The sequence below is a fragment of the Rutidosis leptorrhynchoides genome, chromosome 5 (genome assembly GCF_046630445.1).
Source record: "Rutidosis leptorrhynchoides isolate AG116_Rl617_1_P2 chromosome 5, CSIRO_AGI_Rlap_v1, whole genome shotgun sequence".
NCBI classification, from domain to species: domain Eukaryota; kingdom Viridiplantae; phylum Streptophyta; class Magnoliopsida; order Asterales; family Asteraceae; genus Rutidosis; species Rutidosis leptorrhynchoides.
The window spans coordinates 66,709,524-66,853,702 of NC_092337.1; the positions used below are offsets into that span (position 1 = coordinate 66,709,524).

The 144,179-nt window shown below is 34.5% G+C and overlaps 1 protein-coding gene across 1 annotated transcript; it reads left to right on the top strand.

Annotated features, from left to right (window-relative positions):
- Positions 1–32,487: 32,487 nt before the first annotated feature.
- Positions 32,488–115,078, top strand: LOC139848722 (glutamate receptor 2.9-like). The gene is made up of 5 exons (XM_071838426.1): positions 32,488–32,780; positions 113,712–113,806; positions 113,936–114,294; positions 114,626–114,944; positions 115,026–115,078. The coding sequence occupies exons 3-5, from the start codon at positions 114,010–114,012 to the stop codon at positions 115,076–115,078; spliced, it is 657 nt and encodes a 218-aa protein (XP_071694527.1). The 5' UTR covers positions 32,488–32,780; positions 113,712–113,806; positions 113,936–114,009.
- Positions 115,079–144,179: the final 29,101 nt, after the last annotated feature.

Below are 144,179 nucleotides of genomic sequence, written 5' to 3' on the forward strand. Positions count from 1 at the left end.
AAAACTCCTTTTAAACCACCAAATTATATGCTAGAAAACATATAATAAAACATTATTCCATTTTCCGTGAGCCACCTGGTAACCACTTAACCATTTATTTACCCTTGCCAAACACAATAAATAATATACACCGAACAAGTGTATCTACAACAAAATACGAAGTACTAAACATTCCGATTATAAATTGCTAGCGCGACTAGCTCGAAATGGGGTTGTCAAACCCGATAGATCTATCCATAGGATTCGCGTTCACCAGTAGAAACCAGTGATTACAGTTACCAGACTAGGGAATATTTTTGTTCAACTCACAATGAATAATCTAAACCAACTTCCACTTGTGTCCAAAATATAAAATAAATTGCATGTATTCTCATCCCAAAAGATTTAAAATAGAAAATGGGACTATAACTCACCTTAAATAGCAACTGAAGAAATCTCACAAACAAGCGAACAGCACGTAAACTAAAGTGATCAAGAAAGATCACAACGCCGACCTATAAATAAAGCAGGTCGAAATAAATAACTAACTTAGGCCAAGTCTTAGTATGATAGCTATTGTACATGTTGCAAGTAGGCATAGAACATTACTCAGCAAGCATCGGTTTGATTGGAACAGCATAAGGACACACACTTTCTATTTTTAGAAAGTTTCTATTTTTAGCAGGTTTCCATTTTTGGAAAGTTTTCTATTTTAGGAAAGTTTCTATTTTTGGAAAGTTTCTATTTTTGGAAAGTTTCTATTTTTGGAAAGTTTCCAAATTTAGAAAGTTCTATTTTTAGAAAGTTTTGAAGTTAGGAAAGTTTCCTTATTTAGAAAGTCAACAGAAGTCAACTGAAAGTCAAAGTCAACCGAAAGTCAACTCAAAAGTCAACCTTGGTCAAACATAGTCAACATTAATTTTAAAAGTGTAAGTTATAATAATAACATAGGTTATAATGTTATTTAAAGTCAAAAGTGTATAATACTGTCTTAACATAAGTTTAATTAAATAAAATGAATTATTAAAGTTAATATAAGTTGAAATGTTATAATTAGTATAACATAAGTATTTAATTAATTAATTAAATATCAATCATAATATAAATATTATTAATTTATAATAAATTTTAAATCATATCATAAGTATTATTAATTAATAATGAATTATTAATCATATCATAAGTTTCTAATTAAAATTATTAAATCATAAGTATTTAATAATTAAATCATAATTAAATAATAATTAAGTCTTATAATAATTAAATAATTATTTAGTCTTTATTATAAGTCTTATAATAATTTCTCATAATTAAATTTAATACTTATCATAAGTATTTTCCTTTAATAAAAAAAAAAGTATTACTAATCATAAGTTTAATTAAAATGTTAATTAAATTATAATTAATAATTAAATAATATAATAAATAATTATATTAAAAGTCTTAAAATAAAATAATTACTTCTTTAACATAAGTAATTTATTTAATAATGAAATCCATAAATTTTTATCATAAGTTAAATCATTAACCATAAGTATAAATTTAAAAGTTCGCCGGGTCGTATCTTGAGCCCCGGGTGTCAGTTTCGGGCAAGCCACATATGTAACTTCACCTACTCAAACCACCCGACACATTTATGAACTCAAGAACACTCCAAGAACAGTCCCTAAGTCGTGCATATCAGCCATGACTTCAATTGGGAAAATCATTTTACTCAAAACGGTAATTCGGGCACAACGGGTGAACCGTGGCTCGGATTTAGGTGACCCGAACATGAATATTCGTCCCACCATCAGTCCTAACCAAATGAGACACCCTAAAGACACCAAGGATGGTCACAAAGTCGGACCCAACCTTGTTCATGCCAAGAACACCTTTCAATCTTTAACAAAAACCAAATTAAGCGTATCTAGGGCTCCGGGAATCGAAACGACATGAATCCGGAGTCTAAAATTAATGTCTTGATGAGAGGAACTCATTTATGTACTTTATTTTAACATTCATATCAGTTATATAGTCAGAATATACGAATCAAACTGCTGTCCAAAATTTACAAACCGAAAACATGAACAAACGAGTAATTCTACGCATTCCAACAACATTACAACAACCTATACATATCATACTAATCATATAACATATAAAATCAGTAATATAATTGAAAAATCAAATAGCTAGGGTTAGGGTTTATACCCTAATCGAGAAACAAAGTAGATGATCGCGTAGAGAACGGAGAGAGGAACACGATTATGCAAACGATTTAATGATCCAAGCTAGCTTTTTGATGAAGATGGTGGTTTATGGTGGTGATGGTGGCGGCACAAAGGAGAGGGGAGAGGAGAGGGTGAGAGCAAAAATTGGATTTTAGGTTTAGGCTTCTTAATTTGTGAAATAAAAATAAAACAAAAAACAAAAAAAAAATGGAAAAGCAAGGGAGTGCTCCCCCTCCCTAATTCAGCCGAATTCTTTAGTGGGGTGGGCCCCACTTGGTCCATCTCACTTAAATGTAATTTCCTGATGGCCCGAAAGCCCGAACGAAACCCGAAACGCGAAAACACGCTTACGCGATTAAAAATCCGGAAAGATAACAAACGCGCGACGAAAAATAAATATAAATACACCTATTAATAATATGACCTTAAAATATCATATTTAAAATATTTAGGATTTAAAAATCCAGAAAACTCGACCGTTGGTTTAAAAACCGAAAAGATTCGCCGGATAGAAATCCGCGACTCGTAGGAACGTATAATTTAAAATATGAATACAAATATTCATATAACACATAATAATTAATATATTATTACAAAAATAATAATATAGGTCATAGAAATGACGTGGCACGAATAACAATTAACGGTCGTTAAATAGTTAACGGTAAAAGATAACGGAAAAAGTAGGGTCGTTACAGTACCTTCCCGTTACGGAAATTTCGTCCCGAAATTTAAGCAGGTGCAGGGGTTTCCTCGGCATCTGGGAACAAATGCGGTTACTTCTGCTTCATCTGACCTTCACGCTCCCAAGTGAACTCGGGACCGCGTCCGGTGTTCCATCTAACTCGAACAATAGGAATTTTACTCTGCTTAAGAGTCTTTACCTCTCGGTCCATAATTTCAACAGGTTCTTCAATAAAATAAAGTTGCTTATCAACATGAAGTTCATCAAAAAGAATAGTTTCATTGGCCTCGGCCAAACACTTCTTTAAATTCGATACATGAAAAACGTCACGAATAGCACTGAGTTCTTGTGGCAATTTCAAACGATAAGCCACTGGTCCAACTCTCTCAATAATCCCAAAAGGTTCAACAAAATGAGGATTCAACTTTCCCCTTTTACCAAAACGTACCACACCCTTCCAAGGTGAAACTTTCAACATAACACGATCACCGACCTGAAATTCAATATCGTTTCTTCTTTTATTGGCATAGCTCTTTTGCCAACTTCTGGCGATTCTCAATCTTTCCTTAATCTGTGCAATCTTCTAGGTAGTCTCGTGAATGATCTCTGGTCATGTGAGTTGAGCATCCCCAACCTCATTCCAACAGACAGGAGACCTACACTTTCTACCATACAGAGCTTCAAATGGTGCGGCTTTAATACTTGCATGATAACTGCTGTTATAAGAAAACTCATCCAGCGACAAATATTTATCCCACCCATTTCCAAAATCAATAACACACGCTCTTAACATGTTTTCTATGTTTGAATGGTCCTTTCACTCTGACCATCCGTCTGTGGATGATAAGCGGTGCTCATATCCAATTTAGTTCCTAGAGCACCTTGTTAGGACTGCCTCAGTCCAACATAATCGATACGGGAACACCATGTCTCGAAATAATCTCCTTCAAATACAAACGAGTAAACTTCTTCATTGAATATGTTTCCTTAATTGGCAAGAAAAGAGTTGACTTAGCGAGTCGGTAACAATCACCCAAATGGTATCATAACCACCCACAACTCCCGGTAACTTCGTAATAAAGTCCATCTTAATACCTTCCCACTTCCACTCGGGAATTTCAGGTTGCACCAAAAGTCCAGACGGTTTCTGATGTTCAGCTTTAACCTTAGCGCAGGTCAAACACTTAGCCACATACGTAGCCACATCAGCTTTCACATTAGGCCACCAATACAGCTCCTTAAGATCATGATACATCTTTCCTGAACCAGGATGAATAGAGTACCTAGACTTATGAGTCTCATCTAAAACAAGTTTTCGTAGATCACCAAACTTCGGAACCCAAAGGCATCCCGCAAAATACCGAGTACCATCGGTTTGTACCTCTAACTGTTTACTCAAGCCTCGGACCTTCCCGTTACAAAATTTTCCTCCTTCAAGGCTTCTTATTGTGCCTCAAGGATCTGCCTAGCGAGGTTTGTTTGGAATTGTCATATTCAAGGCCCTAAACCTGCGAGGTTCAGCCCTTTCTTTACGACTTAATGCATCAGCCACATCATTGGCCTTTCCCGGATGATATAAAAGTTCGCAATCATAATCATTTAACGTCTCAACCCATCTTCGTTGCCTCATATTTAACTGTTTCTGATCAAGAATATGTTGAAGACTTTTGTGATCAGTGTACAATGTACCTTTGACCCCATATAGATAATGTCTGCAAATCTTAAGCGCAAACACAATAGCTCTCAACTCTAAATCATGGGTTACGTAATTCTGATCGTGAATCTTCAACTGACGTGACGCGTACGCAATAACTTTCTTTCGTTGCATCAAAACACAACCAAAGTCTTGACACGAAGCATCACGATAGATAACAAAATCATCATTACCCTCAGGTAGTGATAATATCGGTGCAGAAGTTAACTTCTTCTTCAGAGTTTGGAAAGCAGACTCTTGTTCACTCTTCCACTCGTACTTCTTCCCCTTATGCGTTAAAGCAGTCAGAGGTTTCGCTACTCGTGAAAAATCTTGAATGAACCTTCTATATTAGCCTGCTAATCCTAGAAACTGGCGAATCTGAGTAGGAGTTTTCGGAATTTTCCACTTTTCAATTGCCTCAATCTTGGCGGGATCAACTAGTATTACTTGTTTACTAACAATATATCCAAGGAATTGAACTTCTCTTAATCAGAAATTACACTTAGAGAACTTAGCGTACAACTCTTCTTTTCTCAATAAATCGAGCACCAACTTCAAATATTCTTCGTGTTCTTCATCACTCTTAGAATAAATAAGGATGTCGTCGATAAAAACAATAACGAATATGTCCAGATAGGGTCTGCACACACGGTTCATGAGGTCCATAAACACAGCAGGTGCATTTGTCAATCCGAACGTCATAACAAGAAATTCAAAGTGACCATAACGGGTACAGAAAGCGGTTTTCGGAATATCAGTTTCTTTAGCGCGTAATTGGTGATAACCGGAACGAAGATGAATCTTAGAATAAACGGACGAACCTTGAAGTTGATCGAACAGATCATCAATTCTCGGAAGAGGGTAACGGTTTTTAACAGTAAGCTCGTTCAATTCACGATAATCAATACACAAACGAAATGAACCATCTTTCTTCTCAACGAACAAAACGGGAGCTCCCCAAGGGGACGAACTGGGCCGGATGAAATAAAGTTGCAATAATGAAGGAAGAAATAAATATGGAGTAGTCACATCGGTGGCATAGATATTTAAGGCAATTCTCTCAAAGGAGTTAACGAGGATCATGGACTCCAAAGTAAATTTTCATTATATTTCCGAAAGGAAGACGTATGAAAGGTGTGATAATTCAACAAGAGTGAACTTCCTTGTACAATGAGCGAGGAAGTCTAGGATTAATCCATATTCTTAAATTTATGTGCGGATGAAAAGAACGCGAATCATGGGTTATAAAGAATGGCCGACTCCAGGTGAGATGAATCTCCAAAAATAATTTCGTGCACCCTAAAGTATCGAATCCTAGGATTGATGTTTACGAGGGTGTTGCGGTTGACAGCGAAAATTGAGAGTAGAAACTCCTCAAACGGTCTAGAGTAATATATATCCATGATACCCATTATAACAACAGTTGGGGTAGAAACCCACCTAGCGCCTTTTCTACAATAAGGTGACCATCGAGTGTACCCCAGAAACTTGATTTATCGGTCTGCGTTTCGGCCATGTCCAACCATAAGAGGGAAAATTCTATGAGCGCAAAGACTTTTCAACAAATTTTATAAAACCGGCATCCAAACTGGTGTAAGAATTTCTATCAATGGACTTAATGGTAAATTTTCATCCTTAAACGGAGGATGAGAAGAAATGTGATCCAAACACTCTGTAGAGTAATGCGAAAATTCTAATATAATCAATCAAAGAAGTTTTGAAAAAGCTTTAAACGTCTAATGTAACCCCATAAATGGAACGAAGCTCTTAGTAAATTTAGAAGTATGTACAACGTGTACCATTTTACGTAAATCAATTTGAGTTAACTAGACAACTCAATAAGAGTGGTTTTAAAATAATTTTGAAGGTATAAATTAGTGTATACTAGCCAAAATATGTAAGGGTAAATTTGTCCATTTGAATTCATACGTACATATATGATTTTATAAATAGTATACATGACAAAGTATTTCATTACTTCTATTCGCCCATAAATCTCGTGAGAACCGCCCAATTACACAAATGTGTAGAATTTTTAATGAAAAGCAGGGTATCCGCATCACAGAGGTTATGAGTTGAAGTAAGATCGTTAAAGCTCGGGTGATGGACTTGAATCGTCTCGCGACATCTCTTCAATAAATGCTACGAGGTCATGAAAACCAATGAGTTAAATAATGTCTTGACTTTTATCAGAACACAAGTCCTTGGGTCAAAACTATTCACGTGCGAAGCTGTCACTAACAAGCGAGTTATAAATGATAAAACATGGGGTAGGTAGTTCGGTTAAGATGAGTCTCTCGCATATCAACAAATAAGATAATGAGTATCTTCCTTACTCATGTAATAACGTTAGAATTTCCGAATGAGTGGTGTACAAATTTTCTTTGACTCGCTTTCTATTCCTCATGTCACAATATTGGGACTTCTTTATGAATTAACGTAATATAATCACGTTGGCCTGACGCCATTATATTTCACTAAGTCATAGTTCCATTCCAATAGCACTACATAAGGTCAGGACACGTGGTCAACCTCGAATTTCAACACAATTTCCCTAAAACAATTTCTTAACAATGTGCTAAGGATAGCACAAGAGACAAAGACATCGAAAGTAATGAATAGGAGTAACGATGACATAAAAATGTCTTCGAAGTACCAAGAATCTCTAAAAGTAAGAATGACGTTTTCCGTTTCAACAACCAAAGCACATAGGCACAACGGCACAAATGCACGTAATATAACAAAAATGTTATATACCTAAACATAATAGCTGACATTGAAATGCCGAGCATTTAGAAGTCAAGAATGACATCTCGCGTAATATAACTCAAACGTTATATACATAACCATAATAGATGACATAGAAATGCCGAGAATTCTAGAACACGTAATGTAACTTAAACGTTATATCAATAAACACTAATTATGACATAGAAATGTCGAGAATTCCAGAAGTCAAGAATGACACCCCCTCGGTTTCACTAACCGAGGTGTTCCTTTAAAAGATGAACTCACATGAGTCGGAGAATACGTTTAAATCAGAATGGGAGTTCCTCCCGGATTCAGAACATAATAGAAATGTATGTATGATAACAATATACATACCAAAACGACACAAATAATCACATATAATAATATATAATAGGCCGGGCTGTAGACTAGACTCACTAATGCACCCTATTGACCCGGGTAACGACATCAATGCAGCCTAATTCCCTACAACCAGAGCTCTGATACCAACTGTGACGACTCCGTCAAAACACTTAACGGCTCCGTCACTTGGTCCCACAGCTTGATCGAAACTCTATATGAATTTAATAAAACAACCTTGCATTCTTTATTTAAAAATGATTTCCTATAAAGGAAATCTACTAAAATGTATAAGTTTAGAAAAACTATACAATAATACTTTAACCAAAAGTTGACCAAAATAAAGTCAACAAACAACCACTTTTTAATGTAACAAAATAGAATGCAAGTTAATGTTTAACAAAAGCTGCCATCATAAATATGCAGACTCTCTAAGCACAGCGGAAGCAATCAATCATGAACCTGAGAATAAAACATGCGAGTAACTGTCAACAAAAATGTTGAGTGAATTATAGGTTTAATATTGCAAACAATATTTAATTTAAACAATAAAAATTTATGTTTGAAAACATAAAACTCCTTTTAAACCACCAAATTATATGCTAGAAAACATATAATAAAACATTATTCCATTTTCCGTGAGCCACCTGGTAACCACTTAACCATTTATTTACCCTTGCCAAACACAATAAATAATATACACCGAACAAGTGTATCTACAACAAAATACGAAGTACTAAACATTCCGATTATAAATTGCTAGCGCGACTAGCTCGAAATGGGGTTGTCAAACCCGATAGATCTATCCATAGGATTCGCGTTCACCAGTAGAAACCAGTGATTACAGTTACCAGACTAGGGAATATTTTTGTTCAACTCACAATGAATAATCTAAACCAACTTCCACTTGTGTCCAAAATATAAAATAAATTGCATGTATTCTCATCCCAAAAGATTTAAAATAGAAAATGGGACTATAACTCACCTTAAATAGCAACTGAAGAAATCTCACAAACAAGCGAACAGCACGTAAACTAAAGTGATCAAGAAAGATCACAACGCCGACCTATAAATAAAGCAGGTCGAAATAAATAACTAACTTAGGCCAAGTCTTAGTATGATAGCTATTGTACATGTTGCAAGTAGGCATAGAACATTACTCAGCAAGCATCGGTTTGATTGGAACAGCATAAGGACACACACTTTCTATTTTTAGAAAGTTTCTATTTTTAGCAGGTTTCCATTTTTGGAAAGTTTTCTATTTTAGGAAAGTTTCTATTTTTGGAAAGTTTCTATTTTTGGAAAGTTTCTATTTTTGGAAAGTTTCCAAATTTAGAAAGTTCTATTTTTAGAAAGTTTTGAAGTTAGGAAAGTTTCCTTATTTAGAAAGTCAACAGAAGTCAACTGAAAGTCAAAGTCAACCGAAAGTCAACTCAAAAGTCAACCTTGGTCAAACATAGTCAACATTAATTTTAAAAGTGTAAGTTATAATAATAACATAGGTTATAATGTTATTTAAAGTCAAAAGTGTATAATACTGTCTTAACATAAGTTTAATTAAATAAAATGAATTATTAAAGTTAATATAAGTTGAAATGTTATAATTAGTATAACATAAGTATTTAATTAATTAATTAAATATCAATCATAATATAAATATTATTAATTTATAATAAATTTTAAATCATATCATAAGTATTATTAATTAATAATGAATTATTAATCATATCATAAGTTTCTAATTAAAATTATTAAATCATAAGTATTTAATAATTAAATCATAATTAAATAATAATTAAGTCTTATAATAATTAAATAATTATTTAGTCTTTATTATAAGTCTTATAATAATTTCTCATAATTAAATTTAATACTTATCATAAGTATTTTCCTTTAATAAAAAAAAAAGTATTACTAATCATAAGTTTAATTAAAATGTTAATTAAATTATAATTAATAATTAAATAATATAATAAATAATTATATTAAAAGTCTTAAAATAAAATAATTACTTCTTTAACATAAGTAATTTATTTAATAATGAAATCCATAAATTTTTATCATAAGTTAAATCATTAACCATAAGTATAAATTTAAAAGTTCGCCGGGTCGTATCTTGAGCCCCGGGTGTCAGTTTCGGGCAAGCCACATATGTAACTTCACCTACTCAAACCACCCGACACATTTATGAACTCAAGAACACTCCAAGAACAGTCCCTAAGTCGTGCATATCAGCCATGACTTCAATTGGGAAAATCATTTTACTCAAAACGGTAATTCGGGCACAACGGGTGAACCGTGGCTCGGATTTAGGTGACCCGAACATGAATATTCGTCCCACCATCAGTCCTAACCAAATGAGACACCCTAAAGACACCAAGGATGGTCACAAAGTCGGACCCAACCTTGTTCATGCCAAGAACACCTTTCAATCTTTAACAAAAACCAAATTAAGCGTATCTAGGGCTCCGGGAATCGAAACGACATGAATCCGGAGTCTAAAATTAATGTCTTGATGAGAGGAACTCATTTATGTACTTTATTTTAACATTCATATCAGTTATATAGTCAGAATATACGAATCAAACTGCTGTCCAAAATTTACAAACCGAAAACATGAACAAACGAGTAATTCTACGCATTCCAACAACATTACAACAACCTATACATATCATACTAATCATATAACATATAAAATCAGTAATATAATTGAAAAATCAAATAGCTAGGGTTAGGGTTTATACCCTAATCGAGAAACAAAGTAGATGATCGCGTAGAGAACGGAGAGAGGAACACGATTATGCAAACGATTTAATGATCCAAGCTAGCTTTTTGATGAAGATGGTGGTTTATGGTGGTGATGGTGGCGGCACAAAGGAGAGGGGAGAGGAGAGGGTGAGAGCAAAAATTGGATTTTAGGTTTAGGCTTCTTAATTTGTGAAATAAAAATAAAACAAAAAACAAAAAAAAAATGGAAAAGCAAGGGAGTGCTCCCCCTCCCTAATTCAGCCGAATTCTTTAGTGGGGTGGGCCCCACTTGGTCCATCTCACTTAAATGTAATTTCCTGATGGCCCGAAAGCCCGAACGAAACCCGAAACGCGAAAACACGCTTACGCGATTAAAAATCCGGAAAGATAACAAACGCGCGACGAAAAATAAATATAAATACACCTATTAATAATATGACCTTAAAATATCATATTTAAAATATTTAGGATTTAAAAATCCAGAAAACTCGACCGTTGGTTTAAAAACCGAAAAGATTCGCCGGATAGAAATCCGCGACTCGTAGGAACGTATAATTTAAAATATGAATACAAATATTCATATAACACATAATAATTAATATATTATTACAAAAATAATAATATAGGTCATAGAAATGACGTGGCACGAATAACAATTAACGGTCGTTAAATAGTTAACGGTAAAAGATAACGGAAAAAGTAGGGTCGTTACACTAAGTCTGCCAATGCTTCTATTGAACTAAGACTACCCAGAAAACATGAAATTGTGAAACTTCCTGGATCAGATAGTTTTTCTGGTATCTTATTCAACAGCACTGCTGAACAATTAGCATTCATAGTAACGGCCGAGAGTTCTTCCATTTTCTTTCTATTTGTGATTAGATCTTTCAGAAATTTAGCATATCTAGGCATTCCTGAAATTACATCAATGAAAGGAAGATTTACATTTATTTGTTTAAAGATATCCAAAAATTTGGATTGCTCGGCTTCAAGTTTCTCTTTTTTCATTTTACTCGGGTAAGGAAGTGGTGGTTGGTATGGTTTAACATAAGGTTTAGCCTTAACTATGTTATCTTCATTAACCTTTTCAACTACCGGTTCTGTTTCCTTATCTTGTTCAAGTTGTGGTTCTTGTGGAGTAGGAATAGCTTCATCAGAAATTACAGGTATTTCAGGTGGTTTAAGTGTTGTACCACTTCTTGTGGTAATGGCTTTAGCTGTTTCATTCCGGGGGTTAGCATTTGTATCACTAGGTAAACTTCCCGGTTTTCTTTCACCTATTAACCTTGCTAGGTTACTTACTTCTTGTTCCAAATTTTGAATAGAAGCTTGTTGATTTCTAAATGCTTGAGCATTTTGTTCATTCGTTTGTTTCTGAGATGTGAAAAACTGTGTTTGAGTTTCAACTAGCTTTGTCATCATATCTTCTAAATTCGGTTTTTTATCATCGGTTTGTGATGATTTGTTTTGAAAATTAGATCTTTGCTGGTTGTAAGTATTATTGGATACTTGTTGATTGCTAGGACCTTGTTGGTTGTTGTATGGAACATTTCGGTTATAATTCTGGTTTTGATTGTAAATTGGTCTTGACGGTTGATAATTATTCTGATAATTATTTCCAGGCCTTTGGTTTAGATATGAAACATTCTCTCTTTGTTCCATTGTTAATTCAATACTGAGACAATCTTTTGTCAAATGTGGTCCTCCACACTGCTCACAACTAATTCGTATTGAGTGAATATCTTTAGTCATCTTTTCCATTCGTCTCTCGACAGCATCTATCTTTGCTGAAATGGAATCTAAGTCATGGCTAGAATCGGCTCTAGCTGCTTTAGATGATCTAACGATATCTTTTTCTTGGTGCCACTCATGTGAGTGGGAAGCAGTGTTATCAATAATTTTATAAGCATCAGTTTCGGTTTTCTTCATAATAGAACCACCAGCTGCAATATCTATGTCTTTTCTTGTAGTGATGTCGCATCCTTGGTAGAATATTTGTACTATTTGACAGGTGTCTAAACCATGTTGCGGACATCCTCTCAATAACTTTCCAAATCTTGTCCATGCCTCATATAGAGTTTCATTCGGTTTCTGTGTGAACGTAACAATTTCTCCTTGAAGTCTTACGGCTTTAGATGCCGGAAAGAATTGTTTAAGAAATTTTTCAACTAAAACGTCCCATGTGTCAATCGCCCCTTCAGGTAACGATTCCAACCAATCTTTGGCTTCTCCCTTTAAAGTCCAGGGAAATAACATGAGATATATCTGTTCATCTTCAACTTCTCGGATTTTAAATAGTGTGCAGATCCTATTAAAGGTACGAAGATGTTCATTTGGATCTTCCTTCGGTGCACCACTAAATTGGCATTGATTAGTCACCATGCGTAGAATTTGTCCTTTGATTTCATAATCTGGCGCATTAATGTCAGGATGAGTAATTGCGTGACCTTGGCCAGTGCGTTTAGCTCTCATTCGGTCTTCCATACTTAAAGGTTCTGTTACTTCCATAATTGAATTTGTTGAATCTGAATCACTAGAGGATTCTGATTTAATGGTTCGTTCCTCAACAATCTCTGTTTGAATGATTGGTGGTTCCGGAGGAAAAATTAATGGTTTAGGATCTATGAATTGTCCCTGAATATTCTCCGGATTCTCAATTGTGAGGTCGGGTTCAAAAAATGGATTATCGGAAATTTGAATTGGAGTACTTGGTCGACTGGATGACGATTCTAAAGAAAAATCAACGACGGTAATATTTGCTAAATGTCTTGATCGAGTTACAGGTGGTGAACGTACAAAAGGTGGTGAACGTCTTGCTCGGTGCATTCACTGAATATCCTATTAGTTTTTAAAAGGAAAGAAAAATTATATAAGTTATCTAATTAATAGACTTTTCTGATTTTTCCCAAGTTTCGAATAGCCAAAAGATGCAGCAGAGGGGCAGGATTCGTTTGGTCTCAATATAATTGAGTACTGTTTGGCTCCAATAACCCGGTCCACATACAAATCCAACTATTACTACGAACCAGAAAATTTTGATGTCTATCAATTTAACCACTTAAAATAAATTTTCGTAATTTAAAGAAATTTAGATAAGAAGTAGAATAAAATCTATGTCCTAAAACTAGAATGGCGAGAAATAAGAAAGAAAAAGTGCGCGTCGAAAAAGGTCGAAAAAGAAAAGAATTGAAAAATAAAAGGCGTCGAAAAATAAGAAGGAAAAAAAATGACTATAAAACTTAAAAACACTCGACTAACCCAACCTTATTACTATCACTAACTTAAAATTATAATCGCAAATTGAGATTACTAATTGGAGTGATAATTGATACATAGGTAAAAGGCGTCGAAAAATAAAAATAAGAAAGTAGCGTGTTGAAACTTAAAAAGGCACTAAAAAATAAGAATTAAAAGTTGCTTCTAAAAATATTAAAGCTTACAAGTAAAACTATATCCCAAATGGCAATATCTTAAAAAGGAACTAAAACTTAAAAATGCGTCGCAAAATTCTAAAGCACTTAGATCTTAGTCTAAAGAAAAAGTACTTAAGGGATTTTACGGCAAAGCCTAAAAATCTAGAAATAAAAAATAACTATGGCAAAAACTATATTTAAAACTAAATACGAGCGAAAAATACAAATTATTACGCTAAAACAAATAAAAAGGGACAAAATATAAAAATATACTAAAAAGTACAATTTTTATAAAAATATTATTTTTATAATATTTATTTTATAAAACTATTAATTTTATAAACTAATTACACTAATTTAACTAAAAATACAAAATAAAAATAAAAACTAAATTATATAATAAAAATACCCTAATTAGGGTTTAATTTAAATAATAATAATAATAAAAACCCGTAATTAATGCAGGATTAGGGTTCAGTGTAACCCGTGTCAGATGGCTCCGCGAGTCGCGGTACTCCCAGCTGGAAAACTCCGCAAGTCGCGGGGTTTGATAATACTGGGCTCAGATTGGGCTGAAACAGTTCGGCCCAGTTTCGTTTTATAATTAAAATATGCTTTGGGCTTCGATTTTAATCTGGCCCAGTTCGTTTTTTTTATAATAATTTGATAAAATAATAGATATATAATTTATATAAAATATATTTCAAAAACTTAAAATAAAAATACTTATTAAAAATAAAAATCTTAAAAATAAGTTAATATTTTTTTTTTCGGTTTTAAAATTTTTTTTATTTTTTATATATGTTTTAAATAAACACAAAATATTTAAATAAAACTTATATTTTTATAAAATAAAAATACAAAAACTTTATAAAATACTTGAATATTTAACAAACTCTTAAAAATATTTATATTTTTGTTTTTCTTTTTATATTTTCGAATATTTAAAACGTATTTTTACAAAAACGTATTTTTATAAAAGTAAACTAAAAATAAAAATCTTTTTTTTTTAATATTTAGCGTTGCGCTTCCGGCTTTTAAGCTAGATTTTAAGTTCCCCGGTAGGGGCGCCAAAAATACTTGATAGTTAAAGCTAAGGGATATAAAATACTATTAAATACGATACAATTTTACACAAGATATTTATTTATTTATAGAATGGATATACTTAAACCTTGCTACAACACTTATAGGCAGTGTACCTAATCGTACAGTAGTGTAGTTTTTAGTAAGTCCGGTTCGTTCCACAGGGAAAAATCTTTAAACAAAGTTTAACGCTATATTAGTTTTATTTCATAAAAATACAAATATATATATATATATAAGTAATATTATTATTTTAAAGGGGGGGTTTTTACCGTTTAATGACCGGTTTGTCGATTTTAAAACTTTAGTTGCAGTTAAAACCTAATGTAAAAATAAATACAACTTAATTTAAAGCGTAAAATAAATAATGATAATGAAATTGCGATAGATAAAAGTGCGATAAAATAAAATTGCGATAATTAAAAAGTACGATAATTAAAAGTGCAATTAAATACAATAACAATAAATAAAAGTGCGATAATTAGAAGTGCAATTAAATATAAAATAAAGGAAATTAAATATGAAATAAAAGAATTATGCTTATTTAAACTTCCGTAATCATGATGTTTGATGTGTTGATTTTAGTTTTATGCCCATGGGTTAATTGTCCTTTGTCCTGGATTATTTAATATGTCCGTCTGGTTTTTGTCCATAACAGTCCATCAGTCATAAATATAAAGTGCGAGTATCCTCGTCAAATTATCCTATTACCCGAAGTTAAATATTCCAACTAATTGGGGACTTAAACTGTAACAAGATTTTAATACTTTGTTTAATAATTACACCAGGTTATCGACTGCGTGTAACCCAAGGTTTTAATACTTTGTTATCAATTATGCCAAGTGTCCTTGTACATAATTTCACCCATGTTTTAATAATTCTAGTGACTATTAATCCATTCCCGTGTCCGGTTAAATGAACGATTATTCGTACATATAAATACCCCGCCCATCGTGTCCGATCGAGTGTATATGGTTATTTATAGGGACGTCCAATTGTAAATCTTTATATTAAAATTAACAAATTATGATTTAGTTAAACAAATATAAAGCCCATTAATAGCCCATAGTCTAATTTCCACAAGTGTCGTTCTTTTGTCCAAACCCCAATTATGGTACAAAGTCCAATTACCCAATTTTAATATTTTTAGCCCAACATCATGATTACTTCGGATTAAATAAGCATAATAATAACTTAGCTACGAGACATTAATGAAAATAATATAAACATAACTTACAATGATTAAAAATAGCGTAGCGTTACACGGACAGAATTTCGACTTACACCCTTACAACATTCGCTAACATACCCTTATTATTAGAAATTAAAATTAAAATTAAAATATAAATATAAATATTTACGTATACATATATAGAGAGAGATTGATTATGGATATATGATATTAAAAATGATCAAACTGCGTTGCCTTTTATAGGGATTTGAGTCCAGGGAATCTTCGCGACTCGCGGCGCTTTTCCTCTTCAAACTCCGCGAGTCGCGGAGTTTCATTTTACAGCTCACTCCATTTTGGCTCCTTTCTTGCCGACGGATTTTTATATAAATATAATATATATATATAATTTATATAATTAATTATATATTATATTATATTTATATACATAGTTAACTTGTAATTTTTAGTCCATTGCGTCGAGCGTTGAGAGTTGACTCTGGTCCCGGTCCCGGATTTTCGAACGTCCTTGCGTATAATTTAATATCTTGTACTTTACGATTTGAATCTTGTACTCTTGTAATTTCGAGACGTTTCTTATCAATAATTGGAACCACTTTGATTGTATTTTGTACTTTTGAGCTTTTTGGACCTTTGCGTCTTCAATTCGTCGAATCTGTCTTTTGTCTTCACCTTTTATTATTTAAACGAATATCACTTGTAAATAGAACAATTGCAACTAAAAGTTTGTCTTTCTTGAGGAATAATGCTATGAAATATATGTTCGTTTTTAGCATTATCAAATATTCCCACACTTGAGCGTTGCTTGTCCTCAAGCAATTTAGTCTTGAAATACTAAAATCACTTCTTTATTCTTCACACTTTGTACATCAGTGATTTCTATATGGCGGTATAAACAATGGTTGTAACGATGTGGTTTACAGTCCCACATGACTATAAAAATTTAGATCCTTTAAGGAAATTGGATCTTTATGAAAACATTTGATCTTTTGAAAATTAAATCTAGTTTTTACCCTAGATAAGTTTTCCGGAATAACCCTTCACCGGTGTTTGCAAATTCTTTTTGTGGGTTTGGTGGGTTTCATATTTGAAAATTTTAGCTCAAAACTTGCGGTTTTGTGTCACCCACTTGCTAACCTTGTATTGGGAAAGCAACACGTCCAGTTTACTTGTCCCGTATATTACCTTTCGGTAAACTACCGTCCGGTTGTAAAGGAAAGCGTTGAACAAGCAGCTGTTAAGGCAATGTCCCCTGACATGCTTTTAATTATGGTCTATAACGTATCGGACGCAATTACTATCCTTTGGATAACAAATTTTTACTCGAATTAACAAACGGTAAAGTAATTACAGCAGATAATATATGTCGGAATCGAGAAATTAATTTGGTTAGCGAAACATTTAAGATTAATTTGATACCAGTAGAGTTAGGGAATTTTGATGTGATAATCAGTGTGGATTGGTTGAAAAAGGAGAGAGCAGAAATCGTATGTTACAAAAATGCAATTCGCATTGAACGAGAAAAAGGAAATCCCTTAATGGTGTACGGAGAAAAGAGCAATGCGAAGTTAAATCTTATTAGTAATTTAAAGGCACGAAAACTAATAAGAAAAGGTTGCTATGCTGTTCTAGCACATGTCGAGAAAGTACAAACCGAAGAAAAGAACATCAATGATGTTCCCGTCGCAAAAGAATTTCCCGATGTATTTCCGAAAGAATTACCGGGACTGCCTCCACACCGATCTGTTGAATTTCAAATAGATGTCGTACCAGGAGCTGCACCAATAGCTCGTGCTCCATACAAACTTGCACCCAGCGAAATGAAGGAACTCCAAAGCCAATTACAAGAAATTTTAGAGCGTGGTTTTATACGACCAAGTACATCACCAGAGCATGGTCTAAGGGATTTAGGTGACTTGAGATAGGCGCCTAGACTTAGACTTTTGTGTGTGCATTGTGCGGACTTGTAGGACTTTGGGTCGGACCGGGTCTTGGTTAGCGCATAGGTTTATATGAACTAATCATGCGTTATTGTTTGTGTTGTATAGCAATCATCGAGCGAAATGAACGTTGTACTAGCGAGTTAACGCGACGTGCTCGCGTAGTAATGATTAGCTACCCTTACTACGGGTGCAAATCGTGTCAAACGAGCGATGTACGACGATTGTCGAGCGAGATGGAGTGGTATGGTGTATATGTATATATGTGTCATGTCTTTAGTTTTGTTGTTTAATCTTTTCCGTTTTATAGAATGAAGATGAGAAACGGACACGACACCGATATTGGGGGCACGAGCGAGGACCCCGAGTTCACGGCCAAGGTTGAGGCCATCTTTCAACGCCAAAAGGCGGAGTTTCGCGAAGATGTTAAGAAGATGTTTCTCGAGACGATTGACGAACAAGTCGTCACTTTGGTTAAGGAGCAAATTAAGATTGCTCTTCAAGAAGAAAATGGGGGAAGGCGTGACTTTTTCTTCAAGAACTTTAGGGATGCTCAACCTCCTACTTTTGAGGGCGATCGGGACCCACTCAAGAGTGCCCGATTCATCTCCGATATGGAGGGGGCCTTCCGTACTTGTGAGTGTCCACCCGACAAGAAGACTAGGTATGGTTGTAGCATGTTAAGCGGTGACGCGAAATTGTGGTGGGATGCTAAGATCCAACTCTATGGTGAAGAACAATGTATGGACTTCACTTGGGAGGAATTTAAAGCGGAGTTCTTCGATGAGTACCGAACTTCGGCCGATCTTACAAGACTTAAGGACGAGCTACGTACCTTGAGGCAAGGGTCGATGGACTTGAACACTCTCAAATCCGTGTTCTTGTCCAAGACGCAATTTTGCCCGGAGTATGTCGGGAATGATAAAATGTTGAAAGAAGACTTCTATCGAACCTTGAATGACGGTTATCAAGAAAAGATTAGCGTAAATGTGGTAAAGAGCTTCGATGAGTTGTTTAATATGGCGAAAGGGTTTGAAGCGATTGTGTTGAGGAAGAGAAAGTTTGAAGGTTCTAGTCATTCAAATTTTTCAAGCAAGAAGTCAAACTTTTCAAAGAAGGGTGCAACCGAGAGTGTCGGAAGTGTCAAGAAGAGTGCGCCGGGAGAGTTTCGTCATACTTGCCATAATTGTGGGCGAAAGGGACATATGGCCCGTGATTGCACCAATCCCTCTACTACACCCAAGTTTACTTGTTTCAATTGCGGTAAAGAAGGGCACAAACGGCCCGAGTGTCCCGAGTTGCGTAATGATAATGCTAAGCGGATAGAGAAGGCGGCGGGTACGGCTAGGGGTCGTAACTACTTGATGTCTAATGAAGAAGCTAAACAATCCAATGAAGTCGTTTCAGGTACTTTCATGGTTAATTCTAATCCGGCTCGGATACTTTTTGATAGTGGTGCTAATTTGTCTTTCGTATCTCCAAGATTTGTGCCTAAGTTAAATAAACCGCTAGTAAAGTTGAGTCGTCCGGAAGGAGTTGAAATAGCGGATGGCAAGACGGCGCTAGTGGTTGATGTGTGTAAAAATTGCAATGTTGTGTTTGGCGCCGAAAGTTTCGAAATTGATCTTATTCCGATGACTTTGGGTGATTTTGATGTTGTCGTTGGTATGGATTGGCTCGATCGTTATAGAGCCGATATTGCATGCCACGACAAGTTTATTCGTGTAAAGACACCAAGTGGGGGAGAAATGATTATTCATGGTGACAAACGAAGGAGATCGGTGCCGATATGCACTTTTGCTCGGGCACGACGTCACGTTGTTACCGGTGGTATGGCTTTCCTTGCTCATGTTGTCGACACTCGTAATGAGCCACCACCTATTCGTGAAATTCCGGTAGTTAATGAGTTTGAAGATATCTTTCCGGATGAGTTACCGGGTGTTCCGGCGGAAAGACAAGTAGAATTTCGCATCGAGTTGGTTCCGGGGGCTACCCCCATTGCTAAAACTCCTTATCGTTTAGCACCAACAGAGATGCAGGAGTTATTGAATCAAATTCAAGAATTGCTCGAGAAGGGTTTTATCCGACCGAGTGCTTCGCCATGGGGCGCTCCGGTCTTATTTGTGAAGAAGAAAGACGGTAGTATGCGTATGTGCATCGATTACCGTGAGTTGAATAAAGTGACGATCAAGAATCGTTATCCGTTACCTAGGATCGACGATTTGTTTGATCAACTTCAAGGCGCAACGTATTTCTCTAAGATCGACTTACGGTCCGGCTATCACCAAATGCGGGTCCGTGAGGAAGATATTGAGAAAACGGCTTTCCGAACGCGTTACGGGCATTATGAATTTGTAGTTATGCCCTTCGGTCTTACGAATGCACCGGCGGCATTCATGGATCTTATGAACCGGGTGTGCCAACCTATGTTGGACAAGTCGGTTATTGTATTCATTGACGACATACTAGTCTACTCGAAAAGTATGCACGAACATGAACGTCACTTGCGTGAAGTTTTGAAGACGCTAAGAAAAGAGAAGTTGTATGCAAAGTTCTCTAAATGTGAATTTTGGCTAAGGGAGGTTCAATTCCTTGGTCACATTGTGAACGAAAGCGGTATCCAAGTGGATCCGGGGAAGATTGAGACGGTGAAGAGTTGGGGACGACCGACTACGCCCACGGAGATCCGAAGTTTTCTCGGATTGGCCGGTTATTATCGTCGGTTTATCCAAGACTTTTCTAAGATTGCTTCTCCATTAACAAAGTTGACGAGGAAGAGTGCTAAGTACAATTGGGAAAACGAGCAAGAAATTGCTTTTCAATTATTGAAAGAGAAGTTGTGTCAAGCTCCGGTGTTAGTGTTACCGGAAGGCGTCGAAGACATGGTGGTTTATTGTGATGCTTCCTTAAATGGGCTCGGGTGCGTTCTTATGCAAAGGGGTAAAGTCATTGCTTATGCCTCTCGGCAATTAAAGGAACACGAAACGAGGTACCCGACTCATGATCTTGAAATGGCGGCGGTTGTGCATGCGTTGAAAATTTGGCGCCACTACTTGTATGGTGTCAAGTGTACGATATATTCGGATCATAAGAATTTGAAACACCTTTTTACTCAAAGGGATTTGAATTATCGTCAACGTAGATGGATGGATGTGGTGAAAGATTATGATTGTGAGATACTTTACCATCCGGGTAAGGCGAATGTGGTCGCGGATGCGTTAAGTCGAAAGACTCAACATCCGGCGATACGTATAACATCGTTACGTTTGATTATCACTAACGACTTTCTTGAAAAGATGGGTGAAGACCAAATAGAGGCTTATGTTCACGATAAGCACACGGAACGAATTGTGGGCCAATCGGAGTTTATTACTATGGGTCCGCGGGGTTTGTTGTCCTTTCAAGGAAGGGTGTGGGTGCCTAAGACGGGTGATTACCAACGGGTGCTACTCGATGAAGCACATAAGTCGAAATATTCCATTCATCCGGGCGCGACGAAAATGTATCATGACTTGAAGAAAGATTATTGGTGGCCGGGCATGAAACGCGATGTTGTAAAATACGTCGAACGATGTGTTACTTGTTTGCAAGTTAAAGCCGAGCATCAAAAGCCGTATGGTAAGTTGCAACCGTTAGAAATCCCGAAGTGGAAATGGGAGCACATTACCATGGATTTTATCACTAAGTTACCTAAGACGGCGAGAACTCAATATGATTCGATTTGGGTGATCGTGGATCGGTTGACGAAAAGTGCCTTGTTTCTTCCCATTAAAGAAGCAATATCGTCGGAGGCCTTGGCTAAGTTGTTTATCAAGGAAGTGGTCTCGCGGCATGGCGTTCCTATATCTATTATTTCGGATCGAGATACCCGTTTTACATCTCGATTTTGGGAAAAGTTTCATGAAGATATGGGTACACAATTAAAGTTGAGCACGGCGTATCATCCTCAAACGGACGGTCAAACCGAGCGTACGAATCAAACTTTGGAAGATATGCTACGGGCGTGCATCATTGAATTTGGTGGTAGTTGGGATGAGCATTTACCTTTGGTGGAATTCTCATACAATAATAGTTTTCACACTAGTATCGGGATGCCACCTTACGAGATGCTTTATGGCCGAAGGTGTCGAACTCCCATTTGTTGGGGAGAAGTGGGTCAAAGAGAAATCGGAAGTACCGATTTGGTTTTAGAGACGAATAACAAGATTGATATTATTCGGGAGCATTTGAAAAAGGCTCAAGATAGGCAAAAGTCGTATGCCGATAAACGTAGACGAACGATCGAATTCCAAGAGGGCGACATGGTTATGCTTAAGGTTTCGCCATGGAAGGGTATTATTCGATTTCGAAAACGGGGAAAGTTAGGTCCTCGGTTTATTGGACCGTTTAAAGTTTTAGCTCGTGTTGGTGAAGTTGCATATCGATTGGAATTGCCCGAAGAGCTTGCAGGGATCCATAACACGTTTCATGTTTCTCACCTCCGTAAGTGCCTTGCGGATGATTCTTCATGGATGCCTTTAGATGAAATTGAGCTAAACAATAAGTTGGAGTATATTGAAGAGCCGATTGCCATACTTGATGAGAAGGTCAAACGATTGAGACATAAGGAGGTTAGGACCTACAAAGTTCAATGGCGACGGAATAAGGGTTCCGAGTTCACTTGGGAACCTGAAGAGTTTGTGTTGGTTTATCTTCCCGCTTGTCATGCGGCATGGATTGCGAGGACGCAATCCGAATAAGTGGGGGAGAGTTGTAAGACCCGTGTAATTATTGTATATAATGTATAGAAGTTAACTTTGTTGTGGGATTGGTTTTATATTTCAAAAGGAGCTAGGAACCAGTTTCTGTCCATTTGCGCGCCGCGCGGCCTAATGGCGCGCCGCGCAAAATCGTGCAGACAGCCCCCTTGTTTTTATTTAAATTTAAACGTGGGTATTTTGGTAAATTCACATCAAGGCCGAGTTTAATGCTTGGTTCAGTAGTTTGGGAGCTCATTTACTCCCTTGTTCACCAACCTTATCACCTCCCAATTTATTTTAGTGAGAGAGTGAGTTTTAGAGAGGGAAAGCTCACTTTGAAGAGGAAGAAGAGGGTTTCTTGCTAAAGTCCAAGTTCTAAAGTTGTTCATCTCGTCATTTGCTACATTTTGATAGTTGTGGTATGCCTTAACTTTCAATTCTTGTTTTGATTTCATGTATGGGTTAGGGTTTGTGTGAAGATGAACATTAAGACCCATTTTTGGGTAAATTGGGTGTTCTTGGGTAAATTGGGTCATGTAGGCTCAATAATGGGTTAGCTAGGGTTTTAAAAGTATTAATTGTTGTCATGAAACCCTAATTGGCTAATAATTTGTTAGAACATCTTAAGGAAGAGTAAATGGGTGTGATTTGGGTATAAATGACCCAAAATGGGTGTATTGACTTTTATTGAGTCAAATGGGTCAAAATGGACCAAGATTTGGTTAACGTTAGTGTTTTGTGTTAAAACCTAGTGATTTAAAGTGTATGAAGGCCTTGAGTGCCAAGAGTTAGGGTTTTTGGTAAGAGTGACCCAAATTAGGGTTAAGTGTCAAAATGGGTCAAGATGACCTAGGATGGTGTGTGTTATGAGATTAGGCCAAGTTGATTGATTAATTATATGCTTGTGAAATAGGTACGTTACCTTGGAATTCAAGCTTGGTTTAATAATCACCGAAGGTTTAAGGTGAGTGGAATAATTATGCGTATGTGTATATAATGTATTTATTTGTGTCGTATGAATGTGGCATTGTCGCGTTGCTTAAGACACCACATTGTAAAGAAGTGGATGTCGCGTTGTTTAAGACACCACATGGTAAAGAAGTGGATGTCGCGTTGTTTAAGACACCACAATGTAATGGAGGGGATGTCGCGTTGTTTAAGACACCATCCATCGTATTGAATGGCATGTGGAATCGTCGCGTTGTTTAAGACGCCACATTGTAAAAGGGTGAGTGAGTCGCGTTGTTTAAGACATCACCCGGGGGATTAGTGACTACGCGTTGATTAAGTAGCACTAACGGATGTTACGAACTCCAACGGTCTTGTATGTACCGTTTCCCTTGTTCGAATTGGTTAACCAAGGTTGCGTGAATTATGTATTGAAAGTATTTAATTATGAATCGTATGCTATTGTATTATTAGCTACTTGTGGAAATGCGGTTATTGGTATATGCATATTATTGTTGCATGATTGTCGAATTGTTGATCCCGCGTATGATGTTGTGTAAGTGATGCAAGTAGGTAGATTATATATGTATATGTATAATTATTGTGCTCACTAAGCTTTGCTTACCCTCTCGTTGTTTACCTTTTTATAGGTTCGTGTGTGGATAAGGGTAAGGGCATTACCTTGGATTGAGTTTCCCGCTTCGATGATTAGGAAGCACTTTTGGGTTATGGCTTGGAGTTTGACCGAGACTTGGGTAGTTTAACCCCAAACACCATGCTCGTTGTGTCGTTTGGCAATTAAACCTTTTGTGGTCGAAACTCTAATTTGTATTAAACATTGTATTTTAAACTTAGTGGCGTTTTGGGCACGTGTGGGCCCTACCTTGTAAAACTTGTTCATACCTTAGTTATGTGCTAGTTTTACATATATGAATGTATGGTTAAAAGCGTTTTGGCTAAAAACGTCGAGAGCTAGTCAAACATTTTCGTTAAATTGACTTCCGGGGACAGCGGGCTGTCCAGGTGGTTTGGCGCGCCGCGCGGCCACCTGGCGCGCCGCGCAGATGGCCTGCACCAGAATTTTTTTTTTTGTTTGCAATTTCGTCGTGTTTGGTCGGTTACGGTTTGGGTTGTTACATGTATCGACTACCGAGAGTTGCACAAACATACCATCAAGAATCGTTACCCACTACCGAGAATCGACGACTTATTTGATCAACTACAAGGCTCGTCGGTTTATTCGAAGATCGATTTACGTTCCGGGTATCATCAAATGCGGGTGAAGGAGGATGATATTCCGAAGACTGCTTTCAGGACGCGTTACGGTCATTACAAGTTTATGGTTATGCTGTTTGGGTTGACTAACGCACCAGCTGTGTTCATGGACCTCATGAACCGAGTGTGTGGATCATACCTTGACAAGTTTGTCATTGTTTTCATCGATGACATACTTATTTACTCAAAGAATGATCAAGAGCACGAATAACATTTGAGAAAATTGCTAGAGTTGTTGAGGAAAGAAAAACTGTACGCTAAGTTTTCAAAGTGTGCATTTTGGTTGGAAGAAGTTCAATTTCTCGGTTACATAGTGAACAAAGAAGGTATTCAAGTGGATCCGGCAAAGATTGAAACCATTAAAAAGTGGGAAACCCCGAAAACTCCGAAGTATATACGCCGGTTTTTAGGACTGGCTGGTTATTACGGGAGATTCATCCAAGATTTTTCTAAAATAGCAAAACCCTTGACTGCATTAATGCATAAAGGGAAGAAATTTGAATGGAAGGATGAACAAGAGAAAGCGTTTCAATTATTGAAGAAAAAGTTAACTACGGCACCTATATTGTCATTACCTGAAGGGAATGATGATTTTGTGATATATTGTGACGCCTCAAAGCAAAGTCTCGGTTGTGTATTAATGCAACGAAAGAAGGTAATTGCTTATGCGTCTAGACAATTGAAGATTCACGAGCAGAATTATACGACGCATGATTTGGAATTAGGCGCAGTTGTTTTTGCATTAAAGACTTGGAGGCACTACTTATATGCGGTCAAAAGTATTATATATACCGACCACAAAAGTCTTCAACACATATTTAATCAGAAACAACTGAATATGAGGCAGCTTAGGTGGATTGAATTGTTGAATGATTACGACTTTGAGATTCATTACCACCCGGGGAAGGCAAATGTGGTAGCCGATGCCTTGAGCAGAAAGGACAGAGAACCCATTCGAGTAAAAGCTATGAATATAATTATTCGTACTAACCTTACTACTCAAATAAAGGAGGCGCAGCAGGGAGTTGTAAAAGAAGGAAAGTTGAAGAATGAAATACCCAAAGGATCGGAGAAACATCTTAATATTCGGGAAGACGGAACCCGGTATAGGGCTGAAAGAATTTGGTTACCAAAGTTTGGAGATGTGAGAGAAAAGGTACTTAAGGAAGCACATAAAACCAGATATTCAATACATCCCGGAGCGGGGAAGATGTACAAAGATCTCAAGAAACACTTTTGGTGGCCGGGTATGAAAGCCGATATTGCTAAATATGTAGGAGAATGTTTGACGTGTTCTAAGGTCAAAGCTGAACATCAGAAACCATCAGGTCTACTTCAACAACCTGAAATCCCGGAATGGAAATGGGAAAACATTACCATGGATTTCATTACTAAATTGCCAAGGAATGCAAGTGGTTATGATAAAATTTAGGTAATAGTCGATCGTCTTACCAAGTCAGCACACTTTCTGCCAATGAGAGAAGATGATAAAATGGAGAAGTTGGCGCGATTATACTTGAAGGAAGTTGTCTCCAGACATGGAATACCAGTCTCTATTATCTCAGATAGGGATGGCAGATTTGTTTCAAGATTTTGGCAGACACTGCAACAAGCATTGGGGACTCGTCTAGACATGAGTACTGCTTATCATCCACAAACTGATGGGCAAAGTGAAAGGACGATACAGACCCTTGAATACATGCTACGAGCATGTGTTATCGATTTCAGAAACAGTTGGGATCGACATCTACCGTTAGCAGAATTTTCCTACAACAACAGTTACCATTCGAGTATTGAGATGATGCCGTTTGAAGCACTTTATGGTAGAAAGTGCAGGTCTCTAATTTGTTGGAGTGAAGTGGGGGATAGACAGATTACGGGTCCGGAGATAATTCAAGAAACTACCGAGAAGATCATCCAAATTCAACAACGATTGAAAACTGCCCAAAGTCGACAAAAGAGCTATGCGGACATTAAAAGAAAAGATATAGAATTTGAGATTGGAGAGATGGTCATGCTTAAGGTTTCACCTTGGAAATGCGTTGTTCGATTTGGTAAAAGGGGGAAACTAAATCCAAGGTACATTGGACCATTCAAGATTATAGATCATGTCGGACCAGTAGCTTACCGACTTGACTTACCGCAACAACTCACCGGGGTACATAATACTTTTCATGTCTCGAATTTGAAGAAATGTTTTGCTAAAGAAGATCTCACCATTCCATTAGACGAGATTACAATTAACGAAAAACTACAATTCATTGAAGAACCCGTCGAAATAATGGATCGTGAGGTTAAAAGACTTAAGCAAAACAAGATACCAATTGTTAAGGTTCGATGGAATGCTCGTAGAGGACCCGAATTCACTTGGGAGCATGAAGATCAGATGAAGCTGAAATACCCTCACCTATTTCCAGAAGATGCGTCAACACCTTCAACTGCTTAAAATTTCGGGACGAAATTTATTTAACGGGTAGGTACTGTAGTGACCCGAACTTTTTCATGATTATATATTAATTGAAAAATATATTTGCATGATTAAATGTTTCCAACATATTAAGCAATCAAACTTGTTAAGACTTGATTATTTGAAATAAGTTTCATGTAGACAATTGACCATCCAAGTTGACCGGTGATTCACGAACGTTAAAACTTGTAAAAACTATATGATGACATATATATGATTATATATATAGTTAACATGATATTATGATAAGTAAGTATCTCATTAGGTATTTTAACAATAAGTTATATACATAAAATTGAGTTTATTGAATTAAGAAACTCGAAACGATATATATAACGATTATCGTTATAACAACGTCTTACTAAATACATATGAATCATATTAAGATATTGATACACTATGTTTAATCATGATAAATGATAAGTAAACATGTCATTAAGTGTATTAACAATGAACTACATATGTAAAAACAAGGCTACTAACTTAATGATTTCGAAACGAGACATATATGTAACGATTATCGTTGTAACAACATTTAACTGTATATATATCATACTAAGATATATTAATATATCATAATATCATGATAATGTAATAATTTAACATCTCTTTAGATATAATAAACAATGGGTTAACAACATTTAACAAGATCGTTAACCTAAAGGTTTCAAAACAACATTTACATGTAACGACTAACGATGATTTAACGACTCAGTTAAAATGTATATACATGTAGTTTTTTAATATGTATTCATACACTTTTGAAAGACTTCAAGACACTTATAAAAATACTTCTACTTAATAAAAATGCTTACAATTACATCCTCGTTCAGTTTCATCAACAATTCTACTCGTATGCACCCGTATTCGTACTCGTACAATACACAGCTTTTAGATGTATGTACTATTGGTATATACACTCCAATGATCAGCTTTTAGCAGCCCATGTGATTCACCTAACACATGTGGGAACCATCATTTGGCAACTAGCATGAAATATCTCATAAAATTACAAAAACATTAGTAATCATTCATGACTTATTTACATGTAAACAAAATTACACATCCTTTATGTCTAATCCATATACCAACGACCAAAAACACCTACAAACACTTTCATTCTTCAATTTTCTTCATCTAACTGATCTCTCTCAAGTTCTATCTTCAAGTTCTAAGTATTCTTCATAAATTCTATAAGTTCTAGTTTCATAAAATCAAGAATACTTCCAAGTTTGCTAGCTTACTTCCAATCTTGTAAAGTGATCATCCAACCTCAAGAAATCTTTCTTATTTACAGTAATATATCTTTCTAATACAAGGTAATACTCATATTCAAACTTTGATTCAATTCCTACAACTATAATAATCTTATTTCGAGTGGAAATCTTACTTGAACTTGTTTTCGTGTCATGATTCTGCTTCAAGAACTTTCAAGCCATCCAAAGATCCTTTGAAGCTCAAGTTATTTTTTCATCATTTCCAGTAGGTTTACCTACTAAACTTGAGGTAGTAATGATGTTCATAACATCATTCGATTCATATATATAAAACTACCTTATTCGAAGGTTTAAACTTGTAATCACTAGAACATAGTTTAGTTAATTCTAAACTTGGTCGCAAACAAACGTTAATCCTTCTAACTTGACTTTTAAAATCAACTAAACACATGTTCTATATCTATATGATATGCAAACTTAATGATTTAAAACCTGAAAACACGAAAAAATACCGTAAAACCGGATATACGCCGTCGTAGTAACACCGCGGGCTGTTTTGGGTTTGATAATTAAAAACTATGATAAAATTTGATTTAAAAGTTGTTCTTCTGAGAAAATTATTTTTCTTATGAACATGAAACTATATCCAAAAATCATGGTTAAACTCAAAGTGGAAGTATGTTTTTCAAAATGGTCACCAAGACGTCGTTCTTTCGATTGAAATGACTACCTCTTACAAAAATGACTTGTAACTTATATTTTCGACTCTAAATCTATATTTTTTCTGTTTTGATTCATAAAATATAGTTCAATATGAAACCATAGCAATTTGATTCACTCAAAACGAATTTAAAACGAAGAAGTTATGGGTAAAACAAGATTGGATATTTTTTGATTGTTTTAGCTACGGGAAATATTGTAACAATTCTATACAAATCATATTCTAGCTAACTTATATTGTATTATACATGTATTCTAATATATTATGTAATCTTGGGATACCATAGACACGTATGCAAATGTTTTGACATATCATATCGACCCATGTATATATATTATTTGGAACAACCATAGACACTCTATATGCAGTAATGTTTGAGTTAGCTATACAGGGTTGAGGTTGATTCCAAAAATATATATACTTTGAGTTGTGATCTAGCCTGAGACGTGTATACACTGGGTCGTGGATTGATTCAAGATAATATATATAGATTTATTTCTGTACATCTAATTGTGGACAACTAGTTGTAGGTTACTAACGAGGACAGCTGACTTAATAAACTTAAAACATAACGTATTAAAAATGTTGTAAATATATTTTGAACATACTTTGATATATATATGTACATATTTGTTATTGGTTCGTGAATCGACCAGTGGCCAAGTCTTACTTCCCGACGAAATAAAAATATGTGAAAGTGAGTTATAGTCCCACTTTTAAAATCTAATATTTTGGGATGCGAATACATGCGGTTTTATAAATATTTTACGAAATAGACACAAGTAAATGAAACTACATTATATGGGTGAATGATCGAAGCCCAATATGTCCCTTTTTGCTTGGTAACCTAAGAATTAGTAAACCGATCTACTAATTGACGTGAATCCTAAAGATAGATCTATTGGGCCTAACGAACCGCATCCATGGTTGCGGATGCTTTAGTACTTCGATGTTGTTTTATCATGTCCGATGGATTTTCCGGAATGATAGAGGATATTCTTATATGCATCTTGTTAATGTCGGTTACCAGGTGTTCACCATATGAATGATTTTTATCTCTATGTATGGGATGTATATCGAAATATGAAATCTTGTGGTCTATTATTACAATTTGATAAATATATAGGTTAAACCTATAACTCACCAACATTTTTGTTGACGTTTAAAGAATGTTTATTCTTAGGTGATTATTAAGAGCTTCCGCTGTTGCATGCTAATATGTGGACAAGATTTGGTGTCAGCATGCGTGTATAATATTGTTTAAAACTGCATTCGAGATTTATTTTGTTGTAACATATTAATATTGTAAACCAATATATATTGGTAGTGTGTAAGTGTGATATTTTTAGATTATCATTTCTGGATAATCTAGGTGGTGTCTTTTTAACCTTGTCGATAAAATAAAGGTTATGGTTTGTTTTAAAAACGAATGCAGTCTTTGAAAAACGTCTCATATAGAGGTCAAAACCTCGCAACGAAATCAATTAATATGAAACGTTTATAATCGATATGAACGGGACATTTCAATCTCTGTCCTGAAATTGCAATAAGAAATGCAATTATAAGGAGTAACATGTACCACCGTGAACCAAATGTCACTCGTTTGTCAATGACTGAAGCCTATCTTCACTGTTACATGACTCACAATACTGAAGTAAATATTGCTCATTTGGTCGCTTGCCGAATGAATGAACTTCATTATGCAAAAACCAGACCTCTTCCGCACTGAGCATTTCTGAATCGTTTATTTACTAATATTGGTTTGATTGATGGTTCTGTGGGACGACATCCGATAACTACGTTACTTATCGACATTTCCTTCGTTGCTGTAACTTCGGCAGCATCGAGATCAAATTCCGGAACTTCATCCACTAGGTCGGATGCTCGTAGTCATCCTCGTCGTCGTTATTAGTGTGATTTAATATCAGTAACTTTGTATGATCTTTATTTAATGTTTGTAGTGTTTAATTCACTATCTTTGTATAATATTCAATGCATCCACTTAAAATGTGTTTTAATCATTAGTAAATTGAAAAGAAAAAATGACAATAATATAACAATTTCATTCAACTTACCTAATAAAAACGATACAAATAACACTCAAATAAAAACGATACAAATAATGCCCAACTTAACTAACTTAACAGTTTATTCATCTTCGAAAACTAAATAAAGAGAAATGTGATTAGAACGCCAACCCAGGGTTTCTTTTAATATGTACTACTGATCATCGATACGGAGATATGTAGCGGACAACTCCGGAACACAGTCATCTTCATAATACAAGACATTCGTGTGTCCGAAAGGAACATTTTTTCCAAAAAGGTTAAAAGGTCTTGTAAACCAACGTCGCGAACGTCAATTTCTTTGAACGTAGCTTTAGAACTACGCGTATAATAGTAAAGTTTTATTTCATTACGGAATGTCACTTCCGTAATACACTTCGAATGAGACAATCATCGGCAGAAGGGTCAACATTTTGTGTGTTGTGTGTGTGTGTGTGTTTATAGTAATTTAAGTTGTTGTGTGTTGTGATAGTAATTTAGCAGGCTAAATAGAGATTCGTCTTCTTTCTTTTGCGGCAAGCCTTTGCGAAAATCTGGTGGGATAAATATTCGCTGGGGAAAATTTTGAGGGAAAAAACGACGGTTTACAGCGATGATATGTATCGCCGCAAATAAATAATTCAACGTTTAACCGCACCTGAATAAAAAGAAAAGAAAAATAAAAATTTTCTGAGTGTGGGCCCCGATTATTTGCGGAAATATTTAAAAAAGCATCGCCGCAAATGCGTTGCAGACCCCATTTGGACCCATAACGTAGTCAAAGAAAAAAAAATAAAAATTCCTTTAGTGCCTTATTTGCGGCGAGTCGTAATCACCGTATAAAAGGGTCGTCGCTCATTCCAAAATTTCTTGTAGCGGGGCTCGGAAAATATGACACCAGTGGAAGTGTGAACCCTCATGCCCTGGGATAGATATTTTGACTCGGTCAATGTCAAAGGATTAGATATTTTACTCCCAAATAATTTGACTATATATGTACCTGTATTCCTTATCTACATTCTTGTCCATCTGAGATCATGGGAGTTTCCATATGTATGCTGTGTCTCTTTGGTTGTTTTGTTTTTAAAATGAGTATTTTAATTGTGTATGCAAATAATGAAAATCGATTGATTTGTTCAAATAGCCAACGTGTGGTTAGAGCAATCGGTGATGTGGTCGAAAAAAGTTCGCGCGTTGGGACAGAACAACCGATAGTCACGGAGATGGCTAACCATGATTTCTGCTGGATGGAGAACAATACTTGTTCTTGCCCAGTTTTATACAATAACAATTTTCAGAGAAACACGGTTCAATCGGTTTACGAAGGTACATAAAAGCATATACTCCATATTCCATATGTCATAATAATTTATGTTGATTCGGTAGGAAATTATGAATAAGTTTCCTTTAGATTTTCATCTCTTTAAGCAAGTAAAGATTTTCAATTGTTTTGTCTGATCTGTACAAAGCCAGACAACTTCGTATTAGACTTTTAAACTATATATTTATACTAGCTTTAAGAACCCGTGCGTTGCACGGTGGCTTAAAAAATTAGTACACTAATACATTAATGTTGGTACATATTGTATGTTTTATACATTAAATACGCAATAGAACGTCTTTGTTACATTCGTCAATAGAAATTTTAAATCTATAACCTGCACGATAATCTCCTAAAGGCATTTCATTTAACAACTCTTTGCAACAGAATTGACACAATTTCTATTTGAAAAAAATAAATTAATGGAAAGTACCTGAAATTTAACTAAGCGATCAAAATTTTCTTTTTTTATGCAACTTCCATCAGCTCCTTGTAGATCTTGCAATTTTCGCTGCTGACTGCTTGCCTGAAGAAATGTATGACATAAACGGTAAAACAATTGAAACGTTGAAACAGTACTATCTTCTTAAATATGTTTGAGCGGGTCCCGTAAGGTAGTCCCAGATCTAAAAATTCATTAAAAAACTCTTCATACTATGCCTTCAAATATTTTAATTTGCTTCTATCAATCCTCATCAAACTGTTCTGATCCCACGAAACTTACCCAACCCACACGTTTTGCACCTTTATATCAGATCATATAGATAAACTGTTAATTGTAAACTGTGTTAAACTGCTGATTGTACCATTTAATTAGTGAGAAAAATATATAGCACATACCTACCTACAAAATAAAAGTAGAAACCGATATTGGCAAGAAAATTAAATACAACCTTTATGATATCAAGTTTTAATAGAGCATCTTTTGCCAAGCGTAGAAATCGATGATCTAACGTTGCACGTACATATGATCCACCCAACCAAGCTTCCTGAATTGACAAACAACATAAATACATAAAAGGTCAAATGGGAGGATGCTTATTTACAAAGAATAACAATTTAATGAAACATCAAGTTAAGTTTAATAGGTTACTCAGCAACACTTGATTTAAGTATATAAGCTCAAATTTTAGATTTTACCATGTAAAATATGATTATTTGAACTTAGAGGCGAAATCGGCTTGTTTATGTAACCAAACTGTATATGTGTTTCTAGAATTTTAGTTAGCAAAACCAGTCTTCCAAACTCAATTTTTCAAAGTAAATTATGCATGTTGTTCAGTTACCTGTTTGAGAAAATCAGCACCAAAAGCTCGAGTGACTTTTAGAGAGCCTTAAAAATGATCATCCATCACGTCAAAGGAAACATGCCCGACTTTTTTTATTAACTGAACTTCCTGCAAAAAACAAACACTATATGCATTGGAACCCATAATTGACTAACTAATTATTAATAATCACAATTGCAAACATGAAGTGTTTTGGAGCCACACCAGCCCGACCTATTACGTACCAAAAAAAAGACATGTTTTGACCCATTACCCACTAAAGCCAAATAAAAGAGATAAGAGAAAAAAAAACATACCTGCTGGAACATACTAAGAGATACCAAAATGAATTCCCTGATTCACACACTATAATATAGTGGTCATTTAGACTCAAGCACAATAACGAAAGGGACTACAATAGCTGCTATTAACCAACACTCAAACATGTATCCTGTGTTAAATGAAGAACATATCGTATTATTAGACCCATGTACATAGTTATACTACTTTTGGTCATTTGGGCCAAACACGAAAAACAGGAACTGACTTCAAAACTCATGTACACAGTTATAGTAAAATGGGTCATTTAGACCTAAACATGTCAAAAAGGAACTGAAGGAAACTAAAACTATAACAAATGTATTAGAACAAATTTTAGTGCCATCTATTGAAGGTGATTCTTTATTTTGTATATTTCCTTCTTTATAACTGGTGAAACTTAATGGCAGCAGCCCATGTCAATTTTAAGAGATTCAAGGAGTTCATTGCAGCTGTCCATGTATATTTTGAGATTCAGAAACTGAAAGAATGTTCACAAACACTATATACAAGAAAAGAAAAGAACCCACCTTGAAGTGCCACATTGGAACTCATTTGTTTAACCTTCCATGGTAGCTCCTTCGCACCGAGTTCCTTATTCTTTTTCTTGATCCAAACATATAAGTGAGACTGATTTCATCACTTAAGCAAAAATATGATGTTTCACTTGAGATTTTAATTCAATAAAATGTAGGAACAGATTGAATTTAAAAATTCAAATATACGAACAAATACATAAAATTAATCAGTCTTTGCTAGTAATCCAAATAAGGGCTTACTTTTGGTGTTATCCACTACCAAGGAAACTGATGGTGCAACTTGTAGCGGTCGCTGTGTTAATAGTGTATCATCAAAGTACTGTTTTAGAAACCTTAATCTGCTGTATCAACAAATGTAACAAAAAAAAAAACATGAAATCCTATTATTTGAATATTGATGTCGGAACCCTAAACCGTTTATACTTCGTAAACTGAATCCTGATATTATGGAATATATCATAAACGAATCAACTGAATAAATAATGTAAATGAATATTCCGATTCGAAATAACCTAGATTGAAAGTTGATACCTTTATGATGGTGTTTGAGGAAAGAGATTTCTTCAGCGGCCTTGATTCAATTACATAAAAGTTGAAGATCGATTCTACATAAACGTTACAAAAAATAAATATAAACCCTAAAACTGATTCAATTGACTTTGCGTTTCAAATCCAAAATTTAACACGTCAACAATTGAATCAGTTTCGATTTAGTTTTGTTTATTCATTTGGGAATTTGTAACCCTAATTGACCTTCTGAAGACGAATGTAAAAATGAAACTGAAAGAGAAGGGGTTAGATAACCCTAATTGAAGATCAGTTTGCGATGGATTATGGATTAAAAGTGAGAAAGATAGGGTTAGAGAGAGCGATTTTTTTTATTGGTTGTTTTAAAAAATGAACTAATGGGAGAAGGACAAATGGCAGAATGTGAGATAATTAACAAAGTAATTAGAGGGCAATTAGTGAGAAGCCACGTGGCATATCTATACGTATTATTATAGGTTATAGATAGTAGTAATATATATATATATATATATATATATATATATATATATATATATATATATATATATATATATATATATATATATATATATATATAGGGGCAGGATCAATGGGGAAGTAACCAATCGGGGGGAAGCAAATATTTTTTTTTCGTTTTTTTTAAAATTTTTTTTTTCCGGCATCAAGATTACACGAAAATATGAACATTTAGAAGAGACACTTCGTGATGAATGTTATTATTTAGGCGGAAAAACGATCGACAAAAATAACATTCAAGATAATATTGTTCGTGAAGAATATGAACGTTTTTTTTCCATGTTTTGTGAAGTAAAATTTAGCCCGATTTAGAGTTTAGGGTTTAGGGTTTAGGGTTTAGGGTTTAGGGTTTTGGGTTTATTCCATAAACCCAAAACACCAAACCCTAAACCCTAAACTCTAAACCGCTCGTGTTAAAAACTCAATCTAAATCCTAAATCTAAACCCTAAATCTAAACCCTAAAACCTAAATTTCTAAACCCTAATATCTAAACACTATAAACCCTAATATCTAAACCCTATAAACCTTAATATCTAAACCCTAATATCTAAACCCCAATAGCTAAAACCTCAAAATACGCTCGAAAAATACGACAATTGTTATATATTACTTCTTCGAGCGTTTTCCAGCCAAAATAAAAACATTTATCACAAAGTGTCTCTACTAAATGTTCATATTTTCATCTCACCTATAATGTTCGTGAACAAAGTTTTTTCAAAAAATGATAAAAAAAAAAAAAGTTTTTGCTTCCCCCCAAATGGTTACTTCCCTCTTGATCCTACCACTATATATATATATATATATATATATACACACACACATTATATAAAACACGTTATAATAATTATACATGTCAACTTCTAGTTAAATTATGCCACTGTGTCACTTCAACAATTTTTGTTACCTTTTTATTTTTGTAATTAATCATAGAAAAAATTACGCTGATAGTACCTGTGGTTTGTACACTTTTGCACTGACACACCTAAACTTTTATTTTTGCACCGTTGATACCTGAGGTTTGATTGAATAACGTATGTTGTACCTCACACTAACAGCCATGAACTCTGTTAGCTTAAACCCTCACATGTGCACAGCATGTGAGGGTATTTTCATCCCACCACCACTGTACACCCTTCTGTTGACCTCACCGATCAACAACATATTCAAACTTCTGATCTCACCAAACTGTATCAGGTCTCTTTTTTACTCCTCATTATGTTTTACATAAATACAATTTTAGGGCTTCAATATATTAAGGTAGATGATGATTTAGATTTAGAGCATTAATTAAATTAAATCCGAAATTAAGTTTAACAACCTATAGATTAAGCAATTAAGGACCTACCGGATGTTTGCCCTATCATCTAACTCTCTACAATCGCAGATAATTATGCATGTAAATAACATGTGCATTTTTAGACAGTCTAGAAAGCTAATGAGCTTTAGGAAAATTATCAAATAATCATATAGAATCTTCATTTTAAAATGGTAATTTAGTTAGTAGGGTGTTGTGATCCAAATTCCATTATCTTATTCGATTGAAGAATAGCTTCTAAAACTCACACTTGAAGAAGACGAGTTCAAATAATCAGAATTCAATTGATTGTTTTCTGATTGAAAGAAACCAACTTCGGCTTCCCTTCCTTTTGAATGATCATGTGCATAGTTCATGATTAAATGTGCTGTTATTCGAATCATAACAAATATCACCGAAATAATTACAATTTCCAAACTATAGCTATGTTTCAACAGTTCTATTTTTCTGATGACTCTTTTTTTTTCTATGTTCATGAAGTTTGTAAAGCACATTACTCGTTTTTGCTACAACGGTCTTAATCATCGTTTCATATCTGTTTTTCTGTCTAGTGTTGTAGCAATTAAATGGATTTGGATTGTTCTTTTTTATATTGTGGTAGACTGGTAGAACTTAATCTATGTGCTTCCACTAATATGCTAGTAATATACTAATATGTTAGTAGATGTAAACTGTGTTTTTATGTATATAACATTACTTACATTTCATTTCATGAGTTATGTGTTAATTTGTAATTAAACACCCATCGTTAATCAGAAGTGTGTTTAAAGTTCTTTCATCGAGACTACGTCCCATCAACTTATGTATTATCTAGTCTCGATGAAAGAACTTTAAACACACTACTGATTAACGATAGGTGTTTAATTACAAATTAACACATAACACATGAAATGAAATGTAAGTAATGTTATATACATAAAAACACAGTTTACATCTACTAACATATTAGTATATTACTATCATATTAGTGGAAACACATAAATTAAGTTCTACCAGTCTACCACGATATAAAAAAGAACAATCCAAATCCATTTAATTGCTACAACACTAGACAGAAAAACAGATATGAAACGATGATTAAGACCGTTGTAGCAAAAACGAGTAATGTGCTTTACAAACTTCATGAACATAGAAAAAAAAGAGTCATCAGAAAAATAGAACTGTTGAAACATAGCTATAGTTTGGAAATTGTAATTATTTCGGTGATATTTGTTATGATTCGAATAACCGCACATTTAATCATGAACTATGCACATGATCATTCAAAAGGAAGGGAAGCCGAAGTTGGTTTCTTTCAATCAGAAAACAATCAATTGAATTCCGATTATTTGAACTCGTCTTCTTCAAGTGTGAGTTTTAGAAGCTATTCTTCAATCGAATAAGATAATGGAATTCGGATCACAACACCCTACTAACTAAATTACCATTTTAAAATGAAGATTCTCTATGATTATTTGATAATTTTCCTAAAGCTCATTAGCTTTCTAGACTATCTAAAAATGCACATGTTATTTACATGCATAATTATCTGCGATTGTAGAGAGTTAGATGATAGGGCAAACATCCGGTAGGTCCTTAATTGCTTAATCTATAGGTTGTTAAACTTAATTTCGGATTTAATTTAATTAATGCTCTAAATCTAAATCATCATCTACCTTAATATATTGAAGCCCTAAAATTGTATTTATGTAAAACATAATGAGGAGTAAAAAAGAGACCTGATACAGTTTGGTGAGATCAGAAGTTTGAATATGTTGTTGATCGGTGAGGTCAACAGAAGGGTGTGCAGTGGTGGTGGGACGAAAATACCCTCACATGCTGTGCACATGTGAGGGTTTAAGCTAACAGAGTTCATGGCTGTTAGTGTGAGGTACAACATACGTTATTCAATCAAACCTCAGGTATCAACGGTGTAAAAATAAAAGTTTAGATGTATCGGTGTAAAAGTGTACAAACCACAGGTACTACCGGCGTAAATTTTTCTTAATCATACTTATTAATATCTTTAACAAATTCGGAGTATGATTTCCTTTTATTTGAAGTAAAGAAAATATTAAACAAAATCTCAAACCAAGGTAAACAATATAAAGAAAAGATCTTCATGGTAATTAATTAATTATTAATCCTATATATTAATTAATTAATTACTAATTAATTAATTAATTATTATTAATTAATCCTATATACTAAAACACACTCATGATTGTGTAGTTTTAGTATAAAAGGATTGTAGTTTTGAATTTGTGTTCACACTACAATATTTTCTTTTATTTTTGTTATTTCAACATTTGTTTCTTTTATTATTATTATTAGTGAAATGATCCGTGAAATCACGAGTTTGTTTAAATGAAACAATTTAATGACATGTTTTACGTATTAAGTGAATGTAAATGCTAAAGTCGTTTATTTTAATGACCCGTTTGACTAAGAAACTTGTCGTTGTTTTTACAAATATATACAGACATGTATTTCCGCATACATATGTAACGTAATAAATTTTGTAAAAAGAATCCATATTTGAATATTAATAATATAATAATTATAATTATAATTATAATTATAATTATAATTATAATTATAATTATAATTATAATTATAATTATAATTATAATTATAATTATAATTATAATTATAATTATAATTATAATTATAATTATAATTATAATTATAAGTATTACTCCCTCCGTTTCAAATCTATTGTCCACTATTCTTTTTTTGGATGTTCCAAATTAATCGTCCACTTCCATAAATGAAAAAGAATATTGTGATAAAATTCTTTTGGACCCCTAAACACACCCATGATTGTGTAGTTTTAGTATAAAAGGATTGTAGTTTTGAATTTGTGTTCACACTACAATATTTTCTTTTATTTTTGTTATTTCAACATTTGTTTCTTTTATTATTATTATTAGTGAAATGATCCGTGAAATCATGAGTTTGTTTAAATGAAACAATTTAATGACATGTTTTACGTATTAAGTGAATGTAAATGCTAAAGTCGTTTATTTTAATGACCCGTTTGACTAAGAAACTTGTCGTTGTTTTTACAAATATATACAGACATGTATTTCCGCATACATATGTAACGTAATAAATTTCGTAAAAAGAATCCATATTTGAATATTAATAATATAATAATTATAATTATAATTATAATTATAATTATAATTATAATTATAATTATAATTATAATTATAATTATAATTATAATTATAATTATAATTATAATTATAATTATAAGTATTACTCCCTCCGTTTCAAATCTATTGTCCACTATTCTTTTTTTGGATGTTCCAAATTAATCGTCCACTTCCATAAATGAAAAAGAATATTGTGATAAAATTCTTTTGGACCCCTAAACACACCCATGATTGTGTAGTTTTAGTATAAAAGGATTGTAGTTTTGAATTTGTGTTCACACTACAATATTTTCTTTTATTTTGTTATTTCAACATTTGTTTCTTTTATTATTTTACTAGTGAAATGACCCGTGAAATTAAGTGTTTGTTTAAACGAAACAATTTAATGACATGTTTTACGTATTAAGTGAATGTAAATGCTAAAGTCATTTATTTTAATGACCCGTTTGACTAAGAAACTTGTCGTTGTTTTTACAAATATATAGACACATGTATTTCTGCATACATATGTAACGTAATAAATTTCGTAAAAAGAAACCATATTTGAATATTAATAATATGATAATTATAATTATAATTATTACTCCCTCCGTTCCAAATCTATTGTCCACTATTCTTTTTTTGGATGTCCCAAATTAATCGTACACTTCCATAAACGAAAAAGAATAATGTGATAAAATTCTTTTGGACCCCTACTTTATACATATAAGACAAAAGGATATATAAAAAGTAAATGGTAATATTGGAAAGTTAACAGAAAAGTACATATGTCAAGTATTTTTTCTTATATTGTTTATTTTTTTGTCTAGGGACAATAGATTTGGGACGGAGTGAGTATATTAAAAGTAAATAATAATAATAAAGTTCGTTCAAAATTGAGTATTTATATTTTTAATAATAATTGTTATTATTATTAGTAATAATAAATGCCTTTTAAATTTTTATAGAAATTAAAATACAATTATTATATAAAAGTTGTACAATATGCTTTAATATCTGGATGTTCTGTAGAAGATTTTACAATTTAGGAGAGATTAGTATTTCCTTTTATAAAAGATTTCATATTATTTTTTTAATTAAATTAATATAAAATTATGACATCATCATTATGAAAATTAAAGGGTAATTAGCTTAATGACGACAACATCATTTTAGAGTTTTATATAACTATATATAGATTAATCCTCTAATATTTTATTTTATTTTTTTCATCTCAAGATTTGTTTTTTCTAACTTATTAATATTAACTTGAACAATTCGTGACTCTTAAACAAAATCATTATATATAATGCAATATAAGTGTTATCTTATAAACATCATATATAAACTATGTACTATGTAATAATTAAGTCAAGATTTGTTTTCCTAATTTATTAACATTAAATTTGACAATTTGTGATTCATAATGAAAATCATTATATATAATACAAAATAAATTTAATTTTATAAACATTATATATATATATATATATATATATATATATATATATATATATATATATATATATATATATATATATATATATATATATATATATATATATATATATATATATATATACGTATATATATATATGTGTATATATATATATATAATATTAAATTGGACAATTTGTGATTCATAAGGAAAATCATTATATATAATATAAAATAAATTTAATTTTATAAACATTATATATATATATACGTATATATATATACGTATATATATATATATATTTATATTCTGTAATAACTAACAAGTTAAAGATGCTATATACATTGCGGGTAATATATCCATTTGCATCTTTAATTTTTTTTGAAAATCAGGGGATAAATCTCAGCCCTTGAATCAATATAATCAATGGCTAGGATTAAAAAGCAGGACAATCACATGTGATTGTAATATTCAATTACATTTGATTGTACAAATCTCAAGGAAAATCAATGATTCAAATCAATATTTCTCATTACATTATTTTCTCATCTCTCGTACATCAATTTTCTGGTATTTTGTTGGATAACATCATATTATTTGTCCGATTTCATAAAAATAGATGAATGTCTTCCCTTTCGCCGCAGTAGCGCGCGACCAACTGTAGACGTACTATGGACCTTAGATCAAACGTATTAACCTAGATTACCGGCGAAAACGATAACTAGGGCGAGTCGAATACTTGATTAACTATCGGGATCAATCTAACCAATAAATAGTTGATATAATCGATGCCTAGAGCCTTGTACTCGGTTGGGGATTGGTCTGGGACGGTAAACACAGAGTAATACGACGGCAATAGGGTTTGTGGTGTGTAACCTAACAATGAACCACAAAACCCGTATATATATATATTTCCAGTGACCATCGGCCGGTGGTCTGGAACCTACGGCCGATGGTGAGAGTCCCTCAACCGATGGTCCCTACCATCGGCCGATGGTCTGAGCAGCCAACCAAACTGCTCGAACCATTTCACGTCATCATATTAAACAATCCAAACACAATGTATTAATGACGTAATCCTTACACGACTGAAATAGAAAATACAAAACGAATAGAACTCATTACAAAATAGAACTTGGGATTATGCACCAACAAACTCCCCCTAAGACCTAGTTCTATTTCAAAAATCTTCAGTCATCATTTACCTCATTCGTACGGATCGATTACCATGTTGTTCAAGTAGCACAGCTTAGCTACTTTCACATACTGTTCAGCCTGTACCCTGTTCTCACGACGATAGAGCATACGATTGTAATACAACGTAAAAATATCAGCCTCAGTTCAATTTCTTAACCAAATCGGATCCAACACACGAATGCAATCAATATCATCATCTTTCAGCTTATCCAAAACAATCACTGCTTCTTCAGAACGATCATCATAAAACCACCATCTAAATCTTTGACTCCAATTCTGCGGAAACTTCCTTAAAGGTACCTTCTTCATAGTCTTTGCTCGCTTATACTTCACAATCCTTCAAGATTCACCAGTTCTAGGATCAACTTTGTAACTGATCCTAGGAAACTGCGGTCTAAAACCTTTCCAATTATTTAAATTAAATGCAATTCGAATCTTCTTAACCAACAACGAAGATAGATCGTTCATTCCACAATATAACATTTTTAACCTGGAAATCTGCATTAGCTCAAAATACGGCAGTGACTTGAATTCGTGACCATGTTTAATATAATCAACACCAAACTCTCTCTTAATTGCAAACATGTTGAATTCTTCAATGTACGCCCAGGCAAGAATTCTTCCTTTCGCACTCTTTCTCAAATTTATCATCTTTAAGTACTTTGGCTCAAGCTTCGGTTTCTCACAGTACTTTCTGATTCTCAATATATCACGCCAATCAGCTTCTAACTTCTTGACAACTTCATCATTATACTTAACCGGCAAGAAACCTGCAGGCAAAACCTCCGTTCTTTCTTTTTCTTTACACCTTCTATTCAAAATCTCATCATCAGTTCTAAACAACTCCTCAAAACCCGGAAGATCTTCATTCTTATCATTACTATACATAGGAAAATCTTCAAGTGTAACATCTTCAACTAAACCATCTACATCCCCATCATCGAGATCTTCAGAAATCTCAGGGCCAAAAGAATCATCCTCTGATGGAGGATCATCGGACTGTGCGTCAGCAGCTTTAGTTTCTTCTTGCTCTAGACGCACCAGTTCGTCCAGCTCTTCTCTAGAGAGGTTGTGAGGGATCTCTCCCTCTTCTAGTTCATCATAAACAACAGAATGCTTGAGCTCATCCTGTTTAGAAAAGAAATCACTAAAACTATAATCAATTTTAAGAGGAATTACTGACAGTGCTGTAGCTTTGGAGGAACCAGGAGCCTCCACCATTCGATTATCAATCTCATCCTCAGGCATCTCAACCAGATCAAACTTCTCTTCCCATGCAGTCATCTTAGCCAGAGCTGATGCAGCCAACTCCTTAGCTTGAGAAGCTTCTAGTTTCGCATCAGTTAATAACAACGATTGATCACCAACTTTTCTTTGCAACAGGTCAACTTGCAACGATAGCCTTGTAACATCTTCAAACTTAATACGATTCTCCTCCTTCAACTGCTCAATTTTCTCATCCATTTCCTTCCTCATTCTCAAATTATCAGCCATAGCTTGAACATACAAATCATTCAAATTGCGAAGAGTCGAGGAACTAACACCTCCTTCAGTTCCAGCATGAATCGGAGCTTTCGGAGTAGGAGTAGAAACAGTCTCTTGAGAGACTTGTTGAACCACAGGTGGTGACTGTTGCGTTGACGGACGTTGTTGTTGTTGTGAAGTTTGTTGTCCTTGAGTCTGCGGTATCGGTGTCACTGGTTGAGTTCCAGCCGAAGATCCACCAGCATCTTTGTAAACCAACTTGAACCTTCTTTTCAATTTTAGCTTAGTTGAAACCTGAGAACTCTCATCTTCAACCAATCTCCTTTTTGATCCCCTTGAAGCTTCCTCAACACCAACATTTGGATTAACATCACCAATCTCATCAACTAAACCTCCAGCACCTGAACCACCTGCAGCTTGAGTATTCACGGGTTGATCAACTTCTTCATCACTGTTAGCTACCTCAAAATCAGGCTCTCGATCAGATAAACTGTTTTTGTTTCTCCACTACTTTCCTGGAGGACACTGATAACATTCTTTCGCAAGATGACACACAAGCTTGCCATCATTAACACTCTTCATCTGATTCAGTCGATTGAACGTAAGATCTGTCATATGCTTCAACTCAATGACGTCTTTTCTCAATCTAGGCAAATCAACAGTTTGACGATTGATCATAATTTGTAAGAACCTCGGATAAATCAGATATGACTTGCTCGTCACATTCTCCACCAGTAGATCAAAGATAACTCCTGAGAAATTAAAATCAACCTTCAAAACCAAAGCAGCAAACATTCCTTGATAGATCTCGCTCTGTTCATCAAATCCTCCTTGCAATGGGCTTAAGCACCTCAGCACAACAAGTGACAGATATCTATACGGTGGAGTGAATCCACTTCTTTTAATCGTTGCTCTCGTAATATCACCAGAATACTTGCATCTTAACACACATCCAGTAATCTTTGTATTTGACAACTTCTTCGGCATATTCTCATCATCCTCGAACAAGAAAGTGTTTCAAATCGTATCTTCAGAAATCTGAATCTCCTGACCACAAACAGTACTCATAATTACCTTCCTGTCATCTACAGTCTCAACTCTTGCACGTTCCCAGAACTCTCTCTGATGTGAGTAATATGCCATACAGGGCATAGAGATAGCTGCAAACACTCTTGAACGTTTCAGAAACTCGATTACACCCTTGTACTTACCAGCATTAGGACCTTTCTCATTTAGACATGCAGTGAGATTGGAACCACTGTTAGCTTTCAATCCTGGAAGATCAATAGAAAACGGACCCCCCGAAGACTCAGTATCGAATTCATGTGCAATGTTTTCTGGATCAGCTTGAACACCTGACATTATGAAAATAACTGCAAACACAATTCAAATCAGCACAGAGTATTCATGACATATTTAGACATCACAAGGTGGTCATAACAGAATATATTACATCATTCAATCTATGATACCAAAGTCACAATACCCTGTTCGAAGTACGATTATTACAGACATAGAATAGTGTATAAATGCTAACAGACTAGCATCATCAAATTACATACTAAGCTGAAAATACATAATAACAAAGACAAACACAGAAACATAAACTCAGAAACACTTATCCCACAATGGGATTCTCTGGCACTAGCTTTTCCTCATATTGAACCACACCAAGTTTCTCAAACACATTATGCAATAAGGCTGCATACGGAAATGGTTCTTCCATCTCAAGAAAATCTTTCATCACATGAATGAGAAAGTGGCCCATATTTACTTGAATACCCTCTAGTAGGCAATACAAAAGCAGAGCTTCAGTACCAGACAATAGATTATCTCCTTCTTTCCTAAAGGTCACATTCCTTTTGATAATCCTTAAATGTATCTCATGTTGTTGTAAGATATCATCATCTCTAACCTCAACCCTACCAGCATTAACTACTCTATCTGGCTTGCATAGCCTTGCAATTATGTCAGATAGTTTGAATCTATTGGGGATCTTTCTCAGATCTTTGCTAGGATACAGTATCTTAACCCCGGTGTGAGGAACATTCAACAGGTCTGAGAATTCCTCCATAGTCCACTTATACTGTTGGTTAAATAGGCCTGAGTGCACAAATTTCTTCTTTCCATCTTCTAAGGCAACATTGGCATAGAATTCCCACAATAATTCAGGACAGAAGTAATCCCCGATGTCTAAAAAGACTTGACACCCAATCTGTTCCCAAGGACTATAGGTCTGTTGAGTCGCAATGACCTTTTGTTCCACTAAAATGGGTCGTCCTCTAGCCAAAATTCTCCTACGGTCGATGTTAAACATCCATTGCCCAACAAAGGAACCTCTTGACTTTCTAATACATACTACAAGCACTAGCATTAGAGAGGCATAACAGAAAATACCAGAGACTAAAAAAATTCAATTAAATTCAATATAAAAATCTACCATCGGTTCAATCAAGTGACCATCGGTCGATGGAATGGACCATCGGTCCGATGGTCTAGACCTACGGTAGTTGGTCTATAACACATCAACAAACTGATCAACTGGAGACCTACGGTCGAGCGTAGAGACATACGGCCGAGTGTAAGACACCATCGGTCGATGGTCAGAGACCATCGGCCGGAGGTAGTTCATCAGATCTGTTTCTATAAAAAGTTCAAATCGATCAATCTGTTGTTTCTGGTTCAATTTCTGGTCACAATAGCTGCTAAAGGGGCCGATTAACATATATATACCAATGATTTCAACAAATATCGATAAAAAAATCGATTTAAAAATCAAACTACGAACCCACAATCAACGAATAAAAAACGAATGAAAACGAGTTAGATTACCTCGTTAACGGCGCTAGAATCACAATAAGAAGCTGTATCTATGACTTAAAATCAAAAGCTCGTTCCTCAAACTTGATAATCGAAGGTAAAAACACATAATTTGCACAAAGTGACTGACCCGTTGGACTCTGGGTCCTTTTATACCCTGTCAGGGACCATTGACCGATGGTCTAATCCTTCGGCCCGATGGTCTAGACACTCGGTCGAGCATCTTAGTCCTTCGGCCGAGGGTAATTTCAGTCGGCCGGTGGTCTAGGTTTTGAAAAACTTAAAAACTTAACACTTTTCGCATTCAAATTTTACCTTCTTTTTCACATTCACTCTCCCTGGGACTGATCTCCACAGTATACTTCAACACGGAGAACATAAGATTCCTTTCACAGTAAACCTTTCCAAGAACTGAGTTGTTTGGCTAAACACATAAACAGAAATGCACATGCCACTAATCTTATGAATGCAAACAAACTCAGATATGTTGCATATGCAAAAGCACAGACATATAACTGTACAAGGTCCAGTGTGTCATGATTATCCACATTATAACAGACATAATCAGTAACAATTAACCTTTTAGATCTGAAATAAAACAACTTCTAACATCAGTTTCATTAAACAATAGCATAAGAAGAATATATGATGTTATCAGCATAGGAACAGATAAAACTGCTTATCATGAATCACACTTCAAGAAGTAAGACACATCTTTTTGTGAGTTGACACACTAAATTGATTAAATCTTTTGATTCGGGGATCAGAACTGAACTACATTGACATGTTTTTCACAGTTTATTAACTTATTTGATAAAGCATATACAGAACAACTTTAAAATATATCAGTAAACATTTATCAACTTTCACCCCAGACTTCGATGATCACGTTATATTAATTACCTTAACACTTTTCAATGTTAGACTTTAATCACGAAGTCAGTCCTCATTTGATATCGCACGATGTTTCAGGTAGAACAATTGAGCACAACATGTTGACGCTGTCCTCTTATCACATCAATGTACTTTCAATTTGATTGAACATAACCATCTCACGATGTTTCTAGCAACCCTGTCAGCCATGAGCTTCTACCTTAAACTTACACTTTTCGTTTCAGATAACCTTGTGAATCTCAAATTTATTGCATACTTTGAAAAGACGCATACCGGCCGCTATAAACCCCATACTTAAACGGAAATCGTATGATGTATGATGTTTGATGGATGGAAGTGATAATTATATTTGAGTGATGGAACGCTAAGATATCCTCCAGAAGATATTCCCTCTATCCAGGTCAATAGGCACAATCCCATACCACAGACAAAAGAAGTAAAGATCACCAAATGTGAGTTGAACTGAATGATTTAAGTTCTCTATATCTGAATGATTTAATTTCTCCCCCTCGGATGTAGGTAACGAAATCGTTCATTATCCGTTGTCTTAGACTTAGATAACATAGGAGTCGCTGAAACTTTGTTCAATTCTTGATCCATGATTCTCTTGCAGTTAGGTGATGCACCATGTTATATACAACACTAAAGAAACAAACAGATACAATTTTTTATTTTTATTTTTGGATTTTCTGATGTTGCCTTTTCTCCATAAATAAAACAAAACAAAATAAATAAATAACTACAACTATACATGATGATGATGGACCACTGTCTTTGACTTTGTAGTAACTTCACGGAAAACCAATCTTCTGATATTGAAATCTAGAACCCGATGACGTTGCAATATACAAATCATTCTGTGTCTGTGATACAAGACTGTACTTCTTAACCCTTTTAGAGAAAACACCCCCCTTTGGGTACCCGATATGTATGTTGTTGGATTTCGGTCCAAGTAATAAAGGTAAATAGAAACAAGTATGCATCCTAGACAAAGTATGCTCACCTTGGGGACTCACAAAATTATCCTTTTACTACCGAGTATAAATCGTAGTAGGGGAGACCTCAACCGTCTGTTGAGTTTCTGAACAACCATTTCTCAGTACATATTCAGTGATAAGTAGGTGACTACCCTCAACCGCTGTAAACCTTTCCATGATTTCCTTATCATGATATTTACGCTTTGTTAATGTGATCATCTCCATCTAGAATTAGACCAATAAAGTCCACTAACACATTATCAGTCATTCTGTATCACTTGTTTTCACAACTTACATGTCAGTTCAGAGTTGCAATCACTTCCCACAATAAAGAATACGCAACTCATTTTCAGGCTTTTCAATTTTTATGGGTTTTCTATTTTTCAATTTTTTATTTGGTTTTCTGGTTTTCTGATTTTTATGTCCTTTTGATTTTCTCTGTACAAAAACATAAAACTATCTAAAAACATAAGCAAACATGCAGAAACATCATCAAAAACTAATCTATCATGCAAATAGAAAGTAAACATGCAAATGATCTACAAACTACCATGCAAAACTACACATATAATACAGGCAGTTGTAAATCCTTCACAACTCAGTCTCTTGGTTAGATTCCTCTGTGTCAGAAACCTCAGTTTCAGGAACCACGTCAGTAAGCAATTTAATACCTATTTCCTTTAACAGAAAATCAAAGCGTTGTTTATCAAAAGCTTTTGTGAAGAGATCAGCCCTTTGGGCTGTTATGTCTATCTGCACTACATCTATCAGCTTTTTCTCATAGCAATCTCTAATGAAATGATATTTAATCCCTATGTGTTTCGTTTTTGAATGATTTACGGGATTTTTAGTGACACGTATGGCGGCAGTATTATCAACATAAATAGGAGTGTTAGAAATTTACAAACCATAGTCACGTAGTTGCTGTTGAATCCAGATGACCTGAGATGTACAGCTGGCCGCGGCAATGTATTCTGCTTCACAAGTGGACTGAGCCACTGCTGTCTGCTTCTTACACTGCCAGGTAACAAGTTTGCTTCCCAGAAACTGACAACCTCCTGATGTTGACTTAAAATCTTTCTTACATCCTCCATAGTCCGAATCACTATACGCTGTGAGATCAAAACCATCCTCACACGGATACTATAACCCGAAGCTCGGTGTATCTTTCAAATATCTCAGAATCTTCTTAACCACTAAAATATGATGAACATTAGGATTTGGGGATAACGAGCACACAGACAAACCGCAAACATGATATCTGGTCGAGAAGCTGTAAGATACATTAGAGAACCTATGATCGCCCTGTACAAAGTAGGATCCACTGGAGCACCCTCACAATCGGATGAGATCCCATGATTGATAGACAATGGAGCCTTAGCGGGTCGTTCTGCTTCCATTTGAAACCTCTTCAGAATATCAGCAACATACTTGGTTTGATGCAAGAAGATGCCTTTATCTGTCTGAGCTACGTGTAGACCCAAGAAAAACTTAATCGTTCCCATTGAACTCATCTTGAACTTCTATTGCATGACTTTCTCAAACTCATCAACCATTCCCTGATCTGTAGACCCGAAGATAATATCATCAACATAAACCTGCACTAACATAAGATGTTGTCCCTTATTCTTGATGAAAAGTGTCTGATCAATGACACTTCTCCTGAAATCGTTTTCAATCATGTAGTTTGACAATGTAGCATACCATGCTCTAGGAGCTTGGTGAACACCATAAAGTGCCTTTTCAAGTCGATAAACCTTTTCTGAGAAATGCGGGTCTTCAAAACCAGGTGGTTGTTCAACAAACACTCTTTCATTGATTTCACCGTACAAAAATGCGCTTTTAACATCCATCTAAAAGACTTTAAAACCCATGAAGGATGCAAAAGCCAAGAAAATCCTGATTGCTTCCAGTCTTGCAACCGGAGCAAAAACCTCATCATAGTCAATTTCAGGGATCTGTTGATATCCCTTTACCACTAGTCTAGCTTTGTTTCTGATAACGATACCCTGTTCATCCTTCTTGTTCTTCAAAACCCATCGAAGACCATAGGGTACACAACCATGCGGTGGATTGACTAGCTTCTAAACCTTTAAGTGTTTGAATTGTAATAGCTCCTCTTGCATTGCACTAACCCACTCGTCAAACTTCAATGCCTCATAAGCATCTTTAGGTTCAATTTGACACACATAACATGAGTGAGCATGCACAAATATTCTTCCTATCATATTCAACGTTGAATAAAAAGCTGTTACCACATTCGCACTCTCTGTCTGAACATCTTTCGCTACTGTTTAACTTACACTAGTCACGGGAACCTCTGATGTAGTCGGAACTTCAGATGTAGAGGCTTCATTAGACTTCCCTAGAGGAATACTAATGTGAGGAATGCCTCTTGAATCTACATAATAATCATCAAGTCGTTTAGGTGGCAGAATCACACGATTGGATCTACGTACACCTCCTGCTTCAGTTGGCGGTTCAGTCACTGTTACAGTTGGTGGTTGATTATATAGAGGATTAAGATGTTCCTCAGTCAGTTGCATTCTACTAACTTCCTCGTCATCTTCAAGATCACTATCTTCATCTGTATATACTACCCCGTCCTCATTTGAATCAAAATCACCTCTAACACTCTGCTGACTTGGTTGCAAGCTAGAAACCAGATTCTGAACCTGCACTGGAGTAGTGATAATATTTTCAGAAGTGTTTTGAGAATCAAACAATATCTGAGTCAGAACTTCTTCATCTGTAGCGTCTGGCGGAAGATTGAAGGAATCAAATAACTTATCATATTCAAACTGCCATGCGAAACCTTTACTAACACGAGGTGGAGCATTGTGTTGAATATCAACCTCATAATGTTCTTCCACACACTTGGACTCAGTATTATACACCCGTTTGTTCGGATTCCCATATCCCAAGAAGATACCAGAGATCACCTTTGAATTAAATTTTCCTCCAGTGTCTCGTACCAGAATAGTACAAGGTGCACCAAAGGGTTCAAAATGTTTAATGTTTGGCTTTCTCTTGTGTAACAGTTCATAACATGTTTTACCATGTCTCTTCACCACTAGAACTCTGTTCATCACGTAGCATGCAGTACTCATGGCTTCACCCCAGAAAACAATTGGTAGACATGAATCTGCTAGCATTGTTCTTGCGGTTTCAATTAGAGTCCTGTTCTTTCTTTCAGCAACACCGTTTGATCGAGGTGTATAAGTAGGACTAAACTGTTGTTGTATCCCCTTCTCATTACAGAATAGCAGCATCTGATTGTTCTTAAATTCCGTACCATTATCAGTACGAATCTTTCTAACCTTCAACTTATACAAACTTTCGAGCTTCAGAATCAAAACTTTAATATGATCGAAAGTATCTGACTTGTGTTTCAACATCACAACCCACGAGAAACGGGAATATTAATCTGTAACCACCAAGCAGTAAGACTCTCCGGTGAGAGTTTTACAGTTAACTGGACCAAAGAGGTCCATGCGCAGCAATTCCAAAGGAATATTAACTGAATGATGCTTCTTGGCAGTATGTGACTTCTTATTCTGTTTCCCTTGCTTACACGGAAGACAACCTTCAGGAATATGAAAACTCTTAACATTCACACCTTCAACCAATTCATTGTGGACTAGATTATTCATCTTCCTTAGACTCAGATGACCCATACGCTTATGCCAGATAATCGACTCCTGTTCAGTAGCCTTAGAAACAAATGCCTGATGGCCTGTAGCTGCTTTAACATGAGCCTTACGCATATCAAGGATATAGAGATCCTTGCACCTTGGAGCCATCATCAAAATCATGTCTTCCAGAATTACAAACTCTTTTCTCAAAATATAACAAAACTTATCATCAAAAGCAATGGTATAATTTTTGTCAGCAACTTGTGAAACTGAAAGCAGATTGTTCAACATCTGTTCTACATAATTAACTTTATCAAAGCTGACGTTCTCATTAGTAATAACACCCTGAGCAATAATAAATCCTCCTTCACTACCTGCAAAATAAACTGGTCCTCCATCCACTGTTTTCACATTAGACAGCAAAACAAGTTCCCTGTCATGTGCCTGGACGCCCCACTATCAACAATCCAATTACTGCAGCGTGGATTGTAGGCGACCTGCACATTAAAGTAAGAGGATTAGTTAGAAAGGGCCACCCATGCCCTAATGGCAGTGGGTTACCCATCAACACCAACAACTGGCAACTCCACCCATTGTCCTTTAGATCCAGAAGGACCTTCAGGATTTTGAACACTCTTAACTTCTTATTTAGGTTTCTAAACTGTGTTATTCGGTAATGGTTTTCTATAATAATCATTAGTTTGAAAAGCCTTTTTATCATTTGTTTGCACAGAAAAAGAATTAAACACTGATGAAGGTGATCTCCTATTAAAGGAACGATTTGGACTAAGATCAACCTTCCTTCTTGGTGTCTGTCGAATGGGTCTACAATTCATAGCCATGTGTCCCAACCTCCCACAATTGAAGCAGTTAACATTATCAAAATCATGAGAATTAAACAATTTGCGTCTAATTGGTGAAAACTGTCTCCTAGGTGGTTCAGTATGTTGTCTAGTCGTATGGGATGACGAGACTTGTTGCTTAACAGTCTGTCGACGACCAGGCGGAACATACTTGGATACACTCCCAGATTTGGAACTTGCACCTGTTGGTGATTGTTCTACCTTAGGACCTGATTCATCTATCCTTCCCTTACTGACAAACTTAGGTGACACTCCCTGGGTGTTCTTCTTCTTATTCTGTTTGGGAGTCACAGTTTTCTTAGACTGAGCCTTTTGACTCTCAGTCATCTTACCAGCATTAACAGGATTTTTCAGAATGGTAACTGGTTTAGTGATGAAATGTCTCGTTCATATTGATTATAAACGTTCCATATTAATTGATTTCGTCGCGAGGTTTTGACCTCTTTATGAGACGTTTTTCAAAGACTGCATTCATTTTTAAAACAACCATAACCTTTATTTTATCTATAAAGGTTTAAAAAGTATTACGTAGATTATCAAATAATGATAATCTAAAATATACCGTTTACACACGACCATTACATAATGGTTTACAATAAGAATATATTACATCAAAAATAAGTTTCTTGAATGCAGTTTTTACATAATATCATACAAGCATGGACTCCAAATCTTGTCCTTATTTTAGTATGCAACAGCGGAAGCTCTTAATAATCACCTGAGAATAAACATGCTTAAAACGTCAACAAAAATGTTGGTGAGTTACAGGTTTAACCTATATATTATCAAATCATAATAATAGACCACAAGATTTCATATTTCAGTATACATCCCATACATAGAGATAAAATTCATTCATATGGTGAACACCTGGTAACCGACATTAACAAGATGCATATATAAGAATATCCCCATCATTCCGGGACACCCTTCGGATATGATATAAATTTCGAAGTACTAAAGCATCCTGTACTTTGGATGAGGTTTGTTAGGCCCAATAGATCTATCTTTAGGATTCGCGTCAATTAGGGTGTCTGTTCCCTAATTCTTAGATTACCAGACTTAATAAAAGGGGGCATATTCGATTTCGATAATTCAACCATAGAATGTAGTTTCACGTACTTGTGTCTATTTTGTAAATCATTTATAAAACCTGCATGTATTCTCATCCCAAAAATATTAGATTTTAAAAGTGGGACTATAACTCACTTTCACAGATATTTCCTTCCTCGAAAATAAGACTTGGTCACGGATCGATTCACGAACCTATAAAAAAATATGTATATATATATCAAAGTATGTTCAAAATATATTTACAACATTTTTAATACGTTTTACTGTTTTAAGTTTATTTAGTCAGCTGTCCTTGTTAGTAACTGATAATGCTAAAAATGAACATATATTTCATAGTATTATTCCTCAAGAAAGACAAGCTTTTAGTTGCAATTGTCCTATTTACAAGTGATATTCGTTTAAATAATAAAAGGTGAAGACAAAAGACAGATTCGACGAATTGAAGACGCAAACGACCAAAAAGCTCAAAAGTACAAAATATAATCAATGAGATTCCAATTATTGATAAGAAACGTCTCAAAATTACAAGAGTACAAGATTCAAAACGAAAAGTACAAGATATTAAATTGTACGCAAGGACGTTCGAAAATCCGGAACCGGGACCAGAGTCAACTCTCAACGCTCGACGCAACGGACTAAAAATTACAAGTCAACTATGCATATGAATATAATATAATATATAATTAATTCTTAAAATTAATATATATTATATTATATTTAAATAAACGTCGGCAGAAGAAAACAACCAAAAGTGGCTCTCCCCAGCTGGCCATGCGATCGCATGGCCTGGAAGGCATAAATCCATGCGATCGCATGAGCCCCTTTTCCAGATTACAGGCCTATAAAAATCGAGCTTTGGTGCACCATTTTTCCATCCATAATATCAATCTCTCTATCTATATACGTAGTATATATTTATATTTATATTTATATTTTAATTTTAATTTTAATTTTAATTTTAATTCTAATAATAAGGGTATGTTAGCGAATGTTGTAAGGGTGTAAGTCGAAATTCTGTCCGTGTAACGCTACGCTATTTTTAATCATTGTAAGTTATGTTCAACCTTTTTAATTTAATGTCTCGTAGCTAAGTTATTATTATGCTTATTTAATCCGAAGTAATCATGATGTTGGGATAAAAATATTAAAATTGGGTAATTGGGCTTTGTACCATAATTGGGGTTTGGACAAAAGAACGACACTTGTAGAAATTAGACTATAGGCTATTAATAGGGCTTTATATTTGTTTAACTAAATGATAGTTTGTTAATGTTAATATAAAGATTTACAATTGGACGTCCCTATAAATAACCATATACACTCGATCGGACACGATGGGCGGGGTATTTATATGTACGAATAATCGTTCATTTAACCGGACACGGGAATGGATTAATAGCCACTAGAATTATTAAAACAGGGGTGAAATTATGTACAAGGACACTTGGCATAATTGATAACAAAGTATTAAAACCTTGGGTTACACTCAGTCGACATCCTGGTGTAATTATTAAACAAAGTATTAAAATCTTGTTACAGTTTAAGTCCCCAATTAGTTGGAATATTTAAACTTCGGGTATAAGGATAATTTGACGAGGACACTCGCACTTTATATTTATGACTGATGGACTGTTATGGACAAAAACCAGACAGACATATTCAATAATCCAGGACAAAGGACAATTAAGCCATGGGCATAAAACTAAAATCAACACGTCAAACATCATGATTACGGAAAGTTTAAATAAGCATAATTCTTTTATTTCATATTTAATTTCCTTTATTTTATATTTAATTGCACTTCTAATTATCGCACTTTTATTTATTGTTATTATATTTAATTGCAATTTTAATTATCGTACTTTTTAATTATCGCAAGTTTATTTTATCGCACTTTTATTTATCGCAATTTCATTATCGTTATTTACTTTACGCTTTAAATTAAGTATTTTATTTATTTAATATTTTACATTTTGTTTTAACTGCGACTAAAGTTTTAAAATCGACAAACCGGTCATTAAACGGTAAAAACCCCCCTTTAAAATAATAATATTACTTATATATATATATTCATATTTTTATAAATTAAACTAATATAGCGTTAAGCTTTGATTAAAAGATTTTCCCTGTGGAACGAACCGGACTTACTAAAAACTACACTACTGTACGATTAGTTACACTGCCTATAAGTGATGTAGCAAGGTTTAAGTATATCCATTCTATAAATAAATAAATATCTTGTGTAAAATTGTATCGTATTTAATAGTATTTCCTGCTAAAATTTAATAGTATTATATACCCCTTAGCTTTAATCATCAAGTATTTTTGGCGCCGCTGCCGGGGAACCATCTACCTTAAAAGCCGAAAGCGCAACGCTAATATAAAAAAAAAAAAAAATTACGCTTTTGTAAAAATACATTTTAATATATTCGAAAATATAAAAAGAAAACAAAAATATAAATATTTTTAAGAGTTTGTTAAATATTTAAGTTCTATAAAAGTTTATTTATCTTTATTTTATAAAAATATAAGTTTTATTTAATTTATATAAATATATTACATAAATATATAAAACAGAAAATTCAACACAGCAAAAAAAAAATAATAATAAAAACACTCGAGTCCGGTACTGTAGCAGCCCACTCTGTGGCCCGAAACCCTAGCCCATGCGATCGTATGAGCCCGTCTAACACGCCACAGTTGACTGAGTACTGCATTAATTACGGTTTATAATTATTATTATTATATTTAAACCCTAATTAGGTTAGATTAGTTAAATATTTAATTTAGTTATTTATTTAATTTGTATTTTTAAGTTTAATTAGTTTTATAAAATATAAAATTAATAGTTTTATAAAATAAATAATATAAAAATAATATTTTTATAAAAATTGTACTTTTTACAACTTTTAGTATATTTTTATATTTTATCCCTTTTTAATTGTTTTAGCGTAACTTTTGTAATTTTTGCTCGTATTTATTTTTAATTCATAGTTTTTGTCATAGTTATTTTTATTTCTAGATTTTTAGGCTTTGCCGTAAAATCCCTTAAGTGCTTTTTCTTTAGACTAAGATTTAAGTGCTTTAGAATTCTGCGACGTTTTTTTAAGTTTTAATACCTTTTTGAGATATTGCCATTTGGGATATAGTTTTTCCTGTAAGCTTTAATATTTTTAGACACCTTTTACCTATGTATCAATTATCATTCCAATTAGTAATCTCAATTTGCGATTATAATTTTAAGTTAGTGATAGTAATAAGGTTGGGTTAGTCGAGTTTTTTTTAAGTTTTATAGTCATTTTTTTTTCTTTCTTATTTTTCGACGCCTTTTATTTTTCAATCTTTTCTTTTTCGACCTTTTTCGACGCGCTCTTTTTCTTTCTTATTTCTCGTCATTCTAGTTTTTAGGATTTAGAATTTTTTCTACTTCTTATCTATACTTCTTAAAATTACGAAAATTTATTTTAAGTGGTTAAATTTATAGACATCAAAATTTTCTGGTTCGTAGTAATAGTTGGATTTGTACGTGGACCGGGTTATTGGAGCCAAACAGTCCTCAATTATATTGAGACCAAACGAATCCTGCCCCTCTGCTGCATCTTTTGGCTATTCGAAACGTGGGCAAAATCAGAAAAGTCTATTAATTGGATAACTTATATAATTTTTTCTTTCCTTTTAAAAACTAATAGGATATTCAGTGAATGCACCGAGCAAGACGTTCACCACCTTTTGTACGTTCACCACCTGTAACTAGATCAAGACATCTAGCAAATATTATCGCCGTTGATTTTCCTTTAGAATCATCATCCAGTTGACCAAGTACTTCAATTCAAATTTCCGATAATCCATTTTTTGAACCCGACCTCACAATTGAGAATCCGGATAATATTCAGGGACAATTCATAGATCCTGAACCATTAAATTTTCCTCCGGAACCACCAATCATTCAAACAGAGATTGTTGAGGAACGAACCATTAAATCAGAATCCTCTAGTGATTCGGATTCAACAAATTCAATCATGAAACATCTGGAACCTTTAAGTATGGAAGACCGAATGAGAGCTAAATGCACTGGCCAAGGTCACGCAATTACTCATCCAGACATTAATGCGCCAGATTATGAAATCAAAGGACAAATTCTACATATGGTGACTAATCAATGCCAATTTAGTGGTGCGCCGAAGGAAGATCCAAATGAATATCTTCGTACCTTTAATAGGATCTGCACACTATTTAAAATAAGAGAAGTTGAGGATGAACAGATATATCTCATGTTATTTCCCTGGACTTTAAAGGGAGAAGCCAAAGATTGGTTGGAATCGTTACCTGAAGGGGCGATCGATACATGGGACGTTTTAGTTGAAAAATTTCTTAAACAATTCTTTCCGGCATCTAAAGCCGTAAGACTTCAAGGAGAAATTGTTACGTTCACACAGAAGCCAAATGAAACTCTGTATGAGGCGTGGACAAGATTTGGAAAGTTATTAAGAGGATGTCCGCAACATGGTTTAGATACCTGTCAAATAGTACAAATATTCGACCAAGGATGCGACATCACTACAAGGAAAGACATAGATATTGCAGCTGGTGGTTCCATTATGAAGAAAACCGAAACTGATGCTTACAAAATTATTGATAACATTGCTTCCCACTCACATGAGTGGCACCAAGAAAAAGATATCGTTAGATCATCTAAAGCAGCTAGAGCCAATTCTAGCCATGACTTAGATTCCATTTCTGCAAAGATAGATGCTGTCGAGAGACGAATGGAAAAGATGACTAAAGATATCCACTCAATACGAATTAGTTGTGAGCAGTGTGGAGGACCACATTTGACAAAAGATTGTCTTAGTATTGAATTAACAATGGAACAAAGAGAGAATATTTCATACATAAACCAAAGGCCTGGAAATAATTATCAGAATAATTATCAACCGCCAAGACCGATTTACAATCAAAATCAGAATTATAATCGAAATATTCCATACAACAACCAACAAGGTCCTAACAATCAACAAGTATCCAATAATACTTACAATCAGCAAAGACCTAATTTTCAAAAAAAACCACCACAAACCGATGATAAAAAGCCGAATTTAGAAGATATGATGACGAAGCTAGTTGAAACTCAAACGCAGTTTTTCACATCTCAAAAACAAACCAATGAACAAAATGCTCAAGCACTTAGAAATCAACAAGCTTCTATTCAATATTTGGAACAAGAAGTAAGTAACCTAGCAAGGTTAATAGGTGAAAGAAAACCGGGAAGTCTACCTAGTGATACAAATGCTAACCCCCGGAATGAAACAGCTAAAGCCATTACCACAAGAAGTGGTACAACACTTAAACCACCTGAAATACCTGTAACTTCTGATGAAGCTATTCCTACTCCACAAGAACCACAACCTGAACAAGATAAGGAAAAAGAACCGGTAGTTGAAAAGGTTAATGAAGATAACACAGCTAAGGATAAACTTTATGTTAAACCATACCAACCACCACTTCCTTACCCAAGTAAAATGAAAAAAGAGAAACTTGAAGCCGAGCAATCCAAATTCTTGGATATGTTTAAACAGATAAATGTAAATCTTCCTTTCATTGATGTGATTTCAGGAATGCCTAGATATGCTAAATTTCTGAAAGATCTAATCTCGAATAGAAAGAAAATGGAAGAACTCTCGGCTGTTACTATAAATGCTAATTGTTCAGCAGTGCTGTTGAATAAGATACCAGAAAAACTATCTGATCCAGGAAGTTTCACAATTCCATGTTTTCTTGGTAGTCTTAGTTCAATAGAAGCATTGGCAGACTTAGGTGCTAGTATAAATTTAATGCCGTTTTCACTATACACTAAACTAGACCTTGGAGAATTGAAACCAACAATAATAAGCATACAACTAGCCGATCGATCAATAAAATATCCTAGAGGGATAATGGAGAATATGCTAGTTAAAGTTGGTACTTTAGTATTTCCAGTAGATTTTGTTGTTCTGGACATGGAAGAAGATTCTCAAGTTCCTCTCATATTAGGAAGACCATTCTTAAACACGGCTAAAGCAATGATAGACGTGTTCGGTAAGAAATTCACCCTAAGTATAGAGAACGAGAGTGTTACCTTTTCAGTTGATAGAGCAATGCAACAACCGCAATCTGCAGATGATACATGTTATTATATTCAAACTATAGATTCACATGCAGAATTGTTAGAAGAATTTCCAGAATTACAAGGAACAGGAGAATGTTCTTTAGGAGAAGGAACTGAACAAATTGATGAAGCTGAAATGTTAGCTACACTTATAGCTAATGGATATGAACCAACAACAGAAGAAATTCAAATGCTAAAAGAAGAAGACAGATATCGATATAAATCATCGATAGGAGAACCTCCGAAATTAGAGTTAAAGCCACTTCCAAACCATTTGGAATACGCTTATTTACATGGTGAATCTGAATTACCTGTAATAATATCGTCTTCTCTTACTGAAAATGAGAAATCACAACTCATTTCTGTGTTGAAAGCTCATAAACCAGCCATTGCATGGAAGATTCATGATATTAAAGGAATAAGTCCTTCGTATTGCACACATAAAATCCTTATGGAAGAAGGTCATAAAATTTATGTGCAACGCCAACGAAGACTAAATCCGAATGTGCAAGATGTAGTTAAAAAAGAAATTATTAAACTGCTAGATGCAGGTTTAATTTATCCAATCTCTGATAGTCCATGGGTAAGCCCAGTTCAATGCGTGCCTAAGAAGGGTGGCATGACTGTCATTACAAATGAAAAAAATGAGCTTATTCCTACAAGGACTGTAACAGGATGGCATGTATGTATTGATTATAAAAAATTAAATGACGCCACCAGAAAAGATCACTTTCCCTTACCTTTCATTGATCAAATGTTGGAAAGATTAGCCGGAAATAGTTATTATTGTTTTCTTGATGGATTTTCCGGATACTTTCAAATTCCAATAGTACCCGAAGATCAAGAGAAAACCACATTCACGTGCCCTTATGGTACTTTTGCTTACAAACGCATGCTATTTGGACTTTGCAACGCCCCTGCAACCTTTCAAAGGTGCATGATGGCGATTTTTCACGACATGATAGAAGAATGCATGAAAGTTTTCATGGATGACTTTTTAGTCTTCGGTGATACATTTGAATCATGTCTAGTTAATCTGGAACGAATGCTTATTAGATGCAAACAATCAAATCTAGTACTTAATTGGGAGAAATGTCATTTCATGGTTAAAGAAGGCATCGTTCTTGGACATAAAATTTCAAAAGAAGGAATTGAAGTGGATAGAGCTAAAGTAGATGTAATTGCTAAACTTCCACATCCCACCAATGTTAGAGGAGTTAGGAGTTTTCTAGGGCATGCCGGTTTTTACCGACGTTTCATAAAAGATTTTTCTAAAATTGCCACTCCTATGAATAAACTCCTAGAAAAAGATGCTCCATTCATCTTTTCAGATGAATGTATCAAATCTTTTAATATTCTTAAAGAGAAACTCACTAATGCGCCGATCATGATAACACCAAATTGGAATCTACCGTTTGAACTAATGTGCGATGCAAGTGATTTTGCAATGGGAGCCGTTTTAGGACAAAGGATTGAAAAACGATTTCAACCTATATATTATGCTAGTAAGATGTTACAAGGAGCACAAACAAATTATACAACTACTGAAAAAGAACTCCTTGCTATTGTCTTTGCTTTTGACAAATTTCGTTCATATCTCGTTCTAGCAAAAACGGTGGTCTATACCGACCATTCTGCTCTTAGATACCTATTTTCGAAACAAGATGCCAAACCAAGATAAATCCGTTGGATCTTACTCTTACAAGAATTCGATATTGAAATCCGAGATAAAAGAGGAGCAGAAAATCTCGTTGCAGATCATCTTTCTCGTCTTGAAAATCCTGAATTAGAAGTTCTAAATGAATCGGCCATACAAGACAACTTTCCTGATGAATATCTATTGAAGATAGATTATAATGAAATACCATGGTTTGCAGACTATGCAAACTACTTAGTATGTGGATTCCTTGAAAAAGGATTATCGTACCAAAAACTAAAGAAATTCTTCAGTGATATAAAACACTATTTTTGGGAAGATCCACATCTGTTTAAAAGTTGTCCCGATGGAATAATACGCCGATGTGTATTCGGAGATGAAGCTAGTAAAATTTTAAACCATTGTCATACGGGACCAACAGGAGGGTACTATGGGCCTCAACTAACAGCAAGAAAAGTTTATGATGCTGGATTCTATTGGCCACAATTTACAAAGACGCACACCTTCTTTGCAAATCCTGTGATGCTTGTCAAAGGGCCGGAAAAATAAGTCAACGTGATGAAATGCCACAAAATGTCATCCAAGTATGTGAAGTATTTGACATCTGGGGTATTGACTTTATGGGTCCATTTCCAAAATCTCATAATAATCTCTATATTCTCGTAGCCATTGATTATGTATCTAAATGGGCGGAAGCACAAGCTCTCCCAACTAACGATGCACGAGTTGTAGTCAACTTTTTAAAACGTCTTTTTGCAAGGTTTGGAACACCGAAAGCTTTAATAAGTGATCGGGGTACTCATTTCTGTAATAATCAACTTGAGAAAGTTCTCAAAAGATATTGAGTAACTCATAAAATCTCCACCTCATATCATCCACAAACAAGTGGACAAGTTGAAAATACCAACCGAGCTTTAAAACGTATTCTAGAGAAAATCGTAGGATCAAATCTGAAGGAATGGTCCATTAAATTGGAGGATGCACTCTGGGCTTTTAGAACAGCCTACAAAACTCCAATTGGAACCACACCTTTTAAACTCGTCTACGGAAAAGCATGTCATCTTCCAGTAGAAATTGAACACAAAGCATTTTGGGCTTTGAAGACATGTAATCTTGATTTACATGAAGCTGGACGTCTACGATTAAGTCAACTAAACGAATTAGAAGAATTAATACATGAAGCATACGAAAATTCGTTAATCTATAAAGAAAGAACGAAGAAATGGCATGATAAAAGAATCAGAAGTTCAAAAGAATTTAAAGAAGGAGACAGAGTTCTTCTTTTCAATTCACGATTCAAGCTATTTCCTGGAAAATTGAAATCAAGATGGTCTGGACCATTCAGAGTCAAAAGAGTTTTCCCATACGGAATGATATAATTAATAAATTCAAATGGAATTGAATTTAAAGTTAATGGTCACAGAGTTAAACATTACATAGATAGTCCGATGGAAGTCGACAATGAAGTTAATCACAATTTCGATACCATAGCTAACTAAGTGTGAGGAGAATCAAGTCTTTTAAGGATTTTATGTATTTCTGTTAGAGTTAGATTGTCTATTTTCGTATAGTTCTCGAAAATGGAACCCGAATGGTCTTTCCCTAGCAGACCCTAAAGAACTAGTCGTCTCCCCCCATTCTGAATTTTTATTTTTTTTAGGAAATGAAGACTGCCTGTGAACTAAACCATGGTCTAATGCTACACGCTTTGATCACTAAACGTAATAATGACACACTTCCGAGTGAAATAGTATCAGTAATCAGAGAAAGATTGGACGGAGTAAGAAAAGAATCCAGATGCGAAGATAATAAGTTACAATTTGGTAAAGGAAAATCAAAATCCGCAGCGAAAAGAAGAGCACGACACCTTGAAAGATGTCACAAATGCGGAAAATGGTCACATTGAGGTAAATGTTCAAATAATCAAACCTATTCAAATATCGAATTTGTTACTTTATGCCGAGACGGACCGTTCATATGTTTAGAAAAAAAAAACACTGAATGCTCGAGGTTACGCCTATGTAGCTATGGAAAACCAATTAAACCGGCTATCTTATGAATGGGATAGATCATATAACTAAGAATACTATCTCACAGGTAAGTCTGTACAGTTTTTATTTTTTTATTTTTATTTTTAACCTTTTGATAATAAACGCTAATTTGTTTGCTATAAAGTATTAAATTGATATTGAATAAAATTAGGTTTGGCGACCGAAATTATTGATATCATACAAAAATTTATTACATCACTGCAAAATTTAACGTTTATTCTTAAGGTATAAATATCTTTAATCAATCAACCCAAAATATTTCAGAAATTCGTCATGAGTTAAATTAGGTCATGAAACCGAAATTACTTTACCGAAAAGAGGGGCGCATATTTTTGATAATATTTGATTGATTAAAGTGGGATAAAAGCCAAAAAGATTTTTAATTTTATTTTTTACCATGTTTTTAAAATTAATATATAAATATTAAATTAATATTTTGAACTTTGTAAAATCAATATATTTAAAATTGTAAATATTTGAAAAATTAATCTTTTTAATATAATTTTGTATGTATAAAAACAAAAATATAATATAAGTTTGGTGTGAATTTATAATATGAATTTTTATTTAAGTTTGGTGTGAATTTTTAATTTTATGCATATTTTAAATTTAAGTTTGGTGTGAATTTAAAAAAAAAAATTACTTTATTTCGCTAAGTTAAAAATATGATTTTTAAAATTCGTCGTGAGTTGAAGACTAGGTCATTGAACCGAAATTGCTTTACCCGAGGGAGGGACGAGAACTTTTATTATCATTATTTTTAATCTTATTGAATTAAAGTATGCCAAAAATATTAAAAAATCCAAAAATATTTACTTTTAAAACCGCGCTTTGATTTGACAAATTTTAAAAATTTTGTCGAGGGACAGACTAGGACATCGATCCGAAACACCCTCATCCTAAAAAGAAACAAATTTCTAAAATTTTATTAATTTTATGTTTTATAAAGTATAAGGTTTTATTTATTAAAAAAAAATGAAAAACACTGTAGCCGGCACCCCATGCGATCGCATGGGGTTTGCACTTGGAACCCATGCGATCGCATGGGGACCAAATGCAGGTCAGACTCAAAACTCCCAGCGGGTCTGTCTTCTCCACACAACACACACACAAACACGAACAAACCCCAAAATCACCTCTAAAATTCGCAATTTTCCACCGTAATTCGTCATTTTTCTTGCTCTAATCATGCCTAGATTCTCATTCTTCAGCAAAATGGTAAAAATTACACTCCTAAACTCATAAATTTGCTAGTTTTTGTGATAAATTCCAATTTTTTACCTAATGCAATTTTGTTAATTTCTAGTGTAATTAGTGTTAAATTGTTAGTATTTTATGCATGTATAACCTAGATTGATGCTATTTAACATGATTTGAAGCCAAAAACTTCAAAATTTTTAGAAATCTAGGGTTTGTGTTCTTGAGCAATTTGGGGCTTTTTGATATAAACAGGTTATGGCCAATTTTTGTCATGAATTATTACTAAATTGAGTAGTGTAACATGTTTAGATAGTTAAATGATCCAAACATTGATCCTAAACATGATTTTTGGAGATTAAAGTGGAATTTTTAAGTCCAAAATTCATGAACTTGATTAATTTAATATATTTGCCATTTGAGACTTGTTTAATTATTAGTAATGAATATTTTGACATGTTATTTGAGTTAAAAGCTTATGAAATTTGTATACATTCTCATATTTGCTTATTTGAAAAGTGTAGAATTGTGAAAATTTGTGAAAATGTGTATAAGTTTAATTTTGATTTAACATGTTATAGTGATTGTTTTAAGTTGTTATTTTGCTAACACTAATGCATATTTGGATGCACAAATTTTGTGTTTAATGTGTTTTGCAGAAAGCCGATACTGGAGGTTCAGGAGCATCATCATCTAGACGACCAGCACCAGAACCAGAACCAGAAATGCAACACGAACAAGAACCACAACAGGAAAAACAACAACAGCCTGATCAGCACGTACCTTATTATGATCCGGTACAGTTTGTTGATGAATTCATAGTATTCCCAATGAGGCCGCCAGTAGAATTCCCAACGATTCCAGAGCACACTCTGCATCCTAATCTGAGATTTGATAGGAGATGGAGAGATTACGAGACATATCAAAGGAACAAATTTAAATTGGTAACAAAAAATGTAGAGGTGCCAAGGGTAATCGATTGGGCCCCTTTGGAAACGGTCCATCTAGCTGACCGTGTTAGACAACTTTTAGTTTAAAGGTATGGCAGTTCTTCTTTTACAGATTGGGAACGTCTTTTCACCATTCGTAGACCTGTATATAAGGAATGGTGTGTTGAGTTGATGAGTACTGTATCACTTGATATAAATATAGTTAGAATAGATGATAGAAGATTTCTTAGGTTTATCCTTGGCGATAGGATGTACAGAATGTCCATGCTGGGCATGGCCATGGCCTTACAGATATATACTCCTGGTGAGTTGCTATTACCCGATTGTACAAATTTGATTCATTATGGTGAAAGGGTATATAGTAACTTTGACACTGACGCCATTTGGAGGCGTATGTCACATTTTGATGTTTTTACACGAGCAGGAGGACACTCCTATACACATATTGACAGAACTGAGCTTCGTATTATTCATAGATTTTTGGCTAACTCGATTACACAGAGAGGTCATAATAAAGAAAAAATTACCTTACATGATTTATTCTACCTAAAGTGTATTCGGGATCCTAGAAGCTTTGTCAATATCCCTTACTGTGTTGCTTTTTATTTATCTAAAATGGTAGAGGGAATGCAGGACGAGAGTTTAATAGGAGGAGGTATTTTTGTTACTCTCATTGGAGAGTATTTAGGTGTTGATAGGAACCAAGGGGGTCCATTACAGCTTTGTAGAGAACAGGTTGAGCCCTTAGGATTGAAAGTTTATGTGGGTGCTAAGGTATTTAAAAGTAGACGTAACCAGGCAGTACCCTATGAGGGATCTCATCCTCAGGTAGAGAGAGGCTCAGACGAGAAAATGGAGGAGGCGGAAGACATTAGGGATGTCTTTCGAGATGCTATTCTTGACGTCCACGTTCGTATAGATGAGGAAGCAATGACGAACGCGGCCAGACATAGTATATATGAGCAGTGGAACTCCGAGCGAGTATACGAGGATTATAGGTGACGCCAACACGATAGCTGGTTAGTTCATCAGCACCAAATCATGAGCCAGCTATCATATCAGGTACCAAATAATTACGTACCTACTCGACCTGCTCATTTTCCGCCACATTTTCCGCCACACAGCCCCGATATCTGACCACCCTTTAACCGGTATGACTATAATCAAGCCTATCAGAACACCTATAACCAACAATGGAACCCACCTGATGAGATGAACTGGAACCCATATCCAGACTGATTTAGTTCCATTTGGTTATTTATATGATTTTTATGTTTTTATCTTTTTACTTATTCATGTTTAAACTTATGTTATTGAATATACTTATGTAATCTTTATCATTTTTATTATTATTGTGTACTAATATTTCACATTTAGGATTTGAAAGTGGGATATTAAGTCCCATTTCAAATTGCCATGCTTGTTTATATTTGTATGTATGTATATGGTAAATTGTACAAAACAGGGTAAAATAGCGCATTTTCAAAGACTGGCATTAAGTTCAGCAAAAGCTACTAATTTTGACGACAAGATAAATGTGATGTAACAACAGACGGAATGGACAAATGATATGTACCATTTATCATTCAGCAAACAAACGCCAATATGTTTGGAAACTTTGGTAAAATTTAATCATTTCTACGCTAATCACCCTCAATAATTTAAATTGTTACTGATTTCTTGCAAATGAGGGCATTGCAAGATCTTAAGTGTGGGAAGGGGTTAAATTCTTTCGGATTTTTTAAATTTTTTTACTTTAAACACATGGTTACCATTAGAAATACTAGTAAAGTAGTAGTTGTATTAGAATCTAGTGCTCTCTGATAATAAAGAACAGCCCTAGTCTTATATACTGCCTACCCAATTCTAGTAAAATTTTTCAAAATTTTCAATTAAATGAACTCAAAATCATGTTTATACATATTTATGAACGATAAAACTAGGTGTTAACAGCGAAATTATTGTTACCTCGGAAAGGACATAAATTGAGAAACAAACCAAAATGTTAAAATTCATTTAAAATGGAATAGAGGACAATAAAAAGGAAAATAAAAGCCAAGTGTGGGAAATTTTCACCGAGTTATTCAAAATACATATCACATATTTTTGTACAAATAATTGAAAATACTTTTGTTTTGGACGATAATTAACTGTTTTACCCGATGAAAGAAAAGAAGAGATGGATCTACACGATGAATCAATTCCATCGTTAAAAGGAAGTAAAGTCTTTCGAAAAAGACACGCGCTTCTTGATTTAGGTCATGAAGTTGTCGTCCAGACCAGCTGTAGGTTGATGAAAAATCTAGAAAAGTCATCTCTAAAATCAGCAGGAAATCCACGGACCTCAGCATAAAACAGGGTCGCCAAGTGGTCAGATTTATCCTAACCATGAGAAGGATTTATCTCGTACAATGGGGGGCACCGTGCAAATTAGCTTGATAAGACTAATAAATCAGATCCCCAGAAAGGATAATCTCCTTAAAAGATCAAAAATTAGCTTTTAAGCCTGATATTACTCAATCCGAGAGATTGACCTTAAACATTGAGAATTCAAACTCATGGAATTCAATGATATCTAAAATCGAGCTTGAACGAGAAAATATTTTGATCAAATTATAAACCGATTTGTTTTCTGAAAACCCATTTTCAATGCGTTCATTACCATTGAACGTAAAATCCTAGGAATTCACCTGGAATTCATTAGGTCATCTGAACCAAATCGGGTGTCAACCGTAAGAACGGTGGTTTCATAGCATGGTCGAAGACAGGACCTTGTGTCAGACCGAAAAATCATAAGGGTGAGCTTTACTATTGCTCCTACAAAGGATAGTAATTGCGTCCGACACGTTATAGACCATAATTAAAAGCATGTCAGGGGACATTGCCTTAACAGTTGCTTGTTCAACGCTTTCCTTTATAACCGGACGGTAGTTTACCGAAAGGTAATATACGGAGCAAGTATACTGGATGTGTTGCTTTCCTAATACAAGGTTAGCAAGTGGGTGACACAAAACCACAAGTTTTGAGCTAAAATTTTCAAATCTGAAACCCACCAAGCCCACAAAAATATTTTGCAAACACCGTTGAAGGGTTATTCCGGAAAACTTATCTAGGGTAAAAACTAGATTTAATTTTCAAAAGATCAAATGTTTTCATAAAGATCCAATTTCCTTAATGGATCTAAATTTTATAGTCATGTGGGACTGTAAACCACATCGTTACTACCATTGTTTATACCGCCATAAAGAAATCACTGATGTACAAAGTGTGAAGAATAAAGAAGTGATTCTAGTATTTCAAGACTATATTGCTTGAGGACAAGCAACGCTCAATTGTGGGAATATTTGATAATGCTAAAAACGAACATATATTTCATAGCATTATTCCTCAAGAAAGACAAGCTTTTAGTTGCAATTGTCCTATTTACAAGTGATATTCGTTTAAATAATAAAAGGTGAAGACAAAAGACAGATTCGACGAATTGAAGACGCAAACGACCAAAAAGCTCAAAAGTACAAAATACAATCAATGAGGTTCCAATTATTGATAAGAAACGTCTCAAAATTACAAGAGTACAAGATTCAAAACGAAAAGTACAAGATATTAAATTGTACGCAAGGACGTTCGAAAATCCGGAACCGGGACCAGAGTCAACTCTTAATGTTCGACGCAACGGACTAAAAATTACAAGTCAACTATGCATATGAATATAATATAATATATAATTAATTCTTAAAATTAATATATATATTATATTATATTTAAATAAACGTCGGCAGAAGAAAACAACCAAAAGTGGCTCTCCCCAGCTGGCCATAAATCCATGCGATCGCATGAGCCCCTTTTCCAGATTACAGGCCTATAAAAATCGAGCTTTGGTGCACCATTTTTCCATCCATAATATCAATCTCTCTATCTATATACGTAGTATATATTTATATTTTAATTTTAATTTTAATTTTAATTTTAATTCTAATAATAAGGGTATGTTAGCGAATGTTGTAAGGGTGTAAGTCGAAATTCTGTCCGTGTAACGCTACACTATTTTTAATCATTGTAAGTTATGTTCAACCTTTTTAATTTAATGTCTCGTAGCTAAGTTATTATTATGCTTATTTAATCCGAAGTAATCATGATGTTAGGCTAACAATATTAAAATTGGGTAATTGGGCTTTGTACCATAATTGGGGTTTGGACAAAAGAACGACACTTGTGGAAATTAGACTATGGGCTATTAATAGGGCTTTATATTTGTTTAACTAAATGATAGTTTGTTAATGTTAATATAAAGATTTACAATTGGACGTCCCTATAAATAACCATATACACTCGATTGGACACGATGGGCGGGGTATTTATATGTACGAATAATCGTTCATTTAACCGGACACGGGAATGGATTAATAGCCACTAGAATTATTAAAACAGGGGTGAAATTATGTACAAGGACACTTGGCATAATTGATAACAAAGTATTAAAACCTTGGGTTACACTCAGTCGACATCCTGGTGTAATTATTAAACAAAGTATTAAAATTTTGTTACAGTTTAAGTCCCCAATTAGTTGGAATATTTAAACTTCGGGTATAAGGATAATTTGACGAGGACACTCGCACTTTATATTTATGACTGATGGACTGTTATGGACAAAATCCAGACGGACATATTAAATAATCCAGGACAAAGGACAATTAACCCATGGGCATAAAACTAAAATCAACACGTCAAACATCATGATTACGGAAAGTTTAAATAAGCATAATTCTTTTATTTCATATTTAATTTCCTTTATTTTATATTTAATTGCACTTCTAATTATCGCATTTTTATTTATTGTTATTATATTTAATTGCAATTTTAATTATCGTACTTTTTAATTATCGCAAGTTTATTTTATCGCACTTTTATTTATCGCAATTTCATTATCGTTATTTACTTTACGCTTTAAATTAAGTCTTTTATTTATTTAATATTTTACATTTTGTTTTAACTACGACTAAAGTTTTAAAATCGACAAACCGGTCATTAAACGGTAAAAACCCCCTTTAAAATAATAATATTACTTATATATATATATATATATATATATATATATATATATATATATATATATATATATATATATATATATATATATATATATATATATATATATATTCGTATTTTTATAAATTAAACTAATATAGCGTTAAGCTTTGATTAAAAGATTTTCCCTGTGGAACGAACCGGACTTACTAAAAACTACACTACTGTACGATTAGGTACACTGCCTATAAGTGTTGTAGCAAGGTTTAAGTATATCCATTCTATAAATAAATAAATATCTTGTGTAAAATTGTATCGTTTTTAATAGTATTTCCTGCTAAAATTTAATAGTATTTTATACCCCTTAGCTTTAACCATCAGTAACCTACAACTAGTTGTCCATAATTAGATGTACATAAATAAATCAATATATATTATCTTGAATCAATCCATGACCCAGTGTATACACATCTCAGGCTAGATCACAACTCAAAGTATATATATTTTTGGAATCAACCTCAACCCTGTATAGCTAACTCCAACATTACTGCATATAGAGTGTCTATGGTTGTTCCAAATAATATATATACATGTGTCGATATGATATGTCAAAACATTTGCATACGTGTCTATGGTATCCCAAGATTACTTAATATATTAGAATACATGTATAATACAATATAAGTTAGCTAGGATATGATTTGTATAGATTTGTTAAACATTTCCCGTAGCTAAAAAGATCAAAAATATCCAATCTTGTTTTACCCATAACTTCTTCATTTTAAATCCGTTTTGAGTGAATCCAATTGCTATGGTTTTATATTGAACTTAAGTTTATGAATCTATACATAAAAAGTATAAGTTTATAGTCGGAATTACAGGTTACAAGTTGTTTTTGTAAAGGTAGTCATTTCAGTCGAAAGAACGACGTCTAGATGACCATTTTGGAAAACATACTTCCACTTTGAGTTTAACCATGATTTTTGAATATAGTTTCATGTTTATAAGAAAAATCATTTTCCCAGAATAAAAACTTTTAAATCAAAATTTATCATAGTTTTTAATTAACTAACCCAAAACAGCCCGCGGTGTTACTACAACGGCGTATATCCGATTTTACGGTGTTTTTTCGTGTTTTCCGGTTTTAATTTATAAAGTTAGCATATCATATAGATATAGAACATATGTTTAGTTGATTTTAAAAGTCAAGTGTGACGATCGCTCCAAATCCATATGGACGAACACGTCATTCATTGATTTCATTGCGAGGTATTTGACCTCTATATGATACGTTTTGTAAACATTGCATTCTTTTGAAAAGGCATACCATAAATGAATATTTAAATCAAAGGTTTTCGACATCTGATGATTTCTACATATAAAAAATCACCGTATATAATAGTTTACAATAGTACTTCCGTTGACAATGCAGTCAAAATAAGGTACATGATGATGAATTGGTGAATGCAACGTTTTCTTGAAAAATATGCCATATAAGACTCCATGCACATAGCTTGTCTATCATATAAGCAAACAGCGGAAGACTTCTAGGGAACCTGAGAATAAACATGCTAACAAGTGTCAACACAAAGGTTGGTGAGTTCATAGTTTGTATGTTTCGCATAATCTGTATATAAAGATGGATCACAAGATTTCAGTTGTTTCATCCAGAAACGTTTATCAAAATATTCTACGAAATTGAGCACCCTGGTAACTAAACGTATATATAATTTGTACCCTTTGTATAATCATCTTAATAATACACGCAAACCAACGTGTACGCTTCTCAAATAGCATACGTCCGTTAAAAGGCTAGTGCTCTAGCTCGGACGGGGATATCAAGCCCTATGGATCCATATACTACTACTCGCACCCACCAGTTCTTATAACCGGCAGTTACTAGTTACCAAAGCTAAGGGATTTTCGGTTCAAACTCAGTATAGAATTTAGTATGTACTTGTGTCCATTGTTTAAAATAAAGTGCATGTATTCTCAGCCCAAAAATATAGATTGCAAAAGCAATAAAAAAGGGAGCAAATGAAACTCACGCATATAAATATTGTATATCGGTTAATAAAGCATATGCATGTATTCTCAGCCCAAAAATGTAGAGAGTAAAAGGGATCTTATGAAACTCACCTTAGCAACACATACAGTTGTTCATCATAATGTAACCGAAACTCGGTATATCAAAGAATCGTAGATCTCAACCTAGAGAACATATGTTGGTCAATAAATGTCTATCAATCTAGGTCAGGTCATAGTGTATCACAATCCTAATGCTCGAGATCGACATATGAAAGTGATCCAAAGTCGTTTCAAAAAGTCAATTTTGACAATAGTTTAACAAAACGAGACGTACCTTATATAAGGATTCATTTACTCGGTTGGTAATATTCAAAAATCCAATTTATCAATCTCGTAAACAAGTTGTTTAAATCTTAATTGTAGATTTAAAAGCAATTTCAATTAACTTCAATCATAATTCAGTTGCTCATATCTTTTAATCCGTTCATCGAAATTATTCGATATCTAAATGAAAAGTTATTGATTTTTCGCCAGCTTTCCAAAAACATGTATATCATATACCTTTTACCAGTAATATATGTATTTAATTCGTGATCTATTATAAGCTGTTTAACGACGAAATTTAGCATACACGTATGTATAAATATATATACTCGAGCATTAGACATGGAGACACAATTAATATATAAAAGATAAAATATGAGTGCTTACGTATCAATATTGAGATTCAATATTGTAGGATAGTACGTAGAAGTAACGGAGATGATAAACACTAGGTTTGACTTACGAGCAAAACCCTCGAACAATACCCATAACCTCCTTAGTAATAACCCATAGTTTCCTTAGCTCTATCCCACTTGAAAACCCATTTTGAAAGTGACACGCTCATGACCTCGTCGTAGTATTTTAAGTGATATAATTAATAATAATAATAATAATACTATTAATAATAATAAAATAAATAATAATAATCTTAATAATAATAATAATAATAATAATAATAATAATAATAATAATAATAATAATTTAAATAAATAAATTTACACATAGTAATATATGTGTAAAATAACTCGCGTAGAAACCTAGTATTTATAGGCATAATTCCTGATTCTGATGCCCATGCGATCGCATGGGTTTTATTCCTATTTCTCATGCGATCGCATGGCCGTCAGATCCAGCTCACATAGTTTTGTTTTTTTGTTTGTCGACATAATAATTAATAATATATATAATATATTTAATTTATATAATTAATTATATATTATATTAAATTCACATGCATAGTTAACTTGTAATTTTGTTCCGATAAGTCGTACGTTGTTACGCGACTTATGTCCCGGTTCCGGTTTTTCGAGTGTCCCTTCGTACGCTGAGAAAACTTGTAATTTTCATTCTGGGACACGTACCTTTGTCAAAATATAGCCTTAAATTATCCCTAAATTATACCACCCAGAGTATATCTTAAACTTTAGAGTATTTTGGTCATTTACTTCTATAAATCATTGTCTCGTTATTTATTAATATAATAGTATTTATCAAACGTTTCATAACCAAGTTAATATCTATTCTCAATATTTATAAACACGTTTTAAAATACGTATCGCAAGTTATTCATATAATTAATTCTTAACAGTTAATATTCCTTATTATTGTATGTGTCCAAATTACGTTTTTTAAACAAATAATTCACCATTTATTCCGAATACCGTTAAAATGAATGATTTCTCAAATCAAGTGGACCTCTCAACAGAGACTCGTAATAATATCATAATTCTTAAGAGACTCGGTAAATATCTTTTACTTGAATCGTTTGGCATAATCTTTTAACTCTGTAGTTAAATATATCAATCAGATAATTAAACCAATAAGTTTAATGCACAGTATCATATCCTCAACACTTTATTACGTTTTCAAGTTATAGTATATGTATCTATATATAATTGTTCGCATTTCGTTGAGAACAATCGAAGATTAATTGAACAGTTCAAAATTTTGAAATTTAACTTCATAGACTTTGTTTATCGTGTCGGAAACATTAATCATACAAGATTAAGTTTAAATTTGGTCAGAATTTTCCGGGTCATCACAGTACCTACCCGTTAAAGAAATTTCGTCCCGAAATTTGAGTGAGGTTGTCATGGCTAACAATAAAAAAAGTTTTTATGACGAATATGAGTCGATAAATAGAGTTTTATCACCGTTGAATAATATGGATAAAACAATCCAATTACTTGAAGCGTATGAGAGAAGCCATCGTAATAAAGTGAAATGGAGAATAGAGATGCGTCGTATCTCTTGACGTAGTAACGATTGATTTTCAGAATTTAAGGAATAGAAAATCTTCATAATCTAAATAAGATTTGATTCTTCGGGAATTAAGAAAATTAAGATTTCCTTTGATTAATTGCGTAATCTGCCTCGATTGTTATGTCTGATATTTTGCTATAAATTGCCCACTTCTGTTTCATTATTTTCACCACTCCCACATCTTCTTCCTCATTTCATACTTCCAAAAGATTGTGAAATGTTTCATCCAGTTCTGATTCTTGATATACTCCAAACCTTCATATCTGTCATTCTTCTCTTTCATTTACCACCGGAGGATTTTATTTACTTTTACTTTTATCTTGGGGTTATAGTGTTATTAATTTTCCCGTGTCTTTACGTTGCAATACGTATTGATATACACGGTTTGTAAATTGCGGGGTTGTTTTCGGGCTTTATATTTTCCATTATATTTCGGAGCTTCATGCTTTCGTTTTCTCTTCCCGACTTTAAGTCAAGCGAATAATGGTCCTAAATTCGTAGCTATACATTTCGGAATGAACATAATTAATGTTCTAAGAAAGAAACGGTAATAGCACAATCTGACTTGTCAAATTACCAGAATACCTTGAAAAAGACCGAATCATTAAGAAAATATTTTCTTGATATTTTTAGAGATTATATAGAATGAAAGAGTTATGTAACATGGTTCATGATGAGGGTATGATCTGTGAACCTTTATCACGTTCCATTATAAACTCAGCATGACTTACTGTAATATAATCACGTTGATCAAGTGTCATTATATTATACTAACTCATGCTTCAATTCCCAACACTACTTCAAAAACATCCATTTTTCGAAATTTTCAGAAATTAGAAACTAAAATAGTTTCTTTTATGATGTAACACAGATAGCGTGAAGAGATAAATGATTTCAGATAAGAATAGTTATGAAAATATCTTCAGAAATATGAAGGATATTTATAATGGAAGATACGATGATATCTTAGAATTTTTAATATCGGAGGATGATGCGGAAAATCTGTCTGTGAATGTTTAGAATAAGAAGTAAGATTCTTACTAATGGTTTCAGCAGACACTGAATCATTTGGATTCTTTGAAGGTAGATTTCGTCCTTGTGATTTGTCTACAGCTTCCTTCATACTTTGCTCAACCCGTTTTCCAGTTTCAAACCTTCTCTTTTTCTGTGCTTTTCCAACACACTACTCTTTATCATCAAACTTTCGACTGTTAAAGTCGTTTATAGTTTTTGCTGATTCATCAGCATTTTTCCAAAATTCGTAGAACTAGTTTCGTAGTTTGGGGTGTTTTTCAGAAACTTCACATTCGAAGTATGTAAGTCTAGAAGATAGACATTATATGTATATATATAACTGTTGGCGTAGAATTGCTGCGAAATTCAAAATACTAGTTGCTAATTCCCGGTAGTTGGTATGGCAATTATTGTTACAAGATGTGGATGAGTACATGATAGGGTTTTAATGAGTATAATGATTTTTCAGAAGGTCAAGGATTAATGAAGTTGTTAGTAAATTTACTGCTAATGTGGTGGAACATAAAAGGTTCCCCAGTAACAAAAACGTATATGTCAAGGTTACAATAAGGTTAATCTGAAAAGTCGAAGTTGACTGGTTGAAAGTGTGATAAAACTGGATACTTTGAAAAGGATGGCAAGATTATTTTCAGTAATAACAATGCTAAAGGATCTTTCACATTTTTGAAGTCAAAGTATAGCTTTGAAAGATGTAGAGATCTAAGAATGATGTCACCCGTTAAATCTTGACTTGGATTCTGATCCGTCAATATCAGAATATGTAATTGAATTTGTATGGAAACGATTGTATATCGCTGTGAGCATAGTTAATAATTTTTGAATCAAAGTTGAAGAATGTACAGTGTAACATATTAATTGTGAACTTATATATTCCCGAGTATTACCTACCCGTTAAAGATTTCACAATTAATATTTTGTACAAAAGAATTTTCATTACAGTCTTTATGAAAATATATGTATGTATATTTCTTCAGATGTAATACAGATTTAATGAGTTAATATCATATTAAGCTCATTTGATTTTTAACTTGAATTAGAAATGAATAATCTCTAAAACATTAGAGATTACATAATCTTCGCGGAGTATTTCACTAATGAAATCAATACTTCATTATTTATTCTTATTGATATTCCTTGGTGAAGGGTGTTGATATTCGTGGAATTCTTGCAAACTTCGCAAGGTGCAAATGATGTTTTCTAGAAAGTTTCGAGTGCATCGAAGATGAAAGTGTAAAATCAACCATGTTATTGAATAATACACTTGGTTTATTATGAAATAAAATTCATTGAATTGAAACAGAGATTGTAGTTATCGATGATTAAGCCGTTAATGAAGGATGTACATCATTGCATATTAGTAATATGAACTAACCGAGTAGTACCTACCAGTTAAGATTCACACGTAATAGCTTAGTACGAAAATATTTATTTTGATTTCAAAATTCATATATATTAAATATACATAAAATTTCTTCAGGGGAAATGAGTTAATACTTCATCGGTTATTGTTGCTGGTATTTCTTGGTAACTACGGTGCGTATGACGTTGATGCTCGTGGAACAGATTGTGAAGTTGAGGTTTGCGATGCAGATGTTGTTGGTGGTGGTAATGGTACTGTTGGTGTTGTTGTCGGTGGTACTGTTGATGCCGGTGATGCTGCTGGTGTTTGTAACCTTTGCACCATATTCTCCAAAGCCACTACCCGAGCACGAAGCTCGTTGACTTCTTCTACTACACCGGGATGATTGGCGGTTCGGACGAGCGGATGAATAAGATCCAGAATTTGAGATAGTATATTATCGTGACGAGATACTCTGGAAATGAGAGAGAAAATGGTGTCTCGAACAGGTTCGCCGGTAAGTGCTTCAGGTTCTTCGCCAAGAGGGCAATGTGGTGGGTGAAAGGGATCGCCTTCTTCTTGTCTCCAATAATTAAGTAGGCTACGAACCCATCCCCAATTCATCCAGAATAGATGATGGCTAATTGGTTGATCCATTCCGGTTACACTGTCTTCGGAATTCAGGTGAATATCCATATCGGAATAGCTGTCAGTGTTTGAACTAGATATGGGATCCATCTTGTATAAATAGGGAGATGATTTTTGATATGAATTAGATTATAGAATTTAGTTTGGTATTCTTTAATACATAATTTACATATGTATATATAATACCAAATTCCATAAATCACGGAGAAATTTTTGGAAGATATCAGAAAAAGTTTACAGTAACAGATACGCTAAGATATGAATTTTTGTCTATACACTATTTATGCAATAAATGCAGGAAAACGTGTCTAGACTTAAGAATGATAAGCATGTAATTTTCGATAAGAAATGATAAGCAAAACTTTTAACTTGCAGACACGGTCGAAGTCCAGACTTACTAATGCATCTTAACAACTATCAGTTAGACACATTCATGCAAGACCTGATTCGCTAGGACCAACGCTCTGATACCAACTGTGACGATCGCTCCAAATCCCTATGGACGAACACGTCATTCATTGATTTCATTGCGAGGTATTTGACCTCTATATGATACGTTTTGTAAACATTGCATTCTTTTGAAAAGGCATACCATAAATGAATATTTAAATCAAAGATTTTCGACATCTGATGATTTCTACATATAGAAAATCACCGTATATAATAGTTTACAATAGTACTTCCGTTGACAATGCAGTCAAAATAAGGTACATGATGATGAATTGGTGAATGCAACGTTTTCTTGAAAAATATGCCATATAAGACTCCATGCACATAGCTTGTCTATCATATAAGCAAACAGCGGAAGACTTCTAGGGAACCTGAGAATAAACATGCTAACAAGTGTGAACACAAAGGTTGGTGAGTTCATAGTTTGTATGTTTCGCATAATCTGTATATAAAGATGGATCACAAGATTTCAGTTGTTTCATCCAGAAACGTTTATCAAAATATTCTACGAAATTGAGCACCCTGGTAACTAAACGTATATATAATGTGTACCCTTTGTATAATCATCTTAATAATACACGCAAACCAACGTGTACGCTTCTCAAATAGCATACGTCCGTTAAAAGGCTAGTGCTCTAGCTCGGACGGGGATATCAAGCCCTATGGATCCATATACTACTACTCGCGCCCACCAGTTCTTATAATCGGCAGTTACTAGTTACCAAAGCTAAGGGATTTTCGGTTCAAACTCAGTATAGAATTTAGTATGTACTTGTGTCCATTGTTTAAAATAAAGTGCATGTATTCTCAGCCCAAAAATATAGATTGCAAAAGCAATAAAAAAGGGAGCAAATGAAACTCACGCATATAAATATTGTATATCGGTTAATAAAGCATTTGCATGTATTCTCAGCCCAAAAATGTAGAGAGTAAAAGGGATCTTATGAAACTCACCTTAGCAGCACATACAGTTGTTCATCGTAATGTAACCGAAACTCGGTATATCAAAGAATCGTAGATCTCAACCTAGAGAACATATGTTGGTCAATAAATGTCTATCAATCTAGGTCAGGTCATAGTGTATCACAATCCTAATGCTCGAGATCGACATATAAAAGTGATCCAAAGTCGTTTCAAAAAGTCAATTTTGACAATAGTTTAACAAAACGAGACGTACCTTATATAAGGATTCATTTACTCGGTTTTTAATATTCAAAAATCCAATTTATCAATCTCGTAAACAAGTTGTTTAAATCTTAATTGTAGATTCAAAAGCAATTTCAATTAACTTCAATCATAATTCAGTTGCTCATATCTTTTAATCCGTTCATCGAAATTATTCGATATCTAAATGAAAAGTTATTGATTTTTCGCCAGCTTTCCAAAAACATGTATATCATATACCTTTTACCAGTAATATATGTATTTAATTCGTGATCTATTATAAACTGTTTAACGACGAAATTTAGCATACACGTATGTATAAATATATATACTCGAGCATTAGACATGGATACACAATTAATATATAAAAGATAAAATATGAGTGCTTACGTATCAATATTGAGATTCAATATTGTAGGATAGTACGTAGAAGTAACGGAGATGATAAACACTAGGTTTGACTTACGAGCAAAACCCTCGAACAATACCCATAACCTCCTTAGTAATAACCCATAGTTTCCTTAGCTCTATCCCACTTGAAAACCCATTTTGAAAGTGACACGCTCATGACCTCGTCGTAGTATTTTAAGTGATATAATTAATAATAATAATAATAATACTATTAATAATAATAAAATAAATAATAATAATCTTAATAATAATAATAATAATAATAATTTAAATAAATAAATTTACACATAGTAATATATGTGTAAAATAACTCGCGCAGAAACCTAGTATTTATAGGCATAATTCCTGATTCTGATGCCCATGCGATCACATGGGTTTTATGCCTATTTCTCATGCGATCGCATGGCCGTCAGATTCAGCTCACATAGTTTTGTTTTTTTGTTTGTCGACATAATAATTAATAATTAATAATATATTTAATTTATATAATTAATTATATATTATATTAAATTCACATGCATAGTTAACTTGTAATTTTTGTTCCGATAAGTCGTACGTTGTTACGCGACTTATGTCCCGGTTCCGGTTTTTCGAGTGTCCCTTCGTACGCTGAGAAAACTTGTAATTTTCATTCTGGGACACGTACCTTTGTCAAAATATAGCCTTAAATTATCCCTAAATTATACCACCCAGAGTATATCTTAAACTTTAGAGTATTTTGGTCATTTACTTCTATAAATCATTGTCTCGTTATTTATTAATATAATAGTATTCATCAAACGTTTCATAACCAAGTTAATATCTATTCTCAATATTTATAAACACGTTTTAAAATACGTATCGCAAGTTATTCATATAATTAATTCTTAACAGTTAATATTCCTTATTATTGTATGTGTCCAAATTACGTTATTTAAACAATTAATTCACCATTTATTCCGAATACCGTTAAAATGAATGATTTCTCAAATCAAGTGGACCTCTCAACAGAGACTCGTAATAATATCATAATTCTTAAGAGACTCGGTAAATATCTTTTACTTGAATCGTTTGGCATAATCTTTTAACTCTGTAGTTAAATATATCAATCAGATAATTAAACCAATAAGTTTAATGCACAGTATCATATCCTCAACACTTTGTTACGTTTTCAAGTTATAGTATATGTATCTATATATAATTGTTTGGGTTTCGTTGAGAACAATCGAAGATTAATTGAACAGTTCAAAATTTTGAAATTTAACTTCATAGACTTTGTTTATCGTGTCGGAAACGTTAATCATACAAGATTAAGTTTAAATTTGGTCAGAATTTTCCGGGTCATCACATCAAGTTAGAAGGATTAACTTTTGTTTGCCAACAAGTTTAGAATTAACTAAACTATGTTCTAGTGATTTCAAGTTTAAACTTTCGAATAAGATAGCTTTATATGTATGAATCAAATGATGTTATGAACATAATTACTACCTCAAGTTTTCTGGATAAAACTACTGGAAATGAGAAAAATGGATCTAGCTTCAAAGGATCCTTGGATGGCTTGAAAGTTCTTGAAGCAGAATCATGACATGAAAACAAGTTCAAGTAAGATTTCCACTCGAAATAAGATTGTTATAGTTATAGAAATTGAATCAAAGTTTGAATATGAGTATTACCTTGTATTAGAAAGATATCTTACTGTAAATAAGAAAGATTTCTTGAAGTTGGATGATCACTTTACAAGATTGGAAGTAAGCTAGCAAACTTGGAAGTATTCTTGATTTTATGAAACTAGAACTTATAGAATTTATGAAGAACACTTAGAACTTGAAGATAGAACTTGAGAGAGATCACTTAGATGAAGAAAATTGAAGAATGAAAGTATTTGTAGGTGTTTTTGGTCGTTGGTATATGGATTAGATATAAAGGATGTGTAATTTTGTTTTCATGTAAATAAGTCATGAATGATTACTCATATTTTTGTAATTTTATGAGATATTTCATGCTAGTTTCCAAATGATGGTTCCCACTTGTGTTAGGTGACTCACATGGGCTGCTAAGAGCTGATCATTGGAGTGTATATGCCAATAGTACATACATCTAAAAGCTGTGTATTGTACGAGTACGAATACGGGTGCATACGAGTAGAATTGTTGATGAAACTGAACGAGGATGTAATTGTAAGCATTTTTGTTAAGTAGAAGTATTTTGATAAGTGTCTTGAAGTCTTTCAAAAGTGTATGAATACATATTAAAACACTACATGTATATACATTTTAACTGAGTCGTTAAGTCATCGTTAGTCGTTACATGTAAATGTTGATTTGAAACCTTTAAGTTAACGATCTTGTTAAATGTTGTTAACCCAATGTTTATTATATCTAATGAGATGTTAAATTATTATATTATCATGATATTATTATATATTAATATATCTTAATATGATATATATACATTTAAATGTCGTTACAACGATAATCGTTACATATATGTCTCGTTTCGAAATCATTAAGTTAGTAGTCTTGTTTTTACATATGTAGTTCATTGTTAACACACTTAATGACATATTTAAATATCATTTTATCATGTTAAATAAAGTGTATCAATATCTTAATATGATACATATGTATTTAGTAGACGTTATCATAACGATAATCGTTATATATATCATTTCGAGTTTCTTAACTTAGTAATCTCATTTCTTATGTATATCACACATTGTTAATATACTTAGTGAGATACTTAATCATCATAATCTCATGTCAACCATATATATATGTCTATATATACCACAACATGTAGTTTTTTACAAATTTGTAGCGTTCGTGAATCGCCGGTCAACTTGGGTGATTAATTGTCTATATGAAACTTATTTCATTTAATCAAGTCTTAACAAGTTTGATTTCTTAACACGTTGGAAACATTTAGTCATGTAAATATAAATCTCAATTAATATATATAAACATGGAAAAGTTCGGGTCACTACAAGTGACAAGCTCAAAAGGTTTGCTGTCTTTCTCAGTGTCGATATCAGTATCTGACTCTGTTTCATAGACAACATCTAAAGGCTTCTTCGACTCAACTATCTTAACAGAACTCTCAACAGGTGTTTCTTTTGTGGTCGGTATATATAATACTTTTGACTCCATATAAATAATGCCTCCAAGTCTTTAATGTAAAAACAACAGCACCCTATTCCAAATCGTGAGTTGTATAATTTTGCTCGTGAATCTTCAATTGTCTAGACGCATAAGCAATCACCTTCGTTCGTTGCATTAATACACAACCGAGACCTTGCTTTGATGCGTCACAATAAATCACAAAATCATCATTCCCTTCAGGCAATGACAATATAGGTGCCGTAGTTAGCTTTTTCTTCAATAACTGAAACGCCTTCTCTTGTTCATCCTTTCATTCAAATTTCTTCCCTTTATGTGTTAATGCAGTCAAGGGTTTTGCTATTTTGGAGAAATCTTGAATGAATCTTCTGTAGTAACCAGTCAATCCTAAAAATTGACGTATATGCTTCGGAGTTTTTGGGGTTTCTCACTTTTCAACGGTTTCGATCTTTGCCGGGTCCACCTGGATACCTTCTTTGTTCACTATATGACCGAGGAATTGAACTTCTTCCAACCAAAATGCACACTTTGAAAACTTAGCGTACAGTTTTTCTTTCCTCAATACTTCTAGCACTTTTCTCAAATGTTCTTCGTGCTCTTGATCATTCTTTGAGTAAATAAGTATGTCATCGATGAAAAAAATGACAAACTTGTCAAAATATGGCCCACACACTCGGTTCATAAGGTCCATGAACACAGCTGGTGCGTTAGTCAATCCAAATGGCATAACCATAAACTCGTAATGACCATAACGCGTCCTAAAAGCAGTTTTTGGAATATCATCCTCCTTTACTCGCATTTGATGATATCCAGAATGTAAGTCGATTTTTGAATAAACCGACGAGCCTTGTAGTTGATCAAATAAGTCGTCAATTCTCGGCAGTAGATAACGGTTTTTGATGGTAAGTTTTTTCAACTCTCTGTAGTCAATACACAACCTAAATGTACCATCCTTCTTCTTGACAAACAAAACAGGAGCTCTACATGGTGATGTGCTTGGTCGAATGAAACCACGTTCTAATAATTCTTGCAGTTGGCTTTGCAGTTCTTTCATCTCGTTGGGTGCGAGTCTATAAGGAGCACGAGCTATTGGTGCAGCTCCTGGTACAAGATCTATTTGCAATTCAACGGATCGATGTAGGGGTAATCCAGGTAATTCTTTCGGAAATACATCGGGAAATTCTTTTGCGACGGGAACATCATTGATGCTCTTTTCTTCAGTTTGTACTTTCTCGACGTGTGCTAGAACAGCATAGCAACCTTTTCTAATTAGTTTTTGTACCTTCAAATTACTAATAAGATGTAGCTTCGTGTTGCCCTTTTCTCCGTACACCATTAAGGGTTCTCCTTCTTCTCGTACAACGCGAATTGCATTATTGTAACATACGATCTCTGCTTTCATCTCCTGCAGCCAGTCCATGACAACTATTACATCAAAACTCCCTAACTCTACTGGTATCAAATCAATCTTAAATATTTCGCTACCCAGTTTAATTTTTCGATTCCGGCATATATAATCTGCTGAAATTAATTTACCGTTTGCTAATTCGAGTAAAAATTTACTATCCAACGGCGTCAATGGACAACTTAATTTAGCACAAAAATCTCTACTCATATAGCTTCTATCCGCACCCGAATCAAATAAAACGTAAGAAGATTTATTGTCAATAAGAAACGTATCTGTAACAAGCTCCGGGTCTTTCTGTGCCTCTGCCGCATTAATATTGAAAACTCTTCCGCGGCCTTGTCCATTCGTGTTCTCCTGGTTCGGGAAATTTCTAATAATGTGGCCCGGTTTTCCACATTTATAACAAACTACATTGGCATAACTTGCTCCGACACTACTTGCTCCGCCATTACTCGTTCCGACACCATTTGTTCCTTTCGTTCTGTTAACCCCTGGTCCGTAGACCTCACACTTCGCCACGCTATGACCATTTCTTTTACACTTGTTGCAAAATTTGGTGCAGAACCCCGAGTGATACTTTTCACACCTTTGGCATAGCTGCTTCTGATTGTTGTTGTTGTTGTTGTTGTTGTTGCGGTTGTTATTGTTGTTGGGATGATTGTTGTAGTTGTTGTTGTTGTTGTTGTTGTTTTGCCGTTTGTTGTAGTTGCGATTGATGTTGCGATTGTTGGGAGAGTTGTTGTTGTTTTGGTGACTCTTATCACCGTTTTCCTCCCACTTTCTTTTGACTAGCTTCATGTTGGCCTCTTCGGCCGCCTGTTCTTTAATTCTTCCCTCAATCTGGTTCACTAGTTTGTGAGCCATTCTACATGCCTTTTGTATGGAGGCAGGCTCGTGTGAACTTATATCTTCTTGGATTCTCTCCGGTAACCCTTTCACAAACGCGTCGATCTTCTCTTCCTCATCTTTGAACGCTCTCGGACACAATAGTCACAATTCTGTGAATCGTCTTTCGTACGAAGTAATATCGAATCCCTGTGTTCGTAACCCTCTAAGTTCTAACTTGAGCTTATTGACCTCGGTTCTAGGACGGTACTTCTCGTTCATCAAGTGCTTGAATGCTGACCACAGTAGCGCGTAAGCTGCATCTTGTCCCACTTGCTCTAAATAGGTATTCCACCATGTTAACGCAATACCTGTGAAGGTATGCGTAGCGTACTTCACTTTGTCTCCTTCAGCACACTTACTTATGGCAAAGACCGATTCAAGTTTCTCGGTCCACCGCTTTAATCCGATTCGTCCTTCGGTCCCATCAAATTCTGAAGGTTTGCAGGCAGTGAATTCCTTGTAGGAGCATCCTACACGATTTCTTGCGCCGTTAGCTGTATTGCTAGTTTCAGAATTATTGTTGGTATGTAGCGCGGCCTGTACTGCGGCTATGTTTGAAGCAAGAAAGACACGAAATTCCTCTTCACTCATATTCAAGGTGTGTCGAGTAGTCGGTGCCATTTCCTTCAAAATAGTCAAATGAAACAAGTTAATCATACAGAATATTAAGAGTAGTCAGTAGTATCTCGTAGCATAATATGAACTCATTTATAAAAGCTTTTTCTTCATATTAGCGTTTTATAAGTTTAAATTCGGGTAGTACCTACCCGTTAAGTTCATACTTAGTAGCTAATATACAATTCAACTACTACAATTCCATATGAAAAACTTGATTATAATAATATATCACATACAAATATTCTTCAAACTTACAACTTTGCTATATTACATATAACATGCAATATAGTACACTATGATACAGGACAGTTTTGAAGATAAATCTAGTTAATACGCAAGTTGTTCAGCAAAGGAAATAAAGACACGTAATTCATAAGTCCAGAAACAAGTCATGCATTCTGGTTTTACTAAGACGACTTCCCATCCTTGGTCTTGTGGAAAATAACCGTTATGACCATTGGCTAGGCAGCATGTTGTAATGTCGTCAAAAGGACGAGGGTTTCGTAATGTCCAACAACCCCGTAATAATCTAAAAAACTTGTTTCTCACCCCAACTACTGAATTCGTCACTTGTGGGAAAGTTTTATTTAAAAGCTGCAATCCGATGTTCTTTTTCTCACTTTGGTAAGAAGCGAACATCACTAACCCGTAAGCATAACATACTTCTTTATGTTGCATGTTAGAAGCTCTTTCTAATTCACGAAATCCTATGTTGGGATATGTTGAGTCAAACTAGGTTCTTAACCTGTAGCGAAAAATTGCATTTGAGTTCCCCGCATTTAACGCTTTAAAGAAAACACGGCGTAACTTACGGTCTCCCCAATGTGATATACCCCACCTATCGAAGGAAAGCCTTTTATAAACTAAGGCATTTCTGGAAAGTCTTTCAAATGTTTGACAAGTTAATTTCATCATAACTAAATGTGCTGATGAATTCTGACCGACTCTAGACAAGATTTCCTCAATCATATCCTCTGTTAGGTCTTCTAAAATATTCGGTTGTCTACCCTTAACGTCCATTTTGTTTTTATACTGTAAAATAGACAAGGATTATGTAGTGACCCGAACTTTTCCATGTTTATATATATTAATTGAGATTGATATTTACATGATTAAATGTTTCCAACATGTTAAGCAATCAAACTTGTTAAGACTTGATTAATTGAAATATGTTTCATATAGACAATTGACCACCCAAGTTGACCGGCGATTCACGAACGTTAAAACTTGTAAAAACGACATGATGATATATATATGGATATACATATGGTTAACATGAGATTATGATAAGTAAGTATCTCCATAAGTATATTAACAATGAGTTATATACATATAAACAAGACTACTAACTTAAGGATTTTGAAACGAGACATATATGTAACAATTATCGTTGTAACGACATTTAAATGTATATATATCATATTAAGATATATTAATATATCATAATATCATGATAATATAATAATTTAACATCTCATTAGATATAATAAACAATGGGTTAACAACATTAATTGAGATCGTTAACTTAAAGGTTTCAAAACAACACTTACATGTAACGACTAACGATGACTTAACGACTCAGTTAAAATGTATATACATGTAGTGTATTTAGATGTATTAAAATACTTTTGGAAGACTTCAAGACATATATCAAAACACTCATACTTAACGAAAATGGTTACAGTTACTTTTCCATTCTTTTCTTTCATCAAGAATTCTAGTCGTATTCTTACCCGTATTATACACAGCTTCAAAACGTACTTACTATGAGTATATACCAATAGGAACTAGCATGGGATTCCACTCTTGATTATGTCATGTATGACTAATCAATTTTAACTTCTACCATGAGCTAGTCAACTAACTAGAACTCCTTTTAACCCCACTCACCACTCACCAATTACCACTCATCATTCACTCCATTTCACTTCCAATTCTCTTTATAATTCTCTCTCAACACACACACACACTATTATGAACGTATTTTTCCAGTAGTTAATCATCATCTTCATCAAAAATCACTTCAAGAATCAAGCTATAATCATCATAGGAAGAACACTTCAAGAACACTTCAAAAATCCCTTCAAGTTTACTAATTTACTTCCAAGCTTTCTAATCCATTCCAAGTAATCATCTAAGATCAAGAAACCTTTGTTATATACAGTAGGTTATCTTTCTTATTCAAGGTAATATTCATATTCAAACTTTGATTCAATTTCTATAACTTTAAACTATCTTAATTCGAGTAAAAATCTTACTTGAACTTGTTTTTGTGTCATGATCCTACTTCAAGAACTTTCAAGCCATCCAAGATCCTTTGAAGCTAGATCATTTCTTGTCACTTCCAGTAGGATTACCTACTAAACTTGAGGTAGTAATGATGTTCATAACATCATTCGATTCATATATATAAAACTATCTTATTCGAAGGTTTAAACTCGTAATCACTAGAACATAGTTTAGTTAATTCTAAACTTGTTCGCAAACAAAAGTTAATCCTTCTAACTTGACTTTTAAAATTAACTACACACATGTTCTATATCTATATGATATGCTAACTTAATGATTTAAAACCTGGAAACACGAAAAACACCGTAAAACCGGATTTACGCCGTCGTAGTAACACCGCGGGCTGTTTTGAGTTACTTAATTAAAAACTATGATAAACTTTGATTTAAAATTTGTTATTCTGAGAAAATGATTTTTATTATGAATATGAAACTATACCCAAAAATTATGGTTAAACTCAAAGTGGAAGTATGTTTTCTAAAATGGTCATCTAGACGTCATTCTTTCGACTGAAATGACTACCTTTACAAAAACGACTTGTAACTTATTTTTCCGAATATAAACCTATACTTTTCTGTTTAGATTCATAAAATAGAGTTCAATATGAAACCATAGCAATTTGATTCACTCAAAACGGATTTAAAATGAAGAAGTTATGGGTAAAACAAGATTGGATAATTTTTCTCATTTTAGCTACGTGAAAATTGGTAACAAATCTATTCCAACCATAACTTAATCAACTTGTATTGTATATTATGTAATCTTGAGATACCATAGACACGTATACAATGTTTCGACCTATCATGTCGACACATCTATATATATTTCGGAACAACCATAGACACTCTATATGTGAATGTTGGAGTTAGCTATACAGGGTTGAGGTTGATTCCAAAATATATATAGTTTGAGTTGTGATCAATACTGAGATACGTATACACTGGGTCGTGGATTGATTCAAGATAATATTTATCGATTTATTTCTGAACATCTAACTGTGGACAACTAGTTGTAGGTTACTAACGAGGACAGCTGACTTAATAAACTTAAAACATCAAAATATATTAAAAGTGTTGTAAATATATTTTAAATGTACTTTGATATATATGTATATATTGTTATAGGTTCTTGAATCAACCAGTGACCAAGTCTTACTTCCCGACGAAGTAAAAATCTGTGAAAGTGAGTTATAGTCCCACTTTTAAAATCTAATATTTTTGGGATGAGAATACATGCAGGTTTTATAAATGATTTACAAAATAGACACAAGTACGTGAAACTACATTCTATGGTTGAATTATCGAAATCGAATATGCCCCTTTTTATTAAGTCTGGTAATCTAAGAATTAGGGAACAGACACCCTAATTGACGCGAATCCTAAAGATAGATCTATTGGGCCTAACAAACCCCATCCAAAGTACCGGATGCTTTAGTACATCGAAATTTATATCATATCCGAAGGGTGTCCCGGAATGATGGGGATATTCTTATATATATGCATCTTGTTAATGTCGGTTACCAGGTGTTCACCATATGAATGATTTTTATCTCTATGTATGGGATGTGTATTGAAATATGAAATCTTGTGGACTATTGTTACGATTTGATATATATAGGTTAAACCTATAACTCACTAACATTTTTGTTGACGTTTAAAGCATGTTTATTCTCAGGTGAATACTAAGAGCTTCCGCTGTTGCATACTAAAATAAGGACAAGATTTGGAGTCCATGTTTGTATGATATTGTGTAAAAACTGCATTCAAGAAACTGATTTCGATGTAACATATTTGTATTGTAAACCATTATGTAATGGTCGTGTGTAAACAGGATATTTTAGATTATCATTATTTGATAATCTACGTAAAGATTTTTAAACCTTTATTTATGAAATAAAGGTTATGGTTTGTTTTAAAAATGAATGCAGTCTTTGAAAAACGTCTCATATAGAGGTCAAAACCTCGCAACGAAATCAATTAATATGGAACGCTTTTAATCAATAAGAACGGGACATTTCAATTGGTATCCGAGCGTTGGTCTTAGAGAACCAGAAAATTTGCATTAGTGTGTCTTATCGAGTTTGTTAGGATGCATTAGTGAGTCTAGACTTCGACCGTGTTTTCTTTAAAAATGATTGCTTAACATTTTTGTTGGAAACTATATATTTTTAACATATGAATATTATGTGATATATTAATCTCTTAACGTGTTTGATATTATGTGATAGATGTCTACCTCTAGAACAAGTCCCATTGACTCACCTAATAATAATGAAGAGTCAAATGTAAATTGGAATGATTCGTGGACTGATTCACAAGTTCCCGAAGAGGAACCGGAAGAAGAGTCGGAACCGGAAGAAGAATCGGAACCGGAAGAAGAAATAGAACCGGTGGGGGAAATAATAAAACGGTTAAGTAAAAGAGAATCCTCAACCAACCGACCAAGGTTAATTATGGTCAATGGTGTTTCCGCCAAGGAAGCAAAATATTGGGAGGATTACCAATTCTCCGATGAATCGGATTCCGACGAGAATTCCGATGATGTTATAGAAATTACCCCAACTGAATTTAAAAAGGCAAAAGAAAATAATAAGGGAAAGGGCATAAAAATAGAGAAATCTAATTCCAACCCCGATGAACTTTATATGTATCGTCAACCCCCGAAGTCCTTAAGTTGTAACAATGACCCGGGAACCTCTAAACCACCAGGTTTTTCTAAACCAATGTGGACAACGACGGCTCGTATTAGGGGAACATCATATATCCCTAGAAACTTGGCAAAATGAACCAAAACCGAACAAGAAGAAACGAGCGAGTCGGAATAAGATAATTGTATTCGTGTGGTGTAATATATGTAATATAGTGTGCTTATGCTTTAAGATATATGTAAAAATTGCTTGTATTAATAAGTATTTTTTTTTATGAATCTAACTCTTGTCTATTTTACAGTATAAAAACATAAAATGGATAGACAATCCAATATTTTAAGAGACCTACCCAGAGACATGATTGATGAAATCTTGTCTAGAGTCGGTCAGAATTCTTCGGCACAACTATTTAAGGCGAGATCAGTTTGTAAGACATTCGAAGAACGTTCCAAGAATGCCTTGGTTTATAAAACGCTTTCGTTCGAAAGATGGGGGATATCACATTGGGAAGTCCATAAGTTACGATGTGTTTACTTTGACGCATATATTGCGGGGAACCCAAATGCTATTTTACGCAACGGGTTAAGAAATTATTTTGACTCAGTATATCCGAATATAGGACTTCGTGATTTAGAAAAAGCGGCTAACATGCAACATAAAGAAGCATGTTATGCTTACGGGTTAGTAATGTTCGCTTCTCACCAAAGTGAGAACAAGAACATCGGGCTACAACTATTAAACAAAACGTTCCCACAAGTGACGGAGTCGGTAATTGGGGTAAGAAATGAGGTTTTTATATTATTACGGGACTGTTGGACATTACGTAACCCTCGTCTCTTTGATGATGTTACAACACGCTGTCTTATCAACGGCCATAACGGTTATGTTCCACAAGACCAAGGATAGGAAGTAGTCCTAGTAAAACCAGAATGCATGACTTGTTTCTGGACGTATGAATTACGTGTCTTTATTGCCTTTGCTGAACGACTTGTGTACTAGCTAGAATTATCTTCACAACTATCTTGTATCAAAGTTATTGTGTGGTATATTTCATGCTTTATGTAAAATAAGCGGTATTGTAAGTTTGTAAAATATTGTATAAAAGTTTGAACGCGAAATATTATTACAATCAGTTTTTCATATAGAATTGTAGTAGTTGAATTGTATATTAGCTACTAAGTTTGAACTTAACGGGTAGGTACTACCCGAATTTAAACTTATAAAACGCTAATATGAAGAAAAAGCTTTTATAAATGAGTTCATATTATGCTACGAAATACTATTAACTACTCTTAATATTCTGTATGATTAACTTGTTCCATTTGACTATTTTGAAGGAAATGGCACCGACTACTCGACACACCGTGAATATGAATGAAGAGGAATTCCGTACTTTTATAGCTTCAAACATAGCCGCAGTACAGGCTGCGCTACATACCAACAATAACCTTGGATCTAGCAGTACAGGAAATCGTGTAGGCTGCACCTACAAAGAATTCACTGCCTGCAAACCTTTGGAATTTGATGGAACCGAAGGACCGATCGGATTGAAACGGTGGACCGAGAAGGTCGAATCAGTGTTTTCCATAAGTAAGTGTACTGAAGAGGACAAAGTGAAGTATGCTATGCATACCTTCACAGGTTCTGCGTTAACATGGTGGAATACCTATCTAGAGCAAGTGGGACAAGATGATGCGTACGCACTACCGTGGTCAGCATTCAAGCACTTGATGAACGAGAAGTACCGTCCCAGAACCGAGGTCAATAAGCTCAAGATAGAACTTAGAGGGTTACGAACCCAAGGATTTGATATTACCACGTACGAAAGACGATTCACAGAATTGTGCCTATTGTGTCCGGGAGCATTCGAAGATGAGGAAGAGAAGATCGACGCGTTTGTGAAAGGATTACCGGAAAGGATCCAAGAAGATATAAGTTCACACGAGCCCGCCTCCATACAACAGGCATGTAGAATGGCTCACAAACTAGTGAACCAGATTGAAGAAAGAATTAAAGAACAGACTGCTGAAGAGGCCAATGTGAAGCAAGTCAAAAGAAAGTGGGAGGAAAACGGTGATAAGAATCACCAATACAACAACAACGGCAATTACAACAATAATCGCAACAATTATCCCAACAATTGCAACTACAACAAACGACCCAACAACAACAACAACAACAACAACAATCATCCCAACAATAATAATAACCGCAACAACAACAACAATCAGAAGCAGCTATGCCAAAGGTGTGAAAAGTATCACTCGGGGTTCTGCACCAAATTTTGCAACAAGTGTAAAAGAAATGGTCATGGCGCGGTGAAGTATGAGGTCTACGAACCAGGGGTTAATAGAACGAAAGGAACAAATGGTGTCGGAACGAGTAATGGCAGAGCAAGTAGTGTCGGAGCAAGTTATGCCAATGTAGTTTGTTATAAATGTGGAAAACCGGGCTACATTATTAGAAATTGCCCGAACCAGGAGAACACGAATGGACAAGGCTGCGGAAGAGTTTTCAATATTAATGCGGCAGAGGCACAGGAAGACCCGAAGCTTGTTACGGGTACGTTTCTTATTGACAATAAATCTGCTTACGTTTTATTTGATTTGGGTGCGAATAGAAGCTATATGAGTAGAGATTTTTGTGCTAAATTAAGTTGTCCATTGACGCCTTTGGATAGTAAATTTTTACTCGAATTAGCAAATGGTAAATTAATTTCAGCAGATAATATATGTCGTAATCGAGAAATTAAACTGGTTAGCGAAACATTTAAGATTGATTTGATACCAGTAGAGTTAGGGAGTTTTGATGTGATAATCGGTATGGACTGGTTGAAAGAAGTGAAAGCAGAGATTGTTTGTTACAAAAATGCAATTCGCATTATACGACAAAAAGGAAAACCCTTAATGGTGTACGGAGAAAAGGGCAACACGAAGCTACATCTTATTAGTAATTTGAAGGCACAAAAACTAATAAGAAAAGGTTGCTATGCTGTTCTAGCACACGTCGAGTAAGTACAAACTGAAGAAAAGAGCATCAATGATGTTCCCATTGCAAAAGAATTTCCCGATGTATTTCTGAAAGAATTACCGGGATTACCCCCACATCGATCCGTTGAATTTCAAATAGATCTTGTACCAGGAGCTGCACCAATAGCTCGTGCTCCTTACAGACTCGCACCCAGCGAGATGAAAGAACTGCAAAGCCAATTACAAGAACTTTTAGAGCGTGGTTTCATTCGACCAAGCACATCACCGTGGGGAGCTCTAATTTGTTTGTCAAGAAGAAAGATGGTACATTCAGGTTGTGTATCGACTACCGAGAGTTGAACAAACTTACCATCAAGAACCGCTACCCACTACCGAGAATCGACGACTTATTTGATCAACTACAAGGCTCGTCTGTTTATTCAAAGATTGACTTACGTTCCGGGTATCATCAAATGCGGGTGAAAGAAGATGATATTCCAAAGACTGCTTTCAGAACACGTTACGGTCATTACCAGTTTATGGTCATGCCGTTTGGATTAACTAATGCACCAGCTGTGTTCATGGACCTTATGAACCGAGTGTGTGGACCATACCTTGACAAGTTTGTCATTGTTTTCATTGATGACATACTTATCTACTCAAAGAATGACCAAGAACACGGTGAACATTTGAGAAAGGTGTTAGAAGTATTGAGGAAGGAAGAATTGTACGCTAAGTTTTCAAAGTGTGCATTTTGGTTGGAAGAAGTTCAATTCCTCGGTCACATAGTGAACAAAGAAGGTATTAAGGTGGATCCGGCAATGATAGAAACTGTTGAAAAGTGGGAAACCCCGAAAACTCCGAAACACATACGCCAGTTTTTAGGACTAGCTGGTTACTACAGAAGGTTCATCCAAGACTTTTCCAGAATAGCAAAATTCTTGACTGCATTAACGCATAAAGGGAAGAAATTTGAATGGAATGATGAACAAGAGAAAGCGTTTTAGTTATTGAAGAAAACGCTAACTACGGCACCTATATTGTCATTGCCTGAAGGGAATGATGATTTTGTGATTTATTGTGACGCATCTAAGCAAGGTCTCGGTTGTGTATTAATGCAACGAACGAAGGTGATTGCTTATGCGTCTAGACAATTGAAGATTCACGAGCAAAATTATACGACGCATGATTTGGAATTAGGCGCGGTTGTTTTTGCATTAAAGACTTGGAGGCACTACTTATATGGGGTCAAAAGTATTATATATACCGACCACAAAAGTCTTCAACACATATTTAATCAGAAACAACTGAATATGAGGCAGCGTAGGTGGATTGAATTGTTGAATGATTACGACTTTGAGATTCGTTACCACCCGGGGAAGGCAAATGTGATAGCTGATGCCTTGAGCAGAAAGGACAGAGAACCCATTTAAGTAAAATCTATGAATATAATGATTCGCACTAACCTTACTACTCAAATAAAGGAGGCGCAACAAGGAGTTTTAAAAGAGGGAAATTTAAAGGATGAAATACCCAAAGGATCGGAGAAGCATCTTAATATTCGGGAAGATGGAACCCGGTATAGGGCTGAAAGAATTTGGGTACCAAAATTTGGAGATATGAGAGAAATGGCACTTAGAGAAGCTCATAAAACTAGATACTCAATACATCCTGGAATGGGGAAGATGTACAAGGATCTCAAGAAACATTTTTGGTGGCCGGGTATGAAAGCCGATGTTGCTAAATACGTAGGAGAATGTTTGACGTGTTCTAAGGTCAAAGCTGAGCATCAGAAACCATCAGGTCTACTTCAACAACCCGAAATCCCGGAATGGAAATGGGAAAACATTACCATGGATTTCATCACTAAATTGCCAAGGACTGCAAGTGGTTTTGATACTATTTGGGTAATAGTTGATCGTCTCACCAAATCAGCACACGTCCTGCCAATAAGAGAAGATGACAAGATGGAGAAGTTAGCACGACTGTATTTGAAGGAAGTCGTCTCCAGACATGGAATACCAATCTCTATTATCTCTGATAGGGATGGCAGATTTATTTCAAGATTCTGGCAGACATTACAGCAAGCATTAGGAACTCGTCTAGACATGAGTACTGCCTATCATCCACAAACTGATGGGCAGAGCGAAAGGACGATACAAACGCTTGAAGACATGCTACGAGCATGTGTTATTGATTTCGGAAACAGTTGGGATAGACATCTACCGTTAGCAGAATTTTCCTACAACAACAGCTACCATTCAAGCATTGAGATGGCGCCGTTTGAAGCACTTTATGGTAGAAAGTGTAGGTCTCCGATTTTTTGGAGTGAAGTGGGGGATAGACATATTACGGGTCCGGAGATTATACAAGAAACTACCGAGAAGATCATCCAAATTCAACAACGGTTGAAAACCGCCCAAAGTCGACAAAAGAGCTACGCTGACATTAAAAGAAAAGATATAGAATTTGAAATTGGAGAGATGGTCATGCTTAAAGTTGCACCTTGTAAAGGCATTGTTCGATTTGGTAAACGAGGGAAATTAAATCCAAGGTATATTGGACCATTCAAGATTATTGATCGTGTCGGACCAGTAGCTTACCGACTTGAGTTACCTCAACAACTCGCGGCTGTACATAACACTTTCCACGTCTCAAATTTGAAGAAATGTTTTGCTAAAGAAGATCTCACTATTTCGTTAGATGAAATCCAAATCAACTAAAAACTCCAATTCATCGAAGAACCCGTCGAAATAATGGATCGTGAGGTTAAAAGACTTAAGCAAAACAAGATACCAATTGTTAAGGTTCGATGGAATGCTCGTAGAGGACCCGAGTTCACCTGGGAGCATGAAGATCAGATGAAGAATAAATACCCGCATCTATTTCCAGAAGATTCGTCAACACCTTCAACAGCTTAAAATTTCAGGACGAAATTTATTTAACGGGTAGGTACTGTAGTGACCCGAACTTTTCCATGTTTATATATATTAATTGAGATTGATATTTACATGATTAAATGTTTCCAACATGTTAAGCAATCAAACTTGTTAAGACTTGATTAATTGAAATATGTTTCATATAGACAATTGACCACCCAAGTTGACCGGCGATTCACGAACGTTAAAACTTGTAAAAACGACATGATGATATATATATGGATATACATATGGTTAACATGAGATTATGATAAGTAAGTATCTCCATAAGTATATTAACAATGAGTTATATACATATAAACAAGACTACTAACTTAAGGATTTCGAAACGAGGCATATATGTAACGATTATCGTTGTAACGACATTTAAATGTATATATATCATATTAAGATATATTAATATATCATAATATCATGATAATATAATAATTTAACATCTCATTAGATATAATAAACAATGGGTTAACAACATTAATTGAGATCGTTAACTTAAAGGTTTCAAAACAACACTTACATGTAACGACTAACGATGACTTAACGACTCAGTTAAAATGTATATACATGTAGTGTATTTAGATGTATTAAAATACTTTTGGAAGACTTCAAGACATATATCAAAACACTCATACTTAACGAAAATGGTTACAGTTACTTTTCCATTCTTTTCTTTCATCAAGAATTCTAGTCGTATTCTTACCCGTATTATACACAGCTTCAAAACGTACTTACTATGAGTATATACCAATAGGAACTAGCATGGGATTCCACTCTTGATTATGTCATGTATGACTAATCAATTTTAACTTCTACCATGAGCTAGTCAACTAACTAGAACTCCTTTTAACCCCACTCACCACTCACCAATTACCACTCATCATTCACTCCATTTCACTTCCAATTCTCTTTCTAATTCTCTCTCAACACACACCCACTATTATGAACGTATTTTTCCAGTAGTTAATCATCATCTTCATCAAAAATCACTTCAAGAATCAAGCTATAATCATCATAGGAAGAACACTTCAAGAACACTTCAAAAATCCCTTCAAGTTTACTAATTTACTTCCAAGCTTTCTAATCCATTCCAAGTAATCATCTAAGATCAAGAAACCTTTGTTATATACAGTAGGTTATCTTTCTTATTCAAGGTAATATTCATATTCAAACTTTGATTCAATTTCTATAACTATAAACTATCTTAATTCGAGTAAAAATCTTACTTGAACTTGTTTTTGTGTCATGATCCTACTTCAAGAACTTTCAAGCCATCCAAGATCCTTTGAAGCTAGATCATTTCTTGTCACTTCCAGTAGGTTTACCTACTAAACTTGAGGTAGTAATGATGTTCATAACATCATTCGATTCATATATATAAAACTATCTTATTCGAAGGTTTAAACTCGTAATCACTAGAACATAGTTTAGTTAATTCTAAACTTGTTCGCAAACAAAAGTTAATCCTTCTAACTTGACTTTTAAAATTAACTACACACATGTTCTATATCTATATGATATGCTAACTTAATGATTTAAAACCTGGAAACACGAAAAACACCGTAAAACCGGATTTACGCCGTCGTAGTAACACCGCGGGCTGTTTTGGGTTAGTTAATTAAAAACTATGATAAACTTTGATTTAAAAGTTGTTATTCTGAGAAAATTATTTTTATTATGAACATGAAACTATATCCAAAAATTATGGTTAAACTCAAAGTGGAAGTATGTTTTCTAAAATGGTCATCTAGACGTCGTTCTTTCGACTGAAATGACTACCTTTACAAAAACGACTTGTAACTTATTTTTCCGACTATAAACCTATACTTTTCTATTTAGATTCATAAAATAAAGTTCAATATGAAACCATAGCAATTTGATTCACTCAAAACGGATTTAAAATGAAGAAGTTATGGGTAAAACAAGATTGGATAATTTTTCTCATTTTAGCTACGTGAAAATTGGTAACAAATCTATTCCAACCATAACTTAATCAACTTGTATTGTATATTATGTAATCTTGAGATACCATAGACACGTATACAATGTTTCGACCTATCATGTCGACACATCTATATATATTTCGGAACAACCATAGACACTCTATATGTGAATGTTGGAGTTAGCTATACAGGGTTGAGGTTGATTCCAAAATATATATAGTTTGAGTTGTGATCAATACTGAGATACGTATACACTGGGTCGTGGATTGATTCAAGATAATATTTATCGATTTATTTCTGTACATCTAACTGTGGACAACTAGTTGTAGGTTACTAACGAGGACAGCTGACTTAATAAACTTAAAACATCAAAATATATTAAAAGTGTTGTAAATATATTTTAAACGTACTTTGATATATATGTATATATTGTTATAGGTTCGTGAATCAACCAGTGGCCAAGTCTTACTTCCCGACGAAGTAAAAATCTGTGAAAGTGAGTTATAGTCCCACTTTTAAAATCTAATATTTTTGGGAAGAGAATACATGCAGGTTTTATAAATGATTTACAAAATAGACACAAGTACGTGAAACTACATTCTATGGTTGAATTATCGAAATCGAATATGCCCCTTTTTATTAAGTCTGGTAATCTAAGAATTAGGGAACAGACACCCTAATTGACGCGAATCCTAAAGATAGATCTATTGGGCCTAACAAACCCCATCCAAAGTACCGGATGCTTTAGTACATCGAAATTTATATCATATCCGAAGGGTGTCCCGGAATGATGGGGATATTCTTATATATATGCATCTTGTTAATGTCGGTTACCAGGTGTTCACCATATGAATGATTTTTATCTCTATGTATGGGATGTGTATTAAAATATGAAATCTTGTGGTCTATTGTTACGATTTGATATATATAGGTTAAACCTATAACTCACCAACATTTTTGTTGACGTTTAAAGCATGTTTATTCTCAGGTGAATACTAAGAGCTTTCGCTGTTGCATACTAAAATAAGGACAAGATTTGGAGTCCATGTTTGTATGATATTGTGTAAAAACTGCATTCAAGAAACTGATTTCGATGTAACATATTTGTATTGTAAACCATTATGTAATGGTCGTGTGTAAACAGGATATTTTAGATTATCATTATTTGATAATCTACGTAAAGCTTTTTAAACCTTTATTTATGAAATAAAGGTTATGGTTTGTTTTAAAAATGAATGCAGTCTTTGAAAAACGTCTCATATAGAGGTCAAAACCTCGCAACGAAATCAATTAATATGGAACGTTTTTAATCAATAAGAACGGGACATTTCAGATTAGATTCGTAAAAACAAACAATACAAGAAATTTTTACATAGAACATAAAAGTACAAGCACACTACAATACATTTATTACATAACATGCTCACACCCCTCTAATCTGAATCACTGGTTTCTTCTTCTTCGTGAAATGTCCCGTTCTTATTGATTAAAAACGTTCCATATTAATTGATTTCGTTGCGAGGTTTTGACCTCTATATGAGACGTTTTTCAAAGACTGCATTCATTTTAAAACAAACCATAACCTTTATTTCATCAATAAAGGTTTAAAAAGCTTTACGTAGATTATCAGATAATGATAATCTAAAATATCCTGTTTACACACGACCATTACATAATGGTTTACAATACAAATATGTTACAACAAAATAAGTTTCTTGAATGCAGTTTTTACACAATATCATACAAGCATGGACTCCAAATCTCGTTCTTATTTAAGTATGCGACAGCGGAAGCTCTTAATAATCACCTGAGAATAAACATGCTTAAAACGTCAACAAAAATGTTGGTGAGTTATAGGTTTAACCTATATATATCAAATCATAATAATAGACCACAAGATTTCATATTTCAATACACATCCCATACATAGAGATAAAAATCATTCATATGGTGAACACCTGGTAACCGACATTAACAAGATGCATATATAAGAATATCCCCATCATTCCGGGACACCCTTCGGATATGATATAAATTTCGAAGTACTAAAGCATCCGGTACTTTGGATGGGGTTTGTTAGGCCCAATAGATCTATCTTTAGGATTCGCGTCAATTAGGGTGTATGTTCCCTAATTCTTAGATTACCAGACTTAATAAAAAGGGGCATATTGGATTTCTATAATTCAACCATAGAATGTAGTTTCACGTACTTGTGTCTATTTTGTAAATCATTTATAAAACCTGCATGTATTCTCCTCCCAAAAATATTAGATTTAAAAAGTGGGACTATAACTCACTTTCACAGATTTTTACTCCGTCGGGAAGTAAGACTTGGCCACTGGTTGATTCACGAACCTATAACGATATATACATATATATCAAAGTATGTTCAAAATATATTTACAACACTTTTAATATATTTTGATGTTTTAAGTTTATTAAGTCAGCTGTCCTCGTTAGTAACCTACAACTAGTTGTCCAAAGTTAGATGTACAGAAATAAATCGATAAATATTATCTTGAATCAATCCAAGACCCAGTGTATACGTATCTCAGTATTGATCACAACTCAAACTATATATATTTTGGAATCAACCTCAACCCTGTATAGCTAACTCCAACATTCACATATAGAGTGTCTATGGTTGTTCTGAAATATATATAGATGTGTCGACATGATAGGTCGAAACATTGTATACGTGTCTATGGTATCTCAAGATTACATAATATACAATACAAGTTGATTAAGTTATGGTTGGAATAGATTTGTTACCAATTTTCAAGTAGCTAAAATGAGAAAAATTATCCAATCTTGTTTTACCCATAACTTCTTCATTTTAAATCCGTTTTGAGTGAATCAAATTGCTATGGTTTCATATTGAACTCTATTTTATGAATCTAAACAGAAAAAGTATAGGTTTATAGTCGGAAAAATAAGTTACAAGTCGTTTTTGTAAAGGTAGTCATTTCAGTCGAAAGAACGACGTCTAGATGACCATTTTAGAAAACATACTTCCACTTTGAGTTTAACCATGATTTTTGGATATAGTTTCATGTTCATAAGAAAAATCATTTTCCCAGAAGAACAACTTTTAAATCAAAGTTTATCATAGTTTTTAATTAACTAACCCAAAACAGCCCGCGGTGTTACTACGACGGCGTAAATCCGGTTTTACGGTGTTTTTCATGTTTCCAGGTTTTAAATCATTAAGTTAGCATATCATATAGATATAGAACATGTGTTTAGTTGATTTTAAAAGACAAGTTAGAAGGATTAACTTTTATTTGCGAACAAGTTTAGAATTAACTAAACTATGTTCTAGTGAATACAAGTTTAAACCTTCGAATAAGATAGCTTTATATGTATGAATCGAAGGATGTTATGAACATCATTACTACCTTAAGTTCCTTGGATAAACCAACTAGAAAAGAGAAAAATTTATCTAGCTTCAACGGATCCTTGGATGGCTCGAAGTTCTTGAAGCAGAATCATGACACGAAAACAAGTTCAAGTAAGATCATCACTTGAAATAAGATTGTTATAGTTATAGAAATTGAACCAAAGTTTGAATATTATTATTACCTTGTATTAGAATGATAACCTAATGTAAGAAACAAAGATTTCTTGAGGTTGGATGATCACCTTACAAGATTGGAAGTGAGCTAGCAAATTTGAAAGTATTCTTGATTTTATGAAACTAGAACTTTTGGAATTTATGTAGAACACTTAGAACTTGAAGATAGAACTTGAGAGAGATCAATTAGATGAATAAAATTGAAGAATGAAAGTGTTTGTAGGTGTTTTTGGTCGTTGGTGTATGGATTAGATATAAAGGATATGTAATTTTGTTTTCATGTAAATAAGTCATGAATGATTACTCATATTTTTGTAATTTTATGAGATATTTCATGCTAGTTGCCAAATGATGGTTCCCACATGTGTTAGGTGAATCACATGGACTGCTAAGAGCTGATCATTGGAGTGTATATACCAATAGTATATACATCTAAAAGCTGTGTATTGTACGAGTACGAATACGGGTGCATACGAGTAGAATTGTTGATGAAACTGAACGAGGATGTAATTGTAAGCATTTTTGTTAAGTAGAAGTATTTTGATAAGTGTCTTGAAGTCTTTCAAAAGTATATGAATACATATTAAAACACTACATGTATATACATTTTAACTGAGTCGTTAAGTCATCGTTAGTCGTTACATGTAAATGTTGTTTTGAAACCTTTAGGTTAACGATCTTGTTGAATGTTGTTAACCCATTGTTTATTATAACAAATGAGATGTTAAATTATTATATTATCATGATATTATGATATATAATATATATTAGTATGATATATATACAGTTAAATGTCGTTACAACGATAATCGTTACATATATGTCTCGTTTCGAAATCATTAAGTTAGTAGTCTTATTTTTACATATGTATTTCATTGTTAATACACTTTATAATATATTTACTTATCATTTAACATAATTAACCAAGTGTATCAATATCTTAATATGATTCATATGTACCTAGTAAGACGTTGTTATAACGATAATCGTTATATATATCGTTTTCGAGTTTCTTAAATTAATAGTCTCATTTTTATGTATATAACTCATTGTTAAAATACCTAATGAGATACATACTTATAATAAAATCATGTTAACTATATATATAACCATATATATGTCATCGTATAGTTTTTACAAGTTTTAACGTTCGTGAATCATCGGTCAACTTGGGTGGTCAATTGTCTATATAAAACCTATTTCAATTAATCAAGTCTTAACAAGTTTGATTGCTTAACATGTTGGAAACACTTAATCATGTAAATAACAATTTCATTTAATATATATATAAATATAAACATGGAAAAGTTCGGGTCACTACACTTCGGACTTGGTTCTTTTTCCTAATCTTCTAGGGATATATGATGTTTCTCTAATACGAGTCATCGTTTTCCACATTGGTTTAGAAAAACCTGGTGGTTTAGAAGTTCCCGAGTTATTGTCACGATATTGAAAATACGGGTGTTGACGGTACATATAAAGTTCATCGGGGTCGGAATCAGATTTCTCTATTTTGATGCCTTTTCCCTTATTATTTTCTTTTGCCTCATTAAATTGGGTCGGGGTAATTTCTATAACATCATCGGAATCCTCATCAGGATCCGATTCATCGGAAAATTGGTAATTTTCCCAATATTTTGCTTCCTTAGCGGAAACACCATTGACCATTATTAACTTTGGTCCATTGGTTGAGGATTTTCTTTTATTTGACCGGTTTTCTGTGGTTCCTACTATTCCCCCCTCTGGAACCTCTTCTTCTTTCAGTTCCTCTTCTTCTGGTTCCTCTTCTTCCGGTTCTTCGGGAACTTGTGTATCTTGCCAATATATATTCGACTCTTCGTTATTATTAGGTGAGTCAATGGGATTTGTGCTAGAGGTAGACATCTATCACACAATATCAAACATGTTAAGAGATTAATATATCACATAATATTTGCATGTTAATAATATAGTTTCCAACAAAAATGTTAAGCAATCATTTTTAAAGAAAACACGGTCGAAGTCCAGACTCAGTAATGCATCCTAACAAACTCGATAAGACACACTAATGCAAATTTTCTGGTTCTCTAAGACCAACGCTCGGATACCAACTTAAATGTCCCGTTCATATTGATTATAAACGTTCCATATTAATTGATTTCGTCGCGAGGTTTTAACCTCTATATGAGACGTTTTTCAAAGACTGCATTCATTTTTAAAACAACCATAACCTTTATTTTATCTATAAAGGTTTAAAAAGTATTACGTAGATTATCAAATAATGATAATCTAAAATATACCGTTTACACACGACCATTACATAATGGTTTACAATAAGAATATATTACATCAAAAATAAGTTTCTTGAATGCAGTTTTTACATAATATCATACAAACATGGACTCCAAATCTTGTCCTTATTTTAGTATGCAACAGCGGAAGCTCTTAATAATCACCTGAGAATAAACATGCTTAAAACGTCAACAAAAATGTTGGTGAGTTACAGGTTTAACCTATATATTATCAAATCATAATAATAGATCACAAGATTTCATATTTCAATATACATCCCATACATAGAGATAAAATTCATTCATATGGTGAACACCTGGTAACCGACATTAACAAGATGCATATATAAGAATATCCCCATCATTCCGGGACACCCTTCGGATATGATATAAATTTCGAAGTACTAAAGCATCCGGTACTTTGGATGGGGTTTGTTAGGTCCAATAGATCTATCTTTAGGATTCGCGTCAATTAGGGTGTCTGTTCCTTAATTCTTAGATTACCAGACTTAATAAAAGGGGGCATATTCGATTTCGATAATTCAACCATAGAATGTAGTTTCACATACTTGTGTCTATTTTGTAAATCATTTATAAAACCTGCATGTATTCTCATCCCAAAAATATTAGATTTTAAAAGTGGGACTATAACTCACTTTCACAGATATTTCCTTCCTCGGAAATAAGACTTGGCCACGGATTGATTCACGAACCTATAAAAAATATGTATATATATATCAAAGTATGTTCAAAATATATTTACAACATTTTTTAATACGTTTTACTGTTTTAAGTTTATTAAGTCAGCTGTCCTTGTTAGTAACCTACAACTAGTTGTCCATAACTAGATGTACAGAAATAAATCGATATATATATATTATCTTGAATCAATCCATGACCCAGTGTAAATACGTCTCAGGCTAGATCACAACTCAAAGTATATATATTTTTAGAATCAACCTCAACCCTGTATAGCTAACTCCAACATTACTGCATATAGAGTGTCTATGGTTGTTCCAAATAATATATATACATGTGTCGATATGATATGTCAAAACATTTGCATACGTGTCTATGGTATCCCAAGATTACATAATATATTAGAATACATATATAATACAATATAAGTTAGCTAGGATATGATTTGTATAGATTTGTTAAATCCGTTTTGAGTGAATCCAATTGCTATGGTTTCATATTGAACTTAAGTTTATGAATCTATAAATAAAAAGTATAAGTTTATAGTCGGAATTACAGGTTACAAGTCGTTTTTGTAAAGGTAGTCATTTCAGTCGAAAGAACGATGTCTAGATGACCATTTTGGAAAACATACTTCCACTTTGAGTTTAACCATGATTTTTGCATATAGTTTCATGTTCATAAGAAAAATCATTTTCCCGGAATAACAACTTTTAAATCAAAATTTATTATAGTTTTTAATTAACTAAAACAGCCCGCGGTGTTACTACAACGGCGTATATCCGATTTTACGGTGTTTTTTCGTGTTTTTCGGTTTTAATTCATTAAGTTAGCATATCATATAGATATAGAACATGTGTTTAGTTGATTTTAAAAGTCAAGTTAGAAGGATTAACTTTTGTTTGCGAACAAGTTTAGAATTAACTAAACTATGTTCTAGTGATTTCATGTTTAAACTTTCGAATAAGATAGCTTTATATGTATGAATCGAATGATGTTATGAACATAATTACTACCTCAAGTTTTCTGGATAAAACTATTGGAAATGAGAAAAATGGATCTAGCTTCAAAGGATCCTTGGATGGCTTGAAAGTTCTTGAAGCAGAATCATGACACGAAAACAAGTTCAAGTAAGATTTCCACTCGAAAAAAGATTGTTATAGTTATAGAAATTGAATCAAAGTTTGAATATGAGTATTACCTTGTATTAGAATGATATATTAATGTAAATAAGAAAGATTTCTTGAAGTTGGATGATCACTTTACAAGATTGGAAGTAAGCTAGCAAACTTGGAAGTATTCTTGATTTTATGAAACTAGAACTTATAGAATTTATGAAGAACACTTAGAACTTGAAGATAGAACTTGAGAGAGATCACTTAGATGAAGAAAATTGAAGAATAAAAGTGTTTGTAGGTATTTTTGGTCGTTGGTATATGGATTAGATATAAAGGATGTTTAATTTTGTTTTCATGTAAATAAGTCATGAATGATTACTTATATTTTTGTAATTTTATGAGATATTTCATGCTAGTTTCCAAATGAAGGTTCCCACATGTGTTAGGTGACTCACATAGGCTGCTAAGAGCTGATCATTGGAGTGTATATATCAATAGTACATACATCTAAAAGCTGTGTATTGTACGAGTACGAATACAGGTGCATACGAGTAGAATTGTTGATGAAACTGAACGAGGATGTAATTGTAAGAATTTTTGTTAAGTAGAAGTATTTTGATAAGTGTCTTGAAGTCTTTCAAAAGTGTATGAATACATATTAAAACACTACATGTATATACATTTTAACTGAGTCGTTAAGTCATCGTTAGTCGTTACATGTAAATGTTGATTTGAAACCTTTAAGTTAACGATCTTGTTAAATGTTGTTAACCCAATGTTTATTATATCTAATGAGATGTTAAATTATTATATTATCATGATATTATGATATATTAATATATCTTAATATGATATATATACATTTAAATGTCGTTACAACGATAATCGTTACATATATGTCTCGTTTCGAAATCATTAAGTTAGTAGTCTTGTTTTTACATATGTAGTTCACTGTTAACACACTTAATGATATATTTAAATATCATTTTATCATGTTAAATAAAGTGTACCAATATCTTAATATGATACATATGTATTTAGTAGACGTTATCATAACGATAATCGTTATATAAATCATTTCGAGTTTCTTAACTTAGTAATCTCATTTATTATGTATATCACACATTGTTAATATACTTAGTGAGATACTTACTCATCATAATCTCATGTCAACCATATATATATGTCTATATATACCACAGCATGTAGTTTTTTACAAATTTGTAACGTTCGTGAATCGCCGGTCAACTTGGGTGATCAATTGTCTATATGAAACTTATTTCATTTAATCAAGTCTTAACAAGTTTGATTGCTTAACACGTTGGAAACATTTAGTCATGTAAATATCAATCTCAATTAATATATATAAACATGGAAAAGTTCGGGTCACTACAAGTGACAAGCTCAAAAGGTTTGCTGTCTTTCTCAGTGTCGATATCAGTATCTGACTCTGTTTCAGAGACAACATCTAAAGGCTTCTTCGACTCAACTATCTTAACAGAACTCTCAACAGGTGTTTCTTTAGGCTTACCATAGTCTAGTTCTACAACAGGACCCTTACTTTTCTCAACTGGTTTGCTAATATACTCACCTAAAAGTGGTTGGGCAACCTGGTTGTAACCTAAACCCTGCTGTTTAGGAGGATTCAAAGTCTGTTTCACATAAGACATCCTTTGCCAATTGTCGATCCTAGCTTTTTTAGACTCGTATTTCAACTTAAATGAATCCCTTTCTGCCTTAAGAGTCTCTATCTGTCCCAAATACATAGTAATCACTTTTCCATCATCTATAACCGTTGATTTTAAGTGACCCACCTGATTTTCTAAAGACTTAATCACATCAACATAGTCTTTCTGTTTATTAAGGTAGAAAAGCACATCATCATAGTTCTTTTTATTAGTCTGATTCTTCAAACTTATATTCTTAAGGTTAATTCTAAGCTTAGGACAAGTCTCACATGTAACAGATATCTCATTAAGCTTTGTGATAACACATTCAAGCCTCTCAATTTTCTGTTCATAACCAATGCATTTAGAACAATTAGATACTGAGTCAATACATACCTTATCATTTCCGGGCGTGTTGGCCATGAATGCATAGTCATTTCTTCTATCCTGAGAATCTGCATCTGATTCTGACTCTGACTCTGAGCTCGTACCATCCGAGTAATCAGCCTCATAACCTCCTTTACTCTCACTTTGATCTCCACAAACTGGACTCTGAACAGTAACAATCTTCTCATCATCACTCTTAAGATCACAGTTGAGAAAATGTTCCAGCTCCTTTCTGAACCAAGTACCAACATGACAACTCATCCATTCTTCTTCATCAGACGAGTCAGTAGTAAACTCAAGATCTGATAAGTCCCGAGCTTTGCGAAACTTATCATACAACCTATCCTTAATCCTCTTCCTGAAGCAAAATTTCATCAGCTCTTCTGCTCTCTTCAACCTAGCATTACATTTGCACACATAGCATGTGCAATTCGGATTATCCTTACCCGTACAACCTGTATTTTTCCGAACAATTCTTTCCTCTTCAATTTCTGCTTCGCTTTTACCTACAAACACAGCATTAGCCTTTTGCGAAACTACCGAGATGGACCAGTCACATACTTCATCCGCATACGTTGTAGTCAAAGCCTTGGATTGAACAGAACCCGAAGATTCTTTCTCTGCAATTACATGTTGTGGTGTAACTGAGATGGTTGTCTGGTGAAAAGGATCATGAAAACCAGGCTTGGGTGGTCTCGTGCAAGTCTTCTTAAAATGACCATATTCATCACAATTGTAGCACCTAACCTTTGACATATCAAAACCAAATTTCGAATCTCGATTCAAACTCAATGATCTTTGTCCTGTTCTCTTCAAGTACTTTCTAGCACGTCTCACAATGCTACCCATACAGTAGAGTATATCCATTCTCTCAAGCTCGTCCTCATCAATCTGATCATAGTCTTCATTTTCAAGATGACTATTAAGCACTTGTCCACCAATCATATCATTGTATGAGTTAACAACAATAGCTGCCAATGCCATATCTTCCTGAATAGATTCGCGAGATCTCTTCTTGATATTCTCAGTTTGAAACACAGGAGTTTGAGTCTGAGTCTGAGTCTGTTGAATCGAAGAATCCTCAATCATCTTAATTGTAGAATTTTGAGCTTGTAATTTAGCATTAAAGTAGCCGGACTGAGACGATGGTGCAGACATTTGTGAAGTATTGGCTGATATGTATGCTGTCTGTAGTGGAGCATGAGTACTAGAAGACGAAGCTAAAGATGATGCAGCAGCTGCTACAGAACCAAGTCTCTTTCTCTTTGCTTCATCTTGAATGTCCTTCTCCATCAACTTCGACGTAAAAGCTGTTAGTGTCAACGGACGACCCGATGAGCTGTACCTGTTCTGAATCTTTTCAATCTCATGATCCCACTTTTCTGGAAGACCATCTTTCAACACCCTTACTGCCTTTTCATCAGGCACCTCAATCCTATAATCTGCCATCTCTGCAACCAATAATCGATATCTTTCCAAAGTCTGTCCTAGAGATTCTGATGGAAGATCTGCAAATACCCTCCATTCATCCTTCAAAACCTTACCCTTAGTCGCACGATAAGTAGCTGTACCCTCTGTTGCTGATTGAAGAGCCAACCAGATAGTATACGATGTTTTGTTTCGGTTCTTAAATTACTGAAAAATCTCCTTCGACAACGCTTGGGTTAGCTGAGCATAACATCTACACTCAAGATTGTACTCTTCACGCTCTGTGGGACTAAACTGTGAAGTTTCTTTGGGTTCACCATCTGCTCCGCATTGCCATACATACGGATTCTCAATACATTCCCAAAGTCTAGAGTCGACACCGTTTAAGTAAATAACAAACCTAACTTTCCAGTCCAAGAAATTCTTAAGGTTGTCAAGTCTAGGTACTTTATTCGCTGATCCAGATTCACTTTCATTAAGTAACAGTTTTTGTAGTCCAGGTGCAATTACTAACGCGCTGTATTCATTTGTCATTTGTTCATTAGTGTCAGACATTTTGACTGATTAAAATTGATTAAGATTACTTAAGTGCAATTAAAAGATTCTGTCTCAAAAGAGGATCGGCCGATGGACGAGTCGATCGGTCGGAGGACGGTGACAATCGGTCGGAGGTCTAAGACTGACGGCCGATGGTGAAAACTCAGTACCTCAATCTTAGCGTAAGGACCTTCGGTCGATGGAAGAGTCAGTCGGCCGATGATAACAGACGATCGGTCGATGGACAAAAGACGAACGGCCGATGGTTAAGACAAACGGTTCTAAGTTATGAAAGACTGTCCTTCGGTTCACTGCTAGATGATCGGTCGATTGTGTCTGACGTACGGTTGAGGGTTGTGATGAACGGTCGATGGTCTAGGACGATCGGCCAAGGGTAGTTCTTACGAATTCTGGGCAGAAAAAGCTAGGGTTTTTCGACAAAAACTACAATTTTGATCAAATCTGACGTTCTAGAATTAAACAAAACCGATAGAAACCTCAGAAAAACGCCCTTGAACAAAAATAGACTCGAAAACACAAGATTTAAACGTAAAAATTTCAACTTTTGATTGAAAACCCGTTTTGGCCAAAACCCTAAAACAAAAACTATAAAATCGACTCAAAAACGTTTGGATCAGCAACTCTACGCTCTGATACCACTTTGTAGACATACTATGGACCTTAGATCAAACGTATTAACCTAGATTAACGGCGGAAACGATAACTAGGGCGAGTCGAATACTTGATTAACTATCGGGATCAATCTAACCAACAAATAGTTGATATAATCGATGCTTAGAGCCTTGTATTCGGTTGGGGATTGGTCTGGGACGGTAAACACAGAGTAATAGGACGGCAATAGGGTTTGTGGTGTGTAACCTAACAATGAACCACAAAACCCGTATATATATATATATATATATATATATATATATATATATATATATATATATATATATATATATATATATATATATATATATATTCCAGTGACTATCGGCCGGCGGTCTGGGACCTACGGCCGATGGTGAGAGTCCCTCGACCGATGGTCCCTACCATCGGTCGATGGTCTGAGCAGCCAACCAAACTGCTCGAACCATTTCATGTCATCATATTAAACCATCCAAACACAATATATTAATGACGTAATCCTTACACAACTGAAATAGAAAATACAAAACAAATAGAACTCATTACAAAATAGAACTTGGGATTATGCACCAACACCAACCCTTTACTCGTTAAGTACTATTTTAAAGTTCTAAAACTATTACTCGATATACATTATTTAAACTTGTTCGATTTAAGTTTTTGAGTGTTAGCAGTATCAAAAATTTGAGGAGCCTGTTGAAAATTTGTACGATACCAATACTAAAAAAACTGTGCAACATTGAATGGACCAATCGTTTGTTGCATTTACCTAAAATATTAGTCCTTCCCATCTATTCATTGTACTTCAACTACGGATTGCACTTAATATATGTAATATATTTTTTCATTGTATTTAATTACTTTTTGTTTAATTCTAAAATACCATGGAAAGGACGGGCTCTTCCACCGACCATTCCTTAAAGGAATATCATGTAACGATTCTAATTTATTTACGATTTTATGTTCCTAATTTTAGTCTACAATACTAACGATCTTAAAAACTAAAGTAATATTTACAACTTCCGTTCAACGAACGGGCTCATAAATCTAGTATATAAATAAATAAATACTCCATCCGTTCAATTTTTAATTGTCCCATTTTGACTTTTGAAGTATTTCTTTACAAATTTTGACTTAAAATATTTTTGTTATGTATTATTTAACTAAATATATATATTACAATATATAAATGGAATCAAAATATTTTAAGTTAAAGTCGGTAAAGAAGGGCTTGAAAAGTCGAAATGTGAACTAAATTGGAATGGAGGAAGCAACGTTTTTGTATAAAGCATCATGTTTGAGGGATATAAAGAAACAGTTAAGGATCGATGTGCCTGCAGAAGATGATCATAAACAATTTTCTAAACTTAGCTATGATCCAAACAAGATAATAACAAACGTTACAACTGAATTGTCGTCAGTGGAGATTGAAGCTGTCGAGAAGAAACTTCATCCATTTTATAATGTTTCTATTCCATACAAAGACATATATGGCGAGTGGATGTGTCACTTTACGGTAATATTATTTTTTTTTGTTTTTTTTTTTTCTTGTTTTTTTTTTTTTTTTTTTTTTTTCTTGTATATATACACTCACAAATTAATTATCTTGAGATGATTAACGGTGATTTTTTATCACAACATTTAGAACTTGGATATAGATGTCGGTGATGTAGAAATAACGGAAGATGACCCCATGTATTCTATTACATAGACACAAGAATGAATTTGAAACCTCCAAATTATTGGTCCGGTGTAATTCCTCTGAGCAGTCATCATCCACCAGAGAAAGGACATAAACTATTGAAGATTGGTGTGCCTGCAAAAGTTGTGTTTAATCAATTTGTCAATGTTATTTACGATCCAAACAAGAATAAAACCTATGTGACTGGTTTCTTGATAAAAGTTCTTGAAGCTGTCATGAACCAACTTCCATATGCACTGTCTTATGTTATAGTTCCATACAAAGGGACATATGACAATTTGTTGGCAGAAGTTTATAATAAGGTGCCAAACTTTATTTTATTTTATTTTTTTAGATTTAATGTATTATTTATTATATAATTTATATATACATTTTGAATATAAATTTTGCCTATATATACATATATTACAAAAAAGGATTGCTAGAACCGCACAATAATGTTCAAAGGTAAATCAACCAATCATAATTTTAGATTTATTTAACTATCTTCCTTCTTTCCCCTTTAACTATTGGTTAATGTCGTTTGCGTGAAATTTTTTGTGTAAAAACTTAGTGGTATAATTTTTACTCTTACAAAATTTATAATTATTAACTTGCTTAAGATATAACAGTTGTTTATATCGCAAAATTCAGACATTGGATATAGTTATTGGGGATATTGAAATAACAGCAGATCGGTACCGGTATGCTGAGTTTTCCCAGCCTTACATGGAGACAGAAATAGTCATAGTGGTGCCAGCTAAAAGAGATACTAACAAAGAAGGGTTTATCTTCCTTTACGTGTTTACAAAAAAATTGTGGATTGCATTATTGGCAATGACAATAGGCACGATATTAATCGTCTGGTTTAACGAACACGTACATGAAAATCAAGATTTTAAGGCTTCATCAACCTTCGAATATGTTACAAAGATGATTTGGTTCGCAATAGCAATTTTGTCACTGTCACAAAGTAAGTCATATCATCATTTTTTGTTTTGGTATCACTTGATTTGCATATAACATAACAATTACCTAATCACGTGAACTGCAGGAGAATTGATTAAAAACAATTTATCTCGCTTGGCGCTAGCTACATGGCGCTAGCTACATGGTTTTGTGTAAACATGATTGTTGCTGTGTGTTTTTCAGCTACACTTTCTTCAATAATAACTGAGTTGAGGTTTCACCCATCTCAAGAATTTCATGGAAACAATCATAATTATATTGTTGGCTGCATTGAAAATTCTTTCATCAGCCGTTACCTTGTGAAAGTCTTAGATTTTAGCCCAGATAATTTAAGGCATTATAAATCCATCGAAGGTTACCATGAAGCATTCAAGAAAGGGGAGATAGACGTGGCTTTCTTTGTATCTCCACATGCCAATATCTTCCTTGCAAAGTATTGTGAGGGCTATGTAAAGATTCGACTTCCTACCAAACTTAGCGGCTTCGGTTTCATAATACTCTTCTTCATTAATTTTGTCTGTAAAAAGAATATATTAATTAATATTTAGTCTTAATGTTTACAACTGTTTTCTTGATTATGTTTAGGCATTTCAAAAGGGCTCAACACTCACAAGGGATATTTCACAGGCAATTCTTAAAGTAATAGAGACTAGAGAGATAATTTATATAGAGGAGAACATGTTGAAATCTTTGTCCAAGTGTTCTCAATTAGCTCAAGAATCGAATTGGCCAACACAACTAGACCTCCCGGCTTTCATCGGGCTTTTCATTATTTCGGGATGTGTTTCTACTACCGTGTTTATTGTCGCGTTGAGCCATCTTGTAGCCAAACATCTGGACATGATATGGAGATTAATACAATCAAACCTTATAACGAGAAGAATTGGGAAATTGATTGGATTGTTGCTCCAGATCAAAGTTGTAGAGTCAACTCCAAACCAAGCAGTTGCACAGTACTATATTCAACATATAGAATCATGTTCTAGCCTAGAGACTTGCGTAGTAATGCTCCAAATAATAAAATATAACCAAATTTTTAAGCCACTATTGTGTGACTGCTTTGTGGCTGTTCTTTTGGTTGGACCAATTAACACAAAAAAATTGTTTGTGTGGTGTCATGTTAATGAGTTGTGGCCTACATTGCACCCTATCGTTGTGACCGGTCTATATTTGTAATTTTGTATATATAGAGTACACCCCTTTCTTAGGACACTATTTCATGATTTTTTGATATTTGAGTTTGATGGGCTAAAATGTCTAATAGGTTGGTCCTCTGATATATATTTCACATATCTGTATATGAACTTGGAATATTTGATATAATGAGATAATCTCGCATTTTGAAGATAAGTTCATTGAGAAACTGCGTGAAAAAGAAGCCAGTTGAGCACATCAATAAAAAAATGGAACTTGAATTACAAGTGGAACAATTAGCCATGGAGGCTGAAACTTGGGAGCAACAGGCCCAATACAATGAGAATATGATCAACACCCTCAAATATAATCTTTAACAAGTGTACCCACAGGGACAAAATGGTAAAGAAGGATGTGGCAATAGTGAGGTTGATGATACTGCCTCTTGCTGTAATGGGCGTGCTGTTGATTTTCATTTGCTCTACAATAGTGTGAATTATTCTTACCATGAACAGGCAGGCCTATTCAGTCTGATCATGAACAGTCATTTTGAATCTGATGACATGTCATACGACTTCAGGATTTGTTGGGTGCAAAGAAGATCAAAACGAATGAGCAGAGGTTATCGTGTTCGGGTGATGTTTATCGTGTTCGGGTGATGTTTATCGTGTTCCACTGATGTTTGTCGCAAAACGCGACAAGACTGGAAAGTGATAAAGTGCACTGAAACGAGACAAATATGACAGAAGTGGGTGTCAGAAGTTGTCACGTTCTGAACCACTTTGTCACGTTTTGATGTAGTTTGTCACGGAACGCGACAAAGTGTCACGAAACACGACAATGTTCGTATTCAGCAAGTAATCTAGATTGTTCCTATTTCGTTTTTTGCCATATATAAACCCTCATATGAAACCTGCATTGTACACCTACGAAAATTATAATAAAAATCCTCTTTGTTTGGCCGTGGATTAAACCAATTCGTTTGAATTAAACGATTAGACATAACCACGTTAATTCCTTGTTCTTTACGTTTCTTGTTCTTGCCTTTATTTGTGTTGAAGATTATTTGTTTGTTGCAAGGTGGGTTTGATAACTAGGGTTATTGAAATGTCCCGTTCTTATTGATTAAAAACGTTCCATATTAATTGATTTCGTTGCGAGGTTTTGACCTCTATATGAGACGTTTTTCAAAAACTGCATTCATTTTTAAAACAAACCATAACCTTTATTTCATAAATAAAAGTTTAAAAAGCTTTACGTAGATTATCAAATAATGATAATCTAAAATATCCTGTTTACACACGACCATTACATAATGGTTTACAATACAAATATGTTACATCGAAATCAGTTTCTTGAATGCAGTTTTTACACAGTATCATACAAACATGGACTCCAAATCTTGTCCTTATTTTAGTATGCAACAGCGGAAGCTCTTAGTATTCACCTGAGAATAAACATGCTTTAAACGTCAACAAAAATGTTGGTGAGTTATAGGTTTAACCTATATATATCAAATTGTAACAATAGACCACAAGATTTCATATTTCAATATACATCCCATACATAGAGATAAAAATCATTCATATGGTGAACACCTGGTAACCGACATTAACAAGATGCATATATAAGAATATCCCCATCATTCCGGGACACCCTTCGGATATGATATAAATTTCGAAGTACTAAAGCATCCGGTTCTTTGGATGGGGTTTGTTAGGCCCAATAGATCTATCTTTAGGATTCGCGTCAATTAGGGTGTCTGTTCCCTAATTCTTAGATTACCAGACTTAATAAAAAGGGGCATATTCGATTTTGATAATTCAACCATAGAATGTAGTTTCACGTACTTGTGTCTATTTTGTAAATCATTTATAAAACCTGCATGTATTCTCATCCCAAAAATATTAGATTTTAAAAGTGGGACTATAACTCACTTTCACAGATTTTTACTTCGTCGGGAAGTAAGACTTGGCCACTGGTTGATTCACGAACCTATAACAATATATACATATATATCAAAGTATGTTCAAAATATATTTACAACACTTTTAATATATTTTGATGTTTTAAGTTTATTAAGTCAGCTGTCCTCGTTAGTAACCTACAACTAGTTGTCCACAGTTAGATGTACAGAAATAAATCGATAAATATTATCTTGAATCAATCCACGACCCAGTGTATACGTATCTCAGTATTGATCACAACTCAAACTATATATATTTTGGAATCAACCTCAACCCTGTATAGCTAACTCCAACATTCACATATAGAGTGTCTATGGTTGTTCCGAAATATATATAGATGTGTCGACATGATAGGTAGAAACATTGTATACGTGTCTATGGTATCTCAAGATTACATAATATACAATACAAGTTGATTAAGTTATGGTTGGAATAGATTTGTTACCAATTTTCACGTAGCTAAAATGAGAAAAATTATCCAATCTTGTTTTACCCATAACTTCTTCATTTTAAATCCGTTTTGAGTGAATCAAATTGCTATGGTTTCATATTGAACTCTATTTTATGAATCTAAACAGAAAAAGTATAGGTTTATAGTCGGAAAAATAAGTTACAAGTCGTTTTTGTAAAGGTAGTCATTTCAGTCGAAAGAACGACGTCTAGATGACCATTTTAGAAAACATACTTCCACTTTGAGTTTAACCATAATTTTTGGATATAGTTTCATGTTCATAATAAAAATCATTTTCTCAGAATAACAACTTTTAAATCAAAGTTTATCATAGTTTTTAATTAACTAACCCAAAACAGCCCGCGGTGTTACTACGACGGCGTAAATCCGGTTTTACGGTGTTTTTCGTGTTTCCAGGTTTTAAATCATTAAGTTAGCATATCATATAGATATAGAACATGTGTTTAGTTGATTTTAAAAGTCAAGTTAGAAGGATTAACTTTTGTTTGCGAACAAGTTTAGAATTAACTAAACTATGTTCTAGTGATTACAAGTTTAAACCTTCGAATAAGATAGCTTTATATGTATGAATCGAATGATGTTATGAACATCATTACTACCTTAAGTTCCTTGGATAAACCTACTGGAAAAGAGAAAAATGGATCTAGCTTCAATGGATCCTTGGATGGCTCGAAGTTCTTGAAGCAGAATCATGACACGAAAACAAGTTCAAGTAAGATCATCACTTGAAATAAGATTGTTATAGTTATAGAAATTGAATCAAAGTTTGAATATGATTATTACCTTGTATTAGAATGATAACCTACTGTAAGAAACAAAGATTTATTGAGGTTGGATGATCACCTTACAAGATTGGAAGTGAGCTAGCAAACTTGAAAGTATTCTTGATTTTATGTAACTAGAACTTGTAGAATATATGAAGAACACTTAGAACTTGAAGATAGAACTTGAGAGAGATCAATTAGATGAAGAAAATTGAAGAATGAAAGTGTTTGTAGGTGTTTTTGGTCGTTGGTGTATGGATTAGATATAAAGGATATGTAATTTTGTTTTCATGTAAATAAGTCATGAATGATTACTCATATTTTTGTAATTTTATGAGATATTTCATGCTAGTTGCCAAATGATGGTTCCCACATGTGTTAGGTGACTCACATGGGCTGCTAATAGCTGATCATTGGAGTGTATATACCAATAGTACATACATCTAAAAGCTGTGTATTGTACGAGTACGAATACGGGTGCATACGAGTAGAATTGTTGATGAAACTGAACGAGGATGTAATTGTAAGCATTTTTTTTAAGTAGAAGTATTTTGATAAGTGTATTGAAGTCTTTCAAAAGTGTATAAATACATATTAAAACACTACATGTATATACATTTTAACTGAGTCGTTAAGTCATCGTTAGTCGTTACATGTAAGTGTTGTTTTGAAACATTTAGGTTAACGATCTTGTTAAATGTTGTTAACCCAATGTTTATAATATCAAATGAGATGTTAAATTATTATATTATCATGATATTATCATGTATGAATATCTCTTAATATGATATATATACATTAAATGTCTTTACAACGATAATCGTTACATATATGTCTCGTTTAAAAATCATTAAGTTAGTAGTCTTGTTTTTACATATGTAGTTCATTGTTAATATACTTAATGATATGTTTACTTATCATAGTATCATGTTAACTATATATATATCCATATATATGTCATCATATAGTTTTTACAAGTTTTAACGTTCGTGAATCACCGGTCAACTTGGGTGGTCAGTTGTCTATATGAAACATATTTCAATTAATCAAGTCTTAACAAGTTTGATTGCTTAACATGTTGGAAACATTTAATCATGTAAATATAAATCTCAATTAATATATATAAACATGGAAAAGTTCGGGTCACTACAGTACCTACCCGTTAAATAAATTTCGTCCCGAAATTTTAAGCTGTTGAAGGTGTTGACGAATCTTCTGGAAATAGATGCGGGTATTTCTTCTTCATCTGATCTTCACGCTCCCAGGTGAACTCGGGTCCTCTACGAGCATTCCATTAAACCTTAACAATTGGTATCTTGTTTTGCTTAAGTCTTTTAACCTCATGATCCATTATTTCGACGGGTTCTTCGATGAATTGAAGTTTTTCGTTGATTTGGATTTCATCTAACGGAATAGTGAGATCTTCTTTAGCAAAACATTTCTTCAAATTCGAGACGTGGAAAGTGTTATGTACAGCCGCGAGTTGTTGAGGTAACTCTAGTCGGTAAGCTACTGGTCCGACACGATCAATAATCTTGAATGGTCCAATATACCTTGGATTTAATTTCCCTCGTTTACCAAATCGAACAACGCCTTTCCAAGGTGCAACTTTAAGCATGACCATCTCTCCAATTTCAAATTCTATATCTTTTCTTTTAATGTCAGCGTAGCTCTTTTGTCGACTTTGGGCGGTTTTCAACCGTTGTTGAATTTGGATGATCTTCTCGGTAGTTTCTTGTATAATCTCCGGACCCGTAATCTGTCTATCCCCCACTTCACTCCAACAAATCGGAGACCTGCACTTTCTACCATAAAGTGCTTCAAACGGCGCCATCTCAATGCTTGAATGGTAGCTGTTGTTGTAGGAAAATTCTACTAACGGTAGATGTCGATCCCAACTGTTTCCGAAATCAATAACACATGCTCGTAGCATGTCTTCAAGCATTTGTATCGTCCTTTCGCTCTGCCCATCAGTTTGTGGATGATAGGCAGTACTCATGTCTAGACGAGTTCCTAATGCTTGCTGTAATGTCTGCCAGAATCTTGAAATAAATCTGCCATCCCTATCAGAGATAATAGAGATTGGTATTCCATGTCTAGAGATGACTTCCTTCAAATACAGTCGTGCTAACTTCTCCATCTTGTCATCTTCTCTTATTGGCAGGAAGTGTGCTGATTTGGTGAGACGATCAACTATTACCCAAATAGTATCAAAACCACTTGCAGTCCTTGGCAATTTAGTGATGAAATCCATGGTAATGTTTTCCCATTTCCATTCCGGGATTTCGGGTTGTTGAAGTAGACCTGATGGTTTTTGATGCTCAGCTTTGACCTTAGAACACGTCAAACATTCTCCTACGTATTTAGCAACATCGGCTTTCATACCCGGCCACCAAAAATGTTTCTTGAGATCCTTGTACATCTTCCCCGTTCCAGGATGTATTGAGTATCTGGTTTTATGAGCTTCTCTAAGTACCATTTCTCTCATATCTCCAAATTTTGGTACCCAAATCCTTTCAGCCCTATACCGGGTTCCGTCTTCCCGAATATTAAGATGCTTCTCCGATCCTTTGGGTATTTCATCCTTTAAATTTCCCTCTTTTAAAACTCCTTGTTGCGCCTCCTTTATTTGAGTAATAATGTTATTATGAATCATTATATTCATAGATTTTACTCGAATGGGTTCTCTGTCCTTCCTGCTCAAGGCATCTGTCATAACCCGTCCTTAACCGTAAGAACGTGTTAGATAACGTATGATTTCATTGCGAGATATTGACCTCTATATGCGACATTTTTAAAAGAAAAACTGCATATATTATACATTACAAACCATGATTCTTATTTTTGATACAAGCTTTGGACGAAATAAAGATGATTATCGTTTAGCGATAATCTTCGACTTACAAACTTTACAAATGATGATAACAACACGATTTCTAGCATATTTTACAACACAAGTTCTTGGATATGCAGTCTTATTTTTGACACAAATATGCGTACGCAAGATCCTGCTCAAATTCAACATAATGCAGCGGAAACTTCTAATTATCACCTGAGAATAAACATGTTTAAAACGTCAACATAAAGTTGGTGAGATATAGGTTTAGTGCCGGCAGCAATATATATATTGTTGAGTCCCCAAAATAATTAAGGATTTAATTATGACAAAACAATATTTATTTGCACTAAAGTGTTATGTGCAACCAGCACACGTTTGTTTATGTATAGTCAGCTAATATAGCTGTGTCGAGTGTTTAGTATGCTGCCTAGTCTATCAGCACAAGGTAGAAATGTATTCTTCGAATCAGCACAGGATGTGAACCCAGCAAATCAAGAATATCAAGTGACTCAGCATATGAAGGACCAGTAAGTCTGGATATTAGCATACAACACAAGACAGCCATGCTCCATTACAAGCATGGTAGTTTCCCAGAGTGGTCTACATCAACGCACTATTCAACAGAAGTCGAAGACAAAGTTGAACAGAAAAGGACAGGAGTCGGCGGCTGACAAGTGACCTTACAAGACCACGTGGGAATGCAGAAGTGGAACGCATGTGCAGACATGTGTTATACTTTATTCATACCTAGGGAACACAACATTCCATTTGTTTAAATCAAATGGTAGTGCCAAACCGAATTGGTGTGTTCCAGCAAATAGCTACCTAAGAGGAAAGAAGGAGAGCACGCCTTCTGACACAATTGTCCCCACAAGTACAAGGCATCCAATGTACTAGTGGACAATAGATTAATTACACGGTAAATAGAACTACTATATATATTGTTGTATCCACTATTGTAAAAACTAGTGGTGTGGGTTTATCTGTTAGAGTCAAAACCGTGTAATAGCTTTAGTTTATCTCTTAGCTATAATCTAGGTAATCTGTATCAACCAACTATCATTTCCGCCAAGGATAGTTGTGATTCTTTCTGATTTAATCAATAAAGAATAACAGTTGAAAATTACCTGTGACTCTATCTTATTTACTACAGAATACTAAACGTGTTTAACTGACTAGTTTATTAAGAAAAGAATTGTATTCACCCCCCCTCTACAATACTCCTGTTGTTATTAAGGGACCAACAACTGGTATCAGAGCGTCAGTCTTGATAATTAATATCTTGGATCTGAATTCTCTTATGGCTTCGTATTCAAACTCAGCTTACCTTGAGAATGGCTCGTCTAACAGACCACCTAAGTTTGATGAAGATGAGTATGAAACCTGGAAGGCAAGGTTCATGCTCCATCTTGAGTCTGTGGATTCACTCATGCCTGGAATTGCCAAAGATGGCCCTTTTGTTCCCACTGAGACAGTTGGTAGTGCACCAGCAACAGCTGACACTCCTGCCATCCCTGGCAGAGAGGTTATTCTCACTCCCTCTAGATGGGATGATGAGGATAAACGTCGAGTTGGTCTTGACCCTAAAATCAGAACCCTGTTAGCCATAACTTTGCCTAACCCACTGTTCAAACTGATCAAGGGAAAAGAAAATGCTAAGCTTATGCTTGACTACCTAGATGTCACCTATGAGGGTATGGGAGAAGTTAGGCAGAACAGGATGATCGCTCTTAAAAGAGAATATGAAATGTTCTTTGCCTATAAGAATGAAACCCTTAAGCAAACCTTCATTAGGTTTAACTCTTTGATAGCAGACCTGACCACTTTAAATGTAACCTACACTGAATTTGAACAAGTGAACAAATTCATTGATGCACTGCCATGTAAATGGAAACCTGTTACTGACCCATTAAGAACCACACAGACCCTAAAGAACTTTAACCTGTCTTCTCTCTACAGTTCCCTTTGGAATCATGAGAAGGCAGAAGCCAAGTTTGAACTTAACATGAAAGAAAACTTTAGGTCTGCCCCCACCACTTCAAAATCATCTAAAAATGATGATGCTGCTCTTATTGCTGCTGCTAAATGGAAGAAAGCTCAAAAAGCTTTACTGGTTCAAAAGTTACTGGCAGAACAAGAGTCAGCTGATAGTGTTGAGGAAAGTGGTACTGGGTCTGAAGAAAGCAGTACAGATGAAAGTGATGTAGAAGGGTTTGCTGAAGGTATGGCTCTGCTGGCTAGGCAGTTCAAAAGGTTCAATCGTAGTAGAACCAGCAAGTCATACAAAGGGAGCAAAAAGCCAAATGCTAGGTACAACAGCAAGTCAGTCAAGGGTCCTAAATCTGAGTGCTTTAATTGTGGGAAGGTTGGACATTTTGCTGCTGAATGCATGTCCAAGAAACCTTCCACGTCACATGCTAACTCTTTCTCAAAAGCTGATAAGTACAAAAACAAGTACAAAGCTATGAAAGCTCAGATGAAGGAAAGTGCAAAGACTGACAAGAAGGGTAAACAGCCAGAAAAGGTTCTAGTTGCTGAACATCATGACTGGGATGAAGCCAGCACGTCCTCATCTTCTGATAGTGAAGCTGATGATGATGGTGCTGGTTATGCTACTGGTAAAAAGCTGTGTTTGATGGCCAAAGAGGTCGAGGAGTCTGATGAGGATGATGGTGGTAGTACGTTTTTGGCTGATATGAGGGAAGCTGATCATAACAGAGATTCTCCTCAATGGAAAACTGAAATGATGTATAAGGTTGATAATTTTCGAACTTATACTGATGATGAAAAAGCTGAAATGTTTGACTACCTAAGAATTGATTTATGCAGAAGCTGCAAACGTGAAGAGAGTTTGAAATCTAATAACAAATCCTTAAATGAAAAACTCAAAGGCAAAAATGATGAAATTAAGATCTTAAAAGATACAATTTCCAAACTTGAAAAACAAAACTTTGCTTTAGAAACTCTTCACGTTGAGGCAGCAGAAGTCAAGACCCAGCTGGAAAATCTCAAAAGAGTTGTTGCTTCATGGTGCACATCTGCTCAACGCACAGCTAAATGTGTTAACGAGCAGGTGCCTGCCCAAGTTCAAGCCTTCTTTGCTTGTGACTATGCTGCTGCTGCTGCTATTGCAGAAGTTACTTTCATGGACCCGATTCTTGAAACTGATCCTGAAGCTGTCTTGCCAAATACTTTTGCCAAGATAGTTGAAGGTAAAAAGGTTATGACAAACAAATTTGTTAGACCTACTGTGTCCCCACCACCTGCCATGAAAGAAATTTTGGAGGATGAAGTTAGAGCAAGAGAAGCCAGTAACTCAATTGATGAGACTACTGACCCCTCAAGCATCCACTACATGACTCCGAAAGAAAGACGTATTAAAAGGGAAATCACTGAAAACAACTTGAGAAAAGTTAAACCAACTGATTCCCCTTCGTGTTCGAGTTCTACCAGTGCTAAGCCAGCTGATGACCAATCTACTGGTTACCCAGTAGCTGCAGACAAGCCAGTGAAACGAAATACTGGAAAATCTAAGGCAGCAGTTAAGATATCTACTGGTTCATCAGCATCAGAAGACAAGCCAGCAACTTCCCACGCTAACTTGTCAAATGATAAAGGAAAGACAGTTCGCCATGGTCATGGTACTGGTTCCAAAAGGAAAGCTGCCCATAAGGGAAAAGCAAAAATTGACTCGACTGATGAGCTGTCTATCACTGAGATAATGACAGCCAAGCTTGACCAGCTAATTGAGGCAGTAACTAAAAGTCGACCCGATCCTACTGCCCTTATTAGATCTGTGCATGACCAGCCACAAAAGCCAAAAGTGAGAAAATGCTACAAATGTGGCAGCAAAGCTCACCTGGCTAACCAGTGTACTCAAACCCAAACCCCATCTGCTGCTTCTTCTAGCAAGCCAGTAGAAAAGAAGAAGTCATCAAAGGTGACTCCTTCAGAACCCATCCTAGGATGGGTTCCCAAAAAGAACTAATCTCTAAGTTATTGTGCAGGGCATTCAAAACAAGCAAATCTGGTATCTCGACAGTGGTTGTTCGAGACATATGACCGGAAGTAAGTCCCTGCTGATGGACTATCAGGAAAAGGATGGTCCAGTTGTTTCGTATGGAGATAATTCGTTGGGTTACACAAAGGGTTTTGGTACTTTGACAAATGGGAATGTCACGTTCTCAAATGTTGCATATGTAGTTGGGCTTAAACATAACTTACTCAGCATAAGCCAACTGACAAGCAAGAATAAGATAGTCCAATTCAGAAAGAAAATTGGTACTATTTTTGATAAGACAGGGAAGCCACTGCTTACTGCAAAACGTCATGAAAACATGTATCAAATTGACATGAACACAGCAGTCACAACAACTGATACTTGTTTCTATTCGAAGGCAGCAGACAACCTGAAGTGGTTATGGCACAAGAGACTCTCACATCTCAACTTCAAAGATATTCACAAATTATCCAGTAGAAGTTTGGTGTCTGGGCTACCCACAATGTCTTATGTGAAGGACAGATTGTGTCCTGGTTGTGAAAAGGGGAAACATCACCATGCCTCGTTCAAATCAAAGCAAATCTCATCTGTTGAGAAACCATTTCACTTACTTCATATGGATCTATTTGGTCCAGTGAATGTGGCCAGCTGTAGTGGGAAGAAGTATACACTGGTTATTGTTGATGAATACTCGAGATACACTTGGGTGTTCTTTCTAAGGCAAAAGAGTGAAGCTGCTGATGAAATCATCAATTTTGTCAAAAGAATGGAGCTTTTGAATGGGCAACTGGTGAAGCAACTAAGAAGTGATCATGGTACAGAATTCAGAAATGCTACATTAGAAGAATTTTGTGCTGACAAAGGTCTTTCCCAAAATTTCTCTGCTGTGAGAACACCTCAGCAAAATGGTGTTGCAGAAAGAAGAAACAGAACTCTCATTGAAGCAGCAAGATCTATGTTGGCTGAGTCTGGGTTGAAGAATTCCTACTGGGCAGAAGCTGTGAATACTGCCTGTTTTACCCAGAATAGATCTCTTATTGTGAAAAGACATCAGAAAACTGCTTATGAAGTTCTCAAAGGAAGAAGACCCTCAATTTCATTTCTTCATGTATTTGGCACTCCCTGTTACATTCTAAATAATAGGGATCAGCTGGGCAAATTCGATGCTAAAGCTGATGAAGGTATATTCCTTGGATATTCCAACATGTCAAAGGCATATAGGGTCTACAACAAAAGAAGAGGTTGTTTTGAAGAATCCATTAATGTTACATTCGATGAAACTGCCTCTGCTTCATCTACTGATCGTGAAGATGAAGTGTTACTGTTTGAAGAGCCTACTCAGCAAGCTCTTGATGATGAAGAGCCAGCAGCACAACCCTCACCAATCCATGCTGCTGGGTTCTCTGATGATGAAATGGAACATTCTGTTCCATCTGTGTCTAAACCAAGTGGACCTACTGGCTCTACTGAAGTGCTGCAACTTGAGCCTAGGTCTGCTGGTTCTGAGAGATCACAAGCTGGTACTGATTCTACTGATATTGATCAGCAACCTTCTGTTGCTGCTCACTCATCTGAACCAGCTGATGATCAAGATGCTATGTGTTCTACAACCAGCTCACCTGTTCATAACACCAAATGGACAAGGGAGCATCCGATTGAGCAGATTATTGGTAATCTTGCGAGTGGTGTTAAAACACGGAGGCATGCTACCAGTAACTTTTGTATGCATGTTAATTTTGTGTCTACCAGTGAGCCCACGTGTCCTGAGGAAGCACTTCAAGATCCTAGCTGGGTTGGTTCAATGCAAGAAGAAATTACTCAGTTTGATAGGAACAAAGTGTGGACATTGGTACCTGAACCTGAGGATAAGACAAAGAAGATCATTGGTACTAAGTGGGTGTTTAAAAACAAGATGGATGAAGATGGTGTCGTTATCAGAAACAAAGCAAGATTGGTTGCTCAAGGGTTTAGACAGGAAGAAGGATTGGATTATGGGGAAACTTATGCACCAGTGGCTAGGATGGAAGCTATCAGATTGTTCTTAGCATATGCTGCTAGGATGAACTTTAGAGTATTTCAGATGGATGTTAAATCTGCATTTCTGAATGGGAAGCTGCAAGAAGAAGTTTATGTCAAACAGCCTCCTGGTTTTGTAAGCAGTAAATATCCAGACCATGTCTACAAGTTAGACAAAGCTCTTTATGGCCTTAAACAGGCTCCAAGAGCATGGTATGAGACACTTCATGTGTATCTCACTGGTATAGGTTTTAAAGTTGGAACAATTGATACCACTCTATTCTCAAAAGAGATAGATGGTGATCTCTTGTTGGTACAGATATATGTGGATGATATTATTTATGGTTCTAAAAATGAAAAACATTGTCAAGATTTTTCAAAACGTATGTCAAAGGCATATGAAATGAGTTTACAAAGAGATCTGCAATACTTTTTAGGATTGCAGATCAAACAACTTGATGATGGAATATTCATAAGTCAAGATAAATATATCAAAGATATGTTAAAGAAATTTGGTCTGACCTGTTTAAAAGACATAGGGACTCCAATGGCAGCATCCATTAAAATAGATGCTGATCCAAATGGTGAACCAGTCAATATCACTGAATATAGAGGTATGATTGGATCCCTACTTTATCTCACAGCCAGCAGACCAGATATTATGTTCGCCACATGTCTCTGTGCCAGATATCAAGCTGATCCTAAAGAGTCACACTTGCTGGCAGTAAAAATAATATTCAGATACCTAAAAGGTACTGCTAAACGTGGTCTTTGGTATCCCAAAGACCAGGATTTTGAACTAATTGGGTATTCAGATGCTGACTTTGCAGGGTGTAAAATAGACAGGAAAAGTACTACTGGTGGGTGCCAGTTACTGGGTAGTAGGCTAGTCAGCTGGACAAGCAAAAAGCAAAATACTGTGTCCACATCCACTGCTGAAGCAGAATATGTCTCTGCTGGTAGTTGTACTGCTCAAGTACTATGGATGCAAAGCCAGCTAAAGGACTATGGTGTTCATGTTACAAAAACTCCAATCTACTGTGACAACACCAGTGCAATTGCTATCACCAACAATCCTGTGATGCACTCAAGGACTAAGCACATCGATGTTCGGTATCATTTCATAAGGGATCATGTTCAAAAGGGTGATGTTGAGTTACATTTTATTTCTACAGACCAGCAATTAGCAGACCTATTTACAAAGCCATTAGATGAGAAACGCTTTAACTATCTCATCTCTGAGCTGGGTATGCTTGAGCTTTAAATAAAGGACAACTTTTGTTGGTGTGCTGGCTCTACAACGTGTAGGGCAAACCAGTAAGTCACATTTATATACTTACTGCCTACATGTCAAACAACCAGCACAGCAAGGTCTTTTATATTTTGGTTACTTAAATGTTTTAAATGAAATAATAAATAGCTCTCCAAATTTAATGATTCCTTAAAACTGGAAACTCATTTACTTCCAATGATTTAAATTAAATTCATGACATATTAAATGTAACAAAAGTATTTTGTATTTAATACAAAAAAAAATTATTTTTGAGGTTTTAAATCAATTTGTTTGAAATGAAATCTGATGCATTTAATGCTGTATGGGAGTAATGAGTGTTTAAGCCGTATAAATGTCATGTCAACCGTCTGTCTCCCTTTGAAAACGTGCCAGTCTGTCACATCTGCCCACGCGCCTGCAGATGACAGTAATTTTCTCTCTCCTGCACTTTTTCACCCACTCACAACGGATAAAAGTGTGTTTCATCTTACAAAATAACCTTCGGTTATTCATTTTTCAAAATACACACACTTTTACTCTCAAAATCTTTTCAATCTTCAAATCTTCATCCTACACTCATCAATGGCAGAACAACAACAGCAATCACCACGTGCTGCAAGCCAGCAAGAGGAACAACAGCAACAACAACCTCAAACAGTCGAACCACAACAACAACCACAACCTGCCCCACATCCGGCACCGGCACCGGAGGAACCGGTGGTTCAAGAACACGTCGTTCAAGGACCACTGTTCAATCTTCACCCCAACCTGATTAGGGCTCCCAATGCACCTGATCACTCACTGATTCGCCTATCTAGAGGCAATGCTGCACATGCCCTCTCTATTCCCAAATCGAAGGTTAACAAAGGGTATGAGGCCCTCATCGAATACATCCGTCAATCACCTTTGGCAAGAGCCATCACCGGTGTACCTTCCCGATTCTATGCTGCCTGTTTGGCACGATTTTGGTATACTGCCACTGTTGCCACCACTCCCGGCAACGTTCCATGTATTCGTGGCATGGTGACTGAAACCCTAAATTGCTCTGTCACCGTCGAAGCTATTAGACGTGCTCTTCAATTGCCCGGTGGACCATTTGTTGCTTCACCTACTAGTGACGAATTAAGAAGGGAGGTGTTGGAGACCATTGGGTTTGCTGAACCAGTGGCACATACACCGTTGAGAAAGCATATGCCACCTCTGTGGTACTACTTCTTTGGGTTGATGACTCAGTGCATGAGTCAAAAGTCAGGAAGCTTTGACCAATGCTCAGATTTTGAGCTCAAGCTTGGTCATGGGTTGTTGTTCAACAGGAACATCGATTACGCCCTTGAAATTTATTTGAGGCTAAGGGAAATGGTGACTGCTAGAGTAAGAACCAACTTGATTCCATTTCCACGATTCTTAAGCCTGGTATTTGAAAGTGAACTGGGTGAAGCTTATCAGCAAATTGCTGATCAATCATTTGAGGTCCCAGTAAAACAAGGGGGTATGCCAAAGGATGTACCTGCTGCTCCATATGCTGAGTTGACACCAGCAATGAACGAGTATCTTGCTGCTCGTCGTGGAGCCACCCAATCGACTGCCTCTGGTTCTGCACCAGCTGAGGGGGAGGGTCCTCAGCGAAAGCCTGCAACGCGAAGGAAGCAGCCAGCTACCTCAACTAGTACAGCCACCGTCTCATATACTGGTAAAGCAGTAGTTGTATTAGAATCTAGTGCTCTCTAATCATAAAGAACAGCCCTAGTCTTATATACTGACTACCCAATTCTAGTGTTGGAATCCGTTGCTCATCTATTTCTTGGTAACAGGCAAACCTAAGCGTGCTAAAGCTGGCTCCAAGCGAACCACAGGGGAGATTGCACCAGTCTCAGCTGCTGCTCCTGCAAAGGATGTAGCTATGGAACCTGGTGCGTTTCTAGACCAAACAGCAGAACAATCTAACTTAATTGAAAATCTTTTAACTGCTGACTTGAAAAATGTTGAGGGAGTTAACGGTATAACCCTGGCTCCCAAGCTGACTGGTTTTAAAACTGGTGTCAAGAAGAGTAGCAACCCATACTCGTCTAACCAGGCACTTCCACATTTTTCTGAAATGAACTTATTGCAATACTCTCTGCTGACAGTACAACCAGCAGAGAACATAACTGACCCCCAAAGCAGGCTTGAGCTGGGTCTTCATCGTGTTGAACCAGCTCAGGTGACTGCACAGCCAGTATGTTACTCGGATACTGTTAAGAGTCGCACTCCTACATCATTACCAGCCAGATCTCTTACACTATCTGGGTCAACATGTGTTGCCAATGAGTCAGCAGAGTCACCGCTGTACTTACAGACACCTTCTTCTGTCTCATTCGAAGGGCTGACCAAATCAAAAGTCTGTCCCCAGAGACCAAAAACAGAGGCAATTGTTGAGTCAAATTTATTTGGTTCTACAGTTGCTAACATAACTTGTTCTATTGTTTCAGTTCTTAGCAGGGTAGATGAACAGGCAGAGGGGGAGCAAAATAAAGATGTTGTTATTCCCACTGGTGATATTGCTGCCTCTGCTACTGGTGTTGGTGCCACTGATTCTGTTACTGGTGGTGCTGATGCTAGTACTGTTGATTCTGCTGCTGCTGGTGTGGAAGATGTTATCATGGAAGAACCTCCTGTTCTTGAGAAGGTTATTGACAATATTGTCAAGGATGTTCTTCTTGATGAACCTGTCACCCAGCCAAGAGTGGACCCTGCATTAATGTCTGATGAGCCTGCTGATTCTTCTGATTCTTCTTCTATGGAACGTCAAGTTCTTACAGAATCGGCAGTTCGTCATCCTATTGGTCCGATTTTGGTTGCTACTGAACCAACCGCTGAGGTTGCTGATGTTAAGGATGCTGGTACCTCTGCTGACACAACTACTGATTCGATTAAGGCTTCTGTTACTGATGTGCTAGCGAGGTGTATATAAAATAGTTATTATTTTACTAGGAAAAACTATTAAATACGATACAATTTTACACAAGATATTTATTTATTTATAGAATGGATATACTTAAACCTTGCTACAACACTTATAGGCAGTGTACCTAATCGTACAGTAGTGTAGTTTTTAGTAAGTCCGGTTCGTTCCACAGGGAAATCTTTAAACAAAGCTCAACGCTATATTAGTTTACTTTTATAAAAATACAAATATATATATAAGTAATATTATTATTATAAAGGGGGGGTTTTTACCGTTTAATGACCGGTTTGTCGATTTTAAGACTTTAGTCGCAGTTAAAACCTAATGTAAAATATAAAATAAATACAAGACTTTAAATTAAAGCGTAAAGTAAATAACGATAATGAAATTGCGAATAATAAAAATGCGATAAAATAAAATTGCGATAATTAAAAAGTACGATAATTAAAAGTGCGATTAAATAACAATAAATAAAAGTGCGATAATTAGAAGTGCAATTAAATATAAAATAAAGGAAATTAAATATGAAATAAAAGAATTATGCTTATTTAAACTTCCGTAATCATGATGTTTGACGTGTTGATTTTAGTTTTATGCCCATGGGTTAATTGTCCTTTGTCCTGGATTATTCAATATGTCCGTCTGGTTTTTGTCCATAACAGTCCATCAGTCATAAATATAAATTGCAAGTGTCCTTGTCAAATTATTATTATACCCAAAGATAAATATTCCAACTAATTGGGGATTCGAATTGTAACAAGGTTTTAATACTTTGTTTAATGAATACACCAGGTTATCGACTGCGTGTAAACCAAGGTTTTACTACTTTGTTAACAATTACACCAATTACCCTTGAATGTAATTTCACCCCTGTTTTAATTATTCTAGTGGCTATTAATCCATTCCCGTGTCCGGTTAAATGAACGATTATTCGTACATATAAATACCCCGCCCATCGTGTCCGATCGAGTGTATATGGTAATTTATAGGGACGCCCAATTGTAAATCTTTATATTAACATTAACAAACTTTCATTTAGTTAAACAAATATAAAGCCCATTAATAGCCCATAGTCTAGTTTCCACAAGTGTCGTTCTTTTATCCAAACCTCAATTATGGTACAAAGCCCAATTACCCAATTTTAGTAATTAGCCCAACATCATGATTACTTCGTTTTAAATAAGCATAATAATAACTTAGCTACGAGACATTAATATAAAAAGGTTGAACATAACTTACAATGATTAAAAATAGCGTAGCGTTACACGGACAGAATTTCGACTTACACCCTTACAACATTCGCTAACATACCCTTATTATTAGAATTAAAATTAAAATTAAAATATAAATTATATATATATATATATATTACGTATATATTGAGAGAGAGATGAAATAAGATATGAAATTTGATCAGAATTCGATTGGCTTTATAGCCAGAGTTGAAAATTGGGGCTCCGCGACTCGCGGCAAAATGCCCTTCAAACTCCGCGAGTCGCGGAGAGGTATTTACAGCTCACACCCTTGGAGTTTCTTGCTGCCGACGGTTTTTAATATATATATATAATATATATATAATTAATATAATTAATTATATATTATATTATATTTATATACATAGTTAACTTGTAATTTTTAGTCCGTTGCGTCGAGCGTTAAGAGTTGACTCTAGTCCCGGTTCCGGATTTTCGAACGTCCTCGCGTACAATTTAATATCTTGTACTTTGCGTTTTGAATCTTGTACTCTTGTGATTTCGAGACGTTTCTTATCAATAATTGGAACCTTTTTGATTGTCTTTTGTTCTTTTGAGCTTTTTGGTCGTTTGCGTCTTCAAATCGTCGAATCTGTCTTCTGTCTTCACCTTTTATTATTTAAACGAATATCACTTGTAAATAGAACAATTGCAACTAAAAGCTTGTCTTTCTTGAGGAATAATGCTATGAAATATATGTTCGTTTTTAGCATTATCAAATATTCCCACACTTGAGCGTTGCTTGTCCTCAAGCAATATTGTCTTGAAATACTAGAATCACTTCTTTATTCTTCACACTTTGTACATCAGTGATTTCTATATGGCGGTATAAACAATGGTAGTAACGATATGGTTTACAGTCCCACATGACTATAAAAATTTAGATCCATTAAGGAAATTGGATCTTTATGAAAACATTTGATCTTTTGAAATCTAGTTTTTACCCTAGATTAGTTTTCCGGAATAACCCTTTACCGGTGTTTGCAAAATATTTTTGTGGGTTTGGTGGGTTTCAGATTTGAAAATTTTAGCTCAAAACTTGCGGTTTTGTGTCACCCACTTGCTAACCTTGTATTTGGAAAGCAACACGTCCAGTTTACTTGTCCCGTATATTACCTTTCGGCAAACTACCGTCCGGTTGTAAAGGAAAGCGTTGAACAAGCAACTGTTAAGGCAATGTCCCGTGACATGCTTTTGATTATGGTCTATAACGTGTCGGACGCAATTACTATCCTTGGTAGGAGCAATAGTAAAGCTCACCCTTATAATTTTTCGGTCTGGCACAAGGTCCTGTCTTTGACCATGCTATGCAACCACCGTTCTTACGGTTGACACCCGATTTAGTTCAGGTGACCTAATGAATTCCAGGTGAATTCCTAGGATTTTACGTTCAATGGTAATGAACGCATTAAAAATAGGGTTTTCAGAAAACAAATCGGTTTGTAATTTTTGATCAAAATATTTTCTCGTTCAAGCTCGAGTTTAGATATCATTGAATTCCATGAGTTTGAATTCTCAATCTTTAAGGTCAATCTCAAGGATTGAGTAATATCAGGCTTAAAAGCTGATTTTTAATCTTTAAGGAGATTATCCTTTCTGAGGATCTGATTCATTAGTCTTATCCAGCTAATTTGCACGGTGCCTCCTCATTGTACGAGATAAATCCTTCTCATGGTTAGGATAAATCTGACCACTTGGCGACCCTGTTTAATGCTGAGGTCCGTGGATTTCCTGCTGATTTTAGTGATGACTTTTCTAGATTTTTCGTCAACCTACAGCTGGTCTGGACGACAACTTCATGACCTAAATCAGGAAGCGCGTGTCTTTTTCGGAAGACTTTACTTCCTTTTAATGATGGAATTGATTCATCGTGTAGATCCATCTCTTATTGGGTAAAACAGTTTAGTTTAGTCCAAAGCAAAAGTATTTTCAGTTATTTGTTACAAATATATGTGACATATGTTTAAAATAACTTGGTAAATTTTCCCACACTTGGCTTTTTATTTTTCTTTTTATCGTCCTCTATTCCATTTTAAATGAATTTTAACATTTTAGTTTGTTTCTCAATTTATGTCCTTTCCGAGGTAACAATAATTTTGGTGTTAAAACCTAGTTTTATCGTTCATAAATATGTATAAACATGATTTTGAATTCATTTAATTGAAAATTTTGAAAAATTTTACTAGAATTGGGTAGTCAGTATATAAGACTAGGGCTGTTCTTTTTTTATCAGAGAGCACTAGATTCTAATACAACTACTGCTTTACTAGTATTTTTAATGGTAACCAAGTGTTTAATATAAAAATTTTAAAATCCGAAAGAATTTAATCCCTTCCCACACTTAAGATCTTGCAATGCCCTCATTTGCAAGAAATCAGTAACAATTTAAATTATTGAGGGTGATTTGTGTGAAAATGATTAAATTTTTACCAAAGTTTCCAAATATATTGGCGTTTGTTTGTTGAATGATAAATGGTTCACATCATTTGTTCATTCCGTCTTGTTGTTATTTCACATGTATTTTGCATCTTGTCGTCAAAATTAGTTGCTTTTGCTGAACTTAATGCCAGTCTTTGAAAATGCGTTGTTTTACCCTGTTGTGTACATAAGATAAACTGCAAACATATATACATATTTTTGAAGTTTGGTATATTACCCCACATTCAAAAATTATTAAAATCTAAGAATAAAAGTTAGATAATTATAAAAATGATTACAATATTAACAAAAATATTAAATGTATCAATAATTACAAATTACAAAATAATAAAAAATAATAAGTAAACTAAGGATGATATTGGTACCAATAGGGGTTCCACGCATAACCATAAGTGCTATAGAATGCTTCGGCAGGGTCATACGTAGGATATGGTGGCTGCATCTCTATCGACCAAGGAGGGAAGACGGGTTTCGGTGTAGGAATATAGTTTCTACCTATATGTTGGCAATGCGCTATGATCTGGTTCTGATGAACTTGCCAATCTTCAAATGCTCTCTGTCTAGCATTTTCGTATTCCTGAGAAGCTATAAACCTATGCATTTCTTGCATCTCATTCCCCCCTCCTACATTACCTTGTTCCTGGTTTCTCTCTACCTGTGGATGTCTACCATTGTATCGTACTGCGGCGTTATTTTGCCGCTTCAAAACTTTCGCACCATGGTATACATTTAAACCTATAGTGTCGCGGGGTTCCGGCTCTTCTACTAATAATCCCCCCCGACTTATATCCACACCGAGATATTCACCAATCAAAGTAATAAAAATACCACCTCCTATTATGCTATGTGGACGCATCCCCCGAACCATAGCTGATAAATAATAACCCACACAATATGGTATACTTACAGCGCTGTGTGGGTCTCGAATACACATATGGTAAAACAAATCTTGTTCATTTACCTTTTCTTTGTTTTTACCCCTTTGTGTAATCGAATTAGCTAAAAACCTATGTATTACTCTTAATTCGGCTCTATCTATATCCAAATAAGAGTAGTTTCCCCCTTTGAAACGGTGATGGCTTGTCATTTGACTCCACACACCGTGTGTATCAAAATTCTCATCTATCTTTCTACCGTTTAGTATCAATCCTCTACAATCGGCAGACGCTAATTCCTCAGGCGTATATATACGTAAAGCCTGAGCCATGTCCAGTAAAGACATGTGGCGCATCGAACCGCCTAACAAAAATCTAATAAAAGAACGATCGGTTAAACTAGCTACCCGATCATTCAACTCTATACTACATAACAACTCTTCACACCATACTTTATATACAGGTCTGCGTATGGTGAATAAACATATCCAGTCATTAAAAGAAGAATTACCATACCTCTGTACCAGTAATTCTCTAATTGGCCCGGCCAATTCTACAGCTTCTAAGGGTCCCCATTCTATGACCCTCGGTACCTCAACAACCTTGGAATGAAGAGTATGCAAACCCCGTTGATATTTTGGATAATCTATCCAAAGTCTGTCAAATCTCAGGTTCGGGTGCAACTGTTCCAAGTGCATATCTGAAAAGGTCATGACTGGATGAGGTACATCCTGCTTGTAGTAGTTATCTACCTCCTGTTGTTCCAAGTTCTCAGCAGGAGCATGGCGGGCTTGGGATGAAGATTCACCCCTTTCATTCTGCAAAACACATCAAACACAAATTTTGTGCATCCAAATATGCATTAGTGTCAGCAAAATCATCAATCAAAATAATTACAATGACATTATCAATTTATATCAAACTTAAGCTTATTTTCACATTTTTATCAAATCTACACTTTTTCAAATAAGCATATACGAAAATTTTCGCCAAGTTCATAAGCATTCAACTCAAATAACATGTCAAAATAATCATTACTAGCAAATAAACAAGTCTCAAATGGCATTATCTTTCAAAAATCAAGTTCATGAATTTTGGACTTGAAAAAGTCCACTTTAATTCTCAAAATCATGTTTAGGCTCAAAGTTTGGATCATTTAACTACCTAGACATGTTACACTACTCAATTTAGCAACAATTCATGACAAAAATCGGCCATAACCTGTTTATATCAAAAAGCCCCAAATTGCTCAAGAACACAAACCCTAGATTATTCAAAATTTGAAGTTTAAGGCTTCTAATCATGTTAAACAGCATCAATCTAGGTTATACAAGCATAATACATAAACAATTTAAGTCTAATTACACTAAAAAGCATCAAAATCAAATTGGGGAAAAAATATCTCAAGAACACTAAAATTCGAATTAAATGGTGTTTAGGTGTAGAAATTTACCGTTTTTCTTGAGTAATTCTTAGATATCATCCTTCTCAACATGATTTTAGCAAAAAATTTGGTGATTAACGGTTAAAAATTGAGATTTTTGGGGGTGATTTTCGGGTTTTTTCGCAGTTATTTTCGAGCTGTATGTTTCTGTTTTGTGTGTGGGGGAGTGACTGATCGTTTCAGCTGTTTTTATTTTTATTTTTTTTTGGGTTTTGGTCCCTCCGCGAGTCGCGGAGGTTTTGCACTGCAAACTCCGCGAGTCGCGGAGTTTACCCTTTTTTTTTTTTTTTTTTTTTTTTTTTTTATAATCTTTAACTTATAAAACAATTAAGAAATTAATTTTAAAATTTTGTTTCCCTTGTTATTTGGGACGAGGTCGTTTCGGATCGATGTCCTAGTCCGTCCCTCGACAAAATTTTAAAATTTGTCTTTTTGTAGCGATTGTTTTAAAAGCTAAGATTTTTGGGTTTTTTTAATGTTTTTGGCATACTTTAAATCAATAAGATTAAAAATAATGATAATAAAAGTTCTCGTCCCTCCCTCGGGTAAAGCAATTTCGGTTCAAAGACCTAGTCTTCAACTTACGACGAATTTTAAAAATCATATTCTTAACTTAATGAGATAAAGTAAATTTTTGTTTTTAAATTCACACAACTTAAATATAAAATTCAAAATTAAAAATTAAAAATTAAAAATTCACACCAAACTTAAAATTTGAAATGCATAAAATTTAAATTTCATATTTTAAAAATTAAAAATTCACACCAAACTCAAAATTGGAAATGCATAAAATTAAAAATTCATATTTTAAAAATTAAAAGTTCACACCAAACTTAATTTAAAAATTTATAAATTCATATCAAACTTATATTAATTTTTCAAATATTTACAATTTTAAATATATTGTTTTTACAAAGTTTACAATATTAATTTAAGATTTAAATATTAATTTTAAAAACATGGTAAAAATAAATTTAAAAATCTTTTTGTCTTTTTATCCCACTTTAATCAATCAAATATTATCAAAAATATGCGCCCCTCTTTTCGGTAAAGTAATTTCGGTTCCAAGACCTAATTTAACTCATGACGAATTTTTGAAATATTTTGGGTTGATTGATTAAAGATATTTATACCTTAAGAATAAACGTTAAATTTCGCAGTGATGTAATAAATTTTTGAATGATATCAATAATTTCGGTCGCCAAACCTAATTTTATTTAATACCAATTTAATACTTTTTAGCGAACAAATTAGCGTTTATTATCAAAAGGTTAAAAATAAAAATAAAAATAAAAACTGTACAGACATACCTGTGAAATAGATTTCTTAGTTATATGATCTATTATATTCATAAGATAGTCGGTTTAATTGGTTTTCCATGGCTGCATAGGCGTAACCTCGAGCATTCATTGTTTTTTCTTCTAAACATATGAACGGTCCGTCTCTGCATAAAGTAACAAATTCGGTATTTGAATAGGTTTGATTATTTGAACATTTACCTCCATGTGACCATTTTCCGCATTTGTGACATCGTTCTAGGTGTCGTGCTCTTCTTTTCGCTGCGGATTTTGATTTTCCTTTATCAAATTGTAACTTATTATCTTCGCATCTGGATCCTTTTCTAACTCCGTCCATTCTTTCTCTGATTACTGATACTAATTCACTCGGTAGTATGTCATTATTACGTTTAGTGATCAAAGCGTGTAGCATTAGACCATGGTTTAATTCACAGGCAGTCTTCATTTTGTAAAAACCTAAAAAAAATAAAAATTCAGAATGGGGGGAGAAGACTTGTTCTTTAGGGTCTGCTAGGGAAAGACCATTCGGGTTCCATTTTCGAAAACTACACGAAAACAGACAATCTAACTCTAACAGAAATACATATTATCCTTTAAAGACTTGATTCTCCCCACACTTAGTTAGCTGTGGTGTCGAAATTGTGATTAACTTCGTTGTCGACTTCCATCGGACCCTGTATGTAATGTTTAACTCTGTGACCATTAACTTTAAATTCAATCCCATTTGAATTTATTAATTCTATCGTTCCGTATGGGAAAACTCTTTTGACTATGAATGGTCCAGACCATCTTGATTTCAATTTTCCAGGAAATAGCTTGAATCGTGAATTGAAAAGAAGAACTCTGTCTCCTTCTTTGAATTCTTTTGAACTTCTGATTCTTTTATCATGCCATTTCTTCGTTCTTTCTTTATAGATTAACGAATTTTCGTATGCTTCATGTCTTAATTCTTCTAATTCGTTTAGTTGACTTAATCGTAGACGTCCTGCTTCATGTAAATCAAGATTACATGTTTTCAAAGCCCAAAATGCTTTGTGTTCAATTTCTACTGGAAGATGACATGCTTTTCCATAAACAAGTCTAAAAGGTGTGGTTCCAATTGGAGTTTTGTAGGCTGTTCTAAAAGCCCAGAGTGCATCCTCCAATTTAATGGACCATTCCTTCGGATTTGATCCTACGGTTTTCTCTAGAATACGTTTTAAAGCTCGGTTTGTATTTTCAACTTGTCCACTTGTTTGTGGATGATATGCGGTGGAGATTTTATGAGTTACTCCATATCTTTTAAGAACTTTCTCAAGTTGATTATTACAGAAATGAGTACCCCGATCACTTATTAAAGCTTTCGGTGTTCCAAACCTTGCAAAAAGACGTTTTAAAAAGTTGACTACAACTCGTGCATCGTTAGTTGGGAGAGCTTGTGCTTCCGCCCATTTAGATACATAATCAATGGCTACGAGTATATATAGATTATTATGAGATTTTGGAAATGGACCCATAAAGTCAATACCCCAAATGTCAAATACTTCACATACTTGGATGACATTTTGTGGCATTTCATCACGTTGACTTATTTTTCCGGCCCTTTGACATGCATCACAGGATTTGCAAAGAAGGTGTGCGTCTTTGTAAATTGTAGGCCAATAGAATCCAGCTTCATAAACTTTTCTTGCTGTTAGTTGAGGCCCATAATGCCCTCCTGTTGGTCCTGTGTGACAATGGTTTAAAATTTTACTAGCTTCATCTCCAAATACACATCGGCGTATTATTCCATCGGGACAACTTTTAAACAGATGTGGATCTTCCCAGAAATAGTGTTTTATATCACTGAAGAATTTCTTTCGTCTTTGGTACGATAATCCTTTTTCAAGGAATCCACAAACTAAGTAGTTTGCATAGTCTGCAAACCATGGGATTTCTTTATAATCTATCTTCAATAGATATTCATCAGGAAAGTTGTCTTGTATGGCCGATTCATTTAGAACTTCTAATTCGGGATTTTCAAGACGAGAAAGATGATCAGCGGCGAGATTTTCTGCTCCTCTTTTATCTCGGATTTCAATATCAAACTCTTGTAAGAGTAAGATCCAACGGATTAATCTTGGTTTAGCATCTTGTTTTGAAAATAGGTATCTAAGAGCAGAATGGTCGGTATAGACCACCGTTTTTGCTAGAACGAGATATGATCGAAATTTGTCAAAAGCAAAGACAATAGCAAGGAGTTCTTTTTCAGTAGTTGTATAGTTCGTTTGTGCTCCTTGTAACGTCTTACTAGCATAATATATAGGTTGAAATCGTTTTTCAATCCTTTGTCCTAAAACGGCTCCCATTGCAAAATCACTTGCATCGCACATTAGTTCAAATGGTAGATTCCAATTTGGTGTTATCATGATTGGTGCATTAGTGAGTTTTTCTTTAAGAATATTAAAAGATTTGATACACTCATCTGAAAAGATGAATGGCGCATCCTTTTCTAGGAGTTTATTCATAGGAGTGGCAATTTTAGAAAAATCTTTTATGAAACGTCGGTAAAAACCGGCATGCCCTAGAAAACTCCTTACTCCTCTAACATTGGTGGGATGTGGAAGTTTAGCAATTACATCTACTTTAGCTCTATCCACTTCAATTCCTTCTTTTGAAATTTTATGTCCAAGAACGATGCCTTCTTTAACCATGAAATGGCATTTCTCCCAATTAAGTACTAGATTTGATTTTTCGCATCTAATTAGCATTCGTTCCAGATTAACTAGACATGATTTAAATGTATCACCGAAGACTGAAAAGTCATCCATGAATACTTCCATGCATTCTTCTATCATGTCATGAAAAATCGCCATCATACACCTTTGAAAGGTTGCAGGGGCGTTACAAAGTCCAAATGGCATGCGTTTGTAAGCAAAAGTACCATAAGGGCACGTGAATGTGGTTTTCTCTTGATCTTCGGGTGCTATTGGAATTTGAAAATATCCGGAAAATCCATCTAGAAAACAATAGTAACTATTTCCGGCTAATCTTTCCAACATTTGATCTATGAAAGGTAAGGGAAAGTGATCTTTTCTGGTGGCGTCATTTAATTTTCTATAATCAATACATACACGCCATCCTGTTACAGTCCTAGTAGGAATAAGCTCATTTTTCTCATTTGTAATGACAGTCATGCCACCCTTCTTAGGCACGCATTGAACTGGGCTTACCCATGGACTATCAGAAATTGGATAAATTAAACCTGCATCTAGTAGTTTAATAATCTCTTTCTTAACTACATCTTGCATATTAGGATTTAGTCTTCGTTGACGTTGCACATACGTTTTATGACCTTCTTCCATAAGGATTTTATGTGTGCAATACGAAGGACTTATTCCTTTAATATCATGAATCTTCCATGCAATGGCTGGTTTATGAGCTTTCAACACAGAAATGAGTTGTGTTTTCTCATTTTCAGTAAGAGAAGACGATATTATTACAGGTAATTCAGATTCACCATGTAAATAAGCGTATTCCAAATGGTTTGGAAGTGGCTTTAACTCTAATTTCGGAGGTTCTTCTATCGATGATTTATATCGATATTTGTCTTCTTCTTTTAGCATTTGAATTTCTTCTGTTGTTGGTTCATATCCATTAGCTATAAGTGTAGCTAACATTTCAGCTTCATCAATTGGTTCATTACCTTCTCCTAAAGAACATTCTCCTGTTCCTTGTAATTCTGGAAATTCTTCTAATAATTCTGCATGTGCATCTATAGTTTGAATATAATAACATGTATCATCTGCAGATTGTGGTTGTTGCATTGCTCTATCAACTGAAAAGGTAACACTCTCATCCTCTATACTTAGGGTCAGTTTCTTACCGAACACGTCTATCATTGCTTTAGCCGTGTTTAAGAATGGTCTTCCTAATATGAGAGGAACTTGAGAATCTTCTTCCATGTCCAAAACAACAAAATCTACTGGAAATACTAAAGTACCAACTTTAACTAGCATGTTTTCCATTATCCCTCTAGGATATTTTATTGATCTATCGGCTAGTTGTATGCTTATTCTGGTTGGTTTTAATTCTCCAAGGTCTAGTTTAGCGTATAGTGAATACGGCATTAGATTTATACTAGCACCTAAATCTGCTAATGCTTCTATTGAACTAAGACTACCCAGAAAACATGGAATTGTGAAACTTCCTGGATCAGATAGTTTTTCTGGTATCTTATTCAACAGCACTGCTGAACAATTAGCATTCATAGTAATAGCCGAGAGTTCTTCCATTTTCTTTCTATTCGTGATTAGATCTTTCAAGAATTTAGCATATCTTGGCATTCCTGAAATCACATCAATGAAAGGAAGATTTACATTTATCTGTTTAAACATATCCAAGAATTTGGATTGCTCGGCTTCAAGTTTTTCTTTCTTCATTTTACTCGGGTAAGGAAGTGGTGGTTGGTATGGTTTAACATAAGGTTTATCCTTAACTGTGTTATCTTCATTAACCTTTTCAACTACCGGTTCTTTTTCCTTATCTTGATCAGGTTGTGGT

Coding starts and splice junctions, on each gene's coding strand:
- LOC139848722 (XM_071838426.1), top strand. CDS start 114,010: ATGAATTTGAAACCTCCAAATTATTGGTCCGGTGTAATTCCTCTGAGC. Junction 114,295..114,625: donor TGGCAGAAGTTTATAATAAG/GTGCCAAACTTT, acceptor CGCAAAATTCAG/ACATTGGATATAGTTATTGG. Junction 114,945..115,025: donor AATTTTGTCACTGTCACAAA/GTAAGTCATATC, acceptor CGTGAACTGCAG/GAGAATTGATTAAAAACAAT.